The sequence below is a fragment of the Phoenix dactylifera genome, chromosome 15 (assembly GCF_009389715.1).
Source record: "Phoenix dactylifera cultivar Barhee BC4 chromosome 15, palm_55x_up_171113_PBpolish2nd_filt_p, whole genome shotgun sequence".
Taxonomy (NCBI): domain Eukaryota; kingdom Viridiplantae; phylum Streptophyta; class Magnoliopsida; order Arecales; family Arecaceae; genus Phoenix; species Phoenix dactylifera.
The window spans coordinates 2,533,057-2,645,463 of NC_052406.1; the positions used below are offsets into that span (position 1 = coordinate 2,533,057).

The 112,407-nt window shown below is 37.6% G+C and overlaps 7 protein-coding genes and 1 long non-coding RNA gene across 17 annotated transcripts in view; 4 read left to right on the forward strand and 4 right to left on the reverse strand.

Moving 5' to 3' along the window:
* The window catches only part of LOC120113243, a 16,114-nt gene extending 11,228 nt beyond the window's left edge, over positions 1 to 4,886 (reverse strand). The window contains exons 1-3 of the long non-coding RNA XR_005515035.1: positions 4,875 to 4,886; positions 2,356 to 2,362; positions 1,090 to 1,094 (exon numbers count right to left, since the gene is read on the reverse strand). This is a non-coding gene — a long non-coding RNA (uncharacterized LOC120113243). The remainder of the gene's footprint in view (positions 1 to 1,089; positions 1,095 to 2,355; positions 2,363 to 4,874) is intronic.
* A 1,397-nt stretch (positions 4,887 to 6,283) lies between these two features.
* Positions 6,284 to 19,604, reverse strand: LOC103704197. 5 transcript variants are annotated; one of them, XM_026803481.2, is made up of 8 exons: positions 19,352 to 19,604; positions 19,136 to 19,246; positions 17,642 to 18,899; positions 13,795 to 13,998; positions 10,360 to 11,239; positions 9,525 to 10,189; positions 7,389 to 9,433; positions 6,284 to 6,867 (listed from the first exon to the last, which is right to left on the reverse strand). In XM_026803481.2, the coding sequence occupies exons 3-8, from the start codon at positions 18,849 to 18,851 to the stop codon at positions 6,838 to 6,840; spliced, it is 5,034 nt and encodes a 1,677-aa protein (XP_026659282.2). In that variant the 5' UTR covers positions 18,852 to 18,899; positions 19,136 to 19,246; positions 19,352 to 19,604; the 3' UTR covers positions 6,284 to 6,837. The 5 variants fall into 5 exon arrangements, with proteins under 5 accessions (XP_026659282.2, XP_026659285.2, XP_008785609.2 ...); XM_026803484.2 differs by having other exon boundaries at positions 13,795 to 13,947; positions 19,126 to 19,246; XM_008787387.4 differs by having other exon boundaries at positions 19,126 to 19,246.
* Positions 19,605 to 22,699: 3,095 nt separating this feature from the next.
* Positions 22,700 to 28,462, forward strand: LOC103704198. 2 transcript variants are annotated; one of them, XM_008787389.4, is made up of 3 exons: positions 22,705 to 22,962; positions 27,553 to 27,709; positions 28,125 to 28,462. In XM_008787389.4, exons 1-3 carry the CDS (start codon positions 22,783 to 22,785, stop codon positions 28,256 to 28,258), a joined length of 471 nt encoding a protein of 156 aa, XP_008785611.2. In that variant the 5' UTR covers positions 22,705 to 22,782; the 3' UTR covers positions 28,259 to 28,462. The 2 variants fall into 2 exon arrangements, with proteins under 2 accessions (XP_026659286.2, XP_008785611.2); XM_026803485.2 differs by lacking the exons at positions 27,553 to 27,709; positions 28,125 to 28,462 and adding an exon at positions 25,982 to 26,473 and having other exon boundaries at positions 22,700 to 22,962.
* Positions 28,463 to 34,094: 5,632 nt separating this feature from the next.
* Positions 34,095 to 40,348, forward strand: LOC103704199 (putative methylesterase 11, chloroplastic). The gene is made up of 5 exons (XM_008787390.4): positions 34,095 to 34,607; positions 35,851 to 36,087; positions 38,967 to 39,110; positions 39,526 to 39,657; positions 39,781 to 40,348. Exons 1-5 carry the CDS (start codon positions 34,242 to 34,244, stop codon positions 40,066 to 40,068), a joined length of 1,167 nt encoding a protein of 388 aa, XP_008785612.2. The 5' UTR covers positions 34,095 to 34,241; the 3' UTR covers positions 40,069 to 40,348.
* Positions 40,349 to 43,760: 3,412 nt separating this feature from the next.
* Positions 43,761 to 48,745, forward strand: LOC103704200 (protein SPIRAL1-like 3). 3 transcript variants are annotated; one of them, XM_008787392.4, is made up of 4 exons: positions 43,802 to 43,865; positions 44,448 to 44,562; positions 46,650 to 46,892; positions 48,337 to 48,745. In XM_008787392.4, exons 3-4 carry the CDS (start codon positions 46,680 to 46,682, stop codon positions 48,415 to 48,417), a joined length of 294 nt encoding a protein of 97 aa, XP_008785614.1. In that variant the 5' UTR covers positions 43,802 to 43,865; positions 44,448 to 44,562; positions 46,650 to 46,679; the 3' UTR covers positions 48,418 to 48,745. The 3 variants fall into 3 exon arrangements, with proteins under 3 accessions (XP_008785613.1, XP_008785615.1, XP_008785614.1); XM_008787391.4 differs by lacking the exon at positions 44,448 to 44,562 and having other exon boundaries at positions 43,761 to 43,865; XM_008787393.4 differs by lacking the exon at positions 44,448 to 44,562 and having other exon boundaries at positions 43,778 to 43,865; positions 46,641 to 46,892.
* Positions 48,746 to 53,417: 4,672 nt separating this feature from the next.
* LOC103704202 (tip elongation aberrant protein 1) lies at positions 53,418 to 72,440 on the reverse strand. Its single transcript, XM_008787395.4, has 11 exons — positions 71,967 to 72,440; positions 66,791 to 66,940; positions 66,201 to 66,368; positions 65,190 to 65,342; positions 59,529 to 59,678; positions 58,283 to 58,444; positions 57,825 to 58,013; positions 56,820 to 56,988; positions 56,517 to 56,730; positions 54,016 to 54,166; positions 53,418 to 53,787 (listed from the first exon to the last, which is right to left on the reverse strand). The coding sequence occupies exons 1-11, from the start codon at positions 72,172 to 72,174 to the stop codon at positions 53,729 to 53,731; spliced, it is 1,773 nt and encodes a 590-aa protein (XP_008785617.2). The 5' UTR covers positions 72,175 to 72,440; the 3' UTR covers positions 53,418 to 53,728.
* Positions 72,441 to 78,315: 5,875 nt separating this feature from the next.
* On the reverse strand, positions 78,316 to 88,667 carry LOC103704203 (GDP-mannose transporter GONST3-like). Of its 3 annotated transcripts, none has more exons than XM_039134096.1 (3): positions 88,463 to 88,667; positions 85,852 to 86,085; positions 78,316 to 79,773 (listed from the first exon to the last, which is right to left on the reverse strand). In XM_039134096.1, exon 3 carries the CDS (start codon positions 79,771 to 79,773, stop codon positions 78,634 to 78,636), a length of 1,140 nt encoding a protein of 379 aa, XP_038990024.1. In that variant the 5' UTR covers positions 85,852 to 86,085; positions 88,463 to 88,667; the 3' UTR covers positions 78,316 to 78,633. The 3 variants fall into 3 exon arrangements, with proteins under 3 accessions (XP_038990024.1, XP_038990023.1, XP_008785619.2); XM_039134095.1 differs by having other exon boundaries at positions 85,852 to 86,163; XM_008787397.4 differs by having other exon boundaries at positions 85,852 to 86,172.
* A 10,487-nt stretch (positions 88,668 to 99,154) lies between these two features.
* Positions 99,155 to 101,899, forward strand: LOC103704204 (cytochrome P450 78A5-like). Its single transcript, XM_008787399.4, has 2 exons — positions 99,155 to 100,246; positions 100,949 to 101,899. Exons 1-2 carry the CDS (start codon positions 99,320 to 99,322, stop codon positions 101,546 to 101,548), a joined length of 1,527 nt encoding a protein of 508 aa, XP_008785621.2. The 5' UTR covers positions 99,155 to 99,319; the 3' UTR covers positions 101,549 to 101,899.
* Positions 101,900 to 112,407: the final 10,508 nt, after the last annotated feature.

Below are 112,407 nucleotides of genomic sequence, written 5' to 3' on the forward strand. Positions count from 1 at the left end.
TGGAAGATTTGGCAGATTTCAAGGTAACTCATATCTTTAGGAAAGCAAATAGTGCTGCGGATTGAGTGAACTTTTATATGATAAGTTACTCTATCGACATATTATAAAGAAATTTATCCACTACCTGTTCAGCTTGAGATATTTTACACTCAGAGTCTTCGGGTTGTATTTATACTAGGGTGAGATGAGATATCCAGTACATCAAAAAAAAATATTTTGCAGTATGTTCTTAAATTCACAATCTTGAATTTTTTTGTATTATTGCTTTTGCTCGATCCAAAGCAAGTTATATTATTTCGAATGGCCCATCCTTCACCAATTTGGCCTCTAAAAGTTCTATATCAAATCAGTTTTGAATGAATTAAGGAACTCCTACTACAGGCTAGGAGGTTGAAAGATAATTTTTTGGGTATAATGCAACTAAAACAAGATGCATAATATGTGTATGTATGTAAAGAGAAGTTCATGGCATTTATGAGCTCGTCCCAGGCCCTGATGCACAAAATGCACCTATTGAATAGAAGGATCAGAAGAATCGTTTTTTCACACAATAAATATGCACAATCAATTTTTCATTAAGCAAAATAATGAAAAAATTATGTGCTTGTAACACTTTTACTTATTTGTTTCTCTTCATTGGTACGCGCACATTGCACTTAAAAAGAAATGCAATGTTGTCGACAAACATTGAATATTCTACCGTAAAATGATTAATGACTTGCAAAACCGGAGTTGGAAGTTTTTAAAATTATTGACATGAGTTTGAGAGTTAGTGCAATACCATCCTGCAAAAACAATGGTGGAATTTTTGTTTTGGGGCTTTTATACCCTATGAATCTAACTTTAAGTTTCTTTCAGCTTAAGACTTTCATATATGACAAATGAATACAATAACGAATACCAAAAAATTGCTAATCGGAGTTTATAGGTAGGAATTCCATAAATTTTTGGCAAATGAAGCTATGTCGGGAAGATTAGGCTCTTAATTTAATTCTATTGGTTTAACTGCAGACACCAGTTCTCTCTTTTATATTAGAGGATAATTTAGAGACTACTTGAATATATAAAGATGATTATGTTCCACAAAACATTTGCTTTATGATATATAGGAGGGACTGAAACGACCAAAGAGGTGACTGAAAGCCTAAAACTACTGCATGTAAGTTTTACTGGTGAAGATCATGTCCAGGGTTTGAAACCAATGCTGCACTTTTAGCATTTTTAGGATTTACATGTGTTTATAACATAATAATAAAGACATCCAGAGCTGCTATAATGATCATCAAAAAATAATCATGGTCCACAATGCACAAAGTGCTGATTCTTCTTTTTTCTTTTTTCTTTTTTTTTAGGGTGAGGCTGATGAGTGCACTTCAATGAAACACAATTGAACTGTTACCATAAGCTTTCTCCTCTTTCACTTTAAACCCTGGAGTTAGAAATTGGATAATATGATTGCCCCAAACCCATATAAGACCTCCAGATTTAAAAAATTTAGTGGTGTTATCATCAGCAAAAATTGAATAGTATGGCGATCACCGATCAAAAACATCCAGCTTTGACAACTGAGTACTATCACTAGACATCAAGCAGAGAAAATCAAGGTGCAATGTTATCATCAGCAAACAAGCAAAAACAAAAAGATTTGATTCGATGGCAGGTCATGTGGTAGCAAGAAAAAAAAAAAAGATGGCTGCCGATCCTTAGTAAAGACCTGCTTAAAATTCACTGGTCTGGCTAAAGCAACAAAACTAAAGCAACACCTGCCATTGCTCCATGCAAGTATTTACTCCCTAACATACCATTAGTTAGCACTAACATATGACTTTGGGATTGCTCTATAATAAATTTTCTTAAAATCAACAATACAACATCTATGTTGTTTTCCCTTTTTTTAACCAATATTAACATGCCATGGGTAAATCAAAGTAAAATACTAGCAGTGACTTGTCGATTTTCTATAATTGCTCGAGCCTACTAGCTAATACCTTCAAGTTTCATTCATGACAATCAGTGCAACTATCTTGAGCATGTTTCTCTACTACTATCACATGAATTTTGGTGCAATCAAACAATATTTGTCCAGATCATTCATGAGAAAAAAGGATAGCAACTTTAAAATTGTTGGTCACCTTGTTTGACAGGTAGGGTGGCTCTGCTTGCCTACCCCTTTTTAACGGTTTCTCATGTCCTTTAAACTCAATATAGGATTTGGCTGTCCGTCCTCTTTGCACAAGGTTGCTTCTCTCCTCTTTCATCCAGTAAGATCTACTAATCCTCGATAAACTCAACACATGTAACTGAACCATGATTTGAGCAAAAGGTTAGCTTTCATAATCTGAATGCAGCAGCAACAATCATTCTAACAAGTAGTACAAACACATGCTACGATCATAACTGGTTCAAGGTAAAGGAAAAATTTAGCAGGTGCTTGTTATCTCACAAGCAAAGAAAAAAAAAATCAGGATTGGGCTTTCTAGCATGAGAATTATTTGTAAAGATTCACCTCCACTGATGCACCAAAAATAGGAAAAAAAATAAAAAACAGTGTAACTATTGCCTACATAAGGTAAATGCTAATGCATTATGTAGTGTATTATGCGAAATAGGAAAAAGCTTTGCTGTATCATGCTAATGCCTACATAAGGTAGAGGTCATGTCAGCCCTCTAGTGATACCCCTGAGGAATGAATGTACACCAATTTAAGATGCCTGCTACATCATGGACTCAATTTCAGTCCTTGGCCTCCTCAAGGAAAGCAACAATTTCCATAGAAATAAGGGCACTGTCACCTGAAGTTTTAGAAGAGAGCCAATACCAGTCAACACATAGCCCCTGTATCATCCACATTCATCAACTGATTAAGTGAAATGAGAATTTAATTAAACATTTCACAGAATCAATCCTGATAAGGTTCATACTGATTCTTCAATTCATTTACCAATAGTGTACTACCCATAAAAAATACTCCATTTGCCTTTATATCCTTGTTCCATAGAATGCTGAGTTCAGCTTAATACATATCCATGTGCACATTTTATGGAACTATCAGCTCCAGCACCGCCTCGTAAGTCAGAAATGCTGATATATACCTAAGTTCTCCAAAGCATTTAAGGACTTGTGTGAGTGATGACAATTACAAAAAAGCATCATATGCGTACTTTTCATCCTAGGAAAAAATATGCTTAGTCCACTTTATCTTGTGGCAACAGTAATCAGAAACATCTAAAAGTTTCAAATTTGACCTAGTTTCTTTTAGTTTACAACTTTACATGTCGTCAAGAAGTACATGGATTTATCCTGTGATCATCACCAAATGGGACTCGTTTTGTTTTAATTACAGCTTCATGAGATTAATGTATATTTTAATTTACTTTCTTGCAGAAAAGGGCATCTGATCCAAAGTTTAGAACTTTAGATTGCTAATGTTGACAATTACCAACTAGATCCCATGCATGATAATAGATGAATGCTCATGAGATAAGTCAACATTCATCAAAACTATAGCACTGTTGAGAACGTACTGATGGTAGCATTCATTTGATATTTTGATTTACACATAATCCAACCTAGGATGCACTAAATCCATTTAATTTATCCCTGCAGGTTCTTATAATTTGGTGTGTTAAGCTCCATATCTATTTGTGAAGAACAGCATCGCATCTTAACATAGACTCAATTGCCACAAGAAAGAAAGATGCCAAAAAGATTGAAGAGGCGGGAGTTCTCGCATGCCCTTATATATTGCTATCTTTTTAAAAACCTTACCTCCCACATTCAGAAGAAATTTCTGAGGCCAGCCATATGCCATCATTCCTACTTCCTTACAGGCCAAAGTAGCAGAGCTTTTGTGCTTAAACACCATAAAGAGCTTCAGCATTGTGACCTGAAATAGATTTGTAGTAATGTAACAACTTCCTGCAGATAGTGAGTATGTCCCTCCTTGGTTAGAAACCTTAAGGCCTAGTTTGGAAACAGAATTGGGAACTCTGAAATAGTTTGTTACCTTCCATTGGCATAATTGATTTCCAGGGTAAGGCTGGATAAGTCATCACTTGTGTTCTTAGGTTCAAAGACAATTATGCCCTTCTATTTGTGGTTAACTTTTGCAAATAAAGGGTGTTCTTAGCCTTTTTGATAGTCAAGTAGGATAGAAAATGGGAAAAACCCCAGTACCAGGGGACCTGAGGAACTGCTGATCCCTGGTTATCCAGGGTTTGGCTGAACTGTCAAGAATCAGCTATTCAATCCCACAAAATGGCTTCTTTGGCACTTATCCCTGGGTAAGTATGGATAAGTGCCTTACTCCACCTCTAATCCCCCTTCCAAACTAGGCTCCTCTAATCCCACTACCAAACTAGGCTTTCAGGTGACCAATGGTGCTAGAATTGGTTTACAACTTGGTATGGGTTATAAGATGCATATTCAATTTGGTATTACACCTTCAGATCCATAAATCTTTAAATTCACTTCATACTTCCTCTTTAACATATAACAAATCATCCCTTTAACACAACATTTCGACATCCATTTTATTTAATCCCCACATCTCAATACATAAGAGAGAGATCCAAACAAATGCTGCAACTCTCACTGCCAAAGTGTTCATAACAAAAGAGAAAAGTAGACATTGACGAAATAGAAATGAAGGGTTCAAAAGAAGTGTCTAATCTACAAGAAATGTTTGGAACATAAAGAACTATGGAGTACTCCATCAGTTCAGATTTTCACTAAACAGCTCAAACAGTCAAGCATATGGACTAATTTTGCAAAACTTCCATCCAAATCCCACAAATCAATGCATACAATTTGAGTTTTCTAGAGAATGTCTCGATTTTCATCAAGAGGGCTAAAAGCATAGAATGGACATTGACCAAACACAAAGAAAAGGGTTCAGATGGAATGCTGTTTCTATAGACTTGTAACACTAATAGATGGAGTGAAATGTACCGTATTGGTTTGTATCATACAGTATGCCTTGTGAAAACATGATATCGGCACAATACAGGGTTACATGTCCCTGTTTCCTGCATGCCAGCTTGTGCTGGCCCATCTTGATCCATGTTGGTGCAGGCTTGTCCAGCACAGAGCAATCCGAGCAAGGAAAAACCATATTGTTTGTCAGAACACCGCTCAGCTCAGCCCAAATAGCACAATACATACCACACCAACAAATAAACAGCATCGTAACAGGTCATGGCACACTTTAATCCTTAGTTACAATTGTGTGCTTAATATATTAAAAATGTGTAGTTCTCATTCCTAGCTTAATCCCAGCATCTATAATAGGCAGCACACAATTAGTCAATAAAGCAAGTTAAAGACATACAGAAGCTTAGCTTCTAGAATGTTCCAAATTCTCAAGATTCCACTTAACAAGTGTCTATTCAAATCAAATCTAAAAAAGCCTTTAAAAGTAATCTTAAGCTTACCATTCAAATATGGCTCTATACATCAAAAACCTCTCAAAGTTGAAATAATGGCAAAAGCTAGAGGAATTCGACGATGCATGTAAACAATAGAAGTATAAAACAGACTCCCTTTCAACTTCTGAGCTTAACTGATTAGCTATGAGACACCATATCACAATTGACTTCGGCATCTCACAAATAACTAAAATATTGAACAAATTCACTCTCCACCTGATAACTATAATCATACCCATGTTTTCTTTTAACTCAATTCCTATTTTACTTGTTCATATTTCTCCCATATGGAGTCAGTTAAGCCAATGACTGAAGCCACGAATAACTTGAACTATTTCACTCTCCAAGTAATAGCTACAAGTTATTCAAATTTATCTATTTTTCATATTCAAAATCGTGTTTTTTTCATGGGCATCACATACTTTGTTTCAGTCAAAGGGACGTTATTGAAACCTCGTATTAGAACTGGGTATTTCATGTACCATCAGCATTCCTCAACCTTAAGTAGTAGAAGAATTCAGGGAAATAAGAATCCCTTTAGAATTTACAATAGCAATGCACGCAAGTCCATACTATCATCGGAAGCCTAAAATGTAAAAAGTTTAATGTGGCAACTAGAAGGGAAAAAAATACATCAACTAAAGCCAAGAAACTAATCTGTAATCACTTCTAAAAAGAGAGTTAAATATGTGCCAATATCACTCTCAGTGGTTCATAAGAGTACTCCATGCACTCTTTACTACACTCAATAATACGAATTACTATATAATCTCAAGCACGATCAAACCACTAAACTTTGTTTAATTAAGACCGACGGGCCCTGTCATGCATCAAGTTATCTTCCATTGATACAGAAATACTGAAATGACAGCACGAAGTCCAAATTAGGGAAAATTAACTTTCTCGAGTTTAAAAGAAATGCTGTATCTACATTTGAAACAAAAAAAAAAAATCATAAAACTTGGTAACTCAGGCATTGAAAGCTACGAGTAACTCTATGGCATCATGGCTTCTTTAGTTGGAGGCTCCTCAGAGAGAGAGAGAGGGAGAATCATAACAAAAACAAATTTGCCACAGTAAACTAAGCAATATTTTACAAATCAGATACCTATAATTGATGACCAGGCAGAAATGAGTCAAAAAGCAAACACCATCTAGAGACATGGGTAACATACATATCTGTTGCTCCCCCAGAACTGTTGAGAAGAATATTATCAGCTAAAATCCTGGGCTGTGTGAAACAGCTAACTCAAAAACCCACCTTGTCAGAAGCCAATCTCTCTCATCAAGCCTTCAACCTCTCATTAAAAGATTTTTCCTGCACCAGCAAGTCTTCGTGTGTATGAAAAGGAACCACAAAGAGAGGAAAGAAGATTGCTCTAGAAGGCACTCCATAGCTACCGGTCATTATCTACATCTTGACATATTTGTCCACATAAGCCTGCAAAAAGAGGAAGCCAGATTTGTTCTTAGATTTTGAATTTCTCAATGAAACACCTTAGTCGCATACGAAGAAGGAAAAACTACTATCTATTAAGCATATATTGTTGGTGTGAACAAACAAAACCACAGTAGGACCAATATTTAATAGCTATCGTTACTGGGGCACATTCCTTGTTCAAAATTCCTCCATTTAAGCCATGCTCTGCCCAAGGCCCCACCAAGAGACCAGAGTCAAATAAAAATATGGAAATTGAACCCAAGACATAAATATGCCTTATTAAGACCCTTAATCAATAAATATTTAATTCAATAAGCAGTATTGTCAAATAATTCATACTCAAATCAGTAGAACACAAAAGAAGGAAGACTGAAGACAAATATCATGCTCGGAGGAAAGGCATTACCTTTGGGTGCATAAGCTTGAAAGTTGAAATACTCATATAAGATTTTACTATTTAAATCTACAAAATGATAAAAAAAAGAGCATAAAATTGTATGGTATAAGCAATATGAACATACCATCACCAGCTTGGTCAGTTTCCGCTGCGATGACTCTACATACTGATTGATCTTTGCCTGTGTTTTAGGTATCTGATGACTTGGAATTGCACCAGAAACCTTATCCACTGTTTTCTTCACAATGGTCTTAAATGCCTCTTTGCTCATATTTCCCTGTCTCCATGATGGCTTTAGGACTTCCTTCACAAAATCTGCAAGGGCAATCTTGAGAAGTTTCATTGACCTTGATTCCTTGCTCTTCTTCTTTCCAGGCGATCGAACCTGGTCAATCTCAATTTCACCTGCAGCAGTGTTCCCCACTTCAAGTGGAATAACTGGGCTCCAGTTTTTCCCATCCACTTGTTGAGGGCTCTCATTCTCAACAGCACCCACTTCTGCATCTGTGGCCCCCTCACCAAATTCATCAACTTCAGACTTAAGTTCAGCACCTGTGCCATCTTTCTTCCTATTGCTATCCTCAACATCTGCAGGCCTAGTCAAGCTGCTAATTTTTGGAACCATGCCTGCATCATTAGCAGCTAGGTTCTGATCTTGAACACGATCTAGCTTCTTGAGCATGTTAGAAGATGGTTCGATGCTGTCAAAGAGTGGATCATATGTACCAGATGCAGGATCCCTAACAAACTGATTGTGCACATCAGGTAGCACTTCTGCAGAAGTTTCATGAGAATAACCACCAGTTCTTGGCAAGAATTGCTCTCCTGATCTTCTCAAATTGGGTGGTGAAGCTTTCAACCTTGAACCAGAACCACCTAACGGATCATCGCTTGAACTGAACAAAGAATCATATTTACTGGAACCAAACTTTAAGCTTCCCGGTGTTTCTTCAAAAGTAGATGCAAAAGGGTTGTAGTGGGTTGGGATAGACTTATTTGGTGCCCCCATATCAGACAGCTGATGTGGCAAATTGCTTTCTGAGAAGCTCAATGACGATCTTTGGAAAGAAGGATTAGCCATGCCTGGACCACCCAGGTTTGAAGGAAAATTAGGACTGGCAGAGCGTTGTTGGCCATATGGAGGATGTGAATAAGGCACATTGCTCACAGAAGGGAATTCTTCCTTAGAGAAGACTCTTGGGGGCAGACGATCCCCTGGGAAAGACTCAGATCGGTTTGAAAGGGCTGGAGGAAACACAGCACTGCCTTGGGAATACGACTTAGAGGAACTAGGTCCCTGACCGGGATATGGAATTCGAACATCATCGCGAAGAAGAGATTGATGGTGCAAATGAGATTCCTTCTGCTGCAAATCCGAGAGGACTCGAGAACCTTCGGGCATCGGAGGGGGGCATGATAACCAATCTTCTCTAGGAAATGGTTGATTCTGCTGATTTCCCACTGGCAAAAGCCTCCATTTAAACTCATCCATATGCAATGGAGGATGATGAGATGACTCCGTTGACTGGAAAGGTTGATGATGGAAATCAACTGTCTGCGAACGAGTCAGCTCACCTGGAGAGTAGGGCCTTATAGAAGGCTGAGAAAAGTCATTTCTAGGTGGGATAGCATTTTGCTGAAACTGCATGCGCAAAAATTCTGTTGCAGGAAAGGCAGGCCTGCTGGGAAATCCATTCGCATATGAAGGTGGTGGCAGAGAGGGATTGGGCCACATGGAGTTCGAAGGATGCATACTTTGAGAACGGTAATCACTAGCCACAGGTGGTTGATGGGAACTTAACATACCAAAGGGTGGACGATGCAAGTGATAGCTTGTGACTGGTGGTAAGAGATTCTCTCTAGGATGTTCTGAAGCAAATGGTGCAGTAATACTGTCCGCAGGAAAAAAGGGAGGAGGATGACCCTGAGGTGCAGATGGTAGCAGCTGAGATGGCTGAGATTTAGTATCTGGCACTGAAACTCTGGGTGGTGGAAACTCATTTGGAAGCAACCTTTGATTCCCAGGCTGGCTTGTCAGACCACAATTTGAATGTGAATGGCTCACAAGACTTTGGCTTTGATATGTCTGAGATACTAGAGCATGTTCTGAATATGGCTGAATAGAAGGGACCTGATTTTGAGATGCACCAGTCTGAATAGCTTGACCCTCTGCACAAGAAAAGTGAACAACATTTTGAGGTTCCAAAATAGCAGTGGAAGCATAAGTGGCTTGAAAAGACTGAGAAAAATGTAGCTTTACCTGTGTTAGGTTGACCCAAAACAGTTTCACTGATCAAACATTCAGATTTTTGAGCAGGTGAAGGCTGGGAGGATTCCAGCAGAGGCTGAGTTTGTTCTTCCTCTGCACTATTAATCTTAGGTGCCTTCTGCAATATTTCCAATTGTCGTGGTTCCTTCACTTGACTAACAATATTTTGAGAACCATGATCAGTGATTTGTCGTTCCGCAGCATCATTTTTCAAACTCGGTGACGCATCAGCTGTTACAGCGTCCACTGCAAATTTCTTACCCAAAACTCCATCATGAGTAATCTCGGTGCAGGCTTTGGACAATTTCTCATCAGTCTGCATCTCAGGGCTTTTTGTTGCTTCCAGATCCACATCGTCGCGTTTCTCAACATCCATATTTCTCACTGAACTCTTAACATGGTGGCAGTTTTCAGAATCCAGAGCATCATCATGCACATCATAGTTGTCAGAACCTTGTGCAAAGTCTTTAAAATGTGGCTGCCTGCGCCTGTGGTATCCAACATCACGGTGGAGAAAACGACAAGATGCTCCACGGAAGCACCTGCCTCGAATAAAATTGAAACATTCGGGAGGCTGATCGCGATCTGCTCTTGCAAATAAGGTAGTCCGCCTATAAGCTGGTGGTGACTTACTCCTGCGCCTCCTAGGGGACCAGCTGAAAAACAAGTATATGAGGCTTTGTAGACTGCACAGCATTTGCACTTGAATATGAATGTGCACTCATTGATGGCATGTGAAGCAAAGCATTTGAAATCTTGAATATCCAAAAATAAATTGACTTAGCAAGATATACACCAAATTATGTAGAAATTCATGATATTGTACCTGCGAGATCGGCTGCGTTTGTCTCTTCTCCTGGGACTGCGACTTCTCTGCCTCCATCTACTCTGTTGAGGTGACCGACTGCGACTCCAACTCCTCACCCTCTTACCGTGCCTTTCATTGTAGTGTATCCCATCAGAATCGCTGTCACTGACACCTTCTCTTACCAATCGCCCAAATTCATCCACATTTGGTGCAGTAGAGTCTTGTTTTGCATCCTCCATGTGAAGTTGAGTGACTTGATGGTCAGCATTGACACTTTTGTCTCCCACAACATCATTGTCCTCAGAAAGCTCATGATTTCCAGTCTTATCATGCAAACTTTGATCATGTAGCTCGTGAATACTAAGATCAGTCACATTTTCAATTGCATCAACAGGATTTGAAAAGACAACATCTGGTGGTGCAGATTTTTGAGGCAATGAGCTGCCAAAAGTAGCAGCTTCTTTGGGCATTGTTGACAGACAATGACTTGAATCAGTACGTAGTCTGGATCTTTCAGTCTCTGGAACACTCTTAGGGCTAAAATTTGAAGGCACTTCACATCCCTTATCCTTTTGCAAGCCTAACCTGCCTAGTGCAGCTGATGGGGAGGTCCTAGCAGGGTTGATGCTATCCACGTAGTCTTTCTTATCATCATCTTCTCCACTGTCATCTGAAGCATAGCCTTGTATAAGACGGAACGGGCTTCCATCTTTAATAAATACCCTTGGAGTTTCTGCAGTTTTGCGACAAGCAGAAGTTGGCATAACATTGACCCAGCTAGAATCTTGAGTTATCGGCCTCACAGACTGTTGCATGTTGCCATCGACAGCACACTCAGCAGCACCAGGCAGAGGCCTGACTGGGCTAACATCTTCGATAAATGATGAATCCTTGTCATCTGAAAACAATATCATATTGATAATTTGTCTGAAAATAAAGTTAAATACCTACTTAAGTGAAAACATGGAAATAACCCCAGCCAGAGGCAGACAAACCATAGTGTAACCATCATACGAACACTTTAAATATTCAAATATCTAAATATATCCAAACATACATGGTGGTAGGAAGCAAAAACAATTTACTAGAGAAATACAGAAAATATCTATCTGAAAAAAAATTGTAAGACTTCCTCAAAATTTAATAGAAGTTGTTCCCCACCTTGAGGCTCATGAATAGGTGTAACTAAACTGTAGCATGCACATCCAACAATAGAGAGTTGATGTAAATTGTGTGCATATTTCATGCCACTAACAGGAAACATAGACATTATCCTTAGATTGCGCAATAAACGGTAGAGATTGAACATGTTTTCTTATTTATCATCGCAAACCAAAATTGTAATTAGAAGTCATTATGGTAGAGTTAATCTTTCAGCTGATGTTAAAAATACAGGGATACTGTCAATACAGAATATCAACATTGTACACATTACCAGCCAGGATTGGCACAATGGTTGGTACATTACCAACTGATGTTAAAAATAGAGTGATATTGTCTTCCAAAGTTCTCAATTACTGTGGGTGTAAAGCAGCAACTTGGGCAACTCTAAGGGTGCACGAGGCATTTAAAGAGTGTTTTTGATACTACTGACATGTGAAATAGGCATGATTATACATGTATTGCTACTACTAATTTACATCAACATTAATGGTCGGACAAATGTTGCAGAAAGGTCAAGTAAGATGTGGACCTAAACTAAGTATTGAGGTGACTTTCAGATGATACAACTGTGGGCCAACATGGGTCATATATGAGGAATAATAGTTTAACAAGTTATGTGGTAACCAGGTGACCTGTTGACCCACCACCATAAGCTGCTTGAGACAAATAAGGATATGAAGGAGAAAATAACAGAGAGACACAATAAAGAAAATAGAACAAGAGAAAAACAAAGAAAGAAAGAAAGAAAAACGAAAGAAGCGACTGGCCCCTATATGGAGTCAACTTAAGCGGCCAGCTATTAAGACAAACTTTCTTATTTTTCTTGTTCATTTATTGAGTCCCACTTCTCTGCTTCTTAACTTAGGGAGATTTGAGGATCCAATTTCCTGAAGAGGAACCATGATCAATATGGGTTAGCCACAGGACTCACATATACAACAATATGGGAGATTTAGTTTTTATGGAACAACAATGGAGACCAAAAACATGCTCACCTTCTCTTTTCCCTTTGAGCATGGCAGATCTCCACATTGTTGGTAGAGTTGGTCTTAGGGCCCAAGGACATGTCTTTGCATTCACTCGCATCCTTGGTCAAAAACCCACATCCATCAATTGTCCTATATCCAAGCTAAAAATCAGAAAAACCCCTTTGATATTCAATACTGTAGATCAGTCCTTGAAAAACCATGCCAAACCTTCCATGACACACCTAAAATGGCAAATGCTGCATGCTCACGCAAAACCAAACAAAAGTGGAAAACCATAATGAGAATCAAAGATGACCAAATTCAAGGATAAAGACAGACCATTTGAAAAGCTAATGAGGCCTAATTTGGAAATGGCATAACGATGGGACAAGGCATTTATCCTGCTTTATACCTGGGATAAATGCAAAACATGCCAAAAAATGACCCACAATTATCTATCCCCAACACCTCAGAAATACTGGGGTTAACCAGGACATGGTGATACCCTAGCTACCAAGGAACCAGGTTATCCCCATATTTTATCCCACCTTTATTATTGAAATGGCCAAAAAAACCCATTTATTAGCAAAAGGAAACCACAAAGGGAAGGGCATATTTGTCTTTTAACCCAACAATAATCACTGTAATGTCAGTTGTACTATGGTACAGCCTAATCAAGACAAGGGGATAAAATTGATTTATCTAAAGAAAATTAAAAGACTTATCCCACCTTGTCCTGCCTTATCCTGGAATTTATAATACCCAGGATACCTAAAACTTGTCTCCAAATTCCCCATCCCACCTCTAAGCTAGGCCTGAAAAAAGCACATAACTAAAATAAAAAATAAACAGTGGATGTACAGCAGTTGCTATTAATTAATCATGAGTGGAAAACATGTTCTGTTAGACTATACAGCATCAGAAAGAGGAAAATTATATATGTGCAATTAATTTGTTTCTCAACTGAACTTGAGAAGACCACCACTGTTGTTGGATAATCATTTACTTTTTCCTTAATGTTAACCAGTATCATTTTGTTTTCCTCATAAAGTATCCACCCTTACTGAGATATATCAGTTGTCCAATATAAGGTTCCCAAAATGACGTCTCTCCAAAAGCTAAGTCATTTGAAATTTAGCAGACAATCATAACCAATTTCATGCAGCATAGGAATGAATTATGCAGGAATAAATAGATAAAACAATTATTTTGTAATAACATAATGAAACAAATTTTTTGTCGAAGCAGAATATCTAATTATGAGGGATAGAAAGGGCGATAAGTGGAAAAGAAAGCAGAATAAAGAGCTTCAAACCAATACCTTCCCTTTTGTCTTGCAGAAAAGATGAAGGCCCTGAACAGGATACAGTGCTAGGCGCTGCACCCTCCTGAATGTGCTCTGCAGTACTCCGAGGTGCTGGCTCTTCAGCAACATGTCTTCCATTAGTTAGAGAGGCGGACTCTCCAGTCGGTTCTGTATTCAATTTGATGAAACCAGCATCACCACCAGGCAGGCCAACATCATCTAGATATATGCCCCATATGGCAAAAGGTTCATTATCAATGTAATACAGAAAGACACGTTATCTCTGACAAATGAAATAATATAAAAAACAAGCATTAAACAGAAAATCATTTGAACTTTTTTGTGTATGAGAGGACATGCAATAAGAAATACAAGTTCAAAAAACAGTCCCAAAGCTGATTTGATTTGAGTAATTGGATGAAATTTAAACAAGGCAAAACAAAAAGTACATGCAAAGAGCATCCACACATAGAAGAAGCAGAAAAAACAGTCAAGTGCCAGAGGCACAAGCAGTAGCCTCAAAAACAAAGTACAGAGTCAAGAGACCAAGTCTGGCCAAAATAAATAATTAACAATGAAATGCAACCAAAAAAAGACTGAGCAGTGGTGAGAACTCAGATAACATTGCAAGGTAAAGCAGAAGGCTTAGACACTCCAAATGTTACTACGCTGACAGCACAAAACAAAACAAAACTGAGGTCCGTTCCGTGCTTCAGAAGTGGAAATAAGCTAAAGCACCTGGGCATTAGTTGTTCCCAAAGAGGCAACATGATGGTGAATAACAATCAACTGCGGATCACAACCATGCAAGGGAACCAAATACTCCGGAAATAGGTTGCCTTAATAATGTCTGTTCGCTTGCCTTGCTGAATATTACCACGCTGAAAGCATGGACAAAACAAAAACTGGGTCTCTTTTATTTTCAAAATGTGGGCAGTCCTTTCTTTGCCTGGCATCCCTCAATTGCAGAAAAGCTGCATGTTTCCTTTACATTAAAGAAGAGAAACCAGCTTGCTAGATGACAAACATAGATGCTGACAATTTCACAAAAAACAACATGTTCAATGTCAATTGTCAAAAACTTAAGGCATAAATTGCATATCTAGAAACCCACCGCCCACTCACCCAAAAGAAAAGGGTGACCAAGAAGCCAAGAAATAAGAGAAAAGAGAGGATAAATAAATTCAATGCAGCAGATGATGTTGATAATAATCATGCATAGCCACCTTACTGAGCCCTACATGCTTAGGGAGAAATAAACTTGAAAGGCTTAACAGTTGCCTGCCCCCCAACCAAACACATACCAAAACAGATGCACATGCACACACCTCATGCTAAAGCAACGATGTAAAGTTAGGTCTACGACAGAGGTTTCATGGAGTGACAAGCCACCTATAAATCCACCATGCCATTCCCTAACAAACATGGTATTACATTACCAAAGATTCTAAACCTTTCCCTGACCTCATCCAACTCACAATCTTTTGAATTATATGAATCTTAGGACATGAAGCCACAATCCAAAGACATCAATAACAACAACAGAGAATCAAGTTCTTTATCGTCAACAATCCTATACCAGAAAAGTCCAGCGGGGGACCACGTCCAATCTAACATACATTCAAATGAAATTCCTTATCACTTCAACCACCATATCCTCCTCCCTCAAAACAAATTTAGGGCGGGAAGATAATAAATAAATAGATAGATAAATACGCCTAAAGAGTCTCATCCTGAGCTAAAGAACACATACTTACTCATCTCCCTCTCAAAAAACACACCACCCACAAACGTTAACCAGAACGAATATCCACATACCAAATGGCCCACCTGGGAAGCTTTTAAACCAGCTCATACCCTACATAACTCCAACTAACAAGGTCTTCAACAAATTTAACTTTTGTTATCCAATATGGCATAAACCCATAAAAGAACCAGACCAAAGAAATCCACCTAGTACAAATGCAGCTGTTAAAGAATATTTTTTGAGGAAATAACAGATCAGACCTTCCCCACAAGCAACAGTACTCCAATGTACAAAATTCAGGGTAAGGTGCAATTTGTATGTGCTAATAATTAAATTCTGGGAATAAACATATTCAACTAAGAGCCTTTCAAACTTGACCAGTTACTTGAATAGTCCTAACATATCATCAATCAATAACAGTCATGAACTGAAGATGCCAGGAAGATCTTCAATATGATGCTCTTCGGCAAAAATAGTATAACCATGACAATCCCATTGACAAAGAATCAGGAAGAATACAGAACACTAACCAAGAAAGAAAAAGAGCCAACAACAACTGACAATTTTAATTGCAAGATAATGGCATTCAACAGTAACATCAATATTTATATAAAGCTGCATTAAAAAGAATTCTAATATCTGGAGCCAACGTGAACCTGTTGATCTTAATCAAGTTAGAGCAATAAGTAGTGGCTAAAGAGCTTTGGGAGCTGGTGCAGGGAGCAAATACAGAGGATTTAAGTGGGTGTGACATCAACTAAGGCTAAACTAGTACATTCCTTAAATTACTTCCTAATAGAATAAGATCAGTTACTGTCATCAGTCCAAAGGGTGGCCTGATTAACATCAGACAAAACAAGTCACTAAAGTACCTATACCTTTCTGGCAGAGCATAGTAAAAAGGTAGAGAATTTTGGAGAGTTATCCAAAAAATTACAGATCAAAATTAGATATGGAAAAGTTTTTAGAAAACAGTACTTCAGGTATGCATTAAATTCTAATGTATAATGGCAATCATTGAAGTGTCAAAGCTACAATTCTCACTATTAGAAAAACTTAGAATTGTCAAAGGCCATTGCATAAATAATTTGAGCTTTTAAAGTGATTTAACATTTACATTATTCAAAATGTAGAATTTAACTTCTTATTTAGAGAGACAACATGAGTAAATAAAATTGAAAAGTTCTTCTTAGGGCAGATGTTGGTCTACAGGAACTTGTAAAGCTCCAAATTTTGTTCAGGAGATTGACATTAGAAAGTTCCTTGGTCATCCATTCATATCATCTTCTTCATCCTCCCTTAACCTTTACCTTTGCTTTCTTATGCATGAGTTAATAATCGTCCTTATTCTTTTTTCTTGATAGATGAATTTTTTGACTTTGAGCCATGACATAACTAATCCGAATTAAGACAATGGATTTGAGCTCTTGAGGCATACTTGTGACTGAGTAGTTGCCATTTCTGCAGTCATCAAAGGAGTTTGCCACTAGGAGAATCAAGTGTGCTATTGTTAATAAGAAATGGAGCAGGAAAAGACTTTAAATTTCTAATGTGCCTTAGACTGATCCCTCCAATATCCATTTTCAAACTTCTTAGAGGAAAGCCCCACCATAGATAGACAAGTTCTGAAGATGGCAAAAACAAACTTAGATGTATCAAAACAATTCAATGGCTTTTCAAATGAAACAAGTAATGCTTACTAATATCTTCATTCATCCTCACACTCAGAGATTATGTATAAAGATGGAGAAACGGTAGCACATCACCAATTATAAGATTGCTCAATTTTAAGAGAAATATGGCATAAAAATAGCAAGAAATCATCTTAAAGATCACAACAAGAAATATGAGCAACAATATTGTGAGAAATCCACCTCAAAATTAAAATTTCAATATTCACATGACCATGTGCATCAAAACCAACATATCAGTATAAAAAAGAGACTTGCAATAAGCATAGAGATGAAAGGCAGCCACACTTATCAGACACTGGAACAACAAGTAAGAATGCGCGAAATAGCAATTCTGTGCTATTAATTTTTATGGCAACTAAGGATTCATGAATCCATAATGTGCAAGGGGAGTGAAGAATGAAAGGACAAGATGTTCACTGACCTTCCATATCCATGTCTGATGCAGAAGGTGAACTAACTGCAACTTCATTTTCCAAATTACCGGATTGCAAGGAATTCTCCATTTCAGATGGCCTCTCTGGATCTTTATGTGATTCCATTTCAAAACGATATTTCCTTTTCACCCACTGAAAATACTCATACCCAACAGCAGCAGCACTCCCAGGTGCACCTCCAAACAAGAAGGCAAATTTTGGATTCCCAGCCTCCTTTGTACAGGCCAAGTTTTCAAATTCAGGCCCAACTTTTGCAATGAATTGACACAGCACCTCGATATTCCGAACAACTTCTTCTTCAACTGGCTTGGGTGGTGGTGGAGGGAGATCTCCAGTCACTTCTCTTTCCACTAGTGGAACCTTCTTTCCAGCATCATCAACTTCGCCAATGTGTGAACTGCCAGTTACAGGGGCATTCTCGCCTGACCGTGCTGGAGTAACTGGATCATCAGTAGTAACATGCTCAAAGGAACGGGTCCCATCAGCCCCAGAATCCACAGATGGTGCCTCAGGAACAGCTGGAAGTTCCACCATTGGAGGCGCCGGTGGAGTCGGTGAAGGTGGAACGGGTGGAGGAGAAGCCGGAGGAGGGGGGGGCGGAGGAGGTGGGAGGGAAGGGGGGTGGGCATCTCCAAGTGAAGTACTTCCGAAAGGCACGAACGGGGCAGGTGTTATCGAGACAAAATTAGATGGGGGAGGAGGTGGAGGGGTAGAGCCATGTTGAATCCCCATAGGGGGCAGGTGGGAGGTTCTATACAAAACTTGTCCCTGTGAAGGAGGAGGTGGAGGTGGATACATTCTTGGAGGCGGCGGCATCTGTTGCGGTACTTGATGTGCATTCTGGCTTAGCATGGGTGGAGGGTACGAAGTGCCAGGCCGAGCATAAGAAGGGAACATTGGGGCACTTTCATGGGGGTGGATGTAAGGCTGCCCCATGTTCATTGGTGCAGGAGGTGGGAAGTGGAGAGGCTGCTGAGCCGGTGGAGGAGGCAGGGCATGCGGATAGGGAACGGAAGGCGGGCCAGATGGAGCTTGGTGAATTTGTGGTTTAGGTGGGGGGCCATGTTGGATAGCAGGAGGGGGCAGACCAAGTGGAGTTTGCTGGAAGGGAGCAGGGTGCCCTGGAGGGGCTTGCTGCAATGGAGGTGGCGGCGGCCCATGCCGAAACTGGGGGGCATAGCCGCCTTGTCCAAACATCTCACTTTCAGTAATCTCTTCTTCGAAGTTCAAACACTTTGGAGTTTCCTACATGATTCAAGCTAGAAACTTTCAGCTAATTCTTTTAAAAGAAAAAGGAGGGAAGGAGGGAGAGGAGGGGGAGAGGGAGAGTTCTGCTTGCTATCATAACAACTGCATAAAGTAAGAAAAATCCACCAACAAGGATTTAAAGATAGCTCAATACTGCACAAAATGTATATATAAATTCTAAATCTACCCAAAACTACTCGAAAAGCGACAAATTTATAAGTACCTCCGATTACCAGTAATTCAGAAAACGACTAAAACCCTCTCTTTAATCGCACAAGAGTATGATCTCCAAGATCTCCAAGAATCCAAAACCCTAACCCTCTAAGCCGCATCAGATTCCAAACCTAGGGCAAGCACCGATCATAGCAAAACAACAAACAAATTCCATTGCTTCACAAAACGAAACCCATCGAATCCTGCAACCAACAAAAAATATATAAAAAAAAAACCTTTTTCGCTGGAGAAGGCGTACAAATCCGCTATCACAACATCGCCCCTCGCGATGGCCGAGGACTCAGGGATTGAGAAGCAAGACGGGGGGAATTGCTATCGAAGAAAGCGAGAGTTTTCGGATTTGGATTCGAACTCGACGAGCGAAGGAAGGATCAACCTCGGAAGAGTTTCCTTCAATTCTTTTTAGTATGCTTTTCGTAACAGCGGGGGTTCGTGAGAGGAGGGGGTGTGAGTTTGCTCGGTTACATTGAAGGTGCCAAGGAGGCCTCAAGAGGGGTATAAAGCGTGGCGTCGGACGTGGAGCGATGAGATGGACAAAGATGACCGTCCAAAATGAATCGAACGGTCTAGGATCTTCCGATTGGAATAAATTTAGATTAAACTGATTTAATGTGAAGACGGCAGATAAGGTTATATTACATGAAAACAAAAATTTTATTGGTTTTTTTCTCAAGAATGATCTCCTAAAAATTTAAATTTGCATGCTCCCTCCAAATTTATATTTATTTCTGTGCCTTCATAAAATACCTTTTTTACACTTCTATATAATAGTTCTTCGAACACTATTAATAAAAACTATATTTATTTTAATTAAAATAAAATAAAATTTTAAAATTATTTTTTTGTCCACCATCACGATCGCCTTATAAATGTTTCTTTTTGTACATCAACCCATTAAAAATATTTTAGTTATTTTAATTTAAAATAGTTAATTTTTTAACAGCATTAGATAGTGTGGGTACATATTGCAAAAATAAAGATAAAAAATAGATAAAATAGAAAAATATGCATTTACGAGGGTATATATGCAAATATCAATTTTGAAATGGTATTCATATAAAATTTAATATTTAGAAGAGTATTCATACAAAAAAAACTCAATTTTATTTTTTTGGTACGGAACCTTTTAGACTTATTATTTTGATCTCCATTGGTATTAAATCTATTTCTTCTTTTTTTCTAAATGACTGAGCTATCCTTTGTGATATTAAGCCTCTAGTGGCATCAGTATGCATTGACAGAAACTGGCAATGCATGGATGATGATACAAAATATTTTTCATACAAGACTAGGGAAGATTGCTAGGGATCTGTAATAGGATAATAAATTACTTTCACGTGTGATAAGCTTTTGAGAAATTCAATGAAATTATTTGCCTTTTTTTTATATTCATGATTAAATCTTGATTATTGATTTACGGAAGGTAAAATAGGTGCGGAAATTACTACAAGAGAGATACGCCGGATAAGGTAGGGTTTATGCATCCATGTAGTCGTACAATCAAGCACATCATCGAGAAGAAAAGAGCCTTTGATTTCGTGCCATAATATCAAAAATAATGGATGATAAATTATATGAATACGAGCCATATGCATGAAGGCTATATTCGATGGTTTCAATTTCAGAAATTGCATTCTTTCCAGCAAAGTCAAAGAATGAATGAAAAAAGCACAGCAAGAATGGGGAGGGAAGTTTTTGGAATATTATGCTGATAGTGCAAATTATGGTTAATAAACACCACTCTCATCAAGTACATCACATGATGGATAGTTTTTTTACCAATATCTATATAACATATATATATATTGAATAATGAACAATATATCTTTCAAAGCACTTCGTGTATCTACAATGCATCATTTTCTTTTTGGGTTATCTTAAGGTCAAGTTTGAGATTGATGGTTACATTCAGTTGTTTGAACCAATTTTTTTGTGATATAATTAACATATTAATATCCTATTTGGGCGTATCCAATTATATTAATTAAATTGCTTTTTATGGTTAATACCATCCTATACTCTGCACTGCACATGATTCATGAAATCTACAAATTTGTATTGGTTTTATTCAATGCACTTGCCCACTTATTGGATTTTCATTTTTCGCTTTTGTGCATCACAACTGAATCCCATGCATCACATGGATTGTTTGCCTATATATCACCAATGATAAATATCTATATCATATTATGTTTCTTTTATTAAAATGTTGTTATTCATGTTAAATGAGTCAATATTTTGGTTGAGTACTTCAACAAAAATGGTTTATGTTTTTATATTAATAAGCACATGTAAATGCCAGTTTGATAATATATATATATATGCATATATATATATATATATATATATGTGTGTGTGTGTGTGTGTGTATTAGGATGAAGACCCAAAAATACTTTTAAGTACCTATATAAAAACTTTGTTTCTAACCACATATATACCTAGTCCAATTTCATCGTCTATCATATATGTGTGCTATCATATATGTGTGCTCAGTCAATGTGCGACTAATCTAGTGATAGCACATTTAATATTTGCATTTTAGTTCTCACTCGTATGGAGCAAGAAAAATATAAATATTGAATTCAAGTAATACTTCTTGCTTAGATGGATGATGATTTTCCAAGATATAGTATATGTTTATGTTATTCTTTTTTTTAATAGGCAGCATGGTGGGTAGGCAATTGAGTGGGAAAAAAAAGTAACTTTTCAAGAAAAACGTATATATTAAAGATGGGAGTATTTATAAATTTTTCTATAACAAGGAATGGAGGTGCGGAGCTGCAAACTTACTCTCAATTGGGAAAAAAAAAATATTGGATGCTCAAAGACTTTGAACTATGAACTTAAGCAACAGATGGCAAGTTAAATAGCCAAGGTTTGACTCGCAATAGCAGCAATCAATCAAGCTGGGCTAAATTTGTGTTGGAATAAAGTTTGAATACATGTAACTTTTACTAGATCTAAGATTGTTTCGAGACTCTTCAATATGCATATATATACACCATCCTATACTGAAAATTATGGGCATGCAATGCACATTAGAAAAAAAACATATGATTATAAAAATAAAATAGATCTTCACTTAAAAAATTGATTTTCATGGATGCTTAAAGTTTTTCCCTAGAACCATTTTTATTGCCACTAAAAATAGATCTTTGTTGCTAAAATTCTAAATCTCATGGATGCATGAGTGTGCTTTATAAATAACAAAGTATCGAGGAAGAACATTCAAGGTTGGACTTTTAAGTTATATGTATAACTTAGCTTTCCATGATCTCTCTATACATTTTTGAGATATCATCTTCTTCTAAGTTTTATTAGTTAATTTATATAGAGACTTACAACAATAGGGAAAAATAAGACTTCAGCACATTTTTTTTGTTATTATCAGTTTATATAAAAAATATTTTTAAATATTAAGCGCGGGCCCGGCCCGTTTAGGTTCCAATAAGCTTGATTCAGGCCTAAATTTTAGCTGGGTATAACCATAGGCCATAGCTTGACAAGCCTAAGATTATTGCCGGTCCAGCCCAAAACCGGACCGAGACTAAAACGCCCGGCGTCCCAGGTCTGAATCGGTCGTCCTACAGAACAAAAAAAGGCCGTAAAACTACGAAACCAAGCCCGGTGTGGGAAAGTTGTGGCGATGGCGGAGAAGGGCGGCGGCGGCGGCGGGGAGAGGTGGAAGGCGGCGATCGTGAACGTGACGGAGATGGGAGCGAATCTGGAGTCCCTCCAGAAGCTCCTCGCCAAGAAAGCCGTCTTCGTCGACGACGACACCTTCGCCAAGGCCTCCCTCACCGCCGACCAGGCGCGAACCATCAAGGTCCTTCTCCCCCCTCTCCGACCCTAATCCCCCCTCAACACCATATCTTTGATCCGATTCGTAGAAAAATCGTCTCTTTTATCCACCTCATTTGTAGAATTTAAGGTAATCTAGTAATGGATTCCATGCCAATAACTGTTATCGGTCCATGCCTTTCTCATAAAAATTAAAATCTTCACTATCTTTTTGAACAATCCACCATATTTAATTCATTGGAAAAAGTAGTTCTTTTATTATTGGCCTATTTCTCGCTTCTATTTTCTTGTTCCAAAAAAGATTTTAAGTTGGGTAGGGTTTTACCTGGCATATATTTCGATCTAGGTTTTGTCTACAATGTTGAGGCACTACTTTGAGCCTTTGATAATGAAAATCAATTTAACAAACCAAATCATTAAACTGTTGAATTATAAATTTAACACAATTCCTAGGCAAAATAGGATCCATAAGTGTATGCTACTAATAAGCGGCATGAAGTAAACCTACTAATAAACTTCTTTTCTGACTCAAGCTAAAAGGAGTTATATGGGACAACAGACAGAGAATAAAAAAACTTTGGAATTATTCAGGTTAAGGACACGGTCATAAGTAGAAAACAAGTCTTTGAACCAAGCCATGGTACTTTTACTGCTGAAATTTAAGAATCAACCTAAATCATAAGGCGCCACAACCTTTAATCCTCGTGATCGATCTAGCATCATGTGCTGCCACCATGCTTGCTTTGAGCCTTTGATGGGAAAGAGCTGATTGAGTTCTTTTTTAACATAAATGTGTGATATCGAGTTAAATCTTGTGCACATGCTTCCTCCTTCTTGGTTCTAATTTCTCTTCTTTACTTTATCTTTCCCACTATTGCACCTGCTCCTACTTTAAGCTCGTCGTTTTAGATCCTATGTCGAGTATCAAATAACCCTTAGTCAATGAGCCTTCCTATGAAAGATTTCTGAGATGATGTTCTTGTTAGATGTTTCTAGATTCTTAAAAGCTTCAGTGTCCTTGTGAATCTTTAACTCTGTTTTGGTGTAAGCTCAAAGATCAGGGATCTGAGAAGTTTACATTGCAGAAGCTTTGTTTTCGAAGTTTATGGTGAGTTGAAGAAGCATTCCTTGATGGAATGAGAGGTTATTGGATAGGGGAACTTGGAGATAATAAGTTACAGGTATATAAGTGGAGTCCCCATGTGAGAGAGATGAAAGCTTTGGTGAAGGCAGAGGGTTTTAGCATGAAGAATCGTTAGTGGAGTCCCCATGTGAGAGATATAAAAGCTTTGGTGAAGGCAGAGGGTTTTAGCATGAAGAATCGTTACTATGTAGGAAGAAACAAAAGGATGTCATCCTCTAAAGGGCTTAAAAAAAATCCAAACTGCACTTTGGAAGGATATCTACGTTGAATAGTGGAAGTTTCTGTTGGAAGTTGCATATTGAGGTTGGGAAAGGGTATGAAGTAAAAATTAGAAGGACCTTGAAGAGGAAGATACTCCTTCCCCTTTGTTACTCTTGCGAGGGTGGCTCAAGCGACTTTTTGTGGCTGAATGTTAACATTTCAAGGTGGCATACGGCATGGAATACTGTCTGGACAGGTAATCATAGATCTGGAATTTGAGGCTCAGATGGACACTTGTATGGATGAATTTTAAAATTTTAAGATGGCATGTTGTATTGATATGTCTTTTAGATGGATAAATGTGAATATGGAATTAGGAGATTTAAAACCTTGTTGATCATCTTCGTTACACATATCTTACAGCAATGAGAATTCAAGAATTTAGTGGTGGTTCCCTATAAAAGCGTCTTTTTCTAGACTTCTTTTAAACACATGCAGATGGTGGTTTCCCCACTAATGATTCAGGCACCGTAAAGTGGATTCTTTTATATGTTTCCTGCTGCAATGTCCAGGGAGGCCTTGATGTGATTATTGATAAATGCAACGCAAAGAATACTTATAGGCTTGTACTGTCTTAGGAAGAGGAGGAACCAATATATCAGGATGGAAATGTGGGTTGTGCAGAGAGGTCAGGGTATTTGAAGGAACAGTTGAGTAATTGAATACTGAAATCTTTCTTAGGAGACGGTCTTTGAGAAACAAGGAACATTATAGCACTTTATTTGCTTATTTCATGAGGCTAAAATTCGATACTTCAATTGGAATAATGAGTAAATTTATTCCAGGTTCTTTTTTGTTCTTGGCTTAGTCAAAGCTTAACTTGGATTGATGTGTGGCTGGAACTACAAGGTCTTATAAGATTAGCAAGATTACTCATAATGCAAATGGAAATATTTCACTTCTCTCTTTATTCCATTAAGATGGAAAAAATCCAATAAAATAAGCCTTAATAGAAGGGTTAGTTTTAGTCAAGTACCAATTCCAGATAGTCTTGTGGTGGATGGTGTAAGGACCTATGTGGGTGTGTGATTATTCTAGAAAGATCTTGAGTACTTATACAGGGCCAAGGAACTCATGTAATAGCACATAGTTTAGCTTTTTTGGGTGAAGTCTTTGGATTGTTACAAATGGTGATTCCTCTAATATCATCTTTGGGCCTAGGGTGGAACCTTCCTTGAGAGCCTGCTTGTACCATCAATAGCATACATGCCTTGCCCTGATAAAAGGACAATCTTATTCTCACTTGCCTGGAATCCTAACAACATAGTGGATTTGTTTCCCAAGGTAAGTATCTTCCTTATAATAAAACTTTTTGTATGTCCTAGACCGCCCTCCATCTTACTAAGAAGATTTTATTTCTTTTGTTCTGCATGGTATATCACTAAGCAATTCTACCTCTAAAGACCATGAAAAAGTTGGTATGATAATTGCATCTCTTAACAGCATTTTATGATCATGGAAGCAAGTTCTGATAATGGATCTGGACAGGCTTACAATAACAAAGGATGTAGCCCTCAAAAAGAATGAAAGTGAGGTGCATACATAAAGCTGATTACTGTATTTGCTACTGCAGTCAACATTTCTTTCATTCTTTATTCTGTAAAAAAACTGACCGGCCTCCCTCACTTTGGTGTAGCAGCCTTTTTCCATGCTCTCCTGTCACCTGAAACAAACCCTGTTGCATCCATCAACTTTCAGTAGATCTTGCAACCAGCTGACTCTCTTCCTGACAAAGCACATTTATGTTGTCCCCTCCTCATCATTAAACCATTTCTGTACAACGTTATGTTTCAGTTATGCGCTCGAGCTTTTTCTTATATTACACCTTACTTTGAGCTGGAGTTGTTGATCTCCACTTACAACATGTGGATGAAGTCATTTTTAAATGCACCTAGATGAAACATGCTGATTCTGCAAGAATTGCTCTGCATAATTAATGTAATGGATCCAAAGGATTTGGATTCTGTTGAGGTCATTAGGATAAATTCTACCTTGCCATGGCTTCCCAACTAGGGCTGGATCCTCCAAGTATAGAAACATGTTTACCTTGTATTCTTTGCTTTCACCATTGGAAATTATATCTTTTGGGGAAAGTAAACTCTATATTGTCTAATTTATCTTAGTTTCTGATTGTTGCTTTATCTGATAATTTGGATATCATTTCTACTGTATAACACAAACACCCAGCGTGACTGGACATTTCTCTATATTCACCCTAATAAATGACGAAGAAAGATAAGAAGTACATAAACTAAAATTGCAAGTATTATCAGAACTACTCTGTCAGGTGCTCCTACCTCTTGAATAAATGATGTGCATTGCACTTGCAGCATTAGTAAGTCTATTCCCCAAAGCATACCGGGTCAGAATCAGCATAAGGTTTTGTGGTTCAAGTCTTTTCAGAGAAGGAATAGGAATCCTATGCAGCCAAAAGAAGTAAGGACCATACTTAGGCACAATCAAGGATGTCTAACATTGGTCGCTGTCTGGTTATGGGTGGTCTCAGTTTGCAGAATGGGAGTAGTGCTTTACTAATCTTTTTGTTTAGGATGTCTGGACTAGATCTAGCTATGAATAAGAGTGCAATTGCAGCAATTCCTGCTCGAGAGTTAGATAGATAAAGAAAGAGAGAGAGAGGGAGAGTTCACTAGTGGCTACAGGTTGTCAACCTCCGTATGGACTGTGTAACCAGCGTTACCATAATATTTGGATGGAAATAGGCAGTTCTACCATAAATAATTTATTTTGTCCCAAATGAATATCTTTTTCTCCTTTTTAAGTTGGGTTTGGTCTGTTCGTCATTTACCTCTGTGAATTCAAACGTCAAATATATTCCTTTTTAAGAAAAAATCACCCACAGGATGCTATTGACTTTCTCATGAGTTTCACCAGAAAATCCTCTATAATCTTTTGCTTGTTTTTTTTTTTGCTTCATGATAATTATATTCAAATTGCGTATGCTGCATGATATATATGTACACATTCATTTTGATGTATGTCCAAAAATTTTAGCTTGTGTGCTTCTTTGTTGGTCTCTATCAGAATTTCATTTATGTACTGGCAGGAGTAATGATTTTTGTAAATTCTGGTGAAATGGGATCATATTGAATCTTTCTTGCCTTTTCCATCACATTTAATCCATTATGTAGTGTTCCTCTCATTTTAGTTTTATACAAGTCAATTATTTCATGACATTAGTTTTTTATTTAGGCTCTTGAACAAAGGGTAGAGAGTTTGGAACGAGAGCTTGATGCTGCTATTGCAGCAGCTGCTCGTGCACGTTCTGAGAAACGACAAGCTGAGGCAGCTCAGCGGTCTGCTGAATTACGTGCTCAAGAGGTCACGAGAGAGCTTGAGAACACTTCGAGTATGGCTTTCCATGTCTTATCATGTTTCTTTTTAATTTTTCGTATTTTTTATGATATATATACTTTTCATTTTAACTCAGCCTGTGGAAGCTGATAAGTATGCTCTCACATTTTGTGTGTGTGTGTGTGTGTGTGTGTGTGTGTGAGAGAGAGAGAGAGAGAGAGAGAGAGAGATGGGCATCAAAACGAGAAGGGAGGGTTTAATGAAACGTTCCAAGTAATCACCATCAGAAGACATCCCATGTTGTTATACATGTAAACTTGACCATCCATATGTGAAAATAAAAGCACCATGTCCATTAAAATATGCAATGCTAGAGCAGATTGAATGGTGCATGCAATATGGGATCCTTTCTTTTGGGCTTGAAATAGTTGATAGTATGTTCAGATCTTTGTGCTACTCTTTCCTTGCAGAGGTGTTCAAGCTACACATGGAAGAGTTGCGAGCAAAACAAGAAGAGATCTCAAAGAAAGATAGCGAGATCAAAGTTTTGGAAGCTATTATACAGACACTAAGTAGAAATGACTCAATTGCCGGAGATGACTGAGCCTTGTCTTCTGGATGTATTTGTTGCCCCTTCTTGCTAATATCGGACTGGGTGCAGTCCTTTTCTGTGTATGTATATTACCTGAAAGCCATGTACATGCATAACGAAAATTGATTTGGAGTATTTGGTTTCCTCACTCCTTTTATGCTTGATGTACTTTGTTACCAGAGTTCTATCAAATAAAAAGTTTCTGGTATCATACTCATTCCTTTTGCATCATCATTTTCTAAATCTTGCAACTCAGACAGTGTGGTATTCGCAATTAGACAAAGGTGCTCTGCATGGAAATCTAAAGTTTTTTTTTAATCAAAATTTATCCTAATGAGACCACTGCTTGTATGTATGTTATTTATTTTTCCTGTTGATGCTATAGTTACAACAATGCATCAACTTGACATTAAAATTAATGGGCTCTGCTTGAATGGTTATGGTTATTATAAGTTACGTCCGTCTTCCTTCAGTAATTGTTGCAATTACAAGAGTAGTACCTTGCTTCAGACCTACGCAAATTTACTGCTTACGCTTCCTAAAAGCAACAGGAGAGAGTTGTCATTCACTTGTAAACACAGATATCTGTATGGTGTCAACGGCCACTCAGGTTTTGCTGTGGAAATAATCTGTGCCGAGGAGGGGGATTTTATTAGTCAGGAAACATTTTGAATATTGAATAACAAGTATCTAGCAAAATAGGAAAAAGAAATCTATATAAATAAAGACTCTGTAGTAGTTTCACTCATCTATTTACTGGACGGCATAACTGCATCAGAAACAGGAAGCATGAGAGACAGTATGCAACTAGAAACAATGAGAAACAGGCACCAAGTCTCCTTCATTCTTTTTTATATTTACTTTTTTTTTTCTTGTTCAAACTGGCTGTCAATTTCCCATAAGAAAGATGATGTCAATCTACCATCAATCATCAACTCTTTTTGTGTGTTTTAGATGAGCATTCTCGGTATTGCTAAGTGCCAACAATGAATAACATTGATAGAGAAACTAAATGGTGTTACAGTTTTCTAGCAATTCTGGAGAAGCATTCTTCCCATTTGGTGATCACTGGTGCAGCAGGCATAAGATTCATGAGTGAGGGATCATATAGAAAGCTGAGGGATTATGCTGAAGGTGCATATAGCATTTGTACAAAACCATGATTCTATTAATGTTTATAAACATTGCATAAAAAGCTAAAACCATTGGTTTGCTTGTGTATTCTTTAATTATTTGTGAATAATTACCTAAATCATTCAGGAATGGAAATATTGTGAATGATAGAAGATTTCTAAAGTAATTGGATATTTCCGCATTAATTTGAGAAGACTTGGTGCCTTGAACCAGTGGGTGACAATGTGTTGGATATAAAATTTTTAAGTTCTCTGACCTTTGGTTAAGGATAATTATGTTATTACACCATCTTGTGACCAAAGTCACCTCCTCTTTAATAATCACATACATCATGCACTGTCCCACAACTGATTCGGATTATTTCAGGCTAATCAGTCCTTCCATATAGAATTATTTTCCAAAGAAAAAAGATATCTTTCAATATAATACAATCAATATATCCTTTCAATATGCTCATGTTGGTCTGCTTTTGGAGGGGTCAGTTGGAAAAGAGACCATCATTAAAGGGGAAAACTCCTAAAGCCCAGATGGAGGAGTTCTCTAATTTGACTACAGGCTAGTAGAGGCATCATGAACTTTTCAGTTGGAAGGGGTAGGGGAACATTTAAAGCAAAAGCCTTGCCATTTAAACTATGGAGTTTTCAATAACTTATCACCTTCCCGTGCTATGACAAAGGATAAAGCCAGAAGCTACAAAAACTAAAGTCTGATTGGATTTATAAAATGCTACACCCATGAGGGATGCAATGATACTGCTCATTCTCCTCCCATGAATGCTTTTTCACAAAGAAAAGAGTAGAAGAGCAACTTTAGACTGTCACCATGAGACATGTGATGAGCATTTAAGGCTGTTCCATTGTGCTCATTCAGTGAAAGTCACTTTCCAACTTGCAGCCTTTCTTTCCTTCCTGGAACCTGCTAATATTTCATTCTTTGAAAAGCTAGGGATTAGACTTTTCACAAGGAGATAAACCTTAAACCATTTGCAATTAGGAATATGTTCCTCTGCAAATAAAACTGGCACTTGCTCTATCAAGTTGGATGACCGTGACTTACAATGTCGGCTTTATTAATCAGAGCAGGATGGAAAAGATCACTGACCTTGAATCTGCTTCTCTAATTGTAAATTGGATGTTTGAATCTCGACTAATGTCAAGATCAGGAAGTGCGGTATGGGGCTTCGTTGCATTTCGATGAATGCGTTAATCATTGAGTGATCATATGTCGACATGTTACACACTCACATTTCACAGCTGAGTTTTAAGTCTTGACTCACCTTTTAGATGAGGTCTATTTCCTGTAGTTGGCAGAGATATGGCTTCTCACAAACTAATGATGTCTCACGACTAAGAAGATTCGTGTTTTTTAATTCAATCATTGGCTTTAATTAATCTAACATCAAAGGAAAGGAATATTGACCTTGATTAATTTGATCTGTCTCAGATTCCGAAGTAACGTTGGTTGCCTTGACTGACCTCAAGATGAGGAACCTCATCTTTGTAAAATAATTGTTAAATACTGGTTAGCAAAATATAGGAACCGCAAGAAGCCACATAAGTATGAAGCAAATGATCAAAACTCACGGACTACTTAAAGAAAAAGGTTGAAGTTTCAAAAACTCGGTAATATCGGATTCGGTAGACCAAGATATTCAAAATATTCCTCAGTTAGTCTCACATTCAATGTCACCATGCAATGATCAAACGTAAACATCAATCGAAACCAAGACTATATTCTGTTTCTTTACTGGTGCCAAAAGGTTATTGTATATAATGTATGAGAGGTTAGTTGCAAGAAATGAGAAAAATGCTAACAACTTAAATGGATCCTGAACCAGTATCAAATTGTAGGAATCACAGGAGACCACATACATCTGAATTATGAAGTAACTTACAATGGTTACAGGCTAAATAACAGTCCTACTGATGAAAGAAGAAGTCTTTGAATACTTGTATCAGTTATATCAGCATCCTACTTTATAGAACAAAAATATTCTGATTGCTCCTTATTTGTCTCACATGAGATGTCCATGGTGACTAATCAAATATTACTATCGAACTAATTAAGAATAACTACCATTTTCTTAATGACACCAAAAGTTTACTATAGTTTACGAAAGGTTAGTTACAAGAATACAGAAGGTGGACAAAGATAACAAAGTTATCGGCCAACAGCTCTCTGATCTACAAGAGCAGCAAAAGCAACACCGAAAGATGGGCTAATGGGGCATGGTGGGGAGCTCAGCATTTCTTTTCCATGGTAGGTGGGAGGGCATATAAGAAGTTGACACGAAAAGAGAGCACAGAGGTGGCTAAGTACCTTTTCGAGCAAACCAAATCCCAAAAAGTAATACAAGAGTAAGATTAGTTATGTAGAAGTCTAAATTATTAGAGCTATCTAAGTCTCATGACAATATGCTATTGTGATGAGGTGGAAACTATAAGTAACGGAGGACCATCCTATAAGAAAGCTAGAGGCAATTTTTTTAGGTATAGATATAGAAATTAGAAAAAAATATTTTTGTCTAGAAATTTGATGATTTTATTTTTTTATGGGGATTCTAGAATTAGAATTCTATGAGGACTTCGGAATTTTATTTCTATGCAAACTCTTACTAGGGTTTTGAGTCTATATAAACTCATTGCTATATATATAGTTGAGGACATAAATTTATATTATTAAGATTTGAGAATATATGATATTGAGTTACTTTGCCTTCTTCACTTTCTTCTTCTTCTCTTTCCTCCTTCTCTTCTCTTTCTCTCCATCTTCTTCAGTCTTGCATCAATTTGGTCTTAGAGCACCCTATTCTTTCGGCCTCTCAAGCCTGTCCTGCGTTAGTTGGTATGAAAGCATTTTATTCTCCCTGCCTCCCAAGCCTGTCCTGCATCAATTTGATATCTGAGCTTGTTCTATCGTACGTCAATAAGAGCACTTTGAATTAAAAGTAGTATGTAGCCTAAAGTAGGTTTAGTTCATTCGGACAGAAAACAAAACATAGTGAAGCTTAATGTTGAATTGGGGCTTGCTTTTTTATGGCTTTAGATGTGTGGATCTACCAAGCACATTTGTATCTGTTTTGTCATGTTGTTGCAGGTTCTCTATTTTCCTTGCTTACGGTCTATAGATAACACCCAATTTAATGGTTCTTTTTGCTTGTTGATAAATCCAATAGAAAGAATATCCAAAAGAATGAGGTGCATCGCCTATAGTTCTAGAGGGCAGATCATCACATAGTTTAGAATAGACACTTTATATATGAACATGTATTTTGCATCAGATAAATTACTTTTTTTTTTTATCCCCATGGAGATTAATATAGATGCATGATGTTGTTGACATGATACTTGATTCTAAATCTGAAAGAGAAAGAGAAAGTTGTTCCAAACGGCGACCAGCATTTTGTATGTTTAAAACACATGCATGATGTTGTGACATGATAGTTGATTCTAAATCTGAGAGAGAGAGAAAAAGGTGTTCCAAAGGGCCACCAGCATTTTGTATGTTTAAAACACATGCATGTATTTCTTTGAGGAAAGTTGTAGTGACAAAGACCAATATGCAAACACATTTCTAATTCTAAATATAACTTTTCAATTGGTAATATATAAATACTTTATGAATACTGGAACCAAGTTTCTTGACTAATTTTATAGATTATTAGTTGGGAAAAACACTCGAAAGCTATTTACATAATATATATATATATATATATATATATATATATATATATATATATATATATATATATATATATATATATATATATATATATATATTGAAGCGGATGTATCATATATGTCGGATACGAATATATCTAAAAAAGTCAAAAAATTACAAGTCTCGGAGTACACCAAATAATCCCTTCTTTTCTAGCTACAAAATTTTTCTAGAATGATTAGCCACATACGTAGCTACCCAATCTACTGTTTTATTGGCCTCACAATTAATAGACGTATTTTGCCTGCAAGATTATTTTACTATTGATCATAATCTGAATATTTTTAAGCAGCAAATGGCATACACTTATCTTTTCAATATTTTACTGAATTCAATCAATAATTATAGTCGAACCATCCTCAAACGACAGCACCGGCTCACAGCTATTTCCTTGTGGTATATTTCTTGTGCCCTTCGTCCTAACCTCTCTCGTCTCTAACACAACAACGTGCGACAAGTCGACAACATTTAAGGCTTTATTACATCAGCCGTACCTTGGTCAGCATCCACTTCCACGAAGCTAGTTTCAAAAGATCACGACGTACGATAGCAGAGGAATCCACCGACCCTGGCCATCGGATCCGCAAACCTATTCATTTCGGCGCGTACTTGTAAACGAACGGCTAACCAGAACCACCAAAGGTGACATCTCCCTCTTTCGCCGTAATTCACAGGTGGGACCCGTCTTTTATACGCTAGGTGCAAATGGGTTTGTTAAGTTGATGTCCGCTACTAATTCACCCTTTTCGTCTCGGCGGTTCGGCGACGCCAGGTGCCAGGAACAAAGTCCAGCACCGACTCGTCCGCATATACATTTGATATGCGTACTCTCCATCTGCCGTCCATGTCGCCCTCATCAGCAAATCGACGTTGCAAAACACACTCTCGCATATAAATATTTAGTGGCCGTTTGGATATCAATCGGATTTCCAGGGGTGGTTGTTTCGATAGAAGGTATAAGTAAGTTGCGCGTTTTCTCCCACCAAACGCCCCGGCTATTGTTTTCTGTGTGAATTGTCGGAGCGGAAGAACCGAAGAAGACGAGGCGAAGAAATCAAAACGGGAAAGAGAAACCCGACTTTGGGTCCCAAAAATCCAAACTTTGCCATATATTTCCTCTCCCTCGGCTCATGCGGAGGCGATGGGAGCGTTGGTCTCCTGCTTCTCTGCCGCGGAGGAGACCAAACGGCCGCCGCCGCCCCGCCGGCGCTCGGCCTTGAACGCCCCGCTGGAGGCGGCCGGGGGCCTCGGTTCGAGCGAGCGGTGGAGTAAGGGGCGGGCAGGGAGGAAGGAGCGGGCCGAGGAGGCCCTGATCCACGAGCAGGCCCTGGCGGCGGCGGCGCTGCTGCTCGCCCAGCAGAACGGCGGGGCCCTGCCATTCGACCGGTCGTCGTCGCTGCACCACCCGAGCCGCGGGAAGAAGAAGCAGGCGCTGCCGAGGAGTTCGAGCTCGCGCGCAAGGTCGCTCACCGATCCGGTCGTCCAGCCCCAGCAGCTCGTCAATCAGGTGAGCTGAATGCGTTGCCCCGAACTCATTGTTCTTCTTATCAACTGATGATAAATTTAATTTTTTTGTTGAAATGTTTTGATTCTGTTAATTCTTCATTCTAGTTGAAGTAATAATATGGTGTTGATCATATTTTGAAGCATTATTTAACTAAAAAAGAGAGAGATATTTCTGCCTTTTTTCGTATTTGCTGCATTTTACTACTGTTTTTTGAATTAAATTCTACGATTTCGACTAATTATGCTTTGGTGATTTTTTTCTCGATTTACTACGGCATACGTTTACTCACCCTGTTTGAAAGGGCGTGTTAAATCATGAAATTTGGAGTATTTTTTAAAGCTTTTTCACAAATATTTCCCAGGGGAAGAGTTTATAGTTTATGGAAGGAAGGGAGAAACCTTAGCCTTTTGGTTTTGGAGAGCCTGTGAGATCTATAGCATATTAATACTTGTCCTTTTTACTTAAAAAGAGTAATTTTTTTACGTTCACTTGCTTTTAAACTGCGTGCGCAATCTAATTTGATGTGTTTCATTTTGTCGGCGATCTCTCACTGATTGTGGACCTCTAACCTGGTGATCAAATCTGCTACTTGTACGAGAAAATTACATCTATTGTTCTTTTTGTGCACTTAAATTTATTAGGCTCATATGATTCCTTCATTTACTTGAACAGCTTGTTGTTGATAGAAAACCGCTTGTTCATTGTAGAATTAAATATCCATAAGAGAATATAGACCAATCATGCAGAGTGAGTCTTTATTTTTCTGTGTCTGATATGGCCTTTCTTTTTTCCTCCAATTAGTTTATGTTAGATTTAGTCGTTTACCATATTTGACCCAGAAGGATCCTTCTCTGCTACTTCAGATTCCTGCCTCATCCGTTCTAATAGTTTTCATGGGGATATTTGATGTGGTCTTATAATGTTATCATTCATGATGCTTGAAATAGGAATCTTTTCATCAGTGGTGAATCCTTGTCTCTCTTCATAATAAACACCAAGGCACCTTTTTTTACCTCCATCCTATAGATTATATAGAAATTCTCTCTATTTTTTAATTGAAAAACGAGGTGAGCTAGCCCCATCCGTTGAGCCTCCTGGATCACCACCACTACCATGAAAATAAAATAAGGCAACAGAATGTTGTATGTTAAAGTAGAGATGGAATGAACTATTAATAAATTTCTCCTCTCTGTATTATGCATTTTCTTATCCTGACCTTTGAAGAACTTTTCTTATGAAACAGGATCTGATGATTGACAATTTGGAGACCAACCATTTTGTTCTTGTTCATGGAGGTGGTTTTGGTGCTTGGTGCTGGTACAAAACTATTGCACTTTTGGAAGACAGTGGGTTTAAAGTCAATGCTATAGATCTCACAGGTTCTGGAATCCATTCCTTTGATACAAACGAAATCACAACTCTTCCTGAATATGTACAGCCACTTACCAGTTTTCTTGAAACACTAGATGATGGAGAGAAGGTTTGTTCTCTTCCCGTTTTGATAGAATATCTTGCATCTCTACAGTCTATATCATAAGATATGGTGAATTCAGAACGGTTTACTTAAAGAAGAAATCATTAGTCAGTATAGTGACATCGGTTGCCACTTCCCAAAAACACTACATTGACTGTTCTCTGAATACCGTATGGAGCCAACCGTCGCAGTATATCAGCGAGCCTAACAAATACCACCACTGTGTCAGCACGTAGGTGGTTTGGTTAGGCGACCCCCACAGTCTTGAGACCCACTCAACTTACGGGCGACAATGACAGCCTTCTTGTAGTAAGGGCGTTTAATCAGTTAATATACTGAGCCTCCCTTTTGTGACAACAAATATATAAAACCATCCTAAAATAACTGTGATATCAGCTGGCTATGGTTATATCCGCAGACAATGTTCATAAGGGTGCAGACAATGTTCATAAGGGTTCAGACAAATATTGACTATGTATTGTTCAAATGATGTCTCTGAGGTCAACATTGAATGTTTGGTTGAACAGCTGCAGTATTCTTTTAGAAAGAAACACAATGTGACGACTAAAATCCTACTTGATTGGTTGGGATCTCTTTGAGTTTGTATTGAATATATATAGCATATACAAGAGTGGTTATAGGAGAAAATAAGGAGAAAATTACAGCAACAATAGAGATAAAGTAGGAGAAAAATAATGAGAAGATTACAACAATAATTTGAATTCACAAATTGAATTTGAATAGAGAGAATTTAAGTTATGTTATTACTTTTCTGTCCTAGTTTTAGCTTTTAAAAAATCTTTGTGCTCATATGTCTTTAATGCAACAGAGGTTTTTATGGATAAGACATGAGTGCTTGTATGATTGCCATCCTCCTGGAGGACTTGGTCCTAACCTATCACTCTGAGGAGTGGGTGTCTCATCATTGAACTACCCATGCTCAACATGCACACTTGTAGTGTAATTATATTATTGATTGGAATACATTATAAAATGTAACAATTATGAAAGTAAGCAATATTTGCATACATCTATAACCTATGTTCTCTTTAAGTTTTATCATCTCTGAAAAGGATTGTGGTAATTATTTTAAGCAGACCTCTGTTGGTTCAATAGACCATTCCATTGCATACAGCAAATTTCGAGATGTTCTGAAGGAGGTTTTCATCAGTTCATTTTGGGATCTACTTTTAGCATGGACAAAACAATTATTTTTTTTTGGAAAGAAACTTTTCTATATAAATACAGCTAGTCCTTGGTTGGTTTAGCCTTAGATTCATGGGTTTGTAAATAAATTGTGTATTCACATCGTTTCAATTTACATTTTTTTTGGGTATCGTAACCTTAGAACAAGCTTTATTCATCAATAGGAGTTTGATCTCTGATGACACTTTTTTAGTTAGGGATAGTAATGGTGACAGTTTTTCTGTATGTTTTGATATTGAAAATCTGATTTTTTAGATTGACAATGATAGTTCTTTTCTGAGTGAACTAGAAAGTTTTTTTTCTAGTTATTTAAATAGTGGGTCTAAGAGAAACAATCACTACTATTATAATGACATATATGATACTCAATCTAGTTGGAATAATCACATTAATAGTTGCATTGATAATTATCTTCGTTTTGAAGTCAGTATTAATAGTTCCATTTCGGGCGGTACCGACAATTACAGTGACATATCCACGGAGGCCGGTTCGTCCTATTCAGATATTCACGACCAAGAGGTACTGGATTCTCTTTCGGATAGGCCCTGAAAGGAGAAGGAAGGCTGGAATGCCAACAGACGTCTGTCTATTCTCTAATTCACCCGACCCGATAGTACCCATTTTGGGAACGTCCAGTGCCAAAGTCACTGAATGGGTAATTCGCCAATTATAATATGTAGTCAGATTTGTATATCAAGGTGCAATCCATAAAAAAATAAGCATATTACTACGACAAACTTTCAACTCAGAATCAACTCTCTAAGTTCAGCTGTTAGGAAAGCCTAACTAATAACTAGGGAGTGCCTTCTATGCCCACCCCCCCAACCCCGCCCAAAACTTGGAAAGATTCTGGACAAGCAGGGAAAAGTCAATTGAAAAGGACTCTTATAATCCATCAGTTACATTTAAGAATTACTATTCTGTGTTGCACTGCTTGGTAATCTTAGCTTCTATACTGTCATTTGATGTTACTTTTTAGAACTTAACTAATTTCACACTAATGTTAAGACTTAGATATTAAAAGACTACAAATTAGTCAGGATATCAAAAGTTTAATTTATAATATTCATTTTCTTTATCCTTATTCTTGTATAGCAGCTGTTGTAAAAATCATGTGAACCTTGTGGCTTTAAGAGGTGCTACACCATTGTTAGTGAAGTCATGCCAGCCTTTTAACTACTGGAAGTCAGGACTTATTTTAATTTTGTAATATCTTGTTTTCTTCTTTTTTTTTCCAACATATGCTGCTACTGTTGTGAAATCATGCAAACTTTGCAGGTTAAAGAGGTGCTACAACATTTTAGCAAAGTTACCCAGCCATCTAAGTGTGGAATTTAAGACATTCTGAAACCAATAGGGATAGAGTTGCTTGCATTATTTATTGGTCTGATTTGGCTATGATTAGTTTTACCTACAGTACCTGATTCTAATTTTTATTGGAGAGATGAGATGATGTTGAGAAAGGATGTATCAGGAATGTCCTTTACCAAAACTTTATATGAATGAGCCTAGATAAATAACTTTGTAAAAGATGTAGCATGAAAGTTATTATGATATTCTCAAGAAATACCATATAAGCTGTTGTTGCATTCCTAGAATTTGTACCAGAAATACCATTGCTAGAGATATTCATCATGAATCCTGATTTTAGATGTTATTTTTGAGTTTACATTCTACAGGTGATTTTGGTGGGACATGATTTTGGCGGTGCTTGTATCTCATATGCTATGGAAATGTTTCCTTCTAAGATTGCTAAAGCTGTTTTCCTCTGTGCTGCCATGCTGACAAGTGGGCAGAGTACTCTTGACATGTTCTCACAACAGGTTTCCATTTATCCTTTTAATTCCTGGATACAAATTCAGTAAGACATGAGCATATCTCACTAAATCTAGTCTTTGGAAAAATAGGTGGATATTTTGAGTTCCCGCTTCTGAATTTTACCCAAAGAATGACTGGTGCAGATGTCGAAATATGGTTCTGGGGGTCTTTGGTATAGAATTTCAGAGATGTCTTTAGGATCATAGTGCATTGAGTACCCAAATGCAAATCAGAACTAAAAGATTAATTCTGATTTAGAGATTTGTTGGATTAGATTACCCTAGACTTAAATCAAAGTTGATCCAAGCAATCATCCAATTTATACACAAAGTCAGAGTCTTCATCCTGTCGGCTCTTGTGGTGTTTATTTTTCTTTCTGAAGTCGTTTAATTTAATTTCTAACCTCAGTTGCAATTGTAGGCAGATACAAATGATCTAATGCGGCAGGCTCAAATTTTGGTATATGCAAACGGAAATGACCACCCCCCTACAGCTATTGATCTCAACAAGTCATCATTGAAAGAATTGCTGTTTAATCAAAGTCCTGCCAAGGTATGTGCTAATGTTTGTTTGAGGCTGTGAGTATTACTGGAAATCGCATTCTTGTTTGAAGTTACTTTGATCGAACAAATGCTTCCATTGACTCCTTTCAACACTTTTCATGCGTTCTTGAAGGATATCACCTTAGCTTTAGTTTCTATGAGGTCTATTCCATTTGCTCCAGTGCTGGAGAAACTATCACTCACAGACAAGAACTATGGCTCAGTAAGGAGATTCTACATAGAGACCACTGAGGACAATGGCATACCCCTTTCTCTCCAGCAGAACATGTGCGGCTCCGATCCCCCGGAAAGAGTTCTTAGGCTAAAAGGCGCTGATCATTCGCCATTCTTCTCGAAACCACAGGCTCTAAACAAGCTCTTGGTTGAGATATCAAAGATCGTCTCACCTCAGGTGCAGTGAGCTACTTGTGATCCAACAGCCCTCCATGCAAGGCATGGTTTGTATGCATACAAAAGGTGTGGCATACAAAAGGTGTGGCATCAATATGCCTCAATATATAGCAACTGAATTTCTCGAATGGTGGCTGTCATTACTTGCTGACACCTTGGAAAGTAGGTTTCTTTAGCCATTCCATCAGATCTTGTTTCATTTCCAAGATTTGATGATTTACAGTATCTGTATGTTTCTGTGATTTTAGAATGAACAATTTTGGCTTTATTCGATGGATAAGCTGTTGTTTGTATGTCATTATGTTTTTTTCATGGCGTATATAGTTAGAAGAGAACTCTGAAGTACACCTGTAGAAAGTACTTTAACCTTGCATGATCTAATCATCGTAGAATCAAACAATGATCGTAGAATCAAACAATGATCTAATCATCGTAGAATCAAACAATGAAAGGATAGGATAAATGATTTATGACCCGTTGGATCTCATTGCGTGGTAATGCCGATGTTTTTGCATCTCTCCTGGTTGGCTGACCTTGCTAATTCTAGAGTTTTTTGCTGGTGAAATTTTAAGTTTTCAGAATTGCAGAAGGATTCCAAGAAGCCAAGAGAAGGCTCAAATGTTACTCTAAAGCATCTGAATAGTGAGTTTGAGTAGGATTGATCTTTCATGTGCACCCAAATAAATTCTAGTATTCATATAGTCTGGAAAAATTATCATATTTGTCCTTTCAATGCTTGTCTATATAATGAGAGTTGAGAACTAAATCTTTGTATTGATGCATGCGAAATAAGTTCAAGATTTTAAAGCATGCACATGTCCTTCGACAACTCAATCTAGCATTGGAAAAAAAAAAATATCACTGCCAATAGTTTTGGTTGGAACCATGGAATTAATGCTCCTTAGCCCTTTTTGCCTCCTTAAATATGCATATTTTTGTTTTACTAGCCTCCATCACATTTTAATCTACTCATTTCCATGCGCAAGTAGTTAGCTGTGAACTTGACATCCCCTTGTAGGCCAATTAATAATTTTAAGTCCTATGTCTAATATATAACGGTACCATTAAATTTCTTGCATCTATGAACACAATTATGCACTATTTTAGAATATACATGCTAGCATCCACTAGAGTCAAAAAGCTAGCAACAAAGCTTCCTCTTAGCTTTTGCTGGAAAGTGTGTGCTACACGCAATTTTTTAGCCTTTAAAGCATCCTCCAATATAAATAAATAAATAAACATATATATATATATATATATATATATATATATATATATATATATATATATATATATATATATATATATATATATATATATAGAATACGCAATTCATACTATTCCAATATGAATACATCACAGGAAAAAAAAAGAAAAAAAGAAGTAAGATATTCTAAAGTGCCCTATCAGCGCTCAGTTGGTCTATAGTACATCACCAGAATACTTTGTCATATAGAAGACCATCTAATCCACAGCTTCGAAAGGAAGTGGTGTCCCTCACCAGTCTCCATATATTCTTCAAAAGAGGTTGCGTACCTACTCCTTCATGATAGTATTGCGGCCATGCAACTTTGTTTACTAGTTAAACTTACTATCATATGACATACAAAAGTGGTACAAAATTTAGCATACAACATGCAATGTCGTTCCCGAGTCCATTAATTCTATCAAACTAAGGTCCTGGAAATCATGGACACAAATAATAGTTTGAGATCTTTATCTGAACGGTCTTAGAACATCACATCAAGACAGTCTTACAATTTTGACCGTCCATTTGATGTCACAGGTGGAAGGCGGTACACAGTTTTTTTACCATTCTATGCATACCCGATACAGGCAGCTACAGTACACAATAGTGGTCCCGACGCCTATTTTATTTTATTTTTTATGTTACGACTTGCTTTATTTTCTTTTTTTTTTGGTGAAAACGGCAATTCATATAGCTCTAAGTTGAGTACATCCAGCCATATCAAAATAAAGTAAAGAGTGCAAGGTGGGAGGAATACCTCCTAACGATGTCCAAATGACCTCTCCGAAGTGCCGAGCGGCAAATGAGGCGACCCAGTCTGCTACACTGTTCGCCTCCCGAAAAACATATGAAGCCTGAAAAACGCTCGGCTCCTGAGCCAATCTCCGAATCTCACGGATGAGAGGATGATCATCTCCATATCTGTCCACTCCCCGAATCCACTCTATCACCACAGAGGAGTCTCCCTCAAGACATTTGTGCTCAGCACGGAGTACCCGCCTCGCATAGGATATCCCCTCCCAAGCGGCCCGTAGCTCCGCACCGATTACAGTAAATCCCGGCGCGCGGCAGCCACCGGCTGCTATCAAACTGCCGAGATGGTCCCTGATAACAAAGCCAACTCCTCCTGACACCCATCTCATCCTATCGTATGCCCTCTCCATGTCAAGCTTGACCCCCATCAAACTCCTCCTACTCGACGCCCTGCCAAGATCATACATGAACTCCTGAGCAATAAGAACATTATCTGTGATACTCCGTCCTCCCACAAAAGCCCCCTGCTCCGGACTGATCAATCTCGGAAGTATATCCTATTTCCTTCTTTTTTCCCCACCAAGGGAGAAACGAACATTTTTGATAAACTTTTAGTCCATTCAATTAAAATACTACAATATTAGATTTAATTCTAAGAAAAGAAGTATAATGTGGTTTTAGAAAAGTAAATTATATTTTAAATATCAAACCTTATAACCAAGCAGTCCTATTTATTTGCCAGTATAGATTTTTGTCATCTTTTTCCCCCTAAACTGTGTTTTGATTGCTAGGGATGGCTAACCAGATTTGTTACTTAATTTTGGATATTCCTCAATTATCGTAGTACCCTTATTTGCTTGAAATTTGAGAACTAGTGAGATAAATTATAGAAAATATGGAAAAAAAATAGAGAAGAGAAATCTTTGCTTTGCAAGTTAAAGTCGTTTCACCTTTTTGGATCAAATCAATTTAACTTGAATAAATTACATTTTAAACATTAATTGTATACAAAAAAAATTAGATGCGTTTGGATGAATAAATGAATAACTCGAGATTAACTTGTTCTTACCAGCACCAAAACACGGTCTTATAAATTATAGCAACAAATAAGACTTTTGTAAAAGTCTTCCAAAAAACAATACCTTTTCAAATAATTAATATTTTTAATGAATTATTATTTGGGTTTTCTAGAACTTAGATTTAAATTAGAATGCTGCATAGTATTGTTTCTCGTTAGATTCATATTAAAATAATAATAGCTTTTCTTTCTTCTTAAAAGTACTAAAAAAATACTCAAAAATATGTTTAAAAAGTTATATAAATAATTAAATATTACAAAAAGATAAAACATAAACAAATAACACAAATAAAATAGAAAAAAAAGGGACCGGGCTGAGGCTCGGGTCGGGTTCAATTCTCAAGCCGGGTCGGGCCTACTCATTAACGGGTCTATTAGCTTGGTCAACGGGTCTAAATTTTCTATCCGAGTCCAAAAGGATTTGGGCTCCGGTGGGCCGTGAACAGGCCTTGCTGTGACACCGACGAAATAAAGAGGAAAAAGAAAAATTGGCGGTGGGGGTTTTAATGCACCGACGACGTGGGCCCCAATTTTACTCAGTCCACACTTTTAGGCATACTTCTTTTCTCCCATTTTTTAATTAATTCTTTTCCCCCCTCCATAATTTCACTATTAATATTATTATTATTATTTGGCCCTCCGCCACTATATATACTGTAAATAGAACTGTCGCCATCTCTGCCCATCTTCTCAATTCCCCCTCAAGATCGGATCCCAAGGCCGAGAGGTATGAAACCCTAACGCAAGATTTTGGCGCCTAAATTTCACCTTATTTCGCATTACTAGAGCGATTTTTCGTCGGATCTCGCTGAGATAGGCCTCGAAGTGTTGATTTATGAGGGTTTCTCTTTCGATCGTGACCTGTTGTGGGTGATTCTCGCTTTTGTGATGTTACCCGCCCTCGATCTGGTGTCCTCTTGAAGCATTTCAAGTGGATTGTTGTTTTTATGGTGGATTTTGGATTCTTGGCTCTTGATTTGTGTGTCTTTAAGCCTTATTAAGAATTGGAGGCTGTGGTTTCCTCTGGTAATGGTTTTCTCGTTCTCCTGTCGCTTTCCACGGCATTGACATGGTTGTATGTTTTTTTTTCTTTTTATGGTGATTGGTGTTTGATTTTATTATCATGGATTGTTTAGGATGCTTTTTCATGTTTTTCTGTTTCCCTTTACTGCTGTGGTGATTTGAGAAGTTGATGTTGGGACTTGGGGAAATTTTGGAAATGATTTCAAGACTTAGAATTTTACTGTAGTCTTACAAGCTGATGTTATGAAAAATAACATGTATAATTAGAAAGCCCTTTTTTTTGTAGGAATAGACTTGATGAGAGGAGTGGAAGTGCGAGTCTGGTTATGTTGATATTATGAATGTTATGCTGAATTGATTTCGTCGGGAGGATGGAATTTGTTAGGCGGAAACTGTAAAAAGTGAGACTTGGAATTGGTGGAGATTATTGGAGGGCATGCAAAACATATATATGAAAAGGAACTGTGAACTGGTCTTTGAAGGCCTTGTGATTTTATTAATTATTTGAATACTGCAGACTGCTATATGGGTTGCCCTTTTTTTTTGGCTTGATCTGTGATAGGTGCAATGTTATTGTTCGTTACTGGATTATTCTCATGAATTAAGATGCTATCAGTCAAATAAGAGGCAGTTATCTGAAACTCTGCATGGTTCATCTTTGGTTTTGGCACGAAAAGATGAACTTGGGCTTGCTGAGCATGTGACTTTTAAAAAAATCAGGGTTTAAGAGTTTGTATGCTGAGGCTGTTATAGTTAGATACTATATTTAAAAAAGGGGGTTAGTCCTTATCCCTAATTTGAATGTTTTCTTGAACTTGGAAAGCAACTATGGTGTCTGGTATATGGAGTGTTAATCCCTAGAAGAAGTGGTATGGTGTCTTTGTCTAGAACATGATCTTAGGAATGTGGAATGTGAGTCTGCTTCCCTTGCTGGCTCATGTTTTGCTTTGCTGGGATTGATATTCAAACACTTGGAGATGTATTTACTTGAATTACCCTCTCTTTCTTTTTATATTGATGATAATTTGCAGCTACGAATCGAATAGATTGAAAAGGGGGAATTTTTAATTTTTTAGTTTTAGAGCATAGTTTAGTGTTATAAGTTCTCATATAGTTCATCAATCCTCAAAGTAGATAACTAACACATGGTCCATATGGACAACCAAGATGCCATTATTTTGTTTGTGACTGATGAGGAAGATATGACTGGCTATTAATCATTCCTTTTGTTGTTGCTGTTGTTGTTCAATATTACTATTACTATTCTGTTGCGTCGTGCGACCTTTAGGTGAGTAATGCTTAGTTCAGTTAGGATTTCATCATGGATGGTCATGATGCTAAGATCAAGGGAGTTGCTATGTGAAAGAAATTCCTGGTGGATTTCAACTCTAAGCATCTCTCTGGTGTGGCTGATTTCCTGATATTATGTTGAAGATTAAGGTAGAAAGGACCTTAGGGGGCTTTTATTTGTCTTTTTTTGTGTGGAGAGAGGTGGACTTTACGAATTTTGATGGATCTCCTCCGAGAACAACTTTAATGGTAGTCAAATGAAAAGGTTTGGTTTTTGGTGGGGTACTGAACCCTTGATAAAGTAGAATGGTGAAATGTTCAGCAGAACTGTTGTTTAAGTAGATCAAAGTTGCTATCCATTCTTTTGCTTGTCCAAAATGATTAGTGGAACTAATGTTAAGTAGATCAAAGTTGATATCTATTGGATACCAGACCATCATATTTAATTGCCAAGTGGATGCAGTCATATTACTCTATTAGTTGCACTGCAATTTATGAAGGGCTATGGCACTGCAATCGACTGTCAAATATAATGAAACTTACAGAACTGAACTCATAGTGGAACTGATAGTGTAATAGTTCTGACAGGGTAACTATGCTCATTTATCCTAATTATTCTATGTTAGCAATTCTGATTCGTTCAGATATTGCTGATTATTACCATCTCTGTGACCAAATAAACAGATTACTAAGATTTGATTAAATTCTATTGGCCATTACAGTTTAAGGTGTCCTCTAAATGAGCTGTAATACTAGTCTAAACAGCTTGTTGTTTGAGACTGATGATGTTTCCCTTACACTCACAAACCCCCTGAGGATTGTCCACTGAGCATCAGGATAGCTTTTGGAGTGTACGGTATTTTTAGATCCTTTGGCGACCTCCATGTCTCTTTGGTTTCTACAGACTGTAACAGTGCTTTGTTTTGTCTCAAAAGTATGGCTGATTTGTCGGAGTTGTTGGCCCAGATTTTTAATGAAATTGGTGAAATGTTGGCTAGAAAGAACATAACTTACGAGTTGTATTGACATATTTGTCTCTCTGTATCGTTGTATAGCTTTTCTTCAATAGAAAGGAAAAAAAGGTTAAGATGCTTTACTGCAGAAATGTGTTATTCTGATATCTATTGTTTCTTATATTAAAGTCACTTGGAATATGTTATATATGCAATTAACTTTTGGCTTCCGAAAGTTTGTGTAGTATCTGGGTTTGTCAACTATACGGCAAATAATGGGTCGTGGAGTCAGCAGTGGAGGAGGGCAGAGTTCTTTGGGCTACCTGTTTGGGAGTGGTGAGGCTCCCAAACCTGCTGCTGAGCCAGCTACAAAGCCAGCTCCTCCACCACCAGTTGACAACAGCAAGCAGATTCCAGCAGGGATCCAAGGAACCCAAACAAACAACTACTTCCGAGCAGATGGACAGAACAGTGGCAATTTCATTACGGTATGAATCACTGGATTGATTGGCTATAATATTATATGCTATGAATGTATTGTTTTCTAGTTAGCATTTCTCGGCATCCTGTATATGTAATAGTAAGAAATCTCTTCTTCTGGAGAATTATGTTAGCCACCTTATAGACTAATGACATCCAACTATGGCCAGCTAAATTTTTTCATCCTGGTTGGGTTGAATTCTTCCTGTTGGCTTTGCCTAGGGTAAAATCTCTCATAATTTTATGCTTCAAATATACGATATGTATGCTGTTCTCTACTTTCCCACCCTTCTCATCTGTAGCTGACGGCAGATGCTGGTTTGATGGATTAGTCCCTTTTCTTCGGGCCAATTCCATAACAGTCCTCTTTCTTCATAGGAGGACAATTAGGGCCATAGTTTATTATAAATGAGACAATAATCCTTGTTGTCTAATTAACAATCAACTCCCTTGGCATATTTATGTTAAATAATAAATATAATGTTGATTTTTTTTTTCTATTGCAAAAATACAAACTCCTCCAAATGATTCACGTCTCCACTCTTTTTGTTTCAGATTATAGTGGTAAAATAGGCTAACGTTATAATTACCATTTAAATATAAAGAATCATCAGAATTAGTTACTAATTGGATGCAAGGACTATTTTGTCTGGCTTTTATAATAAGTCATTTAAATAAGTTATTAGGTCCTAAATATCTTTTTGTAGAAAGAGGACCACGTTGGGATTAGGCTGGGAAAGGAGAATTAATATGTCAAAATCTCCTTAATTATGTACTAGAAAGCTACTAGAAGGCATTCATTTCTGACTGGTATTGTTATTGTGTTGTTACCTGTACTTTATGCTGTTAGAATGTTGGTTGTAAAGTTGTGATCAATGATATGTTGATTCTAGTACTAATACTGATAAATAAAAAGACTTAGTCGATTACTCTTGGTATATTTGCCAATGATGAAGAGTTCTTTCCTTGTTATACACAGCCTTAACCAGAACTCTCTGTTAGCCATCTACATCATACATCAGAAGAAAAAAGGAGTTATGAGGCTTCATAGGTGTGAATATCTTCAAGTTACATCTGGCTTTGTCTTGTTTTATCAATGCCAAGATCCTTGTAGTTTACCTTCTTTGCTATATGTTTAATTAAAGCTGCATTCATCTTGCATAATGAAAATACTTGGGAGAAATAATGCACTATTTTAGTATGATATTCCTGTCTTATCAGTATGTATGATGTGTTCAATCAATAACTTGGGTCTGCATGGTAATATGCCTACCTTTGCACACTTCTAGTCCTTCGACATAGTACATCTTACCCTGCCATACATTAATTAATTTATTCAAAGTAACTTGTGCATTGGTTTCGAAGTGGCAGTGACCAAAGTTATATTTATTTGTGCTCCATGCTCCTTTCTTCTTGCTCCCTGGAAGGTATAATTCCGATTCTCTTGTGCAGGATCGACCTTCAACAAAGGTGCATGCTGCCCCCGGCGGTGGTTCTTCCCTCGACTATTTGTTTGGTGGGAATGGCAATTGATGGTATTCTTGCTGTTTAAAACAGCGAGAATGTCAGAATTGTCATTGCCATTCAGCAGCTGTTTCGAATGGGCAATATTTGCATAACTGTAGTTGGTAAAAACTCTTGCTATGTATTATATAGCTTAATGTGGAAAATGTTGTGGTGGAAAGTTTGCTTGACCAAGCGACTGGTTCTGAGATAAGAAACATGTAATCAATCACTGTGAACTGACTGTTGAAAGGTTAACTAATGGATGTTTCATATTTTGTGGACCCATCAGAAATCACCTGAGAGACTCAGCCAGCAGGTGGATCATCCATTTACTTAAACCTGGTTTTCTTGAATATGTTTTTTCTCTTAATGTTTTAGTATTTCTGTTGCTGACTTGCTGAAAGGCCTCAAAAGCATTCTGAGTTTTTTTTTTCATCTTTTTTTCAAACTCTTGACCACTCAAAAAAAAGGCGCTCATCAAGGGGCGCTGTTTATGTGCAATTAGGCAGGTTGTAACTGCAGATGTTACAATTCAATTGCATGTATCCAAAATAATTGTTTGGATGCTCGTAACTGCAATTGCAATTGCCATTGCAGGCTATTTTTAAACAGCAAAAACAAAAAAAAAATGAAGTTCAAATCTTGTAGTTTAGAATTGTAGGCAAAATTGTCCATAATTTATATTACAAGATTTGTTGCAATTGACCCTTGGATCATCCACCGTTAGAACTCAAAGCCTTCCGAAGATTGTAAGTCATCTGCCTGCGCAGTGTGGATGATCCGATGGGCGATGGGTGCTGAGGAATGTGTGTCCTCCTTGGATAACCGGGCTCCGTTTCCAAATGGGATTCTTTATAGCTCTCTAACAGCTGAAATTTAACATTATATTAAATTAATAACTAAGATATGTAATTATTTTGATAATTATACTATAAAATATAAAATTATATTATAAATAATATACATAATCAGTACAGTATAAAATAAATATTTAATATTATAATAATTGTTATGATAATTTGATAATAGTATGATAATTTATTACTTTTTTAACATAATTGTAAAATGATATGATGTTTTTTGTAAGCATAATAGAAAAAAAAATATTGTGATAATAATTATTGTTGCGATGGTTACTGAGGCTCCATTTGGGGGAGCTTTTGGAGGGCCAAAAAATACTTTTTGTCCCTTCAAAAGCATTTTTGGATGAAAAAAGGTGTTTGGTAAAAATTTTGAAAAGCTGTTTTAGCTTTTCGAGAAAGCCAAAAACAGTTTTCTGTAAGAAGTTCTATTTTGAAGCTTTCTAAAAAAGTTTTTTTGAGCTTTGTCGGAAAGTTATTTTTTTATCTAAATATTTATAATAAAATATAATAATTGTATACTTTGTCTCTTTATAAATTTAAAAATTTGCTGGAGTCATAACAAAGAACCCTAGCCGTGGATCAGACTTTTTTTCTTGCAAGAAAACGTATTCTTGTTTTCTATTATTGTATTATACTATAAATATAATATTATATTATATTATATTATAATATATTAAATGTTATGTTAAACAATTTAATATTATGTTATATTATAAAAATTAATGTACTCTAATAATTATAATATTTGTACCTTTATTATTGTGTTAGACTATAAATATAATATTATGTTACATTATATCATAATATATTGATATGTTATGTTAAATAATTTAATATTATGTTAAATTATTATGTTATAGTATACAATGTTATATTACTATTTATAATAATATTATATTACATTATAATAATATTATACTATATCATATATTTATGTATTAATATATGTTATATTTTATTATGCTCTGCTATGCAATGTTCTTTATGGTAATTTTGTCATATAAAAGTACTTTCTCAGTTTGTTTACCAAACACATGTTAAAGTGCTATAGCACTTTAAAAATATAGTTACCAAATAGCAAACAGCTTTTTATAAAAGTTATACTTTAGAAAGCTCTACTTTGAACAGTTGTACTGTCAACAGCGCTGCCAAACAGGGCCTTAATGGTATGATTGTCGTTATGATCATAGTATATTTATTTAACTATGACTATTATAATATACTTATTATGATTTATATAGTATTATGATACCATATTCATGTTATAAATGCTAGTTTATTTTAGAGTGATAAATGCTACAGAATTGTGGTAATAGTCTAATAATAATTTGATAATATTATTACATTTCTAGTATAATTTAAAAAATTGTATGATAATTATTATATTATAATAATAAGAGTAAGGGTAACAACTACAGTTGCATTTGCAATTTTTGGCAGCAGCAGCCAAATAGGAATATTTTTTACAATCGTAATTACAATTGCAATATTTTTTATAAAAAGGTGTGGGCATATATTAGTATATCTATATTTATTTTGTTTAACAAATATACATACAGATTAGAAAAAAAAATTATATTCGTATTTGCTTTAAGCGGATATAGATACAAATTGAGCACTTCAAGCATGGATATAAATATGAATACAAGTTGAATAATTAAATTATATAATTATAAAATCAAAAATATTATCAAGTGGATAATAAATCAAATTAATAGCATGTTGATATGGTTATTTATTTTCATCAAAATTTTATGAGTGCTATATAAAATTAAATAATGTTACAAATAAAATCAAATATTTTGGATATGGATTGGGCAGTTCTCTAATTATATCTATATCATTTTTCTTTGATATATGTGGATATGGATACAGATATTAGTTAGATACTAAAATTTCTAGTGATATCTAGGTATATTTGGATATGAAAATGAATCTAGATAAATATTACCCGATCTATTTTCACTTGACACTTCAATTGGCCATATGCATATCCAAATCTAGAGTATATTTCTTCTATCTCAATCCAAATCTAAACTGAACTAAAACTTTATATCCATACCCAATATTGAACTTGAAATAAGTGAGATATAAGACTGGGTTCTAGGTAGAAAGCGGGTATCTGCCAAATTATTTTGTTAGACTTATGGACTATTTTCTAAAAAAGGTTATATATACTTTTTCTTTCTTGGACTAGTATCTAGAGTTCGAACCGTCGGCATCTCTTCAACTCTTATTTTTATCTAAATATACATGCAATCAAAACACACGAAGAATGATGGAAAAAAAAATCCTACAATGATTAAGTATATCATAACAAATATATTGTAAAAAGATTACTACCAAAGACACCACATAAATTTTGTGGAAGGAAGTGGATCACGATTCCACTGTGCTCTACTTGGTTTCTTTCTTTTATCATTAAAAAAATATGATAAATACATGCACAAACATGTACACAGGCTTGTACGTATATATGTACGTATGTACTTATCTATGCATGTATATACATATATATGTATATATGTATGTCTGTCTGTATATATATATATATATATATATATATATATATATATATATGTACATACGTAAGCATCTATGCTTACATATGATGCATGCATGCATGCAAAATGACTATGAATTTACATGCACAATATAATCATGTCAGATTTCGGGTTTCGAGCATCAATTTGTCTAAAACCAAATCTGGCCCAATAAGATTTTCAGTCTACTTTGGAACCCGAACCTATTCCAATTGCTTAATGTGTTTGTTTTTCATACGTAAATCCTGTATCTCACGGATTAGATGGTTATCATCTCCATTGACACCCCTATTTCCAATTGCATTTTGTGTTTAAATTGTATATAATTTAATTACATGCAAACAAATGGTCCCTAAACATTCAAGAGCCATTGCGATGCAGTCCAGCAAAAAACGCTATAACTGGTTTCCATCATCTTCCTCGTGATAGCATCATTGGAAACATTAGATTATTTGTCATCTCCTTTAGATTTATGATTAGTTCTGAAAGAAAAATCGATTTTTTCCTTGAGCTCTTTGATTCTGAAATATTCATGATTTACTGGATGGTTCGTGAACTTCGTGATTATTCTCAAATATATATATATAAAGACAAAACAAAAATAAACATTAAAACAAAACAGGTGGTCATCTTCCCTATAGAAATATCATATTTTTAATAAAATTTAACTATCTAAATCAACTTTATACTTTTAGAAAATCTCGTTTCAAACATTTTCCGTAATCTTGAGTTTCTTTTACGGAACGCTTGCAGCCATGCATGGAGATTAAGCTCTGCCAAACCTGTCCACAAACTTTTGTGGAAGCTTTCTCCAAGAAAACATCATATTCTTCGACCATCATGCACAATCTTAAATGCGCATGCATTTAGCCATGAGACTTTTCTGTCCAGAATTATTTTCTCCTATTGCACAATCTCCCTTGACTAGTTCATCTTAGATACAAAATACAAGCATCTCAATTTTTTAAGCAAATTTTATTTGTTTCTCACATTGTTTTTAACAAACTTCTCTGTAATTTTTTTCGTCTTCCCCTTGCCAAATCTCTTGGACAGGATGGAGAACACAAGAGGTAGTATTTAGTAGGAATGACACGTAGGAACACCAGAGGTTGGGATTTGGGACAAGATTTATGGTTATAACCTAGTAGCTAAGCCATCCCTTTGCATTATTAGTGTGAGACTTGGACTCATTACCTGCCATCCTGCTTTCATTCTTCAACCATCAGCAAAAAATAAAGGACTCGTACTAGTGGTTATTCCTTTGGATGCTTCACTCAGAAAAGGTGCTCCTCCCAGTCTACGCCACCAACCTCCCATGAGTTCCTGCACAGATTTCATTCTTCCACTTATCTTTGTCCCTTCCATCACCTTAACACTACTTTTCATATTACAGACATTGGAGGATTGCCATCAAAGAAGGATGGAACTAATCCTCCCCAAAAACACTGCAGCACAAGCACTCGCAAATGCCCGTGTTAGCTTTTCAGTTAGGTAGAGGTGTTGCCATCCACCGCAGTCCATGTCTGCCTACTTCAATGTCGATGGAATCATTTTGATCGATTTGATGGTGACAAACTAAATCCATATTGGACCAACCTCCATCCACATATTGAACCAGTGATTGGTTATGTAAGAATGTTTTGTATAATTTATATAGTCATGTTTTAACATTCATAACAGGATGGCGAAAAAAAAGGATGCATAACAACAGAGGAGAGCAATAAAAGGCCAAGCCTATACAACATGACCTGCAGATAATCTTTGATACCATATGATGTCCTGAATTCTGGGTAGAGACTTCAGGCATGGCTGCAAAGACTGGCTGCACGATATTAAAGTCATTCACTCTGCTCGCATCAAAGGAATTGCTATTCCCTCCCAAAAGGGCCGCCTCCTGCTCAACCTCGTACTCTGCAAGCAGTTTTTTACATTTCATATTGATTCTTGATGATGACCATTGCTCGACCGATGATGCTCTTCAGTATCCATTACTGAGAATGAGAAAACATGGGCATCATGAACATTAGTTTTTAATAACTGAATGTTCTAATTTAATATAAGTGATGCCCTTGTACTGAAAAAATATACACCCAAGGAAGATCATATATATTCGGAAGCTGGTTAAAGACAATAAAAACAAAACCATGCACCTGTCATGCATGGTGTAGCCATAACGGTGATATCAAGGTAGCTTTAAAGTGAAAGGTGAGCATCCTTACCATGGCTTGCTGACGAGGGTAGTGTTTCTTCAACACTGGCAGATGCCTTCTCACATGATTTTTCATCACTCGGTTTTTGTGGATCATCTGGAGTTCCAACATTCTTCTGATTTGCATGGGGAAGTGATGGCGGCTCCACATTTATTAAGGTCTGCAAGAAAATATTTGGGCTACAATCAGCTTTCCTCATATGACTTTTGATAGCTTTTTGAGAACTGAATTATAGATATGCACTCCAAGAAGATATATTTAATCTATTTGGTTTGGTTCTATTGATCCTGTTCCACCATTCATTCCTGCCCAACCCATGTCAAGATAAACGTGTCAAAGTAACTTCCATATGTTTATATCTTCTGTACTACACCTCATTTCAACTCAAGTTCAAGACCCCCTTCTCATTGGACTCTCCGATCTCCACAGGTTCAGAACATCTTAAACAATTTTTCCTTGCAGCGTCACTTCTAAGTTTTCTATTAAGCAATGATCTTTCTAATATCATCACACATCCATCCAAACTTCCTTATCTATAATTTATGAATCTTAAATCTACCATCTCATGTCCTAGTTTTTAAAAGAACAATTACAGTGGTGAGTTTTACAGGGTGGAGTGCATCTTCTGACTGATCTGAAAGTTTATCCTTGAGGTCTAAACTCTGGTCACATCTATTGTAAATCCAGGAGTCCAGGCAGAATATGTTCATGCATCTTCATAGTCCATTCCTTGAACTAAAGCAATTGCATATCATCAGAGTGTTTGTGAAATCATAAATACATGTACTGTGGGACTACACAAGGAAACAACATAATTAGCTGTGACATCTGGACAAGTATGCGATATAAGTAGTCTTCAACACCCACCCTCACTCAATCCTAATGGAATAAAGACTACACTAACCCTGGAATATTAAGACCCTTTATACACAAACAAGGACTTGCAGTTTCTAATGAATTAATCATTTCAAATGAATGCTAACCAAAATACAGATCCAAAGGCTTGTCCTTCAGAATGTAAATGTTCCAAGGTCGCATTCTCATATTCCATGTAAGTCTTCCATGAGGCTTATTCTTGAACCTTCCTACATTACACATTTCCAAATCATCTCATACACAATTTTCCTTACCTTCAGTTTGTGCTATATGAGTCCTCCTCTAGTGTACAATCTGAAACTTCATCCCAAGGAATGAAATTATGAATGACAAAAAGAAGAATTAGGGGGATTAAAAAATGATTTCATAACTAGACTTACCAGTTACAAAATAAGAAACTCTATAGTGCATATAAGGATTCATAAGACAAGTAGCTTAGGCACCATGATCTTTTCAAATAAGAAACAAGCACAAACAAAGTAAACTACTAACAAGGTCAAAGTTCGCTGATGGTAAGCAAGTAAAAGTTATATTAGCAGCGGACAATCAAGTTTCGGCTTGGTTTTCCTAGATCAGAAACAAGAGACAGAAGGTAGGTCAATGGTGGCCCCAGGAAAAGTTAACATCAACATATAAACTAGCATAAGAGAAACTGGCACTGGATATAACAGTAGGAATCTAGACACACAAACATGGAAGCGACCCCAATCTCTGCGAGCAATGATTGCTCTCCAGCATGGGCATCATGTGGAGGCCTATATGCTGCCAACAATCGAGAAATACCAGATGATATTTAAGTCTGATTTCTCCACTCTCATATATATCAGAAATAGGATAGTCATTTTGTACTTGAAAGATTGATCCCAGATCCGTGGGAAACATTTGACAGCACAGAACTCCAAGGAAAACGCAATCAAATATAATTTCTTTTATCCAGTGACCCAAAAGCGGTTGAAAAATGGTACATAACTGACTCTAGTGGATCAAAAATTCTGAACAAATGATGGCAAAGCATGTACAGAGAACGCAACATGGCTGCATTCTGGGAATTAAATTGAAGCAGTGATAGGGAAGCAAAAGTTGTCCACAAGCCATGCACTTTTATTCTAGTGGAGTTTGACCATTTTTTATTTTTTTATTTTTTTATTTTTTTAGATCATGATGTAAATCAAGCCAACAAAATAGTTTATTGCCAAAGGGCAGCACATGAACGAGAGTATGAATTATGAAAAGCCATGAACCCATTAATCTCTCGTAGCAGACGTCGCTTAATGCCTCTAAATACTCAATATAAAACATAAAGGTGCCAAGCAGTCAAATTTGCAGGCCACATAAATTTTAAAGATGTAATGTACAGTGCAACTTTCTATCAGTCGGATAACAGTATTTTTTTGTTTTTCATGTACTTTTTTCCCACCTTTTCACAATGGTGCTGATGTCTGATCAACTACAGCAATATACAAGTTTACTTGGAGGACCAAGCAAAATAAAAATCATAAAAAAATCAGTAGCATTTATTTGTAATAAATAACTATCGTAAAAGGCACCATTTCTTTTATGTCCTGATATTGAAACAAGGCGCAGTGAAATAAAATAATCATTGCAAAGTGCGATATAGGAATATCCAGGCTCACCATATATGGCTGAACAACAGCAACAGGAGTTGATTTAGTCAACTTTGAAGCAAGAGTTCCCCTAGGCAACTCTTCTGATGTTGATTTTCTGCCATAAACACCCCGGCGTCGCCCCTTCTCCAAGCTTCTTGTTTCTGCATGGATGGCTGTATCGGCATTCATGAAGGGTTGGTACACATTCTGTCTAGCATCTCCACCACCTGTGGCCATCCTCCTGATGAGGTCAGAACAGAATTTCCAAACTTGGGTTAGTCTGACCAATTTATAAGTTGGCTTGCACAAAGAACAATTTTCTACACTTACTTGTTGGGGTACTTATCCTGGATAAAGCTTGATGTGCAGCAGAATAGCATGCCATGAAGCAATTTTCCATCAATGGTTGTTTCAATTGCATGGCCATATGGATTTGAATTTGTAACTGTAGCTTCAAATGTAACCTCTTCAGGAGGCCTGGAATCACATGCTCTTGTTCCTGCATTGAAGTACAGCTTGTAGCCAGATATTCAATTGTCGTCACATCCAAATCCTATAAGAAAGAAAATACAGAGTTTGCACTCTCTATACCAAGTCACTTCCATTTTCAGGTAAAAGAGGCAAGGTTATGAAGTGATAATTTTGCAGCTGGTTGGGTTGCTCTCTAAGAAGCACATGTCAAACAAAAATAGAATCTTCTATTGGCATAGGAAACATAGTCCAGTACTTAGTGGAGTACCAAGTCACTTCCTTTTCAGGTAAAGGGACACTTTGTCTTTTGTCAGGTAAAAGAGAGAGAGAGGCTAGTAAATGATAATTTCCAGCTGCTTGGGTTGCTCTCTAAGAAGAACATGTCAAACAAAAATAGAATCTATTATTGGCACAGAAAACATGGTCAGGTATTTGGTGGATCATTCTCTTATACCAAGTCACTTTATTTTCAGGTAAAGGGAAATGGATTCTTCATGATAACATATTTAATAAAATAAAACACACACACACACACATGATAACACACATATGTATGTGTATATATATATATATATATATGTATCATTAAATTTCATATTTGGCAGATCCAAAGGATTCCCAGAAGCACTCTTTAATATATGTACAAGATACTAGTTGATTAAAAAATATTGCATGCTTAGGCAGAATGCCAAATGACTCAAAACACCCTATTAAAAATGATATGTTACTTTCCTTTATAAAGGCCTCCCAAGAGACTGTAACATAAGCAGTTACTCCTCTTGAGAAGAGTGTTCTTACTATAAAAGTTCGGGATTATGCATCCATACTAGCATCACCAAACTTTGTGATGGTATCAGGACCTACCAGCCTGACTGCAATCTTGCAAACGCACAGGCCGGGATGAATCAGACATCGTCCCAACCCTGAGAACGCCATTATCCTTCACAAAACCTTCAGCAGGATGATATTCTTCCTGGCACTTTTTCTTTAACTCTCTCCTAATAGAGATTTTCTCCTGAGTAGGTTCCAATAGTCCATTTACCACCGGCATATCTAGCAAAAGATTAAATGTAGCCAAAAAAGGAAAAAACATTAGTCAGAAATAGCTTAAGGAAAATTAAAAAATAAATCCAAAAGTGACCGTCTGTGCAATTTAAATCAACAGATCCTGTGAAAAAAATAAAATATATAAAATAAAATAAAATAAAAAAGCTACATTAGCAGCACAGATTAACAAAAAAAAGTACAAAGACATCGTTTCACTACAGGAATCAAACACTTGTGGTAAGTTAGGCAATTACATAAAATGAACACAGTCGAACCTGTATGTAGATAATACATGTCATCAAGTGCCTCAAGAGTTTGATTGCAACCACCTATGAAAACAATTATGCCCCTCCGTTCATCCACACAGTCACCAGCTACTGAAAAACGGGAAGAAGGCCCCTGGTTCACAGGTACCACTCTCCTCCAACTACGACCATCTGCACATACATTAACTTCTTATTGCAATTTCTCAACTTTAAAGAAAATAGTTACTCTAATCCAAATAGCCAATCTTGATTTCCCTCCTAAAATATGGCATGTATCAAGATCATGCACATGTCCATAGCCATATCAAATAATCCATAACAGAACATATGGAACTGTGAAAAAAGGAAAGCAAAAATGAAACAGAAAAAGCCTTCAATCATTTACTCTTCCAGAAAAAAGCATTTCAAAGCTACAAGACCAAAAGATGTCCTAATGACATATTAAAGAAGTTCAGTTCTGCAGTTTGAGATTCATATTTCTTTGTTTGTTTAAGACATCTATAAAATGAAACCAGCAAACCCACATTAGCAAGGATGAAAAGATTTGCAAATATCTGAAAACAAACTACCAAGCACTGCACATTACACCCACCTATGGCTCATAGTATTTGTGATAGTGAGGAAAGCAAAATCCATTGAATATTCGTCACCCTAGTTCAGATGATAAATTCAAGAGCAACAAATGACACTTCTGTGAGGTTTACAGTTTAGTTAGTGCTGTTGTCATCATATGTATAACAGATAGTGTACTAAATTGTATCCCATTGATTGTCTAGGGAGGTCTAAGACTTGTTTTTTATCAAGATCTTGGATCACATCCTCTCTCGGATTGAGCTTTTAAGCATGCATCTGGCAATGACATGAACTCATTATACCAAGCAAGAACCTAAGGTTGAAATTTCTGATGTTCCCTACTGTTTGTTTTTAGTGCATTATCTCCCAAAGGAAAAAAGACAGCTCCACTTGAATGCGTATTTACCTTGTGGGTAAGGAACTTTTTAGCCCATTTTATTTTTTAAATTTCGTTTTTTATCCATAGTGTAAATTCTTATTCTTAATAAAAGATAATCACAGATAAACTGATTTTAAAACAGAAACAAGGATCAATTACCAGTTCAGAAACAAGGATCAATTACCAGTTCTACCAATCTCCATGAACAGAATATGTCATGTTTTGAGCAAAAGAACAACTAGCCAAAGTGATAAGAATACAGTAGCTAGCACCATTATTTTCCATTACTTCTGGAACACATACCAACATCCAGTACATGTAGGTCATCATAAAGGTTCCTAGCATCTGTAAAACCCCCAAATACAAAGATATTGCTTCCAATGGCCACACTTGTATGCCCAGCACGATGTGGAAGTATCCCTGTAGTACTCATTTTCTCCCACGCAAGAGTTTCTGCCATAAAAAGATTTTAAGTGTAAAGATAAGGCATTTGATGCAAATATAAATTTCTCTAAAGAGAGTAGAACATTCTCTTTTTTCTTAGTATTTATACATAAGCAACACCGATCAAATTCACTAGCACAATCAAGGCAATCCCATAACTGTGGCCTTACTTCACAACACTATTGCTGGGCCAAAAGTACAAATAGATGTTGCCTATCCATAGCAGTCATTATTGTTATTTGCTAAATCTTGTGAACGGCTGAAAGTAGCAGACGCCTTGTCTAAGATCAAGAGGTAATATAACTTTAATTTAATGGCCAAAAAAAGCTGCAGAAAACATGAGAACAACATTTCCCTCATTACCTGGACACCTCATTTTTCAAGTATTCTAGGAGCATCGACTTCTTGACACTTGGACATGGCACAACATGATACGACACAACACAACTAGAAACTCCACTTTGAAGTGTCCCATTGACGTCAGGAAAAGTGCCAAAACTTGGCACCTTTTTTTTTCTTTTGGAGTCTAATGCATGGGGCTCTTACATTCAAGTGTTGGACACTTTAAGCAAAAGTATCCCTCATGGGCCAATGATCTCCGGTCGGCACCACTAGAAGTACAACTGGTGCAACAAGAGTTCAAGGGAGGAGAGGTAACCAGGTTAAATTAGCATCTAGCTAGTGGTTATCCCGATGTATCTAGTACTCTATGTGCCGGAAATACCAACAAAAGATCCGACAACTGATTAAAAAACACATCGCTGATTTCAAAGCAACAAAGAAGAGGGTTGCCAAGAAAAAGGCGGAGGTTGACCGCCAAACGGCAGAACCACCTTCTTATCACTCCAGAAAGCTAGAGGAGGCGTCCGCTCCAGATGACATGGCACAGATATAGGCTTGATCAGTGGCAGCAGGATGAGGTGGCCAAACATAGAGCTTGATTTGGGCCCTCACACTATAAGTCGAGCTCCGGTTCGAGAACCAGTAGGGCAGATCCAGAGTTCAAGAGGATCTGCTCAGTTAGAGATGCCGTCAACAGAGGCAGTGGCCGTATTGCATCTATGTTGGAAGCTTTTAGTAGCAAAAAGAAGTCTTGAAGAGAGATTCCACTAGAAGCCACCATCCATGATTAAGATCCACGTGCTTTCTCCAACAAAGATTCGAAGTAGCAGAAGATTGATACAATGCTAAAAAAAATATAAAAAAGGCTATGTGGTGAACTATTAGATCCTTATTCCACTTCAGCCACATTCCAGCAAATGCGGCAGACAATACGTACTATAGTCTGTCATTTTCTCCATACAGGCTGCCAGCCCTGGTGTAGATCCTTCAGGACTGAAGGACATCTACAGTAAGCTTCTTGACAACAATAAGGAGCTAGAAAAGTGGATTGCCTCATACAAGAGCAAGTGGCATGCATAGGGACTGACGGTGATGTGTGATAGTTGGACCGATCCTACCAAGCGAAGCATCAACTTTTTGACATATTGTGATACGAGATTTTCTTACATAAGTCGGTTGATGCTTTCGATCAGGTGCATGACGCCATGTACATCTTCAGATTGAAGAAGGTGATTGATCAAGCAGGAGACGAAAATGTCATGCAGGTTATCACTGATAATAGGCTACAATATAAGGCCGCCGGAAAAATCTTGATGAAGCGGCAACTACATATTTTTTGAACTCCATGCGTTGCACATTATATCAACGCCATGTTGATGGACATTGCGAAGATTCATAGGGTGAAATGAACAACGGAGATAGCTCAAACTATCACCAAATATATTTATAAGCATACATAAGTCCTATCATTGATGAGGTATACAGAAGAAAAAATCTTGAGACTAGGTGTGACACAATTTGCTACTAATTACGTTACACTTGATAGCCTTCTTGAAAGTAAAGCAGTCCTACATCAGATGTTTGTCAGTTCCGAGTAGCAGAAAAGTAGATTTATGAGGGCCGACAATGAAAAGAGTACTGTCGATGACTTGGTGACGAGGCAGACATTTTGGCAGCAGGCCGAGAAGATAGTGAAGGCTATCAAGCCATTGTACGAAGTGCTTTGGGCTGTAAACAGCCAGAGGTACCTCTTGAGAGGTTTCTTGTCTTATATGATGGAAAGTGCAAAGACTCTAATCATGAAGGTGGATACAAGGCAATGCCTAGGAGTATATCAACATCATTGAGTAGCTAGCAGGTAAGCAAAAATATTGAAAATTAAATTGCTCCAATACTTGTACAATTTTACTAAAATAATTACAAATTCTATTTGCAGCTTACTACCTGAACCTAAAGTATCAGTACACTATACCCAAGGTACGCAGAACGCGACTGAACCGACGTACCGATGGAGACCAGTACCGGTTACCAAACCGACCAACCACAAAAAAAAATACGCGACGCACGCGTGTCCGTGTTTTAGCCACAGAGTGGCATTAAATGCCCACGCGGTGCTGCGTGGGCTCGCTGCCCCGCATGGAAAACTGCGCGCGGGCGCAGGTCCCTGCGCAGGGAATCGCGCGCGGGCGCGCTGCCCCCACACGAACGCTCCTTTTTTTTTCTTTTTTCCCCTTCCCTTCTTCCTCTTTCTCGAACTCTCTTCCTCTCCTTTCTTCCCCTCTCCTTCTCTCTTTTCCCCCTTTTCCCGCGAGCAAAGAAGGGGTCAGAACCGCAAGTAAGACGGGCGATCCTCGTCGGCCCGAGGGAGGAGGTTGGCCCGAGGCTCGGTGCGACAGATAGGTTTCTCTTCTTCTTCCTCTTCTTTCTTCCTCTTCTTTTCTCTTTTTCTTCTTCTTCCCTGGTGTCAGTACCGAACTTGTACCGGTTCAAACTGGAGCAATTCGCACCGGTTCGCACCAGTACGGGCAAGGAGCGATTCGGCTAATTCTATGGTAGTATCGTACTGGTGTTGGCCGGTACCAGTACAGTACAGCCGAACCGACCGGTTCAACAGACCTTGACTGTACTTGATATTGATATGGATGAACTTCTAGCCCCTACATAATATAATTTACAAGATCGAGCATGATTCAAAACTCGTGACCCTATGTTTAGAAGAGATAAGTTAATTTAAGTGACATGCGTAAGTTAACTAATATCTTCAATAATTAACATATTACAACACAGTTCTTTTTCACGGACCCAAAATATTTGGAAAGGGTGCTGACAGTTTGGAGTTCGGCAGTTGTTGTAAGTAAAAAAAGTATGGATCTAGATATATTATATATCAACGATAGTTATTACCTGACGTTAGATGGTTACTAATATTATACTATTTTAGTATTTTTTTTAATGCTTTTGCAGTTGAATGGTGGATTTATTTTGAAGAAATCTTAAGCAGCTAACCATCCGGATTCTCTTCCAAACGGTCTTCTTGAGTGGCTATGAGCACAACTGGTCCACCTTCACCGTCATCCACAGCAAGCAAAAGAACTATCTGACATAAAAGCGCCTCAACGATCTTGTATGTGTTCACTACAATTTGAGGTTGAAGCTGAAGTACATTCAGAAGAAAATGGAGCTAAAGTACACAAATTCGATCCATAATGCTTTCGTTGACGATGACAATGATCCTATAATCGGATGGCTTGTAGGCCAGTAGGAGTCAGAGCTTGATGAGTCAGGATCGCATTTACGACCGGCTAGTTTTGTAACCAGTAAGGCTAGGGTTGATGTAACACAATGGATAGAACACAATATTCCACGCATCCTTCCAGCTATTCATCTACAATCACAAGGGTCACTGGGGAGCCGGACATCATGTGACTCTTCATCTGAGACATCCTCTTAGAGATATGATCAAGAATTGCTTAGACGAGACTACCACGCTACTCGATCGACTCAATCAGGAAGACGACATCCATCCTCCCAGCGTAGCCAAGCAAAGAGGGGCACGGAGGGTAAGCAAGCAGCTGCTCAGCATAGCAAAAAAAAAAAGACAATTGCAGCCCCAACGAAGAGTGTGCAGGAGTCAGTTTATTCAGATTCGGAGATCAGAAGCAGCAGCGATGTCAGTTCTGGTGGTCATGAATTTACTGGCCAGAGAGAGAGAATGGAGGTTATGAGATCGACATTTATGAGATAGTCGTAGGGTGGTCTTCGATTCACCAGTGAATTCCAGTTTACACATGCTACACAGGATAGAAACCATGGTGCATGACCTGGTAGAGCCCGCGAGTCTATAATTGCATATAGAAGACAAATTTCTCGAGGTCACTAAGGAGGATACGATGCAGCTGCAAATGACCTCGCACGTAGAATAGGATCCAAAAACTATCAAATTCCGAGTCATGTACTGAATCCTATTATCCGCAACCACCGGTAGCCTATGATCTATACGGATACGGATGATCTCGCATATACTGAGGCATCGTCTTCCGATGGCTACTACCCTACGCAGTCGAAAGTATCTTACATGTCAGATTTCGCTGCTAGCATATTCGGATGGGCGCCTCCATAACCGTATTATCTGTCAGAGGACACCTCTCAGAGTCAGAGCTTTAGCAAGAGATCCGAGAATGCTTATAATTCAGAGCACGCTTCTTATGGGATGAGCATACAAGACTACAACGCCACTTGATTAGAGGGATGGGCTGATGTGCCTTCTCAATATGCTAATGATTCGGATACCTACGAGAGGCATCGCCACTCGACAACATTTTAGATATCGGTATGTACGTTATACTTTAAATATATGCAATTGATTGTATTATTTTATACTTTCTATCTCACTAGTAGCATGTAACATCTCACTAATCATTTCATGTTTTGTATCACATTAAAAGAACAACATGCATTATTTCGGTTATACCGGAATCATAAAAACATCAAAAAATATCAAGAAACATCAAATCAAGGTTCGTTGTACCGATCGGTACCGGTCGGTACCGAGCGTACCGTACCCGTACCGATGGGTACCGGTATCGGTACACCAATGTCGGTACGGTCGGTACCGAGCGTACGGTACCGTACCGACACTCGGTACGCCTATACTAGTGCAGCACCGATACGGGGTTCGGTACCGGTACAGCGAACCTTGCATCAAATTATACTTAAAAATATTGAAAAAGTTAAAAAAAATTAATTACCAATAAATCAAACCTAAAATCTTTAAAAAAATTGGATGTGCCGGTTCGAAGCATACTGTGTGTCAGTACGGTACCGAACCCGTACTGTATCGAATCGTCCGCCGACCAGTACGGATCCCGGTACCAGTTCGGCGGACATTGCTCCCTCCCCTTACTCTTTTGTGGATAAGCATAAAAAAAGGCACACACATGCACACATGCGCACACATAAACATTGTATCTCCATGCCTAGGATTTTGGATATTGCCATATCCAACACTTTTGGAGGAAGTGTCTAGGTAACAATGTGTTTCCCTGTTCATATTTTTTATAAATTATTTTACAAATTGATTAGGTAATTTGATCCAGGTGCTACGGGAAAATTAATCCTTTTGAATTCAGGAAAAGCAGTTCTAAATTACATCCACATCATCCTGAAAAACTGATATACCTGCATCAAGTATGTGAACATCAGATAAATAGCAATCTGAAGAATCTTCACCGGCAATCACTATAATCTTGTTATTCCATAATGAGCAACTATGACAATCACGGGCCGATGGTAGTGCGCCACATGTCACAGCAAGTTCCCAGACTAATTTCTCTACAGGATGGCAAAAGAGATTGTTATATTTGAAATTTGTTCTGAACTTCTGATACATTTGATAAATAATGGTATTGAGAAAGCAAAGTTCTCAAAGAAGTGCTGAATATAGGATCCAATAAGGATGTGCTTACAAGAAAGAAAAACAGTTCATAACGGGGTAACACATACATGATACAAATCTTAGTAGCTATATACTAGTCCGACTGCAGATAAATGTTATTTTTCAAATAAACTTCACTTTCATTTGTGTAATAAAAAGATAAGGCCATCAAAAATTATCCAATCGTGAAGAGTTTTATTTCCAAATAGAGTTGCAAACTGGTTGTAAGATTAGAATCTTAAATTGAAAAATTCTAATAAAAAAGAATAAATCCGCATTGGATTGATCATAAGATAAGCACCAAATTCCAAACTATTTGCCCAGTGTGCAAATGTGTACATGGGCACGTGTACTTGTAATGTATACTTGTGCAAGTTTGTGCATTGTACATCAATGTGTATTCCTAAATATGTTAGAAAGTTGAAAATGTCTATGCATTTTCCTAATATACTTGTATATATTACTGATAACTGGAAAACAAAATTTAGCATGTAATGTCACTTGCACGAAGTTTTAAACAAACTGGATATAAGAACAGAATCTAAAAATGAAAGGTTTGATTAATAAATGAAAGCCCATTATCATAAAACGAAAAATAAGAACAAGGGTGTACATGAACATGTACATGTGCATATATGTTGGTGTATATGTCTGTGAAGGTGTACATGGAGCGTACATGTGCATATGCATGCATGTGCACATCTTTACATTCCTAAGTATCTTAGAAAGTTAGTAGCAAGGTTTGGGAAAGCTGCCTGTGTCCAGTATGTAAAGATCATTGTAATATAATGGTTTATGAGTATCGCTAGACTCCCCACAGCCTCCAAATATGAAGAGTCGCTTGTCCACAAGTACAGCACTATGCCCCTCACGTGCATCCGGTCCCTTGCCATGTACAGTTGGCTGTAACCATGTATTGGATGCTGTCCATATAATTAGTGTTAGAGATCAAGGGTCAACCATCAGTTACCATGCATAGCAAAACAAAATAATGCACCAGAAATGAAGTAGCAATTAATATTGCCGTAAACAATATCTGATTTTAAAGTGTACAGAGATAAAGCAATGAGAGTTTGAACAGAGCTTCCAGTTCTATAGACGAAGCACAATAGCCACAAGAATGAGTAGTTATAGAAACATTTTCAATGGTTGATATAAATAAAAACAGATTAACAGACTTGGAAGAGAAAAACTATTGACACCGAAGTGTAAAAAAAAAAAAATCTTAAATATCCCTATAATTAAACACCTAAATAGAAGATTTCTATTTCAGATGCATAAACTAAGAAACTCATCAGTGACCATATACCATTAAAAAAATATGCATTAAAATCAACATACTTACAGGTGTCTAACACATGCAAGTCATTTAATGGGCTCTTCCCATCAGTACCCCCAAAGATAAATAGCATGTTCCCAACAGTGGTGCAGGTATGGCTGTCCCTTGGAGAGGGCGGAACACCTTTCATCATTGGTTTGCTCCAAGTCTGCTTAACTGCTCAGGCAACAATGCAGGAAGCTCAGGCTTTTCTTTTTTTGTTGTTAACAGAAAATGAAATTACATGTAAGATGCGAGGCAATATATCAACGCACAAATCTCTAGATGCCACAGATCAGAAAAACCAAAATAAACAGCATAAACTATTAGAAAAAAAAATGGAGATTCAAATTCTAAATACTTATAAGAAACTTACAAGTATGTGTAATTTAAATAAGCAAATGAACATGTAAAGGAAAATGCACTGCAAGTATCCATCAAATAAGCCACCTAGGACAGCGGTTAAAATCAAAGGAAAACAAGATATTAGAAAAAGGTATTGTAAACTATTAAATACTTTTATATCCACACACACTGCCAACTAACTAGTTTAACTAAATATTTAGATCAGAAAAAAATGAAAAAGAAAAGCAAATATTTGCCAGCTAAATAACATCATAGAGCAAAGAGATCAATTTGAAGTTTTGAACACACAAACAGAGGGACAGTCAACCCTGAAAATCCATAAATAGAAGTTGCCAAGTTCCCACCCATCACTTGTTGATAAGGATAGACAAAATGTTAAATCTTCAGAATAAGACACATTTTACAAACCAGAAAACATGAATGAATGATAAAACTATCCGATCAACTTGTGGACCAGATATATGTATCGGTGAGCCTTTAGTTCCAATACAAGTCTGGGTACTGCCAAATAGGAAAAATGTCTTCAAAATAATTCTCATAAACTCTAAGTATGCCGGAAAAAAAAACAAGTTTCATAATAGAATTTGATACCACAATTTGAAAGAAGGAATTAAAAGGGAACCTATTAACCATCAAATTTATGCATTAAATAAGCTCCAAGCAAGATGATCCACAACGTGATACTTTCAAACAATAAGGAATGAAATGTAACTACTTAAATTTATAAAAAACTAGATTGTAGTCATGTAGTTGTACAAGAAATGAACCAACAGGAAAACTTCCAAAGTTTCAAGTTGGTTGCCAAACTTGTAACAGTGGTAGAGAATAGCATGTTGCTAAATCAAATATAATCAGCAGATCATGCCTACCAAAATGACAGGGAATGGAGTAATAATGCATCACAAAACTTAATAAAGGCCCTAAGGAAACTCAGAGGGGGGTCATTCAAAATATGGAAATAAGTAATGATAGAAATCCAGATAGTAAAAGAAAAAGTCAAGGGAGATATTAAGTGGCATGAATATTCCATACTGCAACCCAAAAAGAAAAAAGAAACTTCAAATAACACTCAGTTCATCCATCAGAAATTATAAATGAAGCTAAAAGTTGATAAATGGCACTGACCACCAAACCAAGGAAACATGGATAAATATATAATATGTGATAATTTGATATATCATCGCCATATCTAAAAAAAAATGTTTCAATAAAAAATGACAAAAAAAGAAGAAAAAACAGTCCTGTTTCTTCAACTACATTTGCATCCAGAACATCACTCTGATGGTGATCAACATCCTTGATCTAGTTATATTCTTCAATTAAAATGAAATAATTGTTGGTATCACTGTCGTGATTATCTTAGATCATAACATACTCCCCGTGTTCGGTCATGAGAATGTTTATACTTAATCACAAACTCCAATGTAACTCCTAATGTACCCCAGAAACACCCTAAAAACAATCTGTGGTACTTCTCTCCCTTAAATAACCATAATTCTTAATGGTTAGAAGAAGGAAGATAATTATTAATCAAGAATGAAAGGAAGATAATTCATAATCAAGAATGAATGACTTCTTCCATAGTCCAACAACTTCCTCTTTAATATGTGAGCCACTTTCTCCTTTTTTGATGGAAGCAGCCATTTTCATCTTTGATCAACAAAATGAGCTTGTATAATGCACCAAAACCTTAACATGGTAGTGCTCAAAAATTAGTACGATAAATCCTTTGTGGAAGAACAGCACTATTGTAGAAAGATAACCAGAACATACCATCTACCATATAACAAACATGTCGATTAACGATATATGAAGACCAGTTTCAGCTTTTACAAGAAAATTCAATTTACAGTCAGCGTTAGTATCCTCCAGATTCGGAAACCAAATGGCTCATGAATGCATTATCTGTTTTCTTCCTCAATGGAAGTCTCTAAATCATCGTTCTTACATATCCTTGGATTTAGATGATCATTGATGGGTGCCTCTGATTCATTTCATGGCTGAATAACTATTTAACTGTTAAATGGCATTTGATTGTCCTATTATGATACTTAGGTACTTATACCAGCTCTGGTATTCAGGAAAACAGGCTCTGAAAAGGCATTCACCAGTTAGAATGCAGATTCACCATGCTTAGATCCCAAACTCAGATTATTCAGCAATCTCAGTGGGCAATCAACACAAAGATAAGCTAACAATCTCATTTTATCTCGCATGAGATGAGAAATTGAAAAATTTTAATTAATTTTTTATATATTTTAAGATAGCCTCATGTATCAGCCGATATAGAACAAACATGATATCAGAATACAGACCAATAGAGTAAAGAAAGTGACATTAAACAGCACTTTTCTAGCGATTATAATCAATGATCTAGATAGTAAAAAGATTGCCAGCAGATGTACTACTTTCTTATCAACTGATATTTTGAGATATATCATTTTCTGTAGACTGAGAAAAAAGGAGCCGATATTTTATATATTGTATCATTAGTCCCTAATATCAACACATATCATATCATTAGTTCCTAATATCAACACATATCAGTAACTCAGCCAAGATGAAAACCATGGTCATAGTCTATGATATATGGGAGATTTGTACAAGAAAAGAAGTTAGGAAGACATTTTTGTTATGTGCATCTTAAATGGCAGAATGTACGTAAGACTTGCTAAAAGTAATCAGATGAACGTGTTCAGAAAGTGAAAACTACCTTTTCTGTATGGACTATTTTTTCTGGATTCTGCATTAATGTTTTAGCATCAATAATTAGACTTATTTTCATGCATTTGAATTACAAGTTAACTGTAGATATTATATCATGAAATTAATGCCAAAGATTGTCATGCCCGTATGTATACTATTTCCATCATCTACGCAGATGGGTTAGTTGCACTTAGAGATTTATTGGTATCAACACAATGGATATCATAATTATATCCAGAACTGCATTTTCTATAAATAATTATGCCCATATCATAATTATATAACTGAAGATCATTATATAGTTTGAATATTTTGCCAAAGATAACTGTCTTCACACCCATTACCAATCAAGTTGTAACTAACAGGAACTTCAAAATAATTTCTAGTTCAAATAGCTTCACGTGAAAAGTAATATGGCATTGTCATGTATTAGGAATTTTAATCATAAGAGATCAAAATCATATATACAAACAGGATGAGGAAGGTCAACTGACTTATTGTGACAACTGGCCTTTCAAACAATTAATGCAAGGATAATCACCTTTCTTGAAATCTTTGGTTCTGTTATTGAAGAATAAATGGCACCACATAACTTCTTATAGTCTGCAACATGCGCTTCAGTTTGAACTTTGAAGTAACAAAGTCATTGTTATTAAACTATTACCATCATTTTCACTGAGAAGCATGATTTTTAAGGATGTTTCCATAAATAGATAGAGCAGATATTTACAATCAGCTGTCTGGCATCAACCCTCTTATTGAATTCTTAGAAAAGGAAACCTGAAGGCCACTGGCACATAGGAAAAGACACCTCATTGGCCAAGTGGTCTAAGCTTATGCTAACAGGGAGCAACTCTTCATAGTCCAACTTGCCCTTGACTTAGAAAGGTTCTAGAAAAAGAGTGGACAAGTTTTGGTATAGGGAATTACATGCATATCTGAGGCACAAAATAAGAGCCAAAGAGCCATCATCAACAACAACAGCAGCAGCAGCAGCAGCAACTGAATAAGAGCATTGATAAAATTCAACAATTTCATTGCTGATTTAAGATGCTACAGTTAATGCTCCAATCTACCATTCTCTACAACAACAACAAAAAAAGTATAACTAAAGAAAATATCCTGGGTTACTTAATCAGCAGTACTGAAGACAACAGAAAGAAGCTCAAAAAAGTAGATACATCAATCTGATATCTAACAAAGACATATTGAAATAAAAGAAAAGATGGACCAACAAAATTACTAACAATTAATCATACACCAACTGTCATCTATAAATTCTCCTTAGAGCACACAGCTTCGATATAAAAGTAAGAATAATACCAACAGCAACAATGATGGTGACGACTTGCAAACTTTTTTCTACTAAAAAGGCAACGAGGTGTTTGAACTTAAACAAACTTAACAGTGTTCACACTTTCTGCATGCTTCACGACAACACTAAAAAAATTCTTTTAATAACCATTTCAGCAAATGGCATGAAATTTTTCAACACGAGATCAAACAATGCCACATTAAGGCAATAACAGCAAGTAGATCAATAAACACACTTATTCAAAACTAATATGCACTTCAAGAATCATCCATCAAATCCCCCTCAGAGCACACAGCACTCGTTTTTTTTTTTGGAACAAAAGAAGAGGTAACAATTGTAAAAAAAAAGCACAGAGAGAGAAACAAACAATCAACTGCCCATGTCATCAATTAAACAAAAATATAGTATATGATTGCCTTCTGGAAATACCTCATAGCAAGCTACGAGATCCAATTTTTCCGAACAACCAACTCTCCGAACGATGCAAACATGATAAAAATCGGAAATCCAGCAAATAAAAGATGCTCCTCTACCAAACATTCACGCAATAAAAGACACTCATCTACCCAAACATTCACCTAACAAGGTTCCCCAAGAAAAGACTACAGATCAAAACTCAATCTTTTTAAACTCAAAAGAGAAGAACGCAATAACAATCACGAATGCACCTACAAAAAACACTCGTTCGTTTACTTCAAGATTCATCGAGAAAGCCTCTAAGAGCAGAGACATCAGATCAAAACTCCTTTTTTTCTATTTTTTTCTAATTGACGGGGAAAACAATTCATCAGTGTAGAAGAAAGCTCCATAACCCACCAGTGTCGAAGACGTGAACTTCGTTGGTATGACACTTGTTGCTGCCGTAACCACCGAAGACGTAAAGGTACCTCCCCCCCTTGACGGCGTTGCAGGTGTGACCCCATCGGGAGCCAGGGCCCCAGATCCCCCCATTCCTCCCCAGCGTTCTCCTCCCGTCCGGCGTCTCCCGAGGCCTCGCGTTGAAGTGCACGGTCTCCCACCACATCTCTGACAAGGATCTGGGCCGGATAGCCCAAAAAAGGGGGAAAATCGGGAAAAAAATGGCAGCTTTAGATCGAAAGATTCGAGCTTTGGGTTTTTACCTTCGAATGAGATCGAAAGGAAGGATTTTTAGGCGATTTTAGTCGGGGCGCAGAGATGGAGAGAAGGGGAATGGGCTTCGGAGAGTGGGAGTGGCAGAAAGGAGAAATGGTGGCGTTAAGAGGATGCCAGGGAGAAGAAAAGGTGGGGTTGGGGGTTCGTCAGGTGCTGTCCCATTTGTTTCTTTATCGAATTATATTAATTTACATTAAAAAGGCTTTGGTAGGAGGACTACGTGTGATGTGGGACCAGAAGAGACATTCCCATAGGAACATAAAACAAGGGATATTGTGGGACAGGACAAGGGAACGCATGGGATATTGTGGGACAAGGATCCCAAGCCCAAAGGTTATTTGCAGATAGCACCCTTGTTTAGGCCAAATTGTATGCAAATTTGTTTCCTTTTCCCTACCTTTTCTCCCTTCTAGAAATGTCATTTTAAAAGGAAAAAAAAAACTCATAAAAGAAAATGTGAAGTTGTGAACAATATGACTAATTTTTGTTGGTCAATAATGCTTGGGGTATGCCTTGGATGGAGTACATGGTCATTCTTAAACTATTAAACCTGTTTGGCACACTTCGGATAAAGATTTACTTAGAAGGACATAAGTTGGATAAGATGCGAGGCATTTGAAAAAAAAAATCATATTCATCCACTGTTCTCATTTAAACTATTGAGAATGTATTTGAATAATATTAAAATTATTATTTATTGCATGAGGATATGCAACAAAAAAATTTGTTGGATAGAAATCTAATTTACGTGACATTTGAGAGGGTGCCTAACAAATTTTACTCTGTTGATTGGGAAATATCGTGCTTATTTTTTGAAGTCTTTATGCAATTAAAAATATTTTTGGTGAAAATAAGGCTAAATCACCTAGTATTTTGATTTCAGTAAAGTATTTTCTAGAAATTAAAAATTACACATTTTTTATATTTTTATATCGTTTCAATATTATTTTAGTTTTGACCAATTTCTTTACTAGTTTTTCTTCCATTTTTTTTCTTCCTTTGCCATGATCTTGCCATTTAGGGCTCGTTTGGTTCGCGGGAAGCATTTTCCCTCCTAGGAATATGATTCTTGAAAAGCAGATTCCTATAAAGAGCATGCCTGGAAAAGTACTTTTGGCATATTTGGTTGATAATGGAAAAGTGATAGATTTCCAAAGTACTTATGTTTGGTTGACCATCCACTTTTCTGAAAAAGTTATATATAATTTCTATTATACCCTTAATAAAAATTAGGTTTTTAATGCCTTTTTAATGCTAAAGGGTCTTTTGGGAAAATAATAAAAATAGAGCGATTTCCGACTTATAGAAAAGTAATTTTTTCATGTTTCTCATGAACAAGACTTTTTCATATTTCTCATGGAAAAGACTTTTCCATGAAATGTGGGAATCATATTTCCATGGGAATACAACTTTCCTTTCTCTCTTCTTTAAAAAGCTTCTAAGTGCTACATTGGTACTTAAGAAAATAATAAATTACAAAAAATACCGGCCTTCATACTAGCAAAAATAAAAAAAACGTAGAGGGGTTATATGCAAAAGAAAAAAGAAAAAAAAATATCTTCTTGTTCCTTAGCTGCCTTTTGCATGTGTTCCTGGATAATGGATATCATAAATAATGGATATTTCATTAACATTGATCCATCTAACCTATCAGTCTTGGGAAAAACAAAAAAAAGCTAAGGTCAAGACTATAGTAGTTGGATCCTTGGGCCACCAATATCCTACCTTCGGTAGAACACTTGTTCAAGCGTCGGTTTCCCCTCTAGCCTAGTTTGTTCGACGGGTTCGAGGATTTTAGCTTTCCTACTTGCTCGACAAATTCATGCGTATAAAACCAACATTGATATCACTATCCGCAGACACGTATAAAACCAACATTGATAACCTATCGGGATATCCTTTCTCGAATGTGTTTGGTATTGGGTCGTCGTCCCAAAATCAAGAATAATGCGGACGAAGATGATGAGTTTACCGCATTTAATTATACCACAGTAATCCTACGTGGCCTCCACTCCTCCGATCATTACCCAATCCAATGATAGTATACTTGTCTTTGAGATCGGAAATCCAAAGTTACCAGAGTAGTGATCTTAGGCAAAAAGTTGAGAATAAAAATACTCCTTAGTTCAGCATAAAAAATTAATTTATTAATATACCATTAATATATTATATTAATGTTATATATGTATCATACTATATTGATATTATATAAATTATATTTATGATATATTATTAATCATATTATTAATAATGATAATTTTAAATTATAGTAGAAATATATTGTTATATTCTATTTCTATATAATAAAAGTATTTAATATATTACTTTTATTTATCTTATTTTTCTAATCAAAATAATTATTAAGATTAAAAAATAATATATTATAAATATAAATAAAAAATATTAATTCTATAGTAATAATTAATATATATTTATTGGATTAATAATTTATATAACTAATAAATATATTTTTATAAAATATATTAATAATTAATATATATTAGTAAATATACTAATATTTTTATTATAATATATTTTATATGATTAATAAATATATTTTTATGAAATTCTCGAGAATGCCTGATATTATATGATGGGTGACTTCGGATTTTAATTACCAAAATATAATATACCGGACATGATGATTTTAAATTATCAAGAATCGGATTATTTTTCGATAAGGATCATCGTGATTTAAGATCATATCTGTGATCACTTTTGATCACCAAATGCTACATTAATTTAGTGATCTAACGCTAGATTTGTAAGGCCCTGTTTGGGGGAGCTTTTGGAGGGCCAAAAAGCACTTTCTGGCCCTCCAAAAGTACTTTTAGCTAAAAAAGAGTGTTTGGTAAATTTTTCGAAAAGCTGTTTCAGCTTTTGCGGGAAGCTGAAAACAGCTTTTGGGGGGAAGCTCCAATTTGGAGCTTTTCCAAAATGCTGTTTTCAGCTTTTTCGGAAAGCTGTATTTTTGACCAAAATACCCCCATTTAAAAAAAAAAATTCCACCCAAAAACCTTTCTCTCACCGTCTCTTCCTCTCCCACCCAACCCCACTCCCTCTCCCCTGCCGCCGCACCCTCTCCCTCTCCCTCTGCCCCGCCGTCGCACCCCCTCCCTCTCCCCTGCCCCCATGGTGGGGAGGTGCCGAAGAAGAGGAAGACAGGTCATCTTCCCTTTCCCGCGGCCGCCGCCGGCGACGACCCGTCCCAGAAAGGGGCGGTGCCGAAGAACAGGAAGAAGAAGGGGCCGAAGAAGAAGGAGGTCCCACGGTGGGAGGGGCCGAAGAATAGGAAGAAGAAGGGGGTTCCTGCGGCCGCCGGCGGTCACGACCCGCCCCCCTCCCGCATCCGCCACGGCCCGCCCGGCGCTGACGGCCTCACGGGAGGAGGGCACTTCCCACGGGGCCAGCCGCGGCCGCCGAGACTGCCGCGGGCGCCGTCGGCCGCGGCCCGGTCTCCTCCCGCGGCCGCCGCCGGCCCCGACCTGGCCCCCTCCCGCGGCCGCGGCGGCCTGGCCCCCTTCCGGTGCCGCCGGCCGCGCGGGAGGAGAAGAAAGAAGAACAGGGGAGAGGAAGGAAGGAGAAGAAGAGAAGAAAAAAAGAAAAGAAAAAGAAAAGGAAAGAAAGAAAAAAAAGAAAGAAAAAAAAGAAAAGAAAAGAAAATTTAAAAAAATAAAAAAAAATAAATAAATAAATATTTATATAAATGAATGAATGAATGAATAAATGAATAAATAAGATAATAAATAAATATATTTCAACATTATTAATTATTTACACTAATAATTATAATATTTTATATCTTTATTATTATATTATACTATAAATATTGTATTATATTACATTACATTATAATACATTAATATATCATTTTAAATAATTTAATATTATGTTAGATTATGAAAAATTAATTTATACTAATAATTATAATATTTTATACTTTTATTATTGTATTATACTATAAATATAATATATATTACATTATATCATAATACATTAATATGTTATGTTAAATAATTTAATATTATGTTAAATTACCAAATATTAATTTACTCTAATAATTATATTACTATTATGCTATATTAACATAATATTATTTTATATTACAATAATATTATACTATATCATATATTACGTTTTATTTTATATTACATAATATTATTTTAACAAAGTACCACAGCACTTTACGAATGTAGTTACCAAACAGCAAACAGCTTTTTATAACAGCTCTACTTCAGACAGCTCTACTTCCAACAGCTCTACTGCCAACAGCTCCCCAAACAGGGCCTAAATCTCTTGTAAATTGAAATTAGCCATTCTCTCTTGGTACGGTGTCCTTGACGCGACACTGCTCCCTCATAATGTTCTCAGAGAAATATGTATGTGGGATCAGATATGTCATATGCGCTGGCCCTGTGAAGTCATCCCATAAAGTCATCTATAGAATGAAACGTAGAGAAAAGTTCAAAAGTAATACCTGGGGTTGACACAAATTATGGATTGATAGGATGTGTCCAAGGGGAGGTGAACAGACATGTTGCAATTTAATCTTTGAGCCTTTTTGTCTCCCAAGATTTTCTTATTCCAGTGTAACTCAGGCATAAAAAAGATTGAAGCATGCCTACACCCTTCCAAGGATGCGGGACATCCTCTCTCTATAATCCAAAATTCAGTTTTTTTATTTTAATTTGCCACAGCAGCAGCACATGTAATCCTTATGTGATTATATCAACCTCAGGCTTCCGCAAAAGATTTGTTTATCTTAGATTTTTTTGATAAATTATTTAAAAAAATATAAAGAGGGAGATTGTGGCAAAGGTGAGTAGCCATAGAGATAGTAGGGATACTAATGGTTTGGATGCCAGGTGGCGATATGGTAAAGGTTTCGATAATGGCGGTGGCGATATGGCAAAGATTTTGATAATGGCAGTGGTGGCAAAGTTGGTGGCGAAAAATACCGATAATGTGATGGAGAAGATGATGATGATAGCCAGAGTATAGTAGAGGTGGTAGCATGAATAAGGATAACGAGGTGCTAGCTATATAATGAAAGTAACAACGATAGCTGTGGTGGCATGTAACAACAATAATGATGGTGATGAGAGAATTTATGATATGATGAAGAAGATAATAATGGTGGCGAAACTAGCAATGATGATAGTAGTAGAGATTTTGATGATGATAAAAAAATATTTATTTTTATTTTTCAAATTATTGAAGTAAATTTATTATTATTATTTTAAAAAATAATAAATAAAAATAATAGAAACAAATATATTTTTATTTCGATTTCTATTATTTTATTTTTAAAAATAAAAAATAAAAAATAAAAGCAAATGACAAATTTAGAAGGGGGGCATATCTAGAATCCAGGCCCAGTCTCCTCCAACCCAACAATCGCATCATGTTTTGGAGGCAGTAGTATCATTTTTCATGTTTTATAATCCTTCAACCTGACAAGCAATATGAATCTAAAAATATATGGTTTACGAGCAGAGTTCACCTCCCCAGCAAACGAGTTTAGTCCCCCCCAACAACCCCAATAATAGCATCATCTTCCTTTCTCTATTTTGCAGGCAACAAAATCATCTTCCATGCTTCACAATCCTTCAACCAGACAAACAATATGAGTTTTTAAAAAATATATGGTTTATGATCAAAGTTCACCACCTTAATAAGCACCAGTCAAATTCAGCTGTTGCATACAACACAGTCCAAGATAAAACCCATCAAATGATCAAGATTTTATATATTTTCAACTTTCCACCTTAATAAAACCCACCTTAATAAGCATCATTCTACTGTCCAGTGCAAGATTTTATATATTTTCAACTTTCTTGCCTTGTTGGAACATCAGAAGCCCCTCTTGTCAATGATCAAGATATAGAACATATATCCTGTAGGTGAATTCAGAGGTGGCTCAAACATGTATCCCATAGATATATAACATCTACATTCTTGCATCGCCTTTGGAGTTTTTGCAAGACAAATTATTTTGTCTATATTCATTATCCACAGAAAGATTTGTTTCTAGCAGGCAGAATAACCGGCTTTTGTTTATAAATTGACAGAGCCCCTGCAATAGCTGAGAATAATCTTCACATTCCAAAACAACCACAATCAACAATTAGAGGGGTACGCATACATTTTTCTCCCCCAAACATGTTTTTTGATATTTCCACCTTTATCCAAATCTCAAAGGTCATGATTTTCACCATATTAGACATGTATCCCGCATGAAAGTCTCTTGTGTCACTCTTCCGAGTGCAGATTAACATTTAAAGAATACTGGAATTGATGATTACTTATGAATTGTGCCCTCAAAGGGACCACAAGTTAATTGCAAGAATCATTTTGGGTCTTCTGAAACAATAACATGCTTTTTTTCAGTTGAATCAGTATCTATATTCCGCATTTCTAGCAATTGCTGCTCCTCCTCATCATTGATTGGGGCCTTGGTTTCATTTTTAGTTGCCTTAGGCTTGGAGGTAGACTGCTGATAGAGGACACCTCCAGACATGCATATCAAGAGACCAATCGTTCCCACCAGGGTGGAATGCTTATCCCAGATGACCAAATTTATCACAACAGTCAGAAGCTTGTTCACTATTCCAAGCACTGTGAAGCCAGTTGCTGAGATTGCCCGTCTGCAAGAGAACCCAAAGAAGGAAATAGACAAACCAAACAAGCATGATAGGGCCACGGGCAAAACCACGCCAAATGAGTACCAGTCGGATTCATCAGAGATCTCATGCTTCATCTTATTCAACTCTCCCATTATAAGCAGCTCCAGGGGAAACAGCATCAGTGCTTCCAGGTTGTTGTAGAGCACCAGGCCCCATGTGTTAAGCCCTACGGTCATGACGACATGCTTAATGTACACGAAATCTATTGTCATGCTCGCAAGATAAGCCAAAGCCCAACTGTAGGCAGTCACAGTGAATTGGTAATCTGTCAGGACATAGATCACACTGCCTCCAAAGATAGTGGCAAGTGACATCCATGTCCGAAGCATGGGCCATGGCTGCTTCAGGTAGAGTGTCTCTCCAATGGCTACAAATATGGGAACAGCAGATCGGAACACAATGAAAGTATCAACATTGGCATGGAGGAGTAATTCGCTATTTGTGAAGAGAGAGAGATAGAAGATGGTAGCAGCAGGCAAGAACTTCCACATGGTCATGAGGTCAAGGGGGTCATGGTCCACAAGTTTGAGACGTCCACATAATAGAACTCCAAATGCACTAGTGAAATATTGCAAGGCAGTCAAAGCACCTGGGTATGGAAATTTCGTGACTGCCCATTTGTTGATTATGGAAAGGAGTGATGCTGATATGCAGTAGCCAGCAGCTACTCCATATACCGATGCTTGCTGTGCTAAATTTACTAGTGTGTCATTCCAGGTCACCTCATTTTTTGATGTGGAAGAAACTTCGCCTGTACCACTTGAAGAAGTGTCCTTCAGAGTCTCAGCTTCATTAGTAGACATCTGCAAGAAATCATAAGTTGCTCAACTTCAGACATGAACATATGATAAAACAACAGTGAACAAATTAAAACAAACCAAAAGGAACTCTAAATTTTCTAGGTGCTGGGCTCCATTTTAGACAAAATTAAAACATTAACATAGATTTATAACTAATACTTTGGACAAGTAGAAGCATAAATTTTGGTGCATGTCTGCCCATATGATTAATGGTGTACAGCTGTATGGTTCCTTTTCTTTCGGTTGCTGATGTCGATCAGACATGAGTTGAATGTTGCACGTTGGATGCTTCAAAGCATAGGCGGTTTGCACAAACCTGGGTTGAGCTAAAATTTACGGCCAAATATAACCAGTTCCCCAGCAAAACCATTTTTATTTCTGAACCACAAATACCCCGAAGGAAATGCATAACCACGTAAAGTCACAGAAAGTGTGTCTTCATGGTCATGGTTGGTGGAATTGACCGTATTAGAAATGTCATATTGGTAAGTGAGTAGTATCCCATCTATCCTTTATACTGCTGAAGAAGGAAGTAATTAAAAATTTAAGAAAAATGGCAAAGCCAACAGAGATGAATCCAAACAGAGGCCTAATGAATTTATCACACTGCATCAATAAACATGCCCAGTATGTCAGTCCTCTACCTTCATAGATCATTGCGAGAGGATAGAGAAGACTTAAAAGCAAGGTACATCATCTCGGTACGAGGCCACATACCGATGCCACCCTATTACCGTGTCAGAATGTTTGGTACGAGGGCCCGTTCAGCGTACCGAGTGTCGCTACGCCCTCCATACCGCATTACCGGTATTGAACCAATATGGTGCAGTATGCTCTATACCACCTGGTTCAATACCGAATGGCATACCTTGCTTAAAAGTGTTTCATTGCAATAACACAGATTACCTAAGGTAATTATCAAGCTGCATCTCTCTCCAAGCCTCAAGTAGTCCATGGAACAACCAGCTTTGCTGTTGCCAACTGATGACCAGGTAGCTTACTTAAGCCTGATTGTTTCTTTTTTAGCTAATTGAAAGCCAGTAGATAAATCATTCCAGATTAAACAATTTTTGATTCAATAATTCGTCTTTCTGATTTTTTTTGAAATAAACTTCTCTCCTTCCACAGCAACAATTATAGCAATTCTAATATAAGCACCTGATTTCTTTTCTAGAAACCAAAGAGGGAGAGGTTATCCATCCATTTATAAAGGCATTTCATTACTATTCTCCTCTCTGCATGTAAGTATGAAACAACTGAAAGATGGCATCATTTTATTTGGGATCCGCTAAAGTTAGAATGCTCAAACTCCTATTAGAGACTCCTTGTCAAATGTGTTAGAGACATTAGAGCTACAAGCATTCAGATGGAAATATAAAAATTAGTTGTGTGCAACTATCCTGATTCCTGACTTACTGAAGACCAACTTCCTAACCTTGGAGGAAAACATTTCCTTTGGAAGAGCTAATACAGGTACCAAACTCCTCAAATTTTTATCTCTTGAATTCCAAATCAAATATATGCCAAGTGAAGCTCCTTAAATAAATCTAATTTGCAGAACAGTTTTATAAAAAGGGCTCCTACAAAGGTTAACAAGTCATAATTTAAGGGCCAATCAACTCAAGCAACCATGATTAAAAAAATATTCTACTTCCATTCCTGATGGAAACATCATCATATCTCAAGCATTTTGCTTGTTGCCCTACAGGATGATGCAGGAGCATCTTTTGGGTCCATAAAGTAGTCAACGAAAGTCCAAGAATCTAAGCTTCTTTTGTAATTTTATTTGATTCAAAAATTGTTTATGTTTGATTTATGTATTTCGTTCTTTCATTAATCGATATGTTATAGATAGCAAAGTGTCTAAAAGTTACTATTCATGTCACTGTAGCATAAACAGTCTACACTACAGTAAATGTGACCTTTAAAGAGCCTACTAAATAGTCAACTAGGTGGTTAATTAGTGAGATTTTTGAGGAGTTTCTTGATTTGTAAGAGTACTTGATGACGCCAACTAGAAACTTTCTAGGGGTTTTGTTGAGTCTATAAAGAGTCCAGAAAGGTTCTGTTGCAAGGCGATGTGTGCTGAAACGGTTTTATGAAGTAAAGAAGGCTGTAAGCTGTTTGCAGCCCCTTCCTCTCTCACGTACCTCCTCCAGTCTTTCTTTTCCTCTCTTCTTTCTCTGCTAATTCTCTGCTCTCTATATTATTTTCTGTCAACTGCTTGCCATTATTACTTCTAAGACTATCAACATATTTCAGTTTCCTTTAGATATCTTTCTAGTATTGAATATCACTGCATCGAAATACATGTTAATTTCAATATCAATAGAGATTTTGATATTTATTCTCTATTATTTGATTGTTCGGGTCTGAAAGTTATAGCTGCTTGTCTAAATCTGTGCGCGTTATGCATTAAATTGCTGAAATTTGATTATAACTTTACAGTGAACCATTCAATTAAGCCTTGAAAACCCTAAATATTAATTTCTCCTATTATCCTTCACAAATATAACCCTAGAGTAGAGTTATCTGATCCCTTCTTCACCGAGAAAACTGAAATTGGTTCTTTGTTGTCCCATTCTCAGGACTTGGACAGCAAGCAATAAAGCCGCTTTAAACCCTAAAGGGTCCTCTCACGCAATAATACAGGCCATCCAATTTGGTCCTGCATCACAGGACCATCAGGGAGCACATCCAACTAACAAGCTTCTTTCAAAACCTGCTTTAAAGAACCCTCCCCTATAGACTATCTTGGTTATTTCCATATATGGTAAAAACTTAGCAAGACACATGACCACCTTGAAGTCAATGAACAGTTGAACACTAACTCTTCTAGTATCAATGTTATCCAAAGATTGAAAGTTTCAGCCAAGACTGATCTGAAACTGATTGAAATTTTCCATTTTGAATAGTTTCATCTAGTTTTGGCCAGTCTAATTTAGTTTTGGTCATTTTTGTTGGGGATGGGGATAAATATGTTTAGTGTTTTCTAAAGTTCATCAATATAATTTAGTCACACATATATCTAGGGATCTAATGATCTCATGCGTTATTTTCATCTAAATTTCGTCATTCCAACGGGTTAGAAGCATCTATCTCTAAGTCATAAAAAACACTGCAATATGTCTCGAAGCTTTTATTATTTTGGAGACCAATATATATAATTGATTTTTACTCTTGTTTTGTTAGTTCATACTTGATTGAGTGATATTTAATATTTTAGTTAATAATTAGTACATTCATATAAAATTTTTAATACTTTAAGCTTCGATACAATTTACTTTTCAGCCAGAAACCACACGAAATATTAACCATGGATAACATAAAACCGTAGTTATTAAACCTGGACTAACTAGTCAAGATGAAGACCTAGCCAGACCGGTTTCCCCAAAAGATCAGAAATGCAATTGATTCGGATAAAACCCACCGAACTGGGCAATTTTATGGAAAAAACAATGACTTGGCCAGTTCATTTGAAATTATCCATTTTTTCCTATTAAGCAAATGCCAAATTTTCCCCGATTTCAAATGCATATCTATTTTAAAAATGTGGTTGTTTTGATCTTTTGATATCAATAAAAACTATATTGAAAAAATCCTAAATTAACCTGTCTCTACCCCAATCCCCTTCTTCTTCCTCTCTCCATTGAGATCTATACTAGTCCAACAAATCCATGTCCAGTGCCAATAGTCTACCCTCCTTTCTCTCCAACCATTCAACGCCAATGGTCTGGCAATGGTGACAAGCACCCAAGGAACCCAACCCTATCTCCTCTTGCCTCTCCCTCCTAACCTCCCTTGTGGCTTGCCACAATGCCTGCCAACTAGCCATCTGCCTCCCTACCTCCCTCGAAGCTTCCCTATTGTACCCCCTCTATCTATCCCCCTAAGTACTACGACAGTACTTGGTACTCTCTGCCCCCCCCCCTCTCTCTCCCCCTCCCCCTCCCCCTCCCCCGCTTTGCTCTAACATAAACGAGAAAGAGATGATGCTAAATGTTTTCATAATCTTTGTTATTTCTCTCTGTCCATCTTCTTTTTCATCTACTCCTATTAAGAAAAGTAAAAGAGGAGGGGGTGCGAGCTTATCAGATGAATATATTCAAAAACAGAACTAATCAGATGAATCTGATGATCTCAATGTGAATGAGAATTGTGAACTAAAAGGGGGAGAAGGTTTGGTGGGATGGATGCTGCATGATCCCATGGATGGTGAGATTTTCCAGCAAGAGATAAATTTGGGGTGAAAATTTGATATGAATGGATCAGAAGTCAAGTGTTATAGTCCCTTGACACCACATGTACCTAACCATATGTTTATGAAATATATTTCAATTCTGAATTTTGAAGTCTATTCATCTTATATTGGATATTTCATTATTGTTTTCTTAAACAAGTACATGAACCATGGATTATTGTGAAAAATAAATTATTCAAACATTAAGTATTTAAGTATAAAATTATCTATGATTATTCATATTTATATATAATTTCTAATTATTTTATAATTTTTATTTTTTAAAAAAATATTTTAATATTAACCCGATCTGATCGATTGACCCCATGTTTGGACTAGGTGACCTGACCATTTCACTAGGTTGATCTCTAATCTGGGTTAACAGCTATGGTTAAAATGCAGTGAAATGAGGTGACTTGCCATGATTTATTTTATTTCATTTTCTTTTTTCCTTTTCAGAATTTTTTCTGGCCTTTTTGCCTGAAAACAGCAAAAATATAACTCTACTGAGTGGATTAAAACTGAAAAAGAAATTTTAAAACCTTGGCGTCGCAATGTCATGCTTTGTCCTTTCTGGCAATATGTAAAACAATTTTCTAGGCGACTCCAGCATCAACTTTCTGGAACATGGACATGAAAACAAGTAGATTGGCAGGAAAGTTCCTCATACTGACTGAACTAGGCCTCTGATGCTATTCTCTCTTGATGGAGGTCTACACTTTAAATTAATCTTCCTTAAAAAAAGAGTGAAGATATAAAAAGGCATTTTCCACAATCTAAGCAGATAGCTGAACCGCATGCAGCTAAAAGCTTTCCATTAAACAGGTTCGGTAGAAGTGACCAGTTCATGGTCCTAACAGCCTTATATGCCCTTGCTTAGCACCTCTGGAATTTGAAAAACTTCATGAAATTTATGAAGAATGAATAATATTTGTTGTCGAGTAAATCTAGTTCTGCAATTCACATAGAAACATCAATAAATAAAAATTAATCAAGAACAATAGCACAATGGTGCCTAAAAACATCATATAGAGAAGATAATGCTTGCATCTGCAATTTACTCAGAGCCTTTACCAATTAGCTGATTATTAGATATATCAGTGTTGGCCATGTATAAATATGTAAGCACAAAGCATTGTAGCCAAATAACAAGTTAAAAGTAACAGGCTGATATTTATGTGCCAGAACTGGATGCATAGATATTATAGAGACAGCAAGTTAAAAAACAAGAAGAAAATTTGGAAAGCATAGCATGTTAAAAGTACATCAACTCAACAATTAGTACATGCATACAAACATAAAATCAAAATAATAAGGTGGCAGGAGAAAAATAACTAGAACTTAAAGAGGAAAAGACCTATGGGTAAGGGGTAGAAAATTTAAGAAAATAAGAGCTGCATACAGAAATACAGAACTGTTTCATTCTAATTACTTGGGGCAGTCTGATATATAAATAGAAGAAATTTCCAGCATATAAGGATGGATAAGAAGGATTTAAGTGTTGGTGGCACAGCACATGAAGTGCCATACTGACACATTTCAAATGCACATAAAAAATAGAAAAAAAGGATCTCAATCCCCTTTGGTTCAGTACCAAGCAGTACCAAGATGAATTGATCTGTGTGGAACCAACATAGTTCGATACAAGTGGCACAGTTTCATACAGGGTGATACCCTGCACTGCATACAAGTCTGCCCCATGCCAGCACCAGCCCATGGCATTTCGGCATCACTGGCATGGATTTGCAATTCAGTCCACATTAGAAAGTAGAAACGATAATATTCCTTCCATTTACAGCTAAGCAGTCCTCAAACATTGGTTTCATTAGTTCGAATCTTACCTTTAAACAAAAGCTTTCTTCTAGAGTGGCGAATGTCTGCAGTCTCTACAGCAGTTCAACCAAGGTAAACAATGTATCTTCGTACAGTAGAAACAATATCATTTTCTTAAACAATGCCAGTGTTACGGGATTTGGCTTGAAGGCGAATCACACATCATCCCTATCAGGATCATTTCTCTTTTACAGGACAACCACAAAAACTCTAATAACCCCTATGACTTGCTGAATTTTGAGCTGGAAAAGTACATGGTAGAGCAGCATCACTAAGCTATTTAGAGAATAGAAGAACATATAGCTCCTCTGTAAAGAAATCTGCAAAACCTACAGAGCACATCTGTATCAACACAAATATGTACAAGTCGGCAGATATCAAAAATCTTGCAACAGATTTTTCTCGAATACATCATATTGTTCCATATGCATTATATTATTTTATAAGAAAACTGCCAGCAATCCCAAGACAAATATACATATACACAACATGATAAATATAGGTATGTAAATATGTTATATTTTGAGCAGTAAGGTACAATATGTATGAATCTATCAGAAATTGAAGGCAGGAGGAAAATGCCTGATGCATACAGTATTTCAAAGAATGTGTTGTCTGATATCTTTAAGTTTTTGTACTCACTTTAACATTCTATTTCACACTAATTGTCCGCATGAAGCCACATAATGAGTATCTTGAATATGTCACTGTTTTAGTATATGGCTATCTGTGAAGTGAATATTTGACGGTGTCATATATGTAATAACTGGTGAGTTACAAACTGTTTATATTACTTAGCTAGGTCTAATTACAAGCATTGAAGCAGCCCTTTCCTTGACCGTAGTCTAGGAAAGCCTCATTTTATTTCATGCAAAGAGAATAACAAAAAAGAAAAAAGTTTTCCATGCAGATTATTTTAATGCTAATGGCAGCTGTTAGCCAATGCATCACCTTATGAAGTTTCTAGTGAAAAATAAGTTTCCAATAGTTCCTACTTTATCATGTTTTCCTCCTCTTCACTTTGATATCATCTTTGATATGGCAACTGGAAGGCATCTAATTAAAGAGCATGCATTTTACTTGTTCTAACTATAACATCAACACTTTCAGGTATGAAAACTTTGTTCTCATATAAAAGCTGTAGTTGTCTGTTTGAACATGTGCGGTGCATCTCATTGCGCCTCTTTATTTCTTATAAAATAACATATTTTCTCACAGGAACGGGATTGGACGGTCGGGACGCCCCCCGTCCTGCCTGAACTTAAAACCTTGGTATCCAACAAACCCAAACTTTATGCTCTCTGTGATTTATTCATTAATATTGTCTCTATGGAACTCTGTGCAGGTAGCATGCGGTATATCTTCTTAATAGCATTTTACTTTGTCTATACAATTATTTTTCCTGTCCTGAATTGATTTTCTCTAATCATCTGTATGACCTGGGAAGCCTGCATCATCAATGAAAAAAATATCTTTTTCCCCTTTTCTTCACTCTTTCAAAGTTCAAAGATGTCAAACTGTCCCTCTCAACCATAGTATTTAGTATCTTGAGCTTACACAGGATTTTTTCTAAATCATATATTCATTTTATATTATTAATATACCTGCCATGTGATTAGATCATACGCTGATGAGGCGCCAATGCATATAAACAGGCCTGAAGTTGACCCTTCTTTTATCTCTTTGTATTTCTTCACTCTATATGGTTATGGCATCTCAATTGTGCCGAATAATTCAGCCTTACTGAAAGCCAAATTTTTCATCAATGCATCTCATAAGTTGACCAGATGCCTGAAGTTGACCTCATTTTCAAACCATATGCCTTTGCTTTTCTTTCTTCTATTCATGCTTGGAAGACCTATAACATACATTTATGATAACTCTACCACAAGACAAAGTTCAATAACTAGTGTTTCTTTAGAAGGGAATACAAAATCATAGAAAAACAGCATTTTATGTTCAGTCATGTTGACTCAAGAAATTCAAAGAATATAAAGAATCATCAATAACTGAACAAACAAATGATAATAGTAATCCCATGAGCTGAGCAGTAATAAGTTACTAAATAACGTTAAATAAAACCACTCCATCATCGAGTCACACTTGCATTTCTTATTTCATTAGTAACTAATTTGGATGTAAGCTATCAAAACCATCCGACCATGCTTTCAAGTCTAGCATCGAACTTAAGTCATTCCTATTCATAAACAAAAATTAACACATACCCAAGCTACCACCAAAAGAGAAACTTTTAACCATTCACAAACAAAGAAGAAGGAGAAGAAGAGCAACAAGAAGAAGAAGAAGAAAGAACGAATTTTAAGTCTTCAGTACTCAGTGCGAGAAAACTAACAAATTGGCTTGTCTCCAAGCAAATATCAATACGAGTTCCGTTCCAAACCTAATGCAGTCAATTACCAAATCTTCTACTTTGGTAAAAGAATTTAGAACATAGAATCAAATAATCTTCCAACTTCATAGCTCCAGAAATCCTTTGAAAATGGTATTTTACCCTAAAATTCGCCAGAAGAACCAAAAATCCAACCAAGAAACGAATTTTCAACTCATGGAACATAAACTAATCGAGGAACAGAAGCTATTAACGGAAGGAGAACTCACGGGAGAGCTACATTTGAATCAACCCGCCTCCCGGTTCTTTCTTCGGGGCTCCTCCAGAGTCCAAGACCAGATCTCCCCGATTCGAATCCCCGCGTTCTTTTTTTTTTCGGAAGGGGGTTTCAATTAGATCGGAATTCGGGAGGAAAATAGATGGAGAGCGAGCGCCGGACTTGGCGGTATGGGGATCTCGAGGGTTTGATTTCGACTCAGCGACCCGATGGTTGGCGTCGGACAGCGAGTGCGGGTATTTGACTCTGTTCACGCCGCCCTTTGCGGGTCCCACCTAGGAATCGGACACGTGGCCATAGGTGAGTGGTTCGTGCGTTGGTCAATGAAATAGAAAAAGGGTACGGGATCGGAAGAGGTGCAGCGATCTCGCCCTGAAGCCCGGGGTTAGCATAAAGTCAGCTCCTCCGTGGCCGCCCCAGAAGTATTATAAATTTAGAATGATCTTTACTTAGTTAGTAAACTCTATTTATTCTTAAGTATAATTTAATAGTAACAACTAATAATAACCATCTCCTCTTTGGATTAAACTTCCTGCTAGTTGTTGCATGGATTGGGTTGGGAGATGAAGCAGGAAAGGGTAATAGAAGGAAGAAAAGGTGAAGGGCTACAACCCTTCTAACCATACCAATGAATGGTCAAACTTGATGATTTGATTTGTTGGTTTATTTGATACATAACCTTTAAAAACTTGTGAGGCTCAATCCCTTGTTGGTCAAGTTTAATCTATATAATCCAATCACTATAACTCTTGATGATTTATTTTAAGAATTAATGTTTTTGTCACATTTTAAGAATTAATTAAATAGCTAGTAGTGGAAAGGAAAATCATTCCAACTCAAGTCACGAGGGTTAAATTGAACTCTACTCTCATGACTCAAGTTGGTTAAATCCCTAAACTAGACTGGTTTAAAATCCAAGTCAAAATATTTTTTTGTTATTTGTATCCAACCTAACTAAAGAAGAAAATTTTTTGAACCAAACAAAGTGGAGTCGGTCCAACATGAAAGTTCTTTGACTTTTGACATTTAGAACATGTTTTATAAAAATATTTGCAGAAAAATTTGTTAATATTTAATGACTAGCGACTCCAACCGGAAGTTGAATGGGAGAAGTTTAGGTCGATAATCAAAAGTCAATAATGCATCATGTGATTATCATGTTTGCATAGGCTCGATAGCATCATTCTACAAATTATCTCATTTTCGGTAAGAGGCTCGTACAATCAAGATCGTCTTGTAATAAAGAACATTTGTGATCGTTGAATCCGACCTGTTCGGTAGAATCATAAGTAGAAGATGACTAAACTCAGCAAATTCATCTTGTGACGGTATGCGGCTATATCAAAATTGAGAAGCGAACAATATTTGATGGAGAGTTAACTAGCCGAACATGGAGCTAGTATATTTCATATTTTATTTTTCATTTGACAAGAGCGCTATTTGATTTTAAGATATTTTATTAATGGTTGTGATCTCGTCAGCAAGATCAAAGTTTTTGCATGCAAATTTAGACAAAGAACTTTCATGCAAGTCAATAAATACATCTATATATTTTGTTGGTCTAATTCCCTACTCTCTAGTCTGTTCTGTGTCAGGAAATGAATGCAACAACCGGGTCACTCCAAGCGCGCCCGGTTAATCTGTTTCTGTATCAGATCTGCTAATATTGCCTTGCATCTCCATTGGGTTCGTGTGCGCGTAAGCTACTTACTTTCTTTATTTCACCAAGTTAAAAAGGTTGAAGACTATATAAAGACCATTTGAGTTTCATCTATTTTCAATATGGGACTAAAGAAATTATATAAGAGAAAAGAAAGGTAGATTTGGAATTTTGAAATACTCCAACATTTTGCAGCACAGAATTAGGTAGTTGAGTTTAAGCAAAAAGAGAGTGCACACATTGTTAGGAAGCAGTGTGATTGCACGTACAGATATCTGAGTTGTTTTGCATCATATGCAGTGGATTATTAAAAGAACATTTTCCCCACCTTAATTTGTTCCAGTTTCCAGCAAGCCAATACCGATCCAAGATGCGCAAGAGAGGTGGGTAGTTGGACAAGGATACATAACTTTTCCTACAATCTTAGCATTACAAATAGAAACTCTTTTCACGAGTAGAAAGGAATGTCACATTGCACCTCCCATCCTAGCATAATCTTTGATCTCTCACCTACTTTGTTCGATATAGGTGTCTTTAATAGATGCAAGATTTTTGTTATATTTTTTTTAAAGCAAATAGAAAATAATCTCTATCTGCAGAAGAAATTATAGAAATTTATACTTTTTGTCTCTCAATTTGAACTCTTAGTCTGACGAAAACGTTAGGGCTGGAATAGGAGGAGTATGTGAGCCAAAAAGATCTTGAATTAGATTTTGAAAAAATGGAATGGAAGTTACTTATTTCTGTTTCGATTATGGAACTCAACTCTCTCTAACCAAATATGCCTTCAGTTTGTACGGTACGCGGTTATCATGTGACACGATAGTCTGCTCTAGAAAGAACTAATAAAAAGAATTACTAGAAAGCAAATTGGACTGCTTTTTCTTTTGTTTTCGGGGCTGGGATTAGGCCATATCCAAGGGTTATGGGCTCAACCCCAAAAAAAAGAGCAATTCAAAGAAAGACCGATGTGTTGACGCTCATTCCACGGTTCGCCTACAATGAACTCTTTGCCTGCCATCTTCACGCCTACAATCTTTCATGCTTTTCTCTCTTTTCCAACCTTTACTTGCTCGACCTCATTCTTGTTGTCCATGTGTAATTATCAGAATTCCCCAGGCAAAAATGATTATTTTCAACCTCAAACATTCAGGGCAACAAGAAGTATTTTGTCCGATGGATATATTTGCATGACATAATATTGTGATTTTTAAGTAGGAGGGGATGACATGAAGCATGGCAAAAGATCAAATGAACATAAGAGGTATTTGTTGAAGTTTCTGAAACTGTTTTTATTTTTTTTACATTCATTGCTTAACATTAAGCACGTTTGAAGTTAATCATGCCTCACTGACTGGCTATCTAATTGCACTCACTTTTTACAATTTCTTTCCTTTTTTTTGTTTGGATATTGTTGAGGGAATGCAAGTCCCCCCGAGTACATGAGAACCTTGCCGGTACGGAGCAGGATGACGGCCGATCTCGGGCGACCGAACTTGATGCCCGACTTCAGAACGCCCGACCTCGAAAGTCCGACCTCGTCGCCCACCTACCACGGTTGCGCCCTTCCGAAGTCCGGTCAGGGGCCATGCTCTGCTACCGCCTCCAGCATTTAATGCGCACGATCTCTGCAAACCCCCTACTCACTCAACAATTAATACATATCTCCGATTCACTCAACAATTAATGCGCGTGGCTCCGGTTATCTACGGATCGTTAGCTCTCCACGGCAAATCAGCTCAGCAGCGTTCGGTCAGCCGTGACAACTCTATGATCTTGGCCTTACCTCCGACATCAAGACATTGATTCACCCGATCGCGCACCGACTCAAGCAACGTGCTAAGTCGTACGGCGACCTCGCCCCATCACATCACAGGAAATCCGACCCCCCTCTATAAGAATAGGGCCCCTCCTTTTCAGAGGGGGGACAGAGAAAAAAAAGGCCCAGTATAATATATCTTCCTCCTCTCCCCTTCTCCAAAATTAAGCCTCCCTCGGACTTGAGCATCGGAGGGCCGGCGCCGGAAACCCCGGCCACCGGTTTTCTTTTGCAGGCCCCCCACGGAGGACGCCGCTCACCGACGGATCGCCACCCGCCAGTGTTCGCCGGAGCTCCACCTCCTCAGCCGACGGCCGCCCCCGGGTCCAATTTCCAGCAACAGTTGGCGCTAGAGGAAGGGCCCCAGCCACGCCAGACCTTCCCGCTTGGGGGGCTGTGTTGTGGGATGGGGTTCCGAACTTTAGTCCCACATCGGCTAATCAGCGGAAAGGTCTGTGCCTTAAAAGGGGGGCTCAATAACCTCTTCTCATCGAGGCGCCTTTTGGGGGCAAAACCGTGAGGGGTGGAAAGGGTGGTTCCACCCGGGGCGCCACCAAAGGGTGGACCTCCGGGAGCGGTTGACGATCCCCGATCCCCAGAGCGGACAATACCTCCGTGAGGACGCGTCGCTTTTTCTGCTTGGCTGGTGTGCGGATTGTTGCCGGGGTGAAAACCCCGCAACAGATATAATCTAAAAGTCAGGAGTGCAATGAAGTTTTGAATTATGATCCACTTCATTTGCTGCCAGGCATTGGAAAAAAAGATGAAAAACTTAAAGATCCTCCTCACCCCTTTTATACTGCTTTCATTTGCTTGATGAAAGTCATGAGGCTGTGTCTAATCATTCTCAAAAAAAAAAAAAAAAAAAATGAAAAGGAAAAGAAAATGAAAACCTCTGCATGCATAGGCTTGAGTTTAGCTATACCAATTATTCAGTGTTTGGGATCTTTTGGAGCTCGGTGTGCTTAGCATTATCCCTCATAGTCTGCCATAATATTCTGTCCGTCTACAGGCATTGGCATTTAGCAACATCCTGCTTTAGACAAGGGAAAAAGGAAAGGTCACACCCGGAAAAAAAGTAAGGGTGCAAATGAGACGAGCAACTCTAACTGCTTGAACTCGGCTCGAATCCAAACTCAACTCGGCTCGACTATAACTAAGCTCGAGCAGTAATTTTTCGAGTCATAGCTCAAATAGCAAAATACTCGGTTTGAAGGCTTGTGAGCCTAGTCAAGTATATATCTTTTTAATAATATTATATTTTATTTATAAATATATATTCTCAAATTAAAATTTTAAAATATAATATTTTATCATAGTTTGTTTTAATCTTATTTTAAAATTACGGCCAAAGCTCAAATTCGAGCTCGTGTATGGCTTGGTTGATATTTATGACAAAAATTTTTTTGGGTCGAGTTGAGTCCAAACTTATATATTAAGGCTCGAACGATCTTCAGTCGAGTTTTGAGTCCGAGTATTTCGAATCGAGTCGACCTCAAGCCTCTAGCTACTCGACTCTTTGGCTCGGCTCAATTGCTTCCTAAAAAAAATTAAAAAAAACAAAGAATAAAGAGAGGACTAACGTTCTTACCTATCAAAAACCAGAGCGCCTTAAAATTTGAAGAGTCATCTGAATAATTTCTCAATCACAAACTCTATAATGGAGCACCAAAATGGTGCAAGCTCATCATGTACGCTGAGATTATGTCCAACTAATGGTTCCATAGAGATAAAGCATTCTTCCTCCATGACAACTGAAAAGGACGTTGCAGTAGAGACATACTATGCTTCCCATTTTTCTGTCTCAAAAGATCCATTACCAGCGAGAACGGTCGTAGTGTTCCATCAAATCATTTGCCTGGAAACTGACACCATTAGCTAGCGTTGCACCAGAAAGGACCATGTAAGGATGGCAAAGGCCTCAAAAATAATGCAGAGCTGGTTCGCTGGCTTTTTATGGTGGTTGTCCTTGGTCATGACCCTGGTGGCAAGATTAGGCCTGTGGAGTTCAGAGCTTAGGTTGCAGGTATCAAACACCAAATGGGTCCAAAAGATTGCAGAAGGTTGTGCACTTGGGAATATGGTTAGGGGGGACAAACGGGGATGGCTTTTGGGTGCTGATGGAGTTCACATGGCGGAAAAAAACAAGAGAAAACTGATGACTAGAACCCTTTAGGGGTTTGCCTTGGCGCTTAGAATGCTGGGGTTTTTAGGGAGAAATTCTATCTTGCACTGTGTCGGCAATCACCGCCCAGTCTTATAAACTTTATTCATCGAGCACTCACCGAAGTGCACTGCTACAGAAACGAGCGGTTGTGATTATCGGCGTGCATGACCATATGGTGCACATAGTATAGGATATAATTTCTCCAAGGGTTAGGGTTTGAAAGAGGCATAGGAGAGTCTTCTGGTCTCTTGGATTATGCTAAAGCCATCGAAACAGGCATACATTCAGTAGGCGCCGCAACCTCCGGTGCAGATGCGATGTCAGGTTCACACCATTCATCTTGCAATTCTTTTACAATTGTGACCTCATTTATGTGCCTCTTGTTGAATTTTTATCATGGAGTATGTGATAAGGACTTGAAACATGATATTCTAGAGAGCTATCTTCTTTGGAGATTCATAAACCTGATAATGGATAAAACAGTAGGATCATGCATCCTGACAAAAATGCATTTGGTGAATTTTGCGCATGAAATCTGGGGACCAATGATGGATTGGTTCATGATCTATGGTATGAGGGTTTCATGTATTAGACATGCATGGTTTGGTGATCTTTTATCTTCTGGTAGTATAAATTTTGTACAAACAAATAACATACTAAAATATAAAAATCACTGCATTAAGGTAGATTAAGTTTGCATTACCTTGGAAAGAAAGACATTGCAGGCAAAGTTAAGAGTACCGTTCATGGCATATGAAAATATAATATATGAATGATTTAGGTCTTGCTTGGATGCGTCAATAAGATCTCCAGGAGCATCATCTTTGAAATGACAATAAAAACAAGGTAGTCGAAAGTGTTTGATTGATCGGGGAGGTCGGAGGAATAACTAATTCTTGTTTATCAAGAATTAGACAATTCAACACAAATAAATGTTTTCAATGAGTGTCAATTATGTTTTCAACAAGTTAATTCAGCGGAAAGTCCATGTCAAGAAAAATGTTTGAGACACTGATTATACATACTCAACAATTTTTATCGAGCCAACAACCATTGATTTCACAGCTCCATATCAACTAACTTTTGTGTTTGGTGACAAATCTTGCGAATTGTACCAATTCTCTCTTGCCATAAGAGATTTTCTTTTTTCGTTGGTTCTAAACCAGTTCTGGTCTAGGCATATATGGAGTCTTGAGATTTCCTTTCGTTCCGGGTTTTTTTAGAGTAAGATACCAACCAAGTCAAGGGCAACCCAAATGACTGAAGCCGATGGAAAACTTCATCAAAGATCTCCTTTAAAAGAAACTCATCCGACCAAGCACCAATCTCTGGTCATGTGATGAATACAAACGAAATTGTCGAATTTCGTATAGAAACAAAACAAACTACTTCTATTCTCAGAGCTGAGGTATCTGAAGAATTGTTTTTTGGTCTCTTTCATCCAGTGGTTAGGACCTTGTCTTTTCATGTCGAAGACACGGGTTCGTGTAAGGTCCTAGCATTTCTACATTTTCTGTAAAAAAAAAAAAATTCTTCCTGCCGCATGCATGACGACATGGGTCAAGTGTAACTTAATGAGAATTATTACCAAACACATGAAGTAGCTGAGTAAATTGCCAAGTTAATCCTATCAGTCCAATAAACATTCTTTGCATGCTCAATGGCTACCCTAAAATATTTTATTTTCAAAAAGAAAGGTCCTATTGGAAGATCTTATAGATCCAATATTTGATCTTCTGATGTCCAAACATGAACTTACTGAAACTAATATGTATATGGAAATGGGTTAGATCCAGTGTTCATCAAATCATCAAAACTTTGGGTCATGAAGAGCATATCATACTTACATGTGATGCACATTAATAGAATATCAAAAATCATGCTTCTTGGCCATCCTTCTCTCTGCAGTACAATATATGTACCAATTTATGATACTGCCCATCTCTCAATGCAAGAATTCAACTAGTGAGGTGAAAAAAGTGACAAAGGGATCGGGGCAAATGAGGATGGCTTGAGACTGCACAACTAATTTAGATCCAAGTTCACCTCAAGGTCTACATCTATTGCTCGTGGGTGGATGCTAAACTTAGATCCAAACCCTGGGTCGAGTTCGGATCTACCAGAATTAAATTTAACATGATTAGGCTTAAACTAAATTGATTATACTAAACAAAAATATTCAAAAAAATTGAAAACCTAACTTTGGCACGATTTTAATGTGGATTGAGCTTAAGTTTAAATTATGACTAGATCTACAACTACCGAGATAAATCTATCACTTGCACCCATCTACTGCAACACATAGTTGTTTTGCTAGAGGAGATGATGTGGAGAAACACCGTCCTTATATATGCTAAGGAAGTTCATTAATGATCAGATATCGTACCATATAAGCTAGTATTATAAAAGAAATATTCAATGACACTATGAATGAATCCTATAATGTTGTATCCTTTCTAAGTGATGGTCTAGGTATAAATCCCAAGAATCAAGCAAAGCATAGAGCTGGAGAGGAAGTTTGGAGGATTGATAGTGGCCTTCCTCCAGCAATTGTAAAATATTTCATATCAATACCTCATGTGATACAGGAAAAAAGTATGATCAACCCTAAATTTATAATGAGCGGACATTAAATTTATCCTCTACATGAAAGAAAGTTTTGTAGAATAGCTGCACATGTCCGATGATAAAGTTGGCAGGAATAAGAAATTTAAGATGCATGAATCTTACTATCAGAAAATGATGCATGAATCTTAGTATACAGCATAACTTTGTGTTGTCATGAAGCATATGTTTTTAAATACCTGACCTCATTAGAACAGATCATTGAGTGGAAGGACAACAACTCTACCTCTTAGAATACATTTCCTTCTTCACCAAATACATTCTTCTTTATCTTCCTTTCACCTCTCTCTCATGTTAATTAAAGAGAGATTGAGAATGGTTATTGGTTTCAAGCTGTTTTAGAGGGACCTGCTTGATTGCTCCTTCAAACATCAGCACACATAGAATGGATAATAAAAGAGACACGCCGGAAGTAAGATTGTAGCAATCAATCTACATCCCAATTGTTGAGATCATGATGCAATATCTTCTTCCAAAAAAATCATCATCCAATCTTATTCTCAAAAATATTACACCATAATTTTAATGATGTTGTTATGTAGCGTCTTTTTTGCTCCGCAAAGATCTAGATCAAATGAATGTTCATTCTTTTTCTTTTGAAGAAAGATATATTTTTGACCTCTCAATGACTAATCATCGAGTAAGACATAAATTGTTGGATACTTTGGTAAAAAAGTTAGAAATTTTTTTGACAATTCAAGACATGATCTAATTATATCCAATGGTCATTGGAATTTCATATATTCTTTTATTTTTCAAAAAAAAATCTAATTTCTCGGCGAAAAAACGAAGATATAACAACTTTTGCTCAAAACCATCGCTTAATTATGATCTAAAATTATTTGGCCAAAAAAAATTTTAACTATCATTTTCTAACTTGATCTTATTGCTGTTACATAATAGCTATTATTAGCCATGATTTAATGAAAAATGATAGAAAAATAACATCAAAACAATATTTCCAGCCGATCATTTCGTCATCCACCAATTAAAGATCATTACATTGGATAGCGAAACTCTCTAAGCTCTAAAAATTTATATTTGAAAGCACACTATTTCAAATATTATTATATAATGGACTTCGTGCAAGTATTATTCACCTATTCTAAACTGTTATACCAGCGATTATTTATGATCTCAAACCTGGTTCAAATCTCATGCCAAAAACTATTCCCAGGTTGCTGTCCAAGTGATGAGAGAACACAACCAATTAACTACTAAAAACAAAAAATCCTGAATTCAAACATCGGTGGCCACAACCCATTCGTTAGCGGAGTTCATGCGACCTACTCCCTCTTCCATCTTAGCGTTTGCCATTCTAATAAATAATCATTGTCATTATTAACATTATTACGCTCTTAATTTAGTTACTCTTCCATTTTAAAGTTTAAATGCTTCCTAATCCTTCCGCCTTCCCGCAAAAAGATCACACCCTTTACGTGATGGCCCCCCGCCGATCACTGACCGTCCATCATGATCGTACGGGTCGGGACCCTCCTCCTCCACCAACTTCCGACCCTCTCATCCGACGGATATAGTTAACCCTCCCCGACTTCCACTAGATCACCACCCTCCAAACCCTTGAGAAAACGGCGACGGAGATTCCCTTGTCAGCGAGAGCGGCGCGAGTGACATACGTCGCCCGCGCCAGCGAGCTGGGCTCGGCCACGTGGGCGGTGGCGGGTCCCACTTTAAACGGTAGCTCGCGGTGGCGGGGCCGGGCGTTTCATCGGGACTCGGGAGGTGCCGGGCTACCCGCGGGCAGCTGACGCCTACGAACGGGCAGCCTCGGGGTTCCCAAACCGATGTTCCCCTCCGCCACCAGCCCACCACCCCCTCACCCCGCCCCCTCCTCAGTAGTTGCACGTGCCGCATCAGAGGCGGCCTCTCCCCGTTTCGCCACGTGTCCATCTTCACACGCCTCTTGGAATGATTAGCGCCGCGCCCCGAGCTCCCCCACCCCCCTCTCCCTACGTATAGCCTTCTGGCATTCTCTAACCGCCATACATGATGAGCCATTCCCTATGCGGACGTCCTCATATAAATCTCTATCGGTTGCTTCTTCTTCCACCGACCATTGAGCGTTACCATGTATTTACCGCATAGAAACTTTTATGCAGACTTATTTGAAAGATAGTGGTGCCCTTCTGGTGCTCGGTCCTGCTCACGCCGGGGGATTCCTAATTCTATGTGACTAAGTTACCCTCGGTTGATTGGGTATTGACGAAAAATGGAGCCTTCGTTCGATGTCCACTGGGAAGGGCATATTGGTCAATTTAGAGGTAAACGGGAGCTGGCTTCGGTTTTTCGAATCGCGGTTAAAATCTAACCCGGAGTTAACTCCAGGGGTTAATTTTCAAACCCCCTCGCGAGTACCCGGACTCCTATTTAACCGCTCTCTCACACCCTTCTTCCCTCGCCATTCTCACGCTCGGAGCTCTCTCTTCTCCCGTTCTCTCTACGGAAAACCATTCTCTCCTCCCAAGTTTCTATCTTTCCGCCTGGTAACCACTTAATCTCCGTTCGCTGCAGCTGCGAACCACTCAAAACTGCTTCTTTCCCACTCTCGAAACCGCTAATGTCGTCCCCTGAGGTGGACTCGGCCTTGTTCTTTCTCTTCCCGACGAACCTTGTCCTTTCTCCCATACTCGCGCTCGTTTTGGTCTTCCTGTCCGTCCTATGGTTGTACCCGGGGGGCCTCGCGTGGGCGCTCTCCAGGGCCCAGCGCTCGATCCCCGGCCCGCCGGGGATCGTCCTCGCCCTCTCCGGCACCGCCGCCCACCGCGCGCTCGCCGGGCTCGCCCGGTCGTTCCAAGCCATCCCCTTGATGGTCTTCTCGGTGGGGTTCACCCGGTTCGTCGTGTCGAGCCACCCCGACACGGCGAGGGAGATCCTCAACAGCTCGGCCTTCGCCGACCGGCCCATCAAGGAATCCGCCTACGAGCTCCTCTTCCACCGGGCCATGGGGTTTGCTCCATTTGGGGAGTACTGGAGGAATCTGAGGAGGATCTCGGCCACTTATCTGTTCAGTCCCAGGAGGATTGCGGCCTTCGGGGAGCACCGGAGGGCGATTGGGGAGCAGATGGTTGGGGAGGTAAAGGAGCTCATGGGGAGGTATGGGGATGTGGAGGTGAAGAGAGTGGTGCATTTCGGGTCGTTGAACAACATTATGATGAGTGTTTTTGGGAAAAGATTCGATTTTGTGAAGGGGAAGGGGGTGGAATTGGAAGGACTGGTGAGGGAGGGGTATGAGCTGCTGGGGGTCTTCAACTGGAGCGATCACTTGCCTCTCTTGGGGTGGCTGGACTTGCAAGGTGTGAGGAAAAGGTGCAGGGGACTGGTGAGGAGAGTCAATGTGTTTGTGGGCAACATCATAGAGGAGCACAGGCAAAGGAGGGAAAGGTTTGGTGGGACTGCGGGGGATGGGGTGGGAGACTTTGTGGATGTGTTGCTTGATTTGCAGGAGGAGAAGCTATCTGATGCGGACATGGTGGCTGTTCTTTGGGTAAGATTTCCTAGCATTTAAACTTTAATATCCAAAAAGTAGGTTGATATTAATCTCTTGTTTGCTGCTGCTGTTGTTCTCTTGGCGTTCTAATAGTTTGCATGCTGCTTTTTGGGTGCCTTTTTCTGGGCATGACCTTTTTAGTTTGTTACCTCCTTGTTGCGTTGTTACCTCTCCAAGCGGTATTTTTTTAGTTGAGAGTTTTTTTTTTTTTGAACTTCTGATCTGATATTTGTTTCTTCCTTTATTGGTATAATGAGAAAAGTTATGAAGATTTTCTGACATAACTTAGTTAAGGCCTTTAATATGAAAAATTCACTCTTGTTATTTCCTGTGCAAGGGGTGTCGTTCCTGTCAAGCCTTTGTGTCTTTGTTTCATGGTGTCAATTACTATTGTTTAATGAACTGGGTATTTACATATATATATATACATACATGTGTGTGTGTAATTTAATGATCTTGGTGTTGATATCTTTCTGCTTTATGGAATTTTGGTTCTGTAGCTATCGTCATTGTTATTGTGGGAACTTTGGTTGTTCCTTTCATTTGATATGCTATCTTGCTTTTGACTTGTTATATATTTCTTTCCTTTGTTTTAACATCGTGGTAAAAGCAGATGACAGCAATTTTTGCTGTTCTTGGGGAAACTTATGTTGCTAATGATAGTTGTTGACAGCCAACTTTTGCATGGTTATGTAACAGGAGATGATCTTTAGAGGTACTGATACTGTTGCGATCCTCTTGGAATGGATAATGGCTAGAATGGTTCTACACCCCGACATCCAGGCAAAAGCCCAATCTGAGATTGATGCTGTTGTCGGAAACTCCCGGATTGTCTCCGACTCCGACATCCCAAAGCTTCCTTATCTGCAATCCATAGTGAAGGAATCTCTGCGAATGCACCCACCAGGACCACTCCTCTCATGGGCTCGCCTCGCCATCCATGATGTTAATATTGGGAAACACCTCATCCCTGCAGGGACCACGGCGATGGTGAACATGTGGGCGATAACTCACGATGAGTCCATTTGGTCTGAGCCTTGTGAATTCAAGCCCGAGCGGTTCGTGGCGGACGATGTAAGCATCTTGGGTTCTGATCTCAGATTGGCACCATTTGGTTCTGGCAGGAGGGTTTGCCCTGGAAAGGCCATGGCACTGGCTACTGTTCATTTGTGGCTGGCTCAGCTGCTCCAGCGCTTCAAATGGGTCCCTTCAGAGGGTGGTGTGGATCTGTCCGAGTGCTTGAAGATGTCCCTTGAGATGAAGAACCCTCTGGTTTGTAAGGCTCTTCCAAGGTGCTGAATGCTCTTGAAGGTGGTGTTTTGTTTGTCAAAAATAGCTGTTATGGTTGTTTTGGCTTATTATTAACTCTTATTAGGAGCTTTAATTTGGTGCTGGGAGATAATGTCATCCTTCTATCTCCATGATATTGTGACCTGGTCAGTTAGGCAGTTCCTACTCTTAGTTTTCAGTGCTTGTTCGCTTCTAATGCTTAGTTAAAGTCTAGGTTTCCTTGGAACATGGTTGAAAGGGTTGTCATGTAAGAAGGTGTTGTTTGTTATGTGGTTTGGTGGTCGCTGATCATGTATACAATGTATACAGCTTTTGGCAAATGTAAGGAATGATAAGACTTTATATTTACACTGCTCTCAACTTGCTCGGATAGTGCCCACATCTCTGCGAAAGATAGACCAAAGTTCTTGTATTCTGGATTCATGCAACATACACAGCTTTTGGCAAATGCATGCGAATGACCTACTTTATCTTTCAGGTTGGTCTAAAGGTCTTGTATACAGGTCCCATGCAAGCTTTATATGTAGGCTTTGGCAAATGCATGGAATGATAGATTTTTATCTTTCAGGTTGCTTTCATCCACTTGCTCCGAAAGTTAATTCCTACATTTTTCGAGAAAGGTAATCCATAGTTGCTTTAATCGTAATCTGCACAACTGGGCCAATTTCGTCCAATTATATAATTCAATGCAGCTCATATCTCATCAGAGTGACATCTATTAAACCTCAAATATAACCACAAGCCATATTAGCTGCTGATGTAATTTTGCTTGTAGCATTGGTTGTGCCATATATTAGCATCATTCCACAAGGTTGTCATCTTTTGGTTTGCAGGGTGGTTCTTCTTCTTCACCTTTCAACCAAGAGATGGCTTGGAGAGCATTTTGCTTCCATGCTAGGAAGTTACTGATAAACTTATTTAATATCCATAATGGTGTTCACTCCTCTAGGTGTATTCTGTTGCAGTTTGTGTATGCCCATGATAGGCTAATATTGCCTGTTATACTTTATTCCTCCATATCTTAAAAGTATGTTCTACTGTATGTGGAATATATGCTTCTGTAGAATGGGACAGCTTGTATACTGTGTGCTTACCATTCGGCAGAAAATTGATGTAGGAGTGTTCACCATCACATGAAGTTATGAGATTCCAAGTGGACCCAAATGCCTAATGTGCCATCTGAAGTTCCCAGACTTTTAAGATTTGCCAAGCCAAGTAGATGGAATGCCTTCCTTGGTTCTATGTAAGCAATGGCTTTGCATTCATGTTGTTGTTCTTAGATTTGCCATGCCATGGAGGAGGTGGCCAATAGTTTTCTTCCTTCTGTGATGCACACCTGCAGTCCTCATCCAATTCCTATCATGATATGCCAATCTTTATTCTCACATATGCCTCCTTTTTCTAATCTTATTCATGCTTTTCAGAAGCATGGCTCTTCCTGCTAAATACAATAAGATTCTATCAGATAGATTGTGGGTCAGTATCTATTAAAGTTTCTAGTCTAACGAGACAGTAGGTTTTCTTTGATTGGCACTTTAGAGTACAGCTCCTACGAATGATTGGGGAATAAGAACCCAAACCAAATGATATGATTCCAGGGGCCTGCTCTTTTTTGAAATCCAAATCCCACTAGAATATTTGGAACAATAGAAAGCTTGATCCCTTTCCTTCCCGGGAAAAAGAATATCTATATTGGTGCGGGGATATTCTTCAAACAATGCAACTTGGCTCCTGCTTTCTCTTTTCATTTGCTCCCACACCTATCCGTAATTATTCCTAGGCACCTGCAACAGCATTCGATAGATCTTGTTATGCGGGTAGAAATAAAAGAGTAGAAAAGATTTTGGGGAATCTCTGATGTTTTTGACCGCTGCATAAGTGTGCAAAGTAAGAGAATATAGATTAGTTTGGGGTGCACATGATCATGGAAAGGGATTCTTTTGATCACCAATCGAAATACTCCTCCAAATTCCTCTCTAGCCACTTCCATGCTAAGCTTCTTGAAAGTGGTGAAAGTTATGGGGGCTCTGCCACAATGGCTCATGGCCATGGTAATGCTACGTCATGCTTGGCATTTGAGCTTTTTGAGCCTGTAACCCCCTCTTGGAGTAATCAATGATTAAAATCTCACAAAAGGTTGTCAGGGAATTGATGCAGTTTTTCCTGTGTCTATCAATCCTTCATGATTTTGCAGTTTGGTGGAATCAAGCTACCACTTGGCTTACAGATCTTTAGTTGTAAACTTAGGGACTAAATGGTTGACAAGTTTTACTAAAATAATTTATCTAATATTTAAAATGAATGAGTTTTACAGGAATGATTGTTTGGTTGTTTTCCATAAAACTCAGTTTGCCAATACCAGTAAGTTATGAACCTGAAAAAGGGGTTAATGAAATAGTACAGGTCTCTATCTGTTTTTGATACAGCATATTTTACAGAAATCATGTTTCGTAGTTATCTATTTTAGAGGAAAAAAAAATTCAAAGACAATCAAACCTCTTAGTGAACTTTAAGTGATCAGAACATTAAGGACTGATATTTTGTAATTAATTCATGGTGATTGAAGGGTTGATACATGTAAACCAACATGAACGATCGATGATCCTTATATTTACACTTGCATATCTTTTACATCGGAGATTTACAATTAATAACACCTTCTCATAGGAGATAGAATATTAGCAATCTATCATATATATCCATGTGTTAGCTGGTGATGCTTGTGTTCGAGTTACTCTATAGCTTGGAGATTTCTTCTCATCCAAATCCAAGGTAGTGATAGTTCTCGATTGGAGACAAGGGTATCTTATGATCAACTTTTTAAAGATGGTGGTTCGATCATGATGCACTTTAATGAAGTAATGCCGATCCTCTCAAACTACTGTTGAGCATGCCATCCCTAACTTGGAAAGTGAAACATGGGATGTGATTATAGGATGCCATATTTTGCCACTATATATTTTACTATAGGCGCACGCCACATGCGCAATGCAGGCGAGCCGAGAGTAGGCCTAAATGGGATAGGATATAGCATAAAATGTAGTTTTGCTTTTATAGAACAAATGGTGGTGATTCTAATCCAGTTCTCTTTTATGCTGAAGCTTGAGATGTGAGCAGATATGGTCACCTTTTAGCAACAGTACATAAGGATATGAAAACCTTGTAGCATATGAGCAAATCATCACTAGCACCTTTATCCTCTAGTAAAGAACCTACTCTTTGATTCCTTTTAGCAACCTTAGCTTGAAAGCTTAGCATGATTGATTTACTAATCATATGTGATCATAATAGATTCTTCTTCCCATAAATGTGCTTATTTTGTTGATTGGATTCCATATAATAGTTTAATCTCCATAATTTAACATAAGCATTCAGAATAGTTTATGATTAAGGAAGAAGATTACTGGAGATCTAATTGCCTGTTTATGTATACCAATAGGTTCCTAGGAATGCTACTCACAACAGATTATTGTGTGTTGGTGTCCATTAGAAGCTATAGCATTTTTTGGTGTCAAACGCAGTGAAATAGATGCTTGATTATGGCCAAGATCCTTAAGGGAACTATGTCGCATTGTCTGCACCGGCATTTGATACCTCGATACTGTGGAATGTGCAATGTTTGCGCATCAATATAATGATGCTCGGCATGTAGTATGTATGGTAACTCGTTACATCGAGGCGTGAAAGAGATGACTGAATTGGTTATAACTGAAGCTGCCAAAGAAAGTGTGAATTATTTTAAATGAAGCCAAACTCAGCAATCTTAAGTGATTCTAAATGCTTCATCCTATTGTCTTTCCTCGACATTTCCTTCTCTTTACACTGTCCATGCAATCAAGCATTTGCACATGCACCAAAGTTGAGAACTATATATTGTAAATTTCTAGACCATTCTCCTCCACACGCATTTACAGATAATAAATGTCATACCATGACTATTAACAAGACAATTATATTATATGGATTGTCTCTAACCATGGTCTCTCTTTTATAGATTTTTTTTCAAAGCATAAGGAATCTTAGGAATATGATAAAAATATACTATTAGGTACATCCATTCAACATGATTCTGGAATAGTCAAACTCACAAAGCATGTGATACTGAGGAGCTTTGCTTCAATATTATCTTTACATATCGGCATTGTTCTACCACCAGGTGTCCATCAAAGAAAGAACCATCTTGCTTTTGTCAACTAAGCAAGAGATTTTGTTTGCTTTATTCTCAGGTCTTGGGGTCTTCAAGAAGATACAATTTTGCTGAACTAATAGATTTCTTAGGAGCAAAGCTTGCTTCTGAAAGCAATCCAAGCGTTTATAATTAGAATAATCCGAGGTATGTAGTACTTGTCTAGGCATTTCAAAGGAAGCTTTTACCTCCATGAGAAGATCTCCATGATCTTTTAATCCAATTGGTAACGGACAAAGAACTCCTTTGGAATCTAACCGTGGTGGTCAAGAAGGCAATGGCCGGTGGAAAAGCTGACCTTTGGCTTTATTCTTTGGTTTTGGTAGATACTATGAACAGCAGTACCGCCATTCAACAGTAGACCAACAAATTAAGATTAGGTGAAGACAAGGCTATACAATTCTTTTTAATTAGTGGCTTATGTGCTTCCTTTCACCTAACATGCCTGGATTGAAGCCTGCAGATTGGATTTTATGTTACCAAACAAAACATGCTTATTATATGGAGAATTTCAGATGGTTTCATGTTATCATGCACTTGTCCTTGCAATTTGTTGTCACCTTCGGTCTACCGTTAGTTCTTATCTGGTAGAGCATTATAAGCAATAGATAAACCTGCCTTGACCCATTCTTTTGGGTTCATCTACATGGCATCTAATTCTAATTTGTTTTCATATATGCATGGCCTTGTCCTCCAAAATGGAAGGAAACTACTGATCATTTGGCACATATTTCGAGTCTTTTTCAGATCGCTATCCTCCCTTGGACCCTCAACCTGTACTAGATCTCTTTTTGGTTGAATTCTTTAAGAGGCTTTCCTGTATTTACATTTGGAGGGGGGACGCGTAGTCTTTGAGGTGGCCTTTTGGATCAAATCATGAATTAGATGAATATATAGATGTTCCAGTGTTGTCTTCTGCAAATGCTCAGGACTTTTTACACTTGAAAGCAAAATTATTAATCAGAATACTATCTTAAAGTGTGAGAATCCATGCGGACATATGTTTAGCCTCACATCGGTTATTCACTGCATAAATTTTGGATACTTATCTAAGACTAAGGAACTCAAATAATAAATTCTGGCTAGTCTTTTTGGATGAGTTCTTAGGTTCTGACAAATAATATCAGAGCAGACTCGTCCCATAATATATGTGGACTAAAGAATACTGCAGCACGGGTATAGTCGAGCTGACCACAAGCTGATGTGGTGTTTGTAATTGGATATAAATAGATTTAGATCTTTAACCCGGTGAGGATGCCAGGGCTTAAATGGGGGAAGTATGTGAGAACCCGTGCGGACGTGTGTTTAGTTCCATATTAGTTATTCATTGAATAGATCTTGAATACTTATATAGGACTAAGAAACCTAAATAATATCTTATAGCTAGATTTTTTAGATGAGGTCCTGGGTTGTAACAAAGAGTGTCTATAAATATATGGGCTAAATCTTCCATGGTGCATCTATCACACTATTTCATATTGCAAAGTCTCCTTCTAAATCTTGAATTAAAATCATCTATGCACTGGAATCCCAAAAATCGATGTGTTAAGGCTTGGATCTTGCAAAAGCTGAAAAACTTTGGTCTTATATTCATGACAATATACTTGAATGTACTAGCCTAGGTGAACATGACAACATATCATGCTGCTAGAATAACTGGTAGATGTGGTGCATGCTATGCATCTAAGAAGAAGGAATCTTGGTGGAAGATTGTGACTACATCACTCAATAAGACGTTTGAGGTTAGAAGTTTGCAGCGAGTGACCTTTGGAGTGAACAAGCATTACAGGTGGCCATAATTCGGTCTATTGATATTTAATGTAAATTAATAAATGCACTCCAATTTCTAGTTGGTTTATTTTTCCTTTTTTCTCTTAATTCATAAATAAAATGAGAGCATTGGACAAGAGGTACGTACTTAGCTACGAGGGGGGATGCTTATAGTGACAATGGGGAATTATCCTTGGAGGTTTTCGTTATGATGTATTATTGTGAGAGGAAGCACTGAAGAGTGGCTATGTATTCCTCATTGATTAGAGTCTTTGTTCTATTATTCTATAACTTGATAATTGTGTTATCACTTTTTGGTGCAATTCTTTTGTTTCTCTATTGAAGAAAGAACAGGAGGCGGGGAAAGAAGAGCATATCATGAAACATGGGAAATCTATGCATGAGGGGATAATGAAGATGTATAAAGCGAGCCATCATGTGCTAAAGCAGTTTAATTAATACAAGACATACAGGGTGCTTTTGTTAAAGCCATCAGATTCACACCTCATGACTCATAGCTACTCCATAGGCAGGTTGGGTAGGAGGCCCATTAGGCGACTCAAGGCCCAAGTTGTAGTCTAGCTGGCCAGGAGTAGTGAAGCACTTAACCATAAGGCTGCAAATGGGTCGGGTTGACCCGTGACCCGACCTGACCCGACCTGCTTAGACCCGACCCGTTTTGGAGGACCTGTGGATTCCGGGTCAGGTCTAGATTTACTGAATTCAGACCTGACCCGACTTGACTTGACTTATTTGAAATTTGGATAAGTTTAGGTTTTCAATCCTATGACCCGACCCGCCCCGATCCGAATCTGTAAATTATTTAGGCCTGTGGGTTGCAGCCCACGGGGGTGCAAACAAGTTATAAAGGTATGGATGGGTTGACCCGATCTGGACCTGAATCAGAGCTAAATATTTTAGGTTGGGTTCGGGTTATACATGTACCCTACCTTATCCGAATGATCCGTTGGATCAAAAATTGTAGTGGTGGATCCGACCCGACCCGACCCGATCTTTTATTGGGTCGGATCTGGGTCCAAAATTAGAACCCGAATAAGGAATCGAGTTGGGTTGGGGTCACTCATGACCCAACTCAACCTGACCCATTTGCACCCCTACTTAAACACTAGCCTATGGAAAGTAATGCCATTTAACTCTTGTAAAATTGTACCAACTAGTTTTTGATCCTGCTGATACTCAAACAAAATGGCAGCTCAATGCACGGGATTTCTGGCACTACAGAGTATAGCGAGGATCAGATGTACGCAACCTTATTCTCATATACGGAGATGTTGTTTCCATGTTTCAAATCTATGATGCCTAGATCGTAGTAGACCGACCTAACTATTGTACTGAGACTCGCTCTCAGATATACAAACTTTTTAAATTTAATCAGATTATTACTAGACTCGAGATTAGGCCATAAAGTTGATGGTATTGCAACTTGGCATCAGAGTTGGAACTGTGAGGACCCGTATGGACATGTGTTTATTTCCACATCAGTTATCCGTCGAGGAGATGATAAGTACTCATACAGGACTAAGAAACCCAAATAATACTTTCTGGCTAGCCTTTTTAAGTGAGGTCATGAGTTGTTATAAATAGTATTAGAGCAGATCTGGCCCATAACTTATGTGGACTAGGGCTTAAATTGGAGAGTATATGAGGACCTGTACGGATGTGTGTTTAGTCCCACATCGGTTATTCGCTGGGTAGATCTTAGGTACTTATACATGATCAAGGAACTTAAATAATACTTTACGGCTAGCTTTTTTGGATGAGATCATGGGTTGTTATAGGAACCCTCTGCCCAGCCACTCCTGCTAGCTTGCTTTGCACTCTCTTATTGCAACCATGATGCAGGCATAGCGACGGAGTGATAAGTCTTAAATTTATATTGCAACCACTTAACACTTGCCATGTACCCAGGAAGTTGTTAATATGGTACCTTGGCACACCATGTGTAGGCTTCGTTATTGAGCAACAATCTGGTGATCAAGTACATTATGCCATATGACATCCCTTTGCAGGATTATTTACTTACCATGCTCATTGAATGAAAGCTCTTGATGGCTTAAGAAGTAGAACTGAAAAGCAAATCTCAAAAAAATGATAATGCTAGAGGACTTGCTTATCTATGGTTCCTAAGCTCTAAGTTTAGAGGATCATGACCTTGAAAGTCCCCAGGATGCACCGTTTTTGCAAGTATTAGGATGAATTCACTCTAAAATGATCTGTTATGGCAATAGATGATCAAGATGATATGGTGCGATCAGATTCGTTCAGCTTATTATCTATGTGGCGATCTGGGCACCCTTAGAAATTCTCCAAAGCATTCTAGTCTGAAACCCTCTGGGACGAGAAGAATTTTGGATCTCATAAATTTCTTTGCTTAACAAAACAGAAAAACAAGAAACTATTAGAAGACCTTTTCGACGACCCGGAGATTTGTTACTATGCAAGATTCTTTTGTGGATGTTTCTGGCCCTTGTTTCTCATGTCATTTCTATGGGCTCCATAACCCACACCAATAGCCTGGATGGGCCTAGAGCATATTTCTTTGGGCCATGCGTTCCTCTCTGTTAACTAACCCCGTGGCCCAGAAAGCCTCTACAAACACTGACATGCCTCCATCAAAAGTAATTTAAAAAAAAAAAAAACACTGACATAGACTTTGTAAGCTTTCTATTCTCTATGTGATGAAACTATGCATGTCTGAAGTTTCAGTTCAAGCACAGAGAGGTGTGATCCAGAAAAATGGAACAGGTTTAGATCACAAACGCCATGATTATGATGCAATACATGGGGGTCACCAATCACAAGTGCAGCCCCTTTAATCACCATCCATTGGACCAGTATAGGTTGTTTTTAAATGAATAAAAATAGTTTGGAATTTGAAAGCCATGACTGCACTCCTAGGTCAAGTCAATAATATCAGAGGCCTCCTTTTAACTCTTTTGTTCTATAAATTCTCTTAAGAGTCTTTCCTGTTCTATAGAGCTTAGCAATCTGAACCAAGCTCCAGCAGCTCAGAACTAGTCCCAACAGGAGTCCAACCTTCAATGAAATTTGATACTAGCCTCTCGGGGCGATTAGGCTAAAAGTCAGTTAAGATGGCCAATGATCGCTTGCGATCTTTTGAACAAATTTTGTGTTATAAATGCAAGAGCATCTCAATGTATTTAGAGGCCTCAATGTATAAATAAGAAAAGAGATAATGAATTTTTTTAGATAAAAAATACATCCCAATATGCATTAGAGGGCTTCAATGTAATTATAGCTATAAAGATACGTACCATTTGAGGCCCCCAAATGCATTGGGGGCCTCAATGCATTTGAACGCTCACCTTGTAATTCACTATAATAATTGCATTTGGGGGTCGGGGCCGCGACCGCCTCAGTCATTTAAGAGTTAAGCCGGCTCTGTCTAAATGCTAGAACTCAAAATCGATTTCTTAGCAAGATTTATAAGATAAAAATGCCATCATATGCAAATATTGGAAATCCGAGTGGGCCATGAACATGAGCTAGTGCATGATGATGGCGAAAATTTTTAAAAAAAATTAGGACATCAAAATCATACTGCACTTAGTGGTATGGACAATACCACATTAGAATGCAAAATTTGGATGGCTGGATCTAAGATTTTACACTCGGTGGAAAAATAACAAGCTTGCATGTTTTTATTTTATTATTTAACATTTTTTTTTGCATGGGTATAATTGAAAATTCATGTTCTCTTTATTTTCCTCACCATTTTGCTTCTAATTTATAGTATTCCCTTCCTTTCTTTGCTTCTTCCGAGGTAAAGATCATCACATAGCTTTCTGTTGTGGTTCAAATCTGGCTTGAAGGTGACCACGTCGGAGGAGTCGGAGGAGCTGCCGGAGTGAAGAGGAAAACAGGAAGAGCCACCTCTTACGGCCGACAGTGTACCTGTACAAAGCCTCACCGGTGTTTCCGGTGAGGGCCCTCTGACGATCAAGTTAGAGTGGAGCTTAGTAGGTCCAGCCAAAAGTCTCCTTAATATTACCTATCGGAAGTTTTTATAGTCCTAGTAGGGGTACTTAAATAGCGAAGGTATGATCTGTTCCCATCATGAAGGAGAGTGGCGCACAGCCAGAGCTTGCTTGTGGTGTACGGTGGAGTCCGTTCTTGGAAACGGTAAGGCATTGACAGTCGTATAGGTGTTGACAGGCGTTGAATTGGATTGTATAGGTTTTGGTTGATTTCTTGTGAAAATCAACTGGGTTGATTGGGAGCCTAACTAAAACAATCGGTGTAGATTTTGATTGATTATCTGAAAAAATCAACTAGGTTGATTATTTGAAAAAAATCAACTAGATTGATTATGAACCTGTGTCAAACAATCGGACTGTAATTCCTGAAAGATTATAGTAAAAATTTTCAAAAAGAATATTTTGGAGAGTGGACGTAGGTGCAGGATTGGCACCGAACTACTATAAATCTTATGTGTTTGTATTGTTTGATTTGTTTGCATTTATCTTCAACATATTTACTTATTAATTTACTGCTAAAAATTATATTCTTTTATCATCTTCAGCATATTTACTTATTAATTTACTGCTAAAATTTATATTCTTTTATCGAACTTTATTTTGCTGCATTTTATTTAAAATTTTCGAAAAGTCCAATTCACCCTTTCTTGGGCTCCATAGCCGAGCAACTAAAAAACTTGATTAATCAAACTAGTTACAATCTCTACAAATCAAACACTTGTAATTCAAATATACACAACAACTAAAATCATAGTAACAAAAACTATTTTCATTTGGTTATTTGGAATTGAAACTTGCAAATGCAATCACAACTGTGTAGTTATATGATGTCGAAAGAGATATGGTAATCATCCAATAAGGTTTACCCCTAGAAAATGATGAACTATTTACCT

Excerpts from the sequence above, each read along its gene's own strand:
- LOC103704197 (XM_026803483.2), bottom strand. The coding sequence starts at position 18,851 with ATGTTTGGACAAGGCGGCTATGCCCCCCAGTTTCGGCATGGGCCGCCG. Across the intron at positions 10,190-10,359 it reads AAACGCAGCCGATCTCGCAG|CTGGTCCCCTAGGAGGCGCA; the intron begins GTACAATATCAT and ends CTTGTTTTTCAG. Across the intron at positions 6,868-7,388 it reads AACTGACCAAGCTGGTGATG|GCTTATGTGGACAAATATGT; the intron begins GTATGTTCATAT and ends CTCTTTTTGCAG.
- LOC103704198 (XM_008787389.4), top strand. The coding sequence starts at position 22,783 with ATGGCGGAGAAGGGCGGCGGCGGCGGCGGGGAGAGGTGGAAGGCGGCG. Across the intron at positions 22,963-27,552 it reads ACCAGGCGCGAACCATCAAG|GCTCTTGAACAAAGGGTAGA; the intron begins GTCCTTCTCCCC and ends TTTTTTATTTAG. Across the intron at positions 27,710-28,124 it reads AGAGCTTGAGAACACTTCGA|AGGTGTTCAAGCTACACATG; the intron begins GTATGGCTTTCC and ends CTTTCCTTGCAG.
- LOC103704199 (XM_008787390.4), top strand. The coding sequence starts at position 34,242 with ATGGGAGCGTTGGTCTCCTGCTTCTCTGCCGCGGAGGAGACCAAACGG. Across the intron at positions 39,111-39,525 it reads TTGACATGTTCTCACAACAG|GCAGATACAAATGATCTAAT; the intron begins GTTTCCATTTAT and ends TTGCAATTGTAG. Across the intron at positions 39,658-39,780 it reads TTAATCAAAGTCCTGCCAAG|GATATCACCTTAGCTTTAGT; the intron begins GTATGTGCTAAT and ends GCGTTCTTGAAG.
- LOC103704200 (XM_008787391.4), top strand. The coding sequence starts at position 46,680 with ATGGGTCGTGGAGTCAGCAGTGGAGGAGGGCAGAGTTCTTTGGGCTAC. Across the intron at positions 46,893-48,336 it reads ACAGTGGCAATTTCATTACG|GATCGACCTTCAACAAAGGT; the intron begins GTATGAATCACT and ends TCTCTTGTGCAG.
- LOC103704202 (XM_008787395.4), bottom strand. The coding sequence starts at position 72,174 with ATGTGGTGGGAGACCGTGCACTTCAACGCGAGGCCTCGGGAGACGCCG. Across the intron at positions 66,941-71,966 it reads AGTTCACGTCTTCGACACTG|TTAAGCAGACTTGGAGCAAA; the intron begins GTGGGTTATGGA and ends TTGCCTGAGCAG. Across the intron at positions 65,343-66,200 it reads TCTTTACATACTGGACACAG|AGAAATTAGTCTGGGAACTT; the intron begins GCAGCTTTCCCA and ends GCCATCCTGTAG.
- LOC103704203 (XM_039134096.1), bottom strand. The coding sequence starts at position 79,773 with ATGTCTACTAATGAAGCTGAGACTCTGAAGGACACTTCTTCAAGTGGT.
- LOC103704204 (XM_008787399.4), top strand. The coding sequence starts at position 99,320 with ATGTCGTCCCCTGAGGTGGACTCGGCCTTGTTCTTTCTCTTCCCGACG. Across the intron at positions 100,247-100,948 it reads ACATGGTGGCTGTTCTTTGG|GAGATGATCTTTAGAGGTAC; the intron begins GTAAGATTTCCT and ends GTTATGTAACAG.